General features: G+C 41.4%; 1 protein-coding gene and 2 long non-coding RNA genes across 3 annotated transcripts; 2 read left to right on the top strand and 1 right to left on the bottom strand.

Annotated features, from left to right (window-relative positions):
- Positions 1-5,280: 5,280 nt before the first annotated feature.
- On the top strand, positions 5,281-11,561 carry LOC121521970. The gene is made up of 3 exons (XR_005992904.1): positions 5,281-5,747; positions 8,719-8,745; positions 11,429-11,561. It is a non-coding gene; the product is annotated as an uncharacterized LOC121521970 (long non-coding RNA).
- A 2,149-nt stretch (positions 11,562-13,710) lies between these two features.
- On the bottom strand, positions 13,711-50,590 carry LOC121521969 (prospero homeobox protein 1-like). The gene is made up of 5 exons (XM_041806201.1): positions 49,906-50,590; positions 45,076-47,136; positions 41,310-41,417; positions 35,179-35,373; positions 13,711-13,919 (listed from the first exon to the last, which is right to left on the bottom strand). Exons 2-5 carry the CDS (start codon positions 47,068-47,070, stop codon positions 13,734-13,736), a joined length of 2,484 nt encoding a protein of 827 aa, XP_041662135.1. The 5' UTR covers positions 47,071-47,136; positions 49,906-50,590; the 3' UTR covers positions 13,711-13,733.
- On the top strand, positions 35,044-68,301 carry LOC121521971. Its single transcript, XR_005992905.1, has 3 exons — positions 35,044-35,125; positions 43,830-43,896; positions 66,836-68,301. It is a non-coding gene; the product is annotated as an uncharacterized LOC121521971 (long non-coding RNA).
- The last annotated feature ends 53,595 nt before the right edge of the window (positions 68,302-121,896 follow it).

Here is a 121,896-nt window from a genome sequence, read left to right as displayed (position 1 = left end):
GTAAATATCTAGTCCTCAGCTAATAATCTTTGGGGCAGATCTGCTAAAGCATGGGTTTCAAACTTGCGGCCCATGGGAAGATATTTTGTGCCCCCCCCGACATCAAAGTGCAGCCTGCATGCACACTACAGCCAACCAGTTTCAGCTGCCAATTAACAACACTGCAGCTTTAAAGCCAACCAAAGGCTCAATTGTTATTACATCCATAATATGAATAAGTGTTAAGAGAAAAAAAAACAAGAATTCAAAATAGTAGCCTTAGTTCCCAAATGCATTTAATGAACACACTGCAGCCGAAAAAACACGCTCTTTTGATGGCTTCATAATAAAACAATCTTTCGGTTGTAATGGTTGAGGGTGAAGGCATCAATGATTTTTGCAAGCAGTACCAGGTTGCTGGTCTAAGAGTCTCTGCTGCTGTTCCTCAACTCATTCTTTAAACGACGTAGACATGAGAAATTGCGATCACAGCTCACTGATGTGACAGGAAGGGTCAGAGATATGGACAGGAGTTTAAATAAGTCTATAAAGGCATCCAGAGATTTTTGCCTTGTAAAACCAAACTTCTTCCCCTGAGTGGGGTTAAAACAGCTGCGCCCAGGATGACAAATACTTTCCCTGCATAATTGTCCATCAGCCACAAACGCAGACATCGTTTCTTGTTTTGGTGAGCGACTCAGTTCAATTTCCTGACTGATTTAATCCCTCATTTTAACATGCCAAACTAATATCAACTAAATTTATTTACATACGATTTTATTTATTTATTTTTAATTTAACCTTCATTTAACCAGAACAACCTCATTGAGATTAAAAATCTCTTTTTCAAGAGTGTCCTGGCCAAGACAGCAGCAGCACAGTCAATGTTACAAACAACGAGTAAACATACAAGTAAAATGTCAACAACAGTACACTGAAAGAGAAAGCAACAAGTAATTGTTAAAACCAGCTGCGATCAAACACATCATTCAAAACATTTGCAGACAGATCTGACTGCCTCCAAGTCAACCACCCTCCTCTTAAAAGCTTCAAAGGAGACCAGTTCACTAAGTTTAAGGTCTTTCTGTAAGTCATTCCAGGCAAAGGGAGCAGCAAATTCAAAGGCCTTTTTTCCCAGCTCCAGTTCTGACCCTGGGGACAGACAGTAAGAAAAGATCCTGAGATTGGAGATTATAAGTTCTAGAGGTCTTCGGACTAATGTAGGTCAGAAGGTAGGAAGGTAGAAGACCAAGAATAGCTTTATAGTTAAAGGGATACTTCAACATTTTGGCAAATTCGTCCATTGCCATAATTCCTATAGTCTTAGTAATAGGTTTGTTACCTTCAGTTGTCGGTGCAAGCTGTTTTTAGATCGGCGGCTGCCGAGTTCAGACCTGCTGTGCCAACTCAATGTAAGCAGATGGTATTCCGACTTTCCCTCATCAAACTCATCAAATACACAATCCAACAACTCCAAAACGCTCTCGTGGACAAGTTGCGACCTGCACATTCACCATGCTATGAAATAATAACGTATCATTATGTAACATTACGACGCATGAAGCAAATACTCAGAACTATTTCTTGAGTAAACCACTGGGCGGAGTGACACAGAGCAGCAGCCATGTCTGGAGTGTAATTCCAACTTTGCATTTAGCTTTAAAACATCTCCGTCTCGTAATATTCCATGATTATTTCATTTTCGTTTATAAATCCTGTGGCATATTTAACTACAGGTCTTCCTCTCATAATGATAAAAACAAGTCTTTATAATTACACATTTAATCCTAATCTGGACACAAGATGTCCTATGACATGAGAGGTCGGCATGTTTAGTCTTGATGCAGCGCTAAAATGCTTTAAAAACGCACGGAGATGCCCCAGTTCGTTCCACGTGCAGAGGGGGGATTCAGATAAAGTGGACATGCAGAAGAACAACTGTAGGGCTCATTCATGTGTTCAAAGTCAAGTTTTCACTCAGCAGGTGAGGGTTTGCAGCTCTGTTAACAGTAATAGCGCAGCAGTGTGAGGAATCTCTGCAGAATCCCCCCCCTTCTCTCATTCTCCTCTCTGGACTCTGTGCACTGATACCAGGTCAGGTGAAATAGGGCTCAGATCAGGTTTTGTGAACAGGTTGCTGTTTTAAAGCCGAATGTATATTTAATGAATAATCCAGTCTTGTAAATTCATCATCAGTGGATTCTAAAAAATGTTAAAAGATGTAAAAATTGTGATATGTTACAAAGGCAGCATATTTTTGCCTGACCTGTTTAGATTACTTGCAAATGAATTCTCTCTCTAAAGTAGCTAATTAACCCTTTAGTGTTCAAACATGCAGCACTCATGAAATGGTACCCGCATCTAATATTGGGTCATTTCTCTTTATAAACATTACAGCAGCCTATATATCAGTCATTGGTAATATTGATATTGCTAAAAACATGTCCGGCCCACAGGATGTCTCATTGGAGCAAATCGGGCCCCTAAATGGGTTTGAGACCCCTGCGCTATAGAATAGAGTGCCTTTTTGTGGGTTTTTAGCTGTGAAAATGGCAACAAATATTTTATCAGATCCACAGAGCACACACAAATGGGAAATCCATGCTTAACTGAAAAAAATGCACACAAACTGCTCAGCTAAGCAAGCAATGCCCTGTCCAATTTACAGGTAAGTAAATGAGGTGTAGAGTTTGGGTGACTGTGAGTTGGTTGTCCCACAATTGGCAGGTTGTGGGTTTGATCTCCAACTCCTGCAGTCACATGCCGATGTGTCCTTGGGTAAGACGCTTAACCCATATTTGCTCCTACTGCTTAGTCGGTGGCGTGTAAATGGGTATGAATGTGTTTGAATGCGATTAGCTAATACTGGCAGCCAAACCTCTGCAACCTCTGCCATCAGTGTGTGAACGTGGAGTGAGTGGATTGGATAACTGTATCTCACTCTTCTCTGGCATCACTTGGTTGTCTACACTGCTTTCCACATTATTGAGCAAATGACATTTTTCTCTTATTTTCCTAAATACTAATGCAAATGACAGTCAGAGTATTTTTCAAGTCATCAGCCATTAGAGCATAATTCAGATGTTTTTGAACGAACTTCATAATGATAACCATTATTTTTTTTTAAATAAAAACCTGAAAATGCACATATTTAGGCTGCATATTTAGGAAAATAAGAGAAAAATGCATTTGCTTAATAATGTGGAAAACGGTGTATTTCTACAGTCTGCAAAATGCAGCAGCCAGATTGTTAGCACATACCGGTCATCAATTTCATATCACTGCTGTTTTTCCATCCCTTTCAAATTTCAAAATTGTCTTCATGTCATGGCCTGGCTCCTAAACTTATAACTGAGTTACTGAGCCCTTATTCTAGCAGTTGCCTTCTCTGAGTATCTGATCAAAGACTTCTAACAGTCCCTTGTTCAAATTTCAAATCCAGAGGTGTTCGTGTACTAGTATTTGCAGTGGCAGCTCCTAAACTTTGGAACAGTCTTCCTGTAACATCAGGTCTGACGAACCCATTACAGTGCATCAAACTGAGCCTTTTTTGGTTGCACAAAAGGCACTTCTTTGATCTGTTTTTTTTTAGAAATTTACCACACAAAGGCTTTTGTATCCATTGTGTATGAGCTGTTTTAATGACCCTATAACAGGTGTTTGCCCTTTGGGCCCACAGTGTAACCTTTAGACCTTTTGCAAGGGTCCCGATGTAATTTTTATATAATTTATCCTTCTTTTGTCTACCTTTAACATGTTCTCACATGTGTCCACATCTTTACTTTCATTCAGTTTTAAAGGAACTTCCTCCCTCCTCACTTTGTCCCCCCGGCTTACCTTTCTTGGCAGTCAAAAAGTGAGGGTTGTCTGTGGGGAATCACACCTGCTGTCTTCTCACCTATACTGTCTATACTCATTTCAGAGTATCAGTATGTGCTTGGCATGATTTTTATGTGCTTTCAAATGTGAGTTTTCACACTGTTCGTTCGCTCATCAAACAGCCTGTTTTTTTTATACCAGTGTGTGAACTGTGTTCTCTGCAGCATGTTTCTGCCATGTGCGTGTATGTTTTGCGTGTGTGTTCATTATGGTTTGTGTTTGTGTTTCTTGCAACAAGGGCTCCAAGTTGACACTGTGACAGTTCCTCGCGGAGCGACAGAGGGGCCCTGCCATCCAACAACAGAGGCTTTGTCGCTCTGCTCCTCTTGGCTTGTTATGGACTTCCTTCTCTCTCTCTCCCTCTTTCTCTCCCTTTTTTACTGAGCCCATTTTCTTGTCTGAAGTCTTAATTTGGGGCGCTGGCCAGTGGGGAGAGGGAAGAGAGGCGAGGGGACCAAGGGAGGGAAGAACTGGTAGAGGAGGGGGGAGAGAAGAGGAGAGGAGAGGAGCTGCGGAGTGGTGATGGCTGCAGACGGACGGCCCTTTGTTCCTCCTTTCCCAGGCTCCTCTCTTGAGCCTCCGAGGCTCCAGTTGCGTTGGAGGCTTCCAGAGAGAGAGAGAGAGGCTGGGAGGAAAAGGGGGCACAATGATCTGTCCAACTGGAATCTTCCAATTGCACAAAACAAATGCACATACACACGCAAGCGATGTGGAGATGGAGATGGAGAGAAAGGATGGTATAGGGAAAGATAGAGCAAAGCAACCAAAAGAACATGAATAAAAAATACAGTAAGTGATCAAAAATAAGAAGGGGTAAAGAAGGAATGAGGGTAATAGGAAGAAGACATCAAAAGCAGCACAAATGAGAGTGCAAGCTGCACACTGACCACTAGGTGTCCCCATCCCTGGTGCCAAATGTGGGCAACCCTGAGTTAATCCCACACTATGCCAGTGGCTCAGGAGCACAAGTGTTGCTCCATCCACAATAGATGAATCCCAGTGTTTAATTACCAACACATGCAGAATGAATCCATCAATTTGTGCCGTATGAAAATCTGTTTTCATGCTTTTTGATTAAAACTGGAGTCATTTCAGTGTGAAAAGGTTAATTCTGGGTGCAGTCGTGAAATAAATGCACTGTTAAGCAAATAAAAGGAGATGCACAGATACCCATTGCCATTCCCTGTAAACAGAAGTCTTTGTTTTTTGATGGTAAGAACTTCAATAGTATTCTGCAGTTTTTATTTTCAAGCCCACAGTCATTTTGCAGGAGTAGGTGTCAAAGTGGTTCAAACGGTGGTAGGAGGATCGCACAGAGAAGAAATCGAAACGAGGTCCTTGTTTTTCTTCGTCACAAAGGTTCCTCGGCATGGGGAGTTACATCAGTGCAAGTGTGTGGTGATGTTTACCGAAAAATAAATAAATTCTGTTTGATACTGGGTTGCCATGCTGTAAATAACTTCACCGCCACCGTGTTTTCACTAATGTTAAAGCTTTAAAAAAAGACTTATGGAAAGTGTTCTTGAACCTGAGTGTTTGATAACAGGCGACATCAGAGGGAGGAGGGACTCTGAGAGGGACCTTGGGGACCATGTCAACGTTTTCTGTGCCGGAGCAGGGACAAACATTGGGCAAACATTGGGAAAGGCTGGCAGCCTTTGAGATAGTGGGCCGTTGATCTAAGACTGGAAGCTAAAGTCCACTATCTCCTGTCTGATACAGCAGCCAAGGTCTCAGTGACACACAGAGCCGCAGAACAAACATGGATATACCTGAAGACAATGACCTTTGAATCCCCCGGTGGGAGAGGTGGAAAAAAACAGGAAGTGGTGAAAGTGACTCCTGTGACTTCCTCCCTGCAGGCCAAGAATGAATCAGGTGGAATGATTGTAAGTACACGGGTCATTGTACATAAAACGCACACACATTGTTGGAGAGTGGGAGGCACAGATGTGGTGTGTGTGCCTACATGCATGTGTGTGAGCGAGAGTGAGTCTTCAGATGTAGCGACAGATGGTATTTGATTACAGAGCAGACGGTCGGTGTTGTACAAAGATGCTGTCTCAGCCCAACCTAAGGAGCTGTAGCCTCCGGTTAAGGCGAGCGGAGGGAGGCAGGCAGGCGGAGGACGAGAGGGAAAAGAAACACTTTAGAGAGAGTGAGGGGAGAAAAAAAAAGAATAAAGGCGAGCAAGCAAGAAAGAAAGACACACAAAAGAAGCAACTCCAAAAATGAGCATCAAAGAAAAAGGAATGAAAAGCAGTGAGGCAAGAACAAAAGGAAGAAAAGGAACAGAGGAACGGGCAGGCGTGGTGGAAAGTACAACACAGGTCATGATGAGAAAACAGCAAAATGACGCAGAGAGACCACACTGAGCCTTTTAAAATACTCTTCTATTTTCCTTGAGAGACCTCCAAAGTCATCAGAAAATAAGAATATAAAATTCTTTAAATATATATTTAGTCTTTTTCAGTGTCTTTGCAAAAGTATAAAATCTCAGGAAAATGTGCATTCTAACATTTTTATCATTTAAAGAACAACATACACAGGCACAAACACATGCACACTTGATCTGTTTAAACTGGAGCTGGGGCGATTAGGTAATTGATCAATGGATTATTGGTAACAGTAATGGTTATCAGTACATTAATTTGTTTTCTAGTTCAAGTGCTAAACTGATCTCAAGCTAGGGCTGCACAATATATCACAATTTTATCATAACCACAATATGAGAAAATAAACTCATTGCAAAGGTTTAAACTTGGTGCAGAAAGTAAGATAAAGTAATTTATGCAAACCAGCAATGATTTCTCACTCAGCATGAATACATTTTATACCCTCTCACACCATTAGCAGCTGAGATGAAGATTTAGCACGCTATTCCAAACCCTCAGAGTTACTACTGTGAATTTAGTGACAAAAAAAATGCTCAACTTATTTTGGATTCTTTATCTTTAAAGTTCCAAATAGTTTAAATATGATTGTAAGAGTCAAAGATAACTGTCTTATATTAAGCTTGCAGAAACTCATTGTATTTGTTGGGACTTTCATTCTCTTATATTTGCATGTTGCAACATCTACTGCAGGAAGAAAAAACATCCTCACCTTTACCCAGTATTGTTCTGTCTTAGTTCCAGCTTCTTATATTGTAAAAATTTATAAGGAAACAGAGTGTACAAATAATTGGACTCTAAAAATCCAGGGTAAAAAGCAGATAAGACATAATTACTGCCACATTTTAAATAAATCCAAGATTTTAAGTTTCAGTGATTGTGTTAATTTTCACTATAGTTTGTGTTTAAAAGCTTAATTGGATTTTCTCATCTGCCTTTCTACACATTTATAAGGAGACCATAGAGGTGCAGTAGATCCTCCAGAGCAGCTTGCAAAATATTCCCTCAGACGATTTTTTCTTCTTCAGATCCTGCAACTGTCTACTTGATCAGCTGACACTTCTTACCACCTGAAGAGAGCTAATAAATCCTGGTTAATTCAGCAACAGAGCCGGGATCATGTCTGATTTTCCGTTATACTGTCACTGCTTAATATGTTTTTACCATCTCACGTCGTACCCAGTTCACCTTTTCCCTTTTTTAAATTAACTGTTATCTTTTTATTTTCTTAAAGGTCCTTCTAGGGACTTGTGCTGTGAATTAGCATTCACTTTAATTACTGTGTATGTGTATGTGTACTTTATATGTCCCTAACAACTATAAATTAATATGAGCAGTTAAAAGTGAGGCTAAACAGACTTACCTCAGCTGAAATTTTTATCATCTTCATTTCTCAAGCCTTAAAGTGTGCTCTAAAGACTGACCTAGGTCTGAATTACAACTAGTTTATTTGATGTTTTGCATTTGTGAAGAGTGTTTTTGTTATTTCAAGAACTTTGTCACGATTAGCTTAGAGCAGAGCTTCTCAAACTCCAAAATAAAGGGGCTAGAGGGCAGGGACCCCCCACAGTACCCGAAGGTGGTTGAAGCATAGTTGAACACGGCTGTGCAAATTCAAGAAGAGTCATGAGCAGGCTTACATTCTAAGGATTTTTTTAAAGATAGTTTTGATTTCAGCATAAATCTCACCAAATGACCATTATTTTATTTTTTATTTAACAAATTGTATGCACATATTTTTATAAAAAGCGGTGACATACAATTTGAAATCATTTAAAAATATTCTTTGTTTTGAAGACATATGGTGACCCCCACGTTGAGAACCACCATCTTAGATAACCACCCTGCAAACTTTATCTTGAATGTGCAGACTCCATTTAACGGGCCATGTTTTATTTTGGTGCTTTCCTTAGCTCACTGTCTTTTAGGGATGAGTATCAAATTCCAGCACCGCCACGGTACTGGTACCTACCAGCCCAAATTACATCACAGATAGTGATACCCTGCCACCTAAATGAAAGGCAAGAACATCATTATGGAGTTTGTGTGATTTATGCATGAACTTACAACAGTTTTCTTTTCTTATCTCATATCCGGCTGGTATCTTATTAAAATACTTCCATGACTCATTCATAAGTCAGCTTTTAGTCTCACGCTGACTTTCAACACACTTTTTCTTCACCATCTAGGCACCAGCACCATATAAATAATATGGATTTAGCACTGGTATAAAAAAACAAAACCCAAATGATACCCATCCCTACTGTCTTTCAGCAGGTCTTTACTGTGCTGGTAGTAGTTCTCAAAAAGGCAGATTATACTTGATTTGACTGTTAGTTAAAGCACATTTTTATACATAAGTTACATGTAATCTAGGGAAATTATTTTCTATTACTGAATTTCTATTTGAAAAAATATATATATATGTTGAAATCTAATGTTGTTTGTGGTGCTTTATGTCTTTCAGAAATAGACGGTCACAAGAAGAGAACAGGTAAATTGTAACACTGGAGAGGCTTATTGTTCTCTGCAATAAAGAAAGTGTGGACATTATGATATCACTATTGGCATATTCCAATGTTGTGCATCCATACCTTATTTTGTACTCAGATTTATTGTCATAAAAGTAATTGTCAAATTAACAATGACAATAGCAGCAAGTTGCAGCTCCAATTCAAAGAAATTCTTGGATGTATATGTACAACATGCTCTTTACTTCCACCAAAGATGAGGTGTGATAAGATTATGAATTCCTCAAGTGCGTATGTGCATGCAGCCTGGGTGTAGTGATTGTTTCTCTCAATCCTTTGAGGCATTTTCAGTGAAGAAAACTAGGCAGAGAGGTTGCTGCTCTGCTGTGCAGCTCCTCATTAGTGGATTTAGTCATTCAGAGAACAGCAATGACTCACACATACACTATACAGTAGCCATACAATAAACACATACATTGTAGTAAGTGACGAATCTCTGTTTACTGCTGAATCTCTCCACAGCTTAAAAAGGCTCTGTCTTTCACACCCACGCACAAAGAAATGACAAGTATAATATGAAAGAGAAAAAAAGCATAAGCAGACACTTTTTTTTACTCTCTTTTTCATTTTTATTTCCAATTTTTATTCATTTTGCACAAGCTTGCATATATACTGCACATACATTCAGTTCATAGAGGGTGAAGGCACGAAAGGCAATTTGACTACTGGTTGTTTTTTGGGCTGGGCCAAAGCAATACAAGGGGAAAAAATCTCAAGAGAAATACAAAACTGCTTCAAACTAGATTCAGCTTTCTAGCCCACCCTCGGCCCTGTCCTGGAATAAAACACAACCCTTCATTAAAAGAAGAAGAAAAAAAAAAGTCCAGTTCCATTTAGCTGCCAAGGTCTAAATTTTTCCTAATTCACTTTTAAATCCAAATTTCACCAGATAAGGATTAAAATCTTTAAGTTGGTTCTATTTAATGAAATGCAGTACAGCCTTCCCTGTTTGAAAAAAAAAAAAACATCAAATAAATTAGGATAAATTAAACCAATAAATTACACAAATTCAAGACAAAAAGACACCAATAACAGAAAAAAATCAGCCATGTCATGAGTTTTTATTTTACAACCTGTGTGTAACTACTCAAAAGTTTCAAACATGGCTGTTCCAGTTGGAATTACTGCACTAGAATTGAATAATAATGTAATACAAAAAGCATCAACAAAACACTATTTACATAACATATTGCTAAGTTACACAAAGGCAGTATTTATCACTGTAAGTCCACATCATTGATATTTACAGACAAAATAAGAGGAGCAATGTCTTAATAATAAAAAAAAGAATTACTACTGAAAGCTTCGAGAAACAAAACCTCCTTTCATACAGGTCAGAAAACAGATCAGAGGAAATGATCGCACACATACACACCAAACACACGTTGCCAACGCTTAATGAGAATCATTTACATGTCAGGATGGTACTCCCAGGGGTGGGGGAGGGACCACAGTGTTGAGAATTGTGTCACTCACTGGTTCACAGGTTCTCATAATCGGTCTTTTCTCTCACACAGACTCACACTCATAACTGCACACACAATGCAAAGCTGACGTAAATTCCATACAAGTCCAAACTTTTTCCAACTGTTTCAACTCGGTAAAAAACGGTATAAATCACTTTTTTTTCCCCCCATCTGTAGATTCTTTTGAAAAAAAAAAAAACATTACTGTACATGTGCCCCCTCCATGACACTACACTTCTGATGACAATGAAATCCTGTCTCTCTCCTGGGTCAAATCTAGAGCTTAGTCTGCCCTTGTTTTGTTGGACGAGACCTGATCCACAGAGTGCCAGCGGGACGCTTTGTGACATCACGACCGCTAGCCTAACCTATCGTTCTGTCAGCAAAAATTTAAGAAACGGATGCTGGTGCGACTTCAAGGGCACTGCTGACGGGAAACAGAGCCCAGTTAAAGGCATGAAAGAGGGAGAAATGTAAAAATAACCAAAACCTTAATAACTCCACTTTACAGATTTTTTTTCTCCCTTCTTTTTTGAAGAATACACCCCCTCTCTAGCACTCTGAGTGATAATAGAAAACTGTACAGCTATTCTTTGTTTCATCCTGATGGTATTTACAGTAGCAACATTATGTCATACTCTAAAAACACTCTGAGTTTATTTTTTTGATCCCAAGAAGACAACCATTCAGCACAATACAAAAGAAACAAAAAAAGGTGGTCACAAAACCTGCAAAAAACCTACAACTATTGCTCCTAACTAACAATACAGATTTAAACAAAGCTGTGACTAAAAATATCTTCAAGATTTCTGTTATGAAACATTTTCTTCCAGTGCCTTCCAAAGAACTTCCACCACTGTATATATTTTTCCATAGATTTATCTTTTACAATTCTTTAAAAAAAGCCTATATATGTATCTCAATAATGTTATCCTTAAAATCAGACGACCCCAGCAAAGAAAATCTTGACAAAAATATTTCAATGCAGTATTGAGGTCTTGCTAATCCCCCTTTTTTTGCACACAGTTCTTCATTATCCTGAAATAATCTTTTTAGGCGCAGGAACTCTTTAACTTTAGGGCGGGGTTGCAGAAAGGGGGGGGGGGGGGGGGGGGGTGATAATAATCTGTGCATCAGATAAAAGTGTCCTTTCCTTTCTCCTTTGTTTGTGGTACTTTAGAGCCCTTGGCTGGTGCTTTGAGACATGCGGGGCCTAGCCCATCCTTCAGTGAGAAATATGTCCAGCTCGCTCTCTCAGGGTGCCGGATCTTAAGAAGAAAACTGTCCGGGGCGGAGGAGCTGGGGGACATAATGAAGGGAGTAGCTCTCCGTCTTTCTCTGCCTCCTTTTGTCAGGTGCTTTGTCTCGCTCAGGCAAGTCAGCAGGTTAAGCAACCTGCCCCTTTTGATCTTTTGTGACACACGCATACACTCACACAGACACACTTTAAGCTAATGTTGCCAAGGCAAGATCAACAGCTGGCTCGCACGCACTCGACAAAGTATTCAAGTCCTCCCGTTGCTTCAAACTTACCTCATTACAAGGGAAGCTGAAGCTAACTGCTTCTTTTTATTTCTTACAGAGCTTCAGAGGGCGGATAAATTTCATAAAATGCTAGATTTACATCCTAAAGTCTGGGATTAGATCTCACATAAAAGTAAAAAGAACTGCGTTTTAACAAAGCGGGCACAGTGGCTTGAACAGAATCTCACTTTGGGTTTTAAAAGCTGCCAGTTTGGGACGGAGGGACAGAGCGGCGGAGGGTTTCAGGTGCGCGTTGCCCCTCACTCTGAGCCTTTGTCCCTGCTCTTTGTAGTGCTGAGAGCTTCTCCAGCTACCCCAGGGGTGAGTGCTCACCTTTGACCTTGTATTGTTGCAGTAAGAGAGGAGCCAGATCACTCACAGGCAGGTGAGCACGGAGGGAAGGAGCTGTGTGATTGAGGATTCCCACTTGAAGCAGAATTAATGAACACCCATATTTCATTTTTTATTCCCTTCTTTCTTTGTCCTGTATGTATTATCTCACTTTCTGGGATGCATCTATTAAAAATCTATTATTTCAGCCACACTGTACTTTAGATAGCCACAGTATTCTGATATATTCAAGTATTAACTCTGTTGAAATAACTTCATAATGTAATTCATACCTTGTATAGACTTATCACAATAAAAGCCTGTTGTATTAACAGGTTGGCTTCATGTCACACATGCGATTTAGTAAGTAGTGCCTTAAAAGACGGAAACATTTGAATATTTTATAGCCTAACACTGGCTACTTCACAGAGAGCTGTTTAGTTATCAAAGCTGGAGTGGCTATAGAAGTTTAGCCATTTAAAACTGCAAGTTAAGCACCTGAAGGTCTCACTTCAGCATTATTTCTAATATCTTCACTTCTTCATGTGTTTTTGTTTGGGACAAGCTAGTCACTACAGGTGTAAATACTCCTCACTGATGGTCTTCTATTTAAAGCCCAAATGGGAGCCCTTTCCAGGCAAGTTCACCACCAAAAATAAGTCATATTAAACAAAATCACAGCCTACTTCAGACTTTGAAAACAAGAAACAAAAGCAAGGAGAAGGATGGGGAAATGGGGGTAAAATATTTCAGAATCTAAACTCTTGTGGAATAATATTAATAGCAATAATTTATTTTTTATGCAACGGCATCAAGGGACAAACAAATCTCGAAGTGCCAATCTTCAGCAAGCAGTGGTGACAAATAATAATAATCATAAACAACAACAATAAGAATAATCATCAAAATAATAATGTACAGCCCATTAACACAATGCCCTACTTGCAGGGAAAACACACTTCAAAACATGGTAGAGCTCAGTAGCTATTTGAAACCAGTCCAAGTCCCAAGAGCAGGACCGTGAGTCCAGTCGAAGTCCAGTCAATAACCTCACTAGGCCTTGTTTATTTGTGTGTGTGCACGTGCGTGCATGACCGTCCTTTTTTAGGGACATCTTCAGTAGCACAGTTTATCGGGCACCCACGTTGCACTTTGTGGGAACAGTTCATTTGGATGCCCAAGTAGTTGGAGAGACACCAAAGGGTGTCATGAGTAAAATCTTTAGGGAACCCAGCCTATGCCTTAGTTAGTGTTGATCAAAAAACAGGCCAAACGGATGAGGGTTCACGCGGTCCAAAAAAATAAAAAGGAAAAAAATAAAACACCCAGTAAGATTAGAGTCTCTTCAGTTCAGAATCATAGAAAAAGAACAAATAATAACCATCATGATAATTATAATATAAGAACAACAACACAATAGCTAGGTCATTTAGGAACTGCCAAAGAGGCTTCAGATTGGGAATGCTACTTCATAACTTTCATACATTCAAAAATAAAAAAAAAATAAAAACAGGAAATCAAAAGTAAAGTTTGGGAAAAGAGAAAAACAAAAGAGAATATTTTGAAATTCTATGAAATCAGGGAAATGAAAAAGCGCAAAGCATCGAGCGAAGAGGATGAGGAGGAAAAATTTACTCGTGTAGAAGCTCTTGGAGACAGTTTGGAGACTTGAAGATCTCAGGGACCTCACTATCCAGTTTGCAGATGACCTTGTAAATAGCCTTCTTCCAGGACGGGTCCACGTCTTTGCCGGCCACGATGGCGTTAAAGAACTCCCTCAGTGTGATCTCAGCCACCTCTAGAAAGCGATCAGGCACCTTTAGAGAAACACAGAGATAAGATGTGGTTACTCATCATTGATAGTACAATGGTACTACCATATATATCACATAGTCAAAACATAGGGGTGCCACTTACAAATTGTTAATACTTTTGGTTTTTGTTATGCCCATTTTTATGTGGTTTTACCCATATTTTTAATGTAGCAGATCACTTTATACCCCAGTACCTGCAAAGGCTTTGCTGCAGTTGGAAAGATGTATAACAAATCAGAGGTAAAACAAGTTTAGAGTCTTATTGATACAAAATAATGTGACATAAACACTATTCGCATGGGATTAGTATTACTTCGGGACATCTGATATTTTTTCTGAGTTACCCCCTGTCATCAGTGTTTGCTGTGGTGCATTTACAGGGGCTAGGCGAGGTCTGTAATATTCCTTGAATGTTTTGCCATTTCTACTGGAAAAAATGACAGTGCTGCCTGATATCAGCATCATTTTTTCATTTCTAAAATCCATTAAAAATGCAATATTTTGTACCCATTTTGCAGGTGATGTTTCATTCATTTAGCCTGAGTTTACAATAGATAACATGGACTAAAGTGTTTTGCATTTTTAGAATCTGTAGCAAGCTGGCCATGATCAATAAACGAGTGATCAGTTACCCCTGGCTATTCCAGTATGCATTGGGGTTATGTCTGTCATTATGTATCATTTTGCCTAAACAACAACATTCCTTGCACAGATCAGCTGTTGAAGTCTAATCACTGAATGTTGAGCGACACTTCTCTAAACTTAAATTGTGTTATACATGAAATGTGCGGTTAATAATACTGATATAAGATCAGGCACAGTAAAAGAGAAGCTGTAGAAGGCAGAGCAGAAGTGCTATGTATAAAGAGAGCAAACGTGTGCACATGTGCGCAAGGAAAACAGTTTAAATTAATAAATCAAGCAAAAGAAAGTCATGTGTCAACATATGAAGAAATAACCTGAAAGAAAAGCTCTCTAATAGTCTATGTGTCAAAACATTGAAGGTAATTTCATATGCAGCCTCTATTAGTTTTTTCTTTAAGAAAAAGTTGCACAGACTGTAAAGACCACATAAATACCCTAAAACACAAAGATGCTGATTCGCACTTGATTACTATTATCTGTGGACCTCTGTGCGCAGAAACATGGTATGTAATTTGCCCTGGAATTTTTACTACACAAATTACAGACATGGTCAATTATCAGACAGGACAAAAAAAAAAAAACAGAACAGACGTCCAGCTGATTATTATGAACAACCAGGGGTCCCTAGGTAATACTAATCCTGTGCAAATAGAGCTTTAGATTATCATAAAACCACTGACACAAAAATAGGAATAATTACTTTCAAACACAAAACCGATTCCTCAATTCCCTCCTTAAGTTTTGGGAAATTTGATGAAACCCTGAAAGCAGTAAATACTGTTCATCCTCCCCTTCATGGCTTATCATTTTACAGCTGATCTTTCTTGTGCTACTCCCCTCCCATGTAGAATATGTTCATATTTTCACAGTGGATATAAAAACCATAAATCTACTGTCTTGAGTATCTACTTCCTTAAAAGTTGGCTGCCTGAGAAAAGTCACTTCTTCTGAATTCTCAGGTTTCTCACATCTCCCACTTCCCCTCCTCATACCGTAAGCAGGCATGACATCTTTATGAGTCTCACTGTAAATCTGTGACCAAACAAGAGAGTGGAGCTGAGTGAAGAGCGATGGAGAGGTTGCTGGCGAAAGAGGAAGTACTAAATGCTTTGGGAACAGGGAGACACGCCGCCTCTTTAGTGTCCCTGACAGCAGTGCTCACCGACACCATGGAGATGATTAGTCTGGCAAAGATCTGTGACACCTTCCCCCAAGCCAACACTCTGTCACACACACATGCAAGCGTGAGCACACACCCTAGTGCGCACACCCGCTTGTGCCAAGGAGATGACACATCCTGTACTGTTACAGAGCTCCACATACGCATACATTAGATACCCGGGTGTATTTGGCTGAGTCTCTTTCCTCGACTCAAAGCTCCGGGGCGACGCAGCCTTCAGGGGTCACCTGCTTGGATAATGCTGACTGTCTCCCTGCCCGCCTCCCTTGATGCTCGCACACATACAGCAGCAGTAGCTCGCCCAAACGCCTGACAGTGCGCACTCGGCTCCTCTCCTCTCCTCCAGTGTCCTGCAGATACTCATCAGGAGTGTCAGGACACAGCAAGGTTAGTGGCCACTGAAACACACACGGGCGGGCATGTACACTCACAGGCATGCCTCTTCACATACACACTCGCTTGTGCACACATGGGACAGCCAGCCGCCCCCCTCAGGGTGATGAATGGAGGCTAAGACGCCTGTGTGTGTGTGTGTGTGGTGTGTGCGCATATCTGTGGCCAGTGAAAAGGTGAGACATGAATAAGGAGCTTGTATGGCCAGAGAGAAGGCACAGGCTAGCCCAATTCCCCAAATATTGAATTCCCCCCTGAAATGTGTATAATTCATTGTTTGGGCTGCTGTCATCTCTGAAATACTGGCACAATGACCCCAGCATGAGGGCAACTCTGTGTGTCCACGTGGTGCATGTGCACCCTTTTCCCATAAGACTTTGCTAACTGGCCGGTTGCAGCGCGGCGCCCTGGCTGTTAGACGCAGGGAGTGCCGCATTACTAAGAATATTCCTGCATGGAATTTCTCCTGACGTTTTGACTATAAAAGGACAGCAAAACGCTGACTGCAAGGAGAAAGCAATGTCAAGGAGAAAAGGGTATTGGTATTTCAGATCCTCTTGACTGAGGGAGAGCGAGAATGGGAGGGAGGGAGAGACGGCAGGAGAAGGAGGGGCTGAAAAGAGTCTAAGGAGAGAGCGGAGCGACAGCACACACACAGAGTTATTCCTGTCCCACAAGCCTTTGTTTTGTGAGTCTTGTATGTGAGCAAGCAGTGAGCCTTAACTGTTTGCAACCCCTCCCTACTCCCACTCCATCCCCCTCCTCCTCTTCATCTCTCTCTCTCTCTCTCTCTCTCTCTCTCTCTCTCTAGGGTCAGCTGTTGGGCCTTTGTTCCAGAGGCATTGTGGGGGATTATCCAGTGTGGCCGTTCATTCGCTCGGCAGTCCGGTAAATGGGGCCAATCGCGTGGCTCACAATCCTTCATACATATTTCATAGGGCTTTTTAACAACTTCTTAGCAGAGCCCAAAATTAAAGGACAGATGTACAAAGAGGAGAGGAGAGAAGGAGGGAGGGAGAGAGGAAGGAAAAGGGGTACAGAGTGAAGGATGTGAAGTTGAGTGTTGGTGAGGATAGACAGCAGGAAAAGCCAAACGAGGTGCCACTCAGCACTGCTCATATTTGAAAATGTACCTCCTGTGAGAACAGGTCTTTCAAGAACATTGCGGGGCAGACAATTCAAAGCTTTGAGTCTGAAGTTTTACATGCACACCTTAAAATTTCTAAGAAAGTTGCACAGTCAGAGACTATCCCTGTCAAATTGGAAGGGAATCTCATAAAGCAAGAAATGAAAAGAATGATGCTGAAGTGGTGGACGAAGCACCAGACTTCGTTATAAAGAGAGAAAAATAACGAGAAAATGATCTTTTGCAATAAATAAATTCAATTCAAGATTTTAGAAGTTTTGTACATATATGAATTGAACTTTAGCATAAGAAAGGTGCTTTTGGAAAATGGTCATGGTCGGTGGTTGTCTGGCACTAATTTTAAGAAGACATATGATCACTAATTTTGAAGTTCACTTAAGTCAATTAGATGATAAAGTAATTAAAAGAACAGTATGCAAAACTGGGAATATTTGTAAAATCTTACAGTCAGAGGATATATGCACCAAACATGCACAGAGACCAGGAATCATTCCCACGACTACTGCGTTGAGGGCTGTCACCTCTGCTTATGGATACCTGCTCTACCCACTAAGCTACACCAGCACCTCAGTGCTCACTTCTGGAGCTGGGGATGACAGCTGAGTTGAATATTTTTGAATATTGAATATTATTTAACTGGAATGCACCTTTATTTGGCCTCTTCTGTGGTAGAATCATGGCAGAGCAGAGTATGTGGGAGAGGACCCTCCTTAGGTATGCATAACATACTTATTCTTAGCTGATAAAAGTAAAATAGTTTAATGTATTAAGGCTATTGAAAACTAATTTAAACATACTTTATTATGCTTATGAAACTGACTGAAATTAACACTGTTGACTCTTTATGGGTTACAATACCAAACCAGACCATTGGTGTACAACAGAAAGTCAGCAAAAGGTACATCTTTGACCATGGAGATGGCAAAATCAACACAAATCAAAGTTTGTCACAGGAGCTTTAAAAGGGCTTTAAAGATTAGCCTCTGTAAGTAAATTGTAAAAAAAGTGTTGGATGTTGACTTCTTTAATGTCAGATTACAAAGACATGTACATGCTGATAAAATTGTAAGGCTTGATTTTCTTTTTAATGAGTGGTTTTGATACAAGAAGGTGTAAAAAAGAGAAAATAATGTGTGTGTGGCGGAAAGGGGATCAAAAAGCAAAAGCATTCATGAAAAGGGATATTATTGCTCTGTGTAACACAATATGAGAGGAGAAGGCAACAAGGGAAATAAAAGAAAAGAAACAGTAAAGGCAGAAAAGCTGCACACTTTCCTAACTTTTGCATTGTGCTGTTTTTTTTTGTTGTTGTCAGAGACGATAATGGAAAAAAGAAGGGAAAAGGGTCTTCTCCGAGAAGGGGCAGTGATGAGGCAGTTAATCACTTTCATTCACCGACTACCCCTTCTCCCCCATTCTCTCCACCTCTCTCCATCTCCCTCTCTCGTGACAGGTTGCTTTGAGACAGAAGGATAAGCTCTTTTTCAGAGAGAGGGAATCGGATTTCCTGCTTTTTGATGAGATAATAAAATATGACGGAGGACAATAGGAGTCTGTGGATGGCTTGCTGGGAGCTATTCACTCCAGCCGCGGCCCCCTGTCTTAAGACTGCTTAGACAAACGTTTAAAAAGGTAGCCAGAGGCCCAAGCCCTCAAATAAAGGCTACTGTTACACACACTGGCCACAAGTGTGTCTTCTTTGAATGTGTTTCGGTTAAAGCCTGAGAAATCTCTTTTCTCTCGGTGACTCAGGGTTGGCTGTTTGTTTGGCCAACATGTTTCTCCCCCCTTTGCTTTTGGGAACTGTCAGGAGATGTATTGCACCTTCTATTTGCACAGCGCTGGCCAAACAAGACGAGACCCTGGAAGATAAGGCTGTGTGTGTAAGTCAGTGTGTATACGAGTGAGCTGCAGCCTTGAAGGATGAAATGTTGGGACACAACACAAGCCCCCGCTGCAGGCCAGGTTAATTCCTAACCCTAACTCGGCCTGGGAATGCCAACACTTCCCATGCATTTTCGGTCATTGTACTTGTTTGTCAGTCCATTCAGGATTTCGCCATCGTTTTTTGCTGTTGCACCCTGAAGAGCTTGGCATCACTGTCTTTCTAGAAAAGACTGCAATGCAAGTTGTGATATTTTGAAGCCTATACTGCAATAAAAGTTGCAACTGGGGTAAGTGTTCTTAACACAAATTAAAAGAAGAATCCTTTTTTTTTTTTTTTTTTGATGGATTTCTGCTCTTCGGATCATTTTTTTAGCTTCTGAATAATACTGCTGATAAGAGAACATAGGGATAACTGTGTCAATGCACTTGTGGGATCAGCACCCAAAGTATCTGTGCAAGACCTTTTGGTTGATGGAAAATGAATAGAGCACCTTCCTCTTTCCCTTCTTATTGGTCAGCACACTGGACCCCGGAACTTAAGATATGGTTGAATGGCTCTCAAACATATCTCTACATGGTAAAAGAATCAATTAATATTCACTAAAAGGTATCTATACAGTTTAAGTTTTATGAGAATTACATAAAAGTTAATATTCTGGGTATGGCTTCCCTAATATGTATAAACTGTTGCACCTATGATATGCCAAAATCTTACAGGAACTGTCTCTAGCTGTCTTAGAAGGGGATTAATAGATTTTTGAAGGGATGCACGATATTGGATTCTTGCTGTTAACTGATATGCTTGTATTTACCAATTCATTTTTGTCAATATCAATATCAATACATAATGACTAGCGCCTGGAAATGGGACGGGTTCAAATGGAGTGAAGGGAAGTGAGAACTATGGTTAACATCAGCCCTTAAATAAATACCCATCATCTTTTGTGCTCCACTCACTGGCTTGATCAAATGGTGGATGCTCAAGTGAAAGAGAGAATCAGTTTATGGGGAGAGCTGAGCGACCAAAGACAGGAAACAAATGAATAGAGAGTTGGGGAAAAGGTGCTCAATCCTGCAACCAGTGCAATGAGGACCACAGCCTCTTGGATGCCAGCTCCACCCACCCAGCCAAATCAGCGCCCCTCAAGCAACTCTTAACTCTGGCATGTGGAAGCATTTTGGCTTCCTGGTGTCAAGGAATGAGAAAAACAAAAAGATGATGGACAAATAATATATAGACACCACAGGAGCCACTGGGCAAATCATCACCCTGAAATCACTTGTAAAAATGCGGGGAGCAGAATCTGGCTAGGCCGAAAGACTCTTCAGAAAGCGTTCACAATCTCACTTCACTACAAAGCGCGAGGGCTCAACCTATCACAAGGTGTATTGGCATGTGACCACACTTTTTTCCAAGTCTTCATTTGCTGGTTTGGGTTGATTTTTTTAATACAGCAAACAAATATAATACTGCAGATTTGTTACCAAAGTATTACCATGCTGTGAGATTTAGATATCATTACATCCCTAGGAATTCGGATGATTGGTCAAGCCATAAACTTATGGCTGATATTTACACCTGATATATTGGTTGTAAATATTTGCAGAGATGTTCATATTTTCCTGTACTGATAGTTAACTTTTAAAGCTTATAGCTGTCAATACCCAACATGCCAATAATATCATGCATCCCTAGATTTGTTCAAAGCACTGATTGCTACAGCTGGGACCATCTAGAGTCAATGCGTTGTTTCTTTGCTGTTACTGTATCTCAAGAAAATCCTCACTTCTGCTGACAGTGGAAAAACACGTTACAAACAAGATTTGTGCCTGCTTGTGACATTTCAGTGAGTCAAGCCAGAGCTTCCCTGAACCTCGAACACACACTCTCACGCGGGCCTCACATATCTGCTCTGATCAATAATCTACAAAGGCCTTGATAAGCCCTTGGACTACACTGTCACTTTAGGCAAACACAACCCATGTCCCCTTTTCTTCCTACCCCTTTGCTGCACTTGTCCCCAGCCCCCCTCTTCTCCCACTGATAAGACCATGCCACAAATGAAGAGTCCAGCCAATGAGCAGAGAAAATGAGTCACGGTGGATCCTCTGCTGGATTCTTTCCTTCCAGAGTTCTGCATTTTCTTAACTTCTTTGTCTTGCACTTGTTCTAGATTTCCATAAAATCCCTCATCTGTGGTGTTTTTTTTTTTTCTCGTCTTGCCTCAGCAACTTCTGGGACAGGAAACAGGACTCAAAGCTGAGCAAACACCAGCCTCCCTCACTCCACTGATAGCCTTGAGAACATGGAGCCTTGAGGGGCTGTTGTGTATCCACGTACATGTTTGTGTGCTTGTCTTGCTGTCTGGCATGTGTATGTATGTGAGCAAGAGCGTTAGCGTCACATGTGCTCTTCTCAAGGTGCACCTCGACCAGGGAGTCAAGGACAGGACAGGGTCAAAGACGCTGATGAAGTCGCTCTTCTATCCCATCTTTCTCGCTCCTCCTTTCACCTTTTCTGTCTGAAGCCCCCACTCCTCCATGTATACACATAAACGCAAACAATCTAATTCATATCATATCAAGACTAGTTTGACATGTCCTCCTGCTATCCCCTCGCCCAACAGAAATTGGGGATGTATCTTTATATCAAGCTCACAACAGACAAAAACCTAAGCGCTCCAGTGCACTAGGCCAGATAACACAGTTCAAGCCCTTATTTAGAGGCTAAGAAATTCATTGTCTGAGCTTGTATGGCGGACACAGGCTGAGAAAATGATCCAAATGAAGGAGGGGGGTCATGAAGCGCTGTAACAGGGCCTCTGGAGGTCAAGAAGTCACCCCAGCTCCGAGAGACCGAGGGAGCAGGAGGCAGAAGGAAAAGAAAGGAGCAAGGGAGTCTGGAAGATAGGAACAGGACATCTGGAGAGGAGGAGAACAGAGGGAGGGAGGGAGAGGAAGAATAGAAGAGTAGGAGGGGAAGGAGGGTGCGGGAAGGCGGGGGGAACAATAAAGGATGGGGAGCAAGGAGCTGCAGCGAAGAATGAAAGATGGATGGATGGAAGGAGAGGAAAAGATGGCAGCAGAATAAAGAAAAATAATAAAGTGCAGATTGGATTGAAGGAGGCCAAGTTTGGCATCAGAAGGGGAAATAGGAAGTGTGTTTGTGTGAAGGGGGGACTGCTATGACACATCTGCAGCATCGATGCACGCCCTGGTCATTTTGGCATGAGTCCCTTTGCCACGCTTCATTAGTCTCTCTCACACACACAAACAGAGGGAGACCAAAATGGTCCAGAAATAATGACATAATCAGCAGCTGTGCCACAGAGCAGGCTGCCCCTCACAAGGTGACCAGGGACAGAAGGAGGGAGGAGAGGGGAGAAGAAGGGAGGAGGAGGAGGGGGGAAGTCAAGTGTAGTGAGAGGAGATGTTTATGTGTGTGTGAGCAGGTGAGAAAAGGAGAGAGGGGATCATGTAGTTCTTTATGTTTTAGTGATTCCTTACCACCCTAGCTGCCCCCAGGCTCTACACGCACACACTGCTCCGGTCATTTAATCAGTGCGCAGAATAAAGTGGTGGCTTATTCTCACACACACAAACGCACACACTTGGTGTTGAAGAAAAGACCTGTCAGGCTATGTCAAACAGGGGCCCTCAATAGCCCTTGGCTATTCAGCAAGAGGCAGATGATCCCGCTTGCTCTTCTTTTCTCGCCCTGACTACGAGAATGAAAAAGCAAAGACAAATCAGAAATAAGGCACTAAGTACAGCACACGTCTGGAGCTGCATCTGAAGATTAGTTGGAATTGCCCTTTAATAAGAATCTCTTGTTTATTGTAGTTATCGCGTGGGCAAAAAGGCTTAAGTGTTGTCTGAGCATCTTTTATGTTGTTTTGCATTTGTTCACTTTGCTTTTACACAGAATTACGCTGCTGTATGGGCATCATTGGTTGGAGAAAAATTCTAATAAGATCTTTTCTCTTAAGTATATCCAGGACAGATTCTTGAAAGATGTGCAGATTAAATACAAGTATGGGTTGTCATATTACAATGAAAGAAATAAATCAAACACCATTGGCACCTGTTTCAGTATCAGAGCAACATAAACAGAAGTCCTGCAAATGTCAACCATCAACCAAATGATGTTGAATGAGCTTATAACAGTTACTAATGTTTATGTCTTGTGTCTGCTATGTAATAGTATTATTAATTTCATGTTATTGTGGTGACAGAAGCATCTCACTGTTGTCTTTGACGTGTGATGGTTTCAAAGGATAGGTCTTCAGGGCAAACACTGTATTTTTTTAGTTGACCAGTACGAAGGGAAGCAAGAACTATAGTTACCACCTGGCCTTGCACACCCTTCATCCTTTGCACTCCACTTGCAAGCTTGATCTAACAGCACAAGAATGGTGGATGTTAGAACTGGCAAGGAAGGCCTGATTGATTTCGTTTATAGAGCTTGTGGGGGCTCCAGTACCTTAAACATCTGGCGTATGGAAGCATTTTGGCTTTTCGTGTCAAGAAAGGAGAAAAGGGGTACAGCCAAGCCAAAAGACTCTTAAGGCCGGCTCAGACTACACGATTTTTTGGTCGTTCACGATGGCACCATGCCAGACTAAAATCAAAACCAAAATCTTGTCCTGTCTTGGCCGACAGCCTGGCCACACTCCAAGAGTAATCCAGACTGCTCACCGTATGCTGATGTCTCCACTGTCTCCGTGACTGAGCGCGAGTTCACAGGCTGACTAATTTACACATTAGTTCTCTGAAGGGAGAAAAGGGGATTCTTGTACATGATGATGCAAAGATAAGGAGCAAATGCTCTCCTGTAGGTCGTCAGGATTCACGTCGTTGACGTCAGGTCAGGGTGTCAAACTAGACGACGATGTAAGAAAAATTCTGACACACTAGTCTTATTGAATCATGGCCTTGGGGCTTCTTGGACGTCGTTAATTATGTTGTACTTTAAGATCATTTGTTGTTCCTGACGTTCCAATTCGAGGCCTGGGTTTTGTAGATGAGCTTTGATGTTGCATTCGGGTCTAAATCTGGCTGGATTTATGTAGCCTGAGCCGGTCTTTAAGGAAGCGTTCACAATCCCACTTTCCCACAACACCAAAAGGACTCTCAGACCACAAGGGGTATGGGGAGAATATATCGCTAAAGAGCTACAGCTATTTTCAGTGGTGGACTAAGAAGGTTAGTTAACACCCTTGAGCAATAGTCTAAGTATTTATCTTTAAGCCTAGAGCACATCTATAGCACTTCTTCCATCTGATATATCTGGCAAGTATCAAGACAGAGATTTTTAATAGGGAAGAAGAAATGACCAGTGAGACAATGGCCAGTGAATATGTTGGCATACTAGTAGTCTTACACCAAAAAAGAAACTTGATTTTTTTGGCAAACTAGTAAGTATCAATCTGTTTTGTGACCATCTTTTAAATCTATTGTTTAAATTCGTCAAAGGTGATAAATATCCGCACACAAGGTTAAGTCAGCATCTCTCCTGCAGGTTATCATTACTGTGCAAACACAGACATATAAGAGATCAAATAAATAGGACGTCACCCAAAATTTGTACTCTTGTTACATGCATGCATGATAGTTTGGTGTATGAAAGTCCTTTCCTAATAGAAGAGCTGGAGAACAAGGAATGAGGGGGAGAGAACAGTTTAGGGGCGGTGTGTGTTGCTGAAATAAACCCACTGGCAAATTGCTGTATCGGTTGTATTTTTGGCAGCTCTGAACCTAAATCTATACCCCCCCTTTCATCCCTCGTCTTCTATCTTCTGCGTCTTTTTGTCTTCAATCGCTCTTCAAAGGAAACCCTAGAGCCTTTTTTCTGAGAACATCACACCTGTGTGCAAGTGTGTTTTTTTTTTTCAAATACTTAAGTATGTTTACAAATGTTTTCAAATCTGCTCCTTTGATTGTGCATCAAGTCAAACAGCTTTGCCCTTTTCACCTCAAATTCCCCCAGGGTCGAACCCCGGTCAAAGACTCGCCCCACACACACGGTGCCCTCCTGAACTAAAACAAAAAAAAAAAAAAAAAAAAAGAAAATGAAGATGTGCAAGATAGAGAAGGGGGGAAAATCAGGGGATGGAGGAGGAGGAGGAGAAAACAGACATTAGTCTCTCTGGGTGGAGAACAAATGGAGCCCCTGAGAGGGACGTGAAGAGGAGGAACGAGGGAGCAAAGGGGGGGAAGGAGAGGTGAAGCACACAATGCTATGGGGCATGGCGGTTGGACAGACAGCATCTGCTCGCGGCTCTCTGTGGCTCTGGTAATAGATGGAGAGTTGGAAAGACAGCAGGAAGGAGGGAGATGGAGACAGTGTGAGGAAAAGTGGAGAGAAAGCGAGGAAAAAAGAGGAGAGGGACTAGGAGGGTGAAAGTCAAACTGAAGCCCGGCACACACTAAAAGATTTTTAATCATAACCTGTTTCTTCAGACTCATGATGTGGTGCGCATTGAGATGAACAAAACAGCAGACCACACACTAACAGATTCATTCTCAAAACTTCAAATCTTGCAAGTTAGACCTGACTTTAAACAAGCTAATGTGGCTAGCTGTTCGTCACCTGCTTTATCCACTGTGGTTGCAATTTTGGTTCAGTTTCCCCACTTGTAAATCTTACTGTGGTATATTTTCCAGGACATATGTAAACACTCATGTTGTTGCCTCAAATCAGCAAGTTGGTCCATCTTACTTCATTCTTTATTATCATTGCCATGGCTGGGTTTGTTGTGCTTTCTCCTTTGGTCAGCTTGCTACTTCATTGGCTATTGCCCTGATTAATTTAGTTGTCATTAGGCTAGCTCTTACATTTCTGAAGACATTTATTATGTTCCATGTCCTGGTCATGCAGGATTTCTGATTATAAATATTGAACATGAGTCAGAGCAGCTGCAATCAACTTCCAAAAGGGAACAGTCATTCTTAAGACAGGGTGACCTGCCAAGATATCCTTTAGTACCATCAATAATAAAGCGTTTGCTGACTTTGGTCGAAGTGGGGAATCAGGCAAAAAATTAGCATGATTATCTAGGAGTGTGTGTCAGGCTTTAAGCAAGTTTTGTTTCATTATTTGGTCACTCTGGATAAAAAAAACACACACAGGGCTTCTTTGGAAAAGGGCGTTATCGATTCAAAAAGAGGGATGACAGACGGATAGACGGACAAAAGAGGAAGAGGGACAAAAGGAGTGAGATGTCTTTCTAATAGGAGAAAGAGCAGCTGATAAGGGAGGACACACGATACTTGAATGTGTATGTGCGAATGAACGCTTCTCACCTGGCACCGCCCTCTCACATGGAGATCATAGGGACTTCCTCTTTTAAATGCCCAGGTGTGTGTGTGTGTGTGTGTGTGTGTGAGTGTGTCCTCTGTGGGAGGAGTGGTCACTGACAGAGGAAACTTGGCCTCGTCTGTCTTATGGAAATCTGAGAGTTTCCCAGAGCCATCATAAAATGCCTCTCTCTCCCCCTTTTTTTCTAACCCATTAGCAGTGGAGGGAGTTCAAGAGTATTTTACTCAACTAAAAGCGGTGTTGCTTTGGTTACATTTTGCTAAAGTAAAATTACTGGTCTATAAAACTACTCTAAGTAATACATTTAGAGTTTACTTAAAGTAGTGATTAGGTACCGTTTATACTTGAGGGGTTATACAATCAAACTTCAACTTCAAAGATGTGCTTTATTATATTCATGGAGACACAATGGGTGGTCGATAAACTTTTGCGGATATCCCTAAACTTATCTCCGCGTGGATGGCGCCTAAACCATGGGAAAACAGAACCCAGCCAAACTGGACCGCTTCGTGGAAATAGAGCTTAGTGTGACATCACTCGTCCAGGCTTTAAACTGCATATTTAATTCATGCCTTCTGCCATTTTTCTGTGAGTTTTGCTAACTTAAATAAATTTGCTTGAATATTTCACTGCTTTCCAGGGACACAAAGTAGCTTTAAAATTTATTTTATATTTTGCAATATGAAAGATTGGCACGGTCATAAACAGCTCTAAACATGGCTTATATAGTGGTGTTTCTCTATGCAGAACTCACTACCTGCCCCCCAAGGGGTGCTTTCTGCATGGCATCATCTGCATAGAAGCTATTACTGTTACTAGTAGATGTCATTAGTTACTTTCCACTTCTGGTAATACAGGATCATTCTTTAGTTTTTATTGCTATACTCACTAATTAATGTTTTTAGAATATAGTGAAGTTCAATACTTCCCCCAAAGTATACTTAGGTGAAAGTAAAATTACTGCTCAAAGTACAAGTACTGCAAAAAGCAGCTCAGTTACAGTAACTTGCACAAATGTAATTAGTTACTTTCCACCCCTGCCCATTAGGAGGTCAAACACATTCCTGTCTTATGAAAGATGATGTGTGTTGTCATTGGAGGTTCAAAGACACGCTCCGGCGTAAAAAGAAAAGGACACCGAGCGAGAGTTTTCACTTGAGTCCTCACATGAAAGCGCTGCTCGCTCAAAGTCAAGGCTTTGGGAGGCCGGCGTGTGTGTGTTTTCGGAGTACTTTGATGGGCGATGGACGGAGTGAATGAGAAGCGGAGAAGAAAGAGAAGAAGAAAGAGGGGGATCAGGAGGGGGGCTGAGAAAAGAGGAAAGTAGAGAGCCGGGGTCTAGGTAATTAACGGCAAGCTCTTTAATTACCGCTGGTGTTCATTGTGCCAGAAGGAATGTGACAATTATGCCATTAAAACTTCCTAATGGGGGGAAAAAGCGAGGGAGAGGAGGAGGAGGAGGAGGAAAGGGGGGGATAACGGAAGACATGCAAAAGAGGAGGATGAAAGAATGAAAGGAAAGAGGCAACAGAAGGAAGAGAGAACGACGCGAGGGAGGAGGGATATGAAAGGGAAAAAAGGGAAACAATCGCGACAAAAGAGGAGCTGGGAGGGAGATGGGGAGCGTATTAGGCCAGCACAGTGACAGAGCAGATTAGCATCAAACAAGAAAGGCCACAGACGTGTGTGGAAATGAGTGTGTGTGATGGCTGAAACAGAGGACATATTCATTCCAAAGACGCCACCAAGGTGGATGAAACTTTGATGATGCAGAATCTGGCAAAGGGAAAACTTGGTGTGTGTGTGAGTGTGAGTGTGTGCTGAATCTGCGTAGGCTCCTGTTTCAAGTGGTGGTGCAGGCAGGTAGGGGAGGAAGAGAAGGAGGAGGAGGAGGTGGAGGAGAAAGGGGAGAGATCCACAGAAAAGGGCCTTGGGGGCATCCTGATACACATCCAGTACATTTCCATCTTTCTACCTCTATGACTCACACGCACACAAGACAGAAAGACACAACAAATGTGTCCGTGCACATACGTAACACACACAAACACACCAGTCCCACACAAACATCAAAAAACACACAACCCACGCTGTCATACACACACAAATAACACCCACTCACACACACAAACACTTACACGCAGAGTCTTCGTGCTCACCAAGGCGGTTGGTTTGTCAGGGGGGTTAGAATTTGCATGGCTGGGCAAATTTTCCTTGTGCTAAACTCTAATCAGCTCCTGTATCTTTCAGACACCTGCCCAGCAAAAAAAAAAACCTTAATATGCAAAACACCTCCCCTCCCTTCTCGCCCTACATCGCTCCTCCACCTCCACCATCGCTGCACCTCCTCCTCGGCCAACAGAAGACTTATTCACCTGGCCTCCCGCACTCTTTTCCTCTCTGTCTGTCTTCTTGCAAATTTTCACATTTATGTATGCAAATAGGCTGTTCCCCTTAAGCCTGTTTGAACAGCAGCTTCCTGCTGCAGCCAGGAGAAGAATGATGGGTTTGTCTGAGATGTGACTCAAAGAAAAGACACAAGGGGGCTAAAGATGGCATGATGCGTGTGTTTGGGCGCAAACAGCCTTTTCAGTGGGTGCTGCGTGCAGTGTTTTATTTCAGATTTCTTTTCCTAAAGGTGGTTCTGTTTACTGTGGTTTTCTTTGACCGGCTGAATGAGTCACACAAACTTGTCGAAGAATCATTGGATTTATTTCCTCTCCTAAAGTGAAATACAATGTAACACAAACTTTAAGTCTTTAAAAATAGTTGGTCTAACTGCTGCAATAAAACCCTTTCACAGTTTCCTTTTCAGTTCCCACAACACCAGATTTTTAAAGTTTGATATCGATCTTATAAAAAAAATCAAATATTCATACTAAATGTGATACCACACCAACAAAAAGGAGCTGTCTGTGCCAAATATTGAGTATTATCTTGTTTTTTATGGCCAAAAGCTAAAATAAGCAGGCAAACTCCTGCAGTCTCTCAATAGCACAAATCTGCTGGCATTTTGATACCAAAATTAAAAATTAAGAAACTAAAAAAACTTCTTTGCAGTTTCTAAAAACTTTAAAACATTCCCCCCAAAATTTAATGAAACATCCAAACTACTTCTCTGTAATTTCTCTGAAAATTTTAAAGAACCCAAATTTCCCTGAAAAGGCCTGACAATTTCCAGACAAATCTCCAAACAACTTTCCTGAATTCCTATAAGAATTTTAAAAAGTCATATCAAATTTTCCCCAAAATTTCAATGAAACTCTTCAGATTTAAAACCATATCTCCTAGATTTCCTTGACAATACTTGAAAACTTCCAAGTAAAATAAAACTAAACTTCAATGGATATTCCAGACAACTATCTCAAAAATGCTAATAGCAGAAATCATTCCTGTGTTTTAGGGAAGCCAAAATGCAATGTCCTCATATGTACTTGTAAGGTCTTAAGAGCTAAAGTTACATATTTAGGATTTACTAACTGTTAGGACTCAGATCTTTGCTAAATATACAATCTCACAGAGTGATCGGATGTTTACTGACATTCGACATGCTGAGATTTACAAATTAATTTTACCTGACACTGATATTAATACTGATATATTAATGCAGCTCAGGCTAGGGATGCACAATATCAGCATGATATCAGTATCCACAGATACTTGCTGAAAAGGCTGAATATTGGTATCAGCAGATACAAACATTTCTGCAGACATTTACAACCGATATATCAGCCGTACATATTGGCCGTGTATACAAATAAGTTTTTGGTGTTTTGGCTGGACCAATAGACCTTCATCAGCTCATCTTTTTCTTTGTTTGTCCTCTTGAACTTCTGAATTTTTCTATGGACTAAAGTTTGTTTCTTTTCTTATCCTCAAACTTTAACATGTGTTTGAAAGACTAGGAGTTTTAAGTTGCTATATAACAGTGCCGATATCAGTATTGTCCAAAAGTGAACTGTAAATAGCATGTCAGCAAAAATCCACTATCGCGTGTCCCTGGTTTAGACCAGAAACGTCAGTCCTTAAAACACACTTAAAAGTTTAAAGAACCAGCTTGAACAAAGTAAAAGACTGACGTACGCCAGTTGGACCTGCCTATAACCCTGCAGACTTATCTTACACATGCCGATAATATCATGCATCCCTGACCTTACCTAATATTGAGCTTTCTTTAACATTGCTTTGCTCAGATGTTCAAGTCTCACAGTGCATTATCTATAAAAAGTAGTCTGCTCTTCCAGTATAACAGTGAAATCATTTTTCTGTACTTACAATTTTTAATTTTACCTAATTTCAAGTTTCTTCTATGCAACTAAAATACATGACTACAAAACTGAGGCAGAACCTTGACTTGCAAATACACAAAGGACCATCTCTTAAGGCTTTTGAATGTGTGAGTATTTTTGTAATTATCCAGAGTGATGTGGTAAGGCAGAGCAAGTAGATGTGGCTTAACTTGTGTTTATATCTGAAATTTTGGTGGAAATTTTAGGCTTTAAATGTGTTCTTGAATCCATCTTTAAACTCAGTACTGACAAAAACAAGGTTATAAGCCGTGATTTTTAAACTTGCTCAAAAAGGTCCAACTTTTACCATTGAGTGCCAGATTATTTTCTTTAGGCAGAGGATAATTTCATGAACCAAGCTTTTATAGAAAGTAAAATTTGCCAGGAAAAATGATAAATGATAAGAACGAGCACTGAAACATTTCTTAACCTTTATTAATTTTCTTCACTATGTTTTGTTAAAATTTTAACTTTTCTTTGCCTATATCAAGCCCCCTTATGTTCTTGATTGAAATAAATCCACGTGCACTAAAACCCTCCGTCCTGCTCCAGTCATGAGCGGCTTAATGGAAGATGTGTCATTTTTCTTTGTGCTCTCCTCTGATGGACTTTGGGCTTATTGAGACCTCATATACGCGAGTGCTTCTGCCTGCCAGAGTCTTTCAAAGCCTCCCTTAAGAGGGCTGAAGATGGATGTGGCGAAGTGCGTGTATGTGCGTGTGAGTGTGTGTTTGGGTGCACCCAGAGGAGCCCCGGTGGACAAATAACGGACAGAGAGAGATAAACAGAGAGAAAGAGAGAAGCACTTTAAATGTGAGCGCTGCAAAACTCCCACTGCTCGCAAGGGCACTTCTCTCCTGCACGTCATCTCTCTTTCCTCCTCTCTCCCTCTACCCTTCTTTCTCCCTTTTCCATTCCCCCTGATTCCCTTTCTCCTTCCCTCCCCTCCCTCCCTTCATCGCTCTCTCTTTTGTCTCCGAGCTCTCACCCTCTATCCCCTATCTATCCATCTCCCTCTTCCCCCTCTCCCCCTCTTTCTCTCCCCTTCCTCTCACTAAAACAGTAGGACGCTTAACCTTGATAACAGTGAGATTTTTCCCCCCTCAAAGTGACACACACACATACACACACTCACACTGGAGAAGTGCTTTGCCAGCATGCCAGGCCGGTCCAAGGGACGGCTGTACCCTTCGAGGTGAACAGGACACTGGGAAATGCAGCAACAACAAAACACTCTCACACGTAGGCTCCATCTTTCTAACAAACACACATTAGCCCAGCTCAGTCCAGGTCCTTCTTAACACAAGCCTTTTAAAGGTCTATTGTCAGCTGACACTGAGAGAGTGCCGGCCATCCTGAAGGCTTTCACACACAGGCGGAGGCAAAAAGAGAAGTGTATAAAAAGAAACATATTAAAGGTGAAGTTGGCCTGCCGAGAATTTATGATAACAATACTCTGGAAGACACACACATAAACATCTCACCACAGACGATAAGGTAAATGAGGACGGGGAAGTAGAGGTTGTTTTTCAAAAATGACCCCACACGCACATGTGACACTGAAATCCACTGAGGGGAAATGTACAGTGAGGAAGAAGATGAACAAAGTGTCAATGACTTTTCTTCCTCTTTGTTTGAGAGTTCCTCACATCTTTTCACGGCAGGACCCTGTGAGAGCAATTAATTAAAACTACAGCCGTCAGCATTAATCCTGATAATTTAAGGTCATTAATTAGTGAGATTTATCACATACTTCATTGTCTCTTTCTGCACACTTTGTTTAAGCCACTACAGCATCTCCCTGCAGCCTCAGTAATGTCAAAAGAAGTCCACCACTGCTCCTTAATGTCTCATTTCTCTTTTAAAAAGTCATAGACAGCTCAGTGGACAAGAATCTGCACTGGTGCTGAACAATGTGCTGATAATGTGTGATTATACAAGAAGTTGGGATTTGTGATTATGATATAGCAAATGTTATTTTGAGTCTACTTGCCTAGTTAAAATACAGAAAAATGACTGTTTTAAATACTATATATCTCATCTCAAATCATACAGGTAGCATAAAAATGCAAAGGCTTACATTTTTACAGTGAGCATTCAAAAATAACTTTCCAAAAAATAAAAGTTGCAGCCTTTAATACAATCTTATAACTGCACAGCCTGAAATTACAGTTGTGAATGAGGTTACATTAATTGTGCAGCATTGATCTGCAGCATTTACCTTTTTATAGTTCCTTTTTTAAATTCTAAGTCCATAACAAGCTCTTTTTTCCATGGTTAAGTTCATGTAATAATCTCAGATTTACCCAAAACTTCGAATTGTTTTACAGCCCTAATTAAAACAAGGTGTAAGTGCATCTAAAATACCAATAACGAATAATCGATAATTTCCTTCTCCCGAAATTAACGATTGGATCAGTTACTCAACCCTGCTCAACCAAAGAGCCAAACTGTTAAAAAAAATACCTTTGCAGGAGCCACAATCTAAGTGATGGAAAGTGGCAAAAAGGGGTTTAAGTGGCAATAAAAATAAGTTAAAGGTGCCAAAAATGGGGGGAAAGGGGCAAAATACGCCTAAAATGGCAAAAACAGGAAGAAAACATGGAAAAAATGGCTGAGAAGTGACAAAAAAATAAGTTACAGATGGCAAAAATGGTCAAAAAACAGCAAAAACATAGCAAAAAAATAGTGAAAGGTTACTTACATGGACAAAAAGTGGCAAAAATTGGAAAAAAGTGGCATTTAATGTCAAAAGGCAACTTAAATGGGCGAAAAGTGGCAACAAATGCCGAAAAGAAAGATTTGCAAAAAGCAGGCTAATATTGCCCCCAAAAAAACAGGATAAAAGTGGCAAAATAAGGACAATGGAAATAAACAGACAATAATAAAGCTAACTGTTGGATCAATGTGATTTGCAATTGGTAATTTCAGAGGTCAAAGTTTCCTCTTTTTGAGGTTTTCTGGGGGAATCACATTTCAAATTACTACATAAAAGAGCCACAAATCATCACAAAAGAGCCACATGAGGCTCAAAAGCCATGTGCTGAGTATCACTGGATTCTTCAATGTTGATTTTCAAAAGATGTTATTTATGCAAATCAGAGGGTGAGATGGGTTAATATGTGGTAAGTGAAGACACTTAAAACCAATTTTAACTGACACCACTGGAGTTTACATCAGAAAACAATCAATAGATCAGACTTTCCAGCTTTCTGTTTTCTTTTTTTACTCTTGCCATGAATTTAATTTAAAGTCTTGACAAACAGTCAAATCTGACATTTCAAACAACTAAACAAGAATCAGCTGTCATGTTGAACCAGACTTGTTTCCCTATTAAAAGTTGACTGTACTCCTCAAAAGAAAATGAAAGAACTACAGATAAAACATATGCAAGAGTCCATGACAACACACCGTCATGCTCAGTGAGTGGAAATATTTGGTGGACAGCTGTGTCATTTTTAAGTGCAAAAGTTTGGCCAGAAAGAGCTGGTGTTTTTTTCATAAGAGTTCAATAGAAATAGGTAAAAAATGTAAAGTGCACCCTGACGACAAAATAATGGTATTGTGTATGCTGACAGTGATGTTGTTGATCAGACTGAATGTGTGAAACCACATCAAACAAAGCAGGAAGGGATATGAAGAAGCAGGGGTGGATCGGGAAAGTGTGAGACTGATAAATAGATTTGCTTTTTGTCAGTCAGGCAAACTTTCTGCCTTCGGCCTGGTGCAATTGCTAGCAGATACTTTTCCTTGATATTTGTGGCATTTTGGTAATGACTTTCATATGACTTGTGTTAAAATTGAAAGACTTCTTGCCTCCCTTTGATATTTTTGTGGAGCATGTTTGAAACCCAGTCATGTTATCCTCCTTTGAAACACCAAAAACGGCTACACCAGTGACTCCATGTTTAGTTTTTTGTTGCTGCAGCTGTGCAATTGTTGCTTCTTCTTCTCTGTGTTTCATGGTGCGCCACATAAGCCATATGCCACCTACTGTTTTGGAATTTGTAGTCTTGTGAGGAAGTGAACCAACAAAGTTATTGGTGGATTTGTGGGTTAATATTTTATTAGTGGAATAATGAAACTATAAAAAATATTTGCAGTAATTTAGGTGCCGATATATATCTGTTGAATACCTAAAAATTATTCTGTTATGGTTGCAAATTCCAAGATTTTTCTCGACAGTATTTTGTCACAAAACTATGAATTAGACTAACTTAGAGATGATTTTCACGTGACAATGAAGATGCACTTTCTCATTCTGTGTGCAGAGATCAGCAGGATTTCTGAGACACCTGAACCCAGCATTGGGGTCATCACAGACCATCTTCATCACGATGCTATCAGGTAAAGTTCAACGTTTTACTATGCGACTGTGTTCTCCACGTGTCTGTGTTTACCTCAAAGTCGTTGGCCTTGTTGTAGTGCATGTTGAGGGCTCGGAAAAGCTCGCAATCACGGCTGACGCTCAACTCCTCACAGCCGGTGACTCCGTCGTTGATTGACTGGCGGGCGAACTTCTCCATCTGGATGTAGTAGAACTCCCGGAAGTTGCTGAACCACTTGATCAGCTGGGAAGTTATGCAGCGGTTAAACTGGAACAAAAGAGGACATGTGGGTGTCTGGTTAGATATCAACTAAGACCCAAAGACATCTCGAATCAAATGAGTGTAAAGGAAAAACATTGCCTAAACCTGATTAAGCCATTGGATTTAAGTGTGAGTGTAAGGATGAGGGCGCTTAGTTTCACATCAGGGAGCCGGGACGTGAGGAGAACTTAAAAGGCTTTAGAGGGAGGGAAAAAAAGGCGAGAGCAAGAAAGATCACAAGTCGTAGAGAGAGGGAAGATAATAGAGACATTAAGTAAGACAGGGAGCAAGGAGTGAAGGGGGGGTGCATGTGTGTGGCTGTGTGGTTCATCTTCCCCACTGGGAGCAGACCTCCCCCCTGTCATAACCCCGAGAGTAGAAAAAGAGAGAGAGGTGGAAAGGAGGGAGGGGGGATAGTGCGAGACCGCAAACACATAATTGACCAGAAAAACGATTAAGTCATCATCTGAAGCGCCCCGGCCCGCAGGGGGCTCAAACATGTACTTAACCCCGTTCACCAATTACACCCTGATTCTCCTCCCCTCTCCCCTTACACCTCCCAAGCTGAAAGAAAGGAGAAGAAAAACAGAGAAAAAAGGGAAGACAGAGAAAGAGAGATAACAGAAGACTGTGGCTATCTGATCTGTGCTGCTCGGCTGGATTCAATAGGAGGAGGTAAACCTATTAAGAGGCTCGGCTGGGTCCCCGGCTCTTTTTCCGCCTGGTTTCAGCAGAGAAAACACACTGTCTAAACATCCAGAAGACTAGATAAGGACTAGCCTAGCCGGGGAACCCTTAAACCCAGGCTGAAAGTCTTAATCGAACCTTTAAAAACACTAAAACAACACTGTTTTCAGTGACTCCAGATATAACATCTAATAAATTCTAGCCTGTGAAATGCTTGATACCCCAACCATCACCCACACCCTCCGTTCACACATACAGGGAGGCCGTCACTCCCTCCCCTCTGCTCTTTTTGTGGCGCTGGAAGAATGGGGGGACAAAACGCTACTAAACGCTGAGCAGACTGCTCGCTGGGGAGGCAGAGCGGTTTTGACATGGAGATTAGGCTCTGGCTATTGTTCGATAACACACACAGACACGCACAAACATGCACACGCACTCTTCGCGATCTGGGATGGTAGTCAAAAAAAAACACGCAGGAAGCATATGAAGAAAGGGGAGCGAGGGAAAGAGGAGATACGGGTACAAAAGTTGGTGAATCAAGAGGACAGAGAGGCGGGTGATACACTAAGGAGATGGCCGTGTCTTTCTGGAATGATCTGTGGATGACATAATGGTGAAGTGGGAAAAGAATAAGTCCGCTTGACATTGTTTGGCAGGTTTTTTTTTTTTTTTGGAAGGAGGAGGGGTGGTGTGGTGGCTGTCGTAAAGTGCAGGGTGAGCATAAATGGGGAAATGAGGGAGGGAGGGAGAGAGGGAGGAGAGGAGGACGGGTGCAGGTCAGTGCTGTCGGACAATGGTGTTTCGCTGGTGGTGGTGGTGGGGGGCGAAAAGGGTTTGGAACGTGAGCAGTCAGCAAGCTGGGGTCGTGACATAGGAGTGTCAAACAAACAAACTACTGACACTTACAAATACAGCGGCAGCACGGGGCTATTCTTAAACACAAACAATGAAGCAGACAGTAGGAGAGTGACAGAGCACAAAAACACCTTTTCAGTCAAGTTGTCATTGTCGTTTAGACTGTTTTCCTGTGTAAGATCAGAAAAAGCCTCATAGGCTGTGAATCTAAGACACTGAGACGTTGGTGTTGATGTATGCAGGCCTTCTGAGAGTGTGCAAGATTGAGCTCCGCACTCTTAGATTAAAGGCAGTGAAAGAGTTACCATCGCTCATGCAGGAGACCTTTGGTGTCACTGCAGCTGAGTGACGGATAGATTTGTCACTTTGGATAAGGATTACTTTATTATACCGGCAGCTCAGGAGAAGATGTATTAGTTCCTGTGCAAGTAAACGGAAGTGCAGCTCAATCACAGCAGACAAAAGACTTCATATTGACTGTATAAGCAGGTAAAAATTATATTGCATCTGCACAGTGAAGGATTCAATTTTGGCACATCCCCCTGCTGTTTCCGGCAGTCTTGGTTCATTAGGTTGCTGGTGGGGTGGGTTGGGGGGGGGGCAGGGGGACCCTGATAGTGGCTAAGGACGAGTGTGTTCAGCGTAAAGGAGGGAACGGGTTCAAAGGAGCACATCACTGCAGCTCCTTAATCAGAACTGGCAGGGGTCAGCCAGCACAGACATGAGATGCAGGGAGGAAAATGTGTGTCCATGTGTGTGTGTTGGACATATTAGTGTGTATTAGGCCGTGTGTGTGTGTATGAGCGCCAGCCTGAGAGGGAGATGAGAGAGCGACAGCAAGAGCGTGTTTCTCACACTCACACTCAAGAGCCTGTGAAAGGTCAGCGCTTAGTGCTAACAGCATAAGATAGAAAGTGGTACACCACACATATGTTCTGCTCCTGCTCAGGCACATACTTAAGTCCAGAATAGGAAAACACTCAAGTATCCTTGGCCAAAACTATATTAGTCGCCTGCCCAAAGTATTCAAGCACTATGACCGCCATTTGAAAACTTCTGTACTCACATATCTGCCATTTTTTAGTATCATATGCGCACATTTTACTTCATTTGGATGAAAAGTGTGTCCCTGGCCAGCTCTCTCTCTGACACAGTGGTCAACAATGAAGCAGAAAGCACACAGGTGACCTCACAGTGCTAAGCTACATCCAGAACAACCCGAGAGGAGAGCAGAAAGACAGAGAAGCCTGTTCGGGCCTCACTCTCTTTCTCTCTATCTCCCTCCCTCTCTCTCTCTCTCGCTCTCACTCGTAAGCCCCTTCACAGTCATCAGGGCTTTCCAACGTTTCCTGTTTTCGCAGGGGTGAATTGTGGGAGATAATCTCCGGCTGCCTATTGGCTGACTGCACACAAAAAGCGGGCCCTGGAAAGCGGGCTTTTGTTACTGCGGCGACTCAAATCCAGCGGCTGGCTTTTCTTTCTCCCCCGGCCCCGCCGAGGGCACACATACCATGCCACCACCACCACCACCATCAGCGAAAAAAAAGAAAGGAGAAGGAATGACATATAGAAAAGGGGAAACCCTCCTGACCTCTGATACACCATAGCACATGACTGGTCCAAATACTAAAAGAGCCACAAGGGATGAAAGGTGTGCTCACCTTGTGTTTAACTGAAAAAACCTCCACTGAAACAGATACTTCCAAATGACTTGGAACTGACTTGTAAAGAGCTTTAGCTGACTTTTTTAATTGACTGAATATTTTAAAAATCTTTTCTTTAATCTATCATAAATATTCGCCCCTCATTAGAGCAATATCTGCCCCACTAATGAGGCGTCTTAAAGAAAGTGGGATGATAGGCGATCATTAGCAGCATCAACAATGGTATTATGAAAACATCAGTCAAAACATTTCAGAAACACCAAAAGTAACAAAAAAAGTCACAATAGTCTTAAAAGGAGCTTAATCGATGGGAACAACAGCGGCAGCGTCCCCTGGTTGTAAGGACAACCCACTTCCCACGTTCATTAGGTCCTTGACAGTCAAGACCTGATTAGCAGAGACCTGATTAGCCTTCAAGACTTAAGACCCAGGACAGCCGCTTGCTAAGAAGCCTCGCTCGCTGAATCTCATTAGATAGTCCGTCTCATTCCCATACATGTCTAGTAACTTAAAGCCGGAGCCCATTGTCTTCCTCTGAAAACAAAAACAAACCAATGTGACTCATAATCCCCTTAACTATCTTGACCTTGTTTAAGTATCTGATGAGGCTATTCATGAGGAGGCCACCTACTTAGTAATGATTAGTCAGTGAAACAAAGTGGTTGTAATCTTAAATGGAAATTATTGTTATGGTTTGTTTCAAGGCTTGAAAAGTGAAAGTAGGAGGCTTTTTATTGAAGATATATTTATTTTTTAACTCTACATTTACAGGTGCCAAACTATACCCTCTTCAACCTGTCCAAGCCTGTGTCAGATAAAAAAACGTGACCCACAGACATGGTTTCTGGCAAAAGCATCCAAGAGAGGGCAGCTGTAGAAAAAAAGGAACCTTTATCTCCTGATTTGAATAAGATGGCCTGGATATGTCACAGTGTTTACCCCTCCGTATGGTCCGAGCGGGGCACACACAAAAAAACATCACCACAAACAAACTCGGTTGGGCACACTACAACGGCTATTGTGTTTTTGTGTGGCATACACGCCAGGCTTTGTTCACCAAACTTCCTTCATTAAATTCCTCATGGGTCTAACGCTCATCCTCGCCATTTTCCACAGTCATTCTCTTCCTCTTCCCTCCCTTTTCGAACTGTCCTCCCTACACCTGCTCAGATAACCACTCCTCCGTCTCTAGGCCCCATCCTCCTCGCTGCCCTCTCCACCCCTCTATTACTCATCCTGCTCTTTATCTTTAGAATACTCATAGGCTCTCCAGCTCCCTCATGTAAACCCATTCAACTTCCTCTTCTTTCATCTTTTGCATAAAAACCATAACTTAGTAAGGGAAAGGGCCCTGTTTCGAGACGGACAGGGCTACACTGTTTGCGGCAACTGAAGCTTCCACATCACAAAAAATAAACTTCCCCTTCTGAAGCAGGTATGTGTAAAGGTGGACAAGTCAGAAATGCAGCAAAAGACATGACAGAGAATGCTGGCAATAGATTCCTACCCATCCTATTGTTACACCTTTTCTAGAAGTTACAGCTAGAGGTACTCTTTCTGTCTTTCCACTTTGGGTTGATTATAGGACATTATCAATCAAACCTTTGATATTTTTGGGATGAACAATTGACTTAATATTGGTGGAAAACACAGTGTACTGACACTTTGCCAGCCTAGCCTCCAGAATACCCTCTGCTGGCACCACACTGTTGCTGGTTGTTACTGTCCTATCATAATCTACTTGAAACCAGTTGAATTCTAAGGGTCTTATTTAGAGATACAGCAACTGTAAAAATCAGGGCCGACATCAGTGTTTGAAATATTGGATTTTTTTGTTACTTCTTCTGGTCCTACACTTCCACTATGTCAACATTTTCTCTCATCTTTGACCCCATAAACAGATCAGAATTTTTCCAAGTCACATCTTCTGCCCAATAACAAATATCTCATACAAGCCAGCCTTTAGGTGCACCAGAATGAAACTAATATGACACAACGGACACATTTGTGACTATCTGTTGATGCCTTCGCTGTTTGCCGCTGGCTCATGTTCCTCAAAAGAGCCAATATTAGCTGATACCAATGACAAGCTGATACATCTGTACATCTCTAGTCTTGTTGGATATAATTTTGAATCAGTACAAATGAAGCCTAGCGTTAGCTCATGCAGGACATGAGATTCATACGCCCAGCTGTGATCAGCTGATGGCCAGCTGATCCTAATTATCACCTCCCAGCTTCCACAGTCAAGCACACCTCTTTCTCTCAACACAGAAGTATATTTTATATGATTAATCCCTGCTTGCATTAATGCTGATGCACCACTCTGCTGCTGGCAAAGCTTAACCTCCTCCACCCCAGCCTCCTCCTTTATAGTAGAAAGCTTGTTGCACCCTCATTCAGATTCATGCTACTGTGGATTAATTGCTTTTGAACTAAGTTTATTGTACTCAGTATGCATTGTCATAAATGTATCTATCCATATGGGGGTTTCTAGCCATGCACTCCCTGGAAAGTCAAAGCATGCTGCTTGACTAACCTAAGAAGCATCTTTGAGCAGAGCCTTCTCCGCTATGTAAAACTGTACATCTGTTTTGCTGTAAAATGGTTAAATGTATGATGAGAGTATTCCTGATTGAACTGTTGTTCAAGTATTTTTTGGTTAAATCTGAAAGGGGAAATGGTGAAAAAGGTTATAAAGTAAAAACTTTAAAGGAATATTGTGCTTGGACTTACCTTGACATCAGAAAAGTACATCTTGAGCATATTCGAGCTTGGGTAGCGGGTGTAGAAAAACATGAGCTTGGCCTTCTTCAAGTGATTAGGGGAGAGACCCTCTTGAATCTGAAAATTGCTGCCATTAAGGAATTTAACCACTGTGTTTGGAAGAAAATCAACATAAGGTAGATCAAGAAATACAATACAAGATGTGATCTACTAATAGTTGGAAGTGATGTTTGGCAAGACATTTGGACAATGTGTAACCAAATTTCCTTTCAGGCATGAATGCTGCAATGCTCAGTGAAGGGGGGTGAAGACAGTGCACCAAGGCAAAACCATTTGTTTGCAATTACCATCATCCATATCAGGTGTGAGAGCGTCACGCTAAATAAAACGCTGGCCAGAACGACAGCCGATGCTTTTACATAAGGAGGCTCATTTCACAGTCAAAGTAAGCAAACGCCTTTGCCTACACCCTGTACTAACCTCCACCCGAAAAAAAGGAGGAAGAAAAAAGGAGACATTTGCATATCACAGACAAAGACAGCAGTTAACGCCAGTGACGGGCAAGAAGGCCTAATGGCTTGGCGACAACACATGCCAAGCCTGAATATGACTGTCTGAAGTTGGCTTCATATCAGTGACAAAACAAGGTCCAGGAGATGGTACCAAACACTGGCCCGAGCAACATGAAAATCCTCCTCACACCAACACAGGCCATATTCAAAAATACATGTCAGAGGCCTTGTCTTCCTAATGGATCCCTTAGATTGAACAGCAGAGAGGAAGGAGATAGGCTGGTGGGGGCACCTTGAGGGATAGTGTGGTTCCAACCTTCAATTACATCCCCCTCCTCCTCCCTCTGCTCCACCCCTGCCCCCCAGCCTCTTTGCTGCTGCCAAACCCTTGGAGGAGCAAAAAGAAGGAGGAGAAGAGGGGCTCTGAGGCTTTGGACACAGCCAGCAATGGGGGGGGGACTGAAACACATCTGCGCCACCGAACGGCCCAAGCCATTTCCATGGTGAATTAACGGCCGTATAATGCATCTGATAATATCAATCTGGAGGATAAGACATTGAAAAGGGGAACAGGGATGAGGGGCGGGCTGCATGCTAAAACCTCAGGCTGTTTCAACAAGGGTTTCCATCATGCACACGCAAGACAGGGCTTTAAATTACACAGAAGATACAAGCCCAAGTTTTCATGAAGACTGTTTACACTTGAGCGGACAAAATACATTGCTTGACATTATTTATGATCCACAGAGATGGCTGTGATCATTAAAATCAGTCAAGTGTCCAGATGTAGCTGTAACTATAGAGCGCAAAGAAGGCATCAGCTGCTAGATTGGATTGCCCTTGGCCTCAGGGTTACACAGCAAAGCCAGCAAATGCTGAACCACACTGAGCTGGCTCCTTAAAGACCCTGTCTACTTTGTCTGATTCAGGGAGAGAGAGAGAGTTGGTTGTATACGCAGCGAGGGTCTTGTGGGGGAAACCCTGGCAGACTGGTGTTACTCTGTCAGGCCTGGCCAAAAGAGCAGCACTTCACTCTCCACACCACACCATCTGCTCCAAGTGGAGGGGATACAATGGATCCTCAGACAGAAAGGGACAGAAAAGAGACCTCTTTTTCAGTGAGGCAAGGTGGAATTTATTTGAAAGATGTGCACTAACACTTAAATTTGTTTTTGCTATCTCAATTAGGATTCATTGAAACTAAAAATTATTTTAGAAACAAAGACGTCCCGGTTTTTACCTCTCCTGCCATAAGCACAATATCACCTCCCTTCAGACGACAGTTAAGAGGCTTCATATCTCCTGATGAGGCATTTTCATCTCCAATTCACTCACAGCTTGCAAATGTAATTGTGATTGGGCTTAGGGGTGACGTGCAGGGCTATTATTTTGTCATGATGGTGCACTCATACCAGCTGGCCCACTGTTCGCCTGCCACATCTGACAAGACATCATCATTCTCACAACACTTCCCCAAAGCCCAAAGTCATGAGAGGAAAATAGCTGCACCACTTCCTAATTCCAGGTGTAAGGACAAGAATATTTGGAGTCGGCCTGAGAACAAATGGGGGAAATTGATAGCAGCCATCTGCTCTGTAGCTCTGCATAGAGGTTGTGAACTTGAACACACCTTGCAAAATGTTTGCCACTTGCTTCTGAGACTTGGAGGCAACAGAAATATAAAAAAATTCTTTAACAGTGGAGCGGGAGGAAATACAAATATAAATTAGTTGATGATAAAAGTCATGCTAATTATAATTAGAAAAATTATGTCGACTTTGTCCCTTACTTTATGGAATAAAATATGGGAATCAAAAATAAAAGATGAAAAATAAAACTTGTTTGTCTTTCCATTGAAAGGAGTGCATCTGTTAATGCCCTGAATTTATAAATGCTACTATGAAAGCCACAGCATCTGGCATATGTGGTTATTATTGTTTGATTGTTTTCTACTTTCTCTCTGTCTCTGTATGTCTCTCTTTCCCTTTTCTCTTTTCATCCCTCCATCGGGAGCCAGTAGAAGCAAAGGATTATGGATCTCTGGAAAGCGTTCACCCTTGGGTCAGAAGACAAGACAAGGCGAGGTAATGAAAGATAAACAGCTCGCTGCAAACACCTGTTAACGTCCGCTTCAAAGAAAAGACAGGGGGGGGGGGGGTTGCAGGGAGGGAAAACAAAAAAAGAAGTATTTGGCTGCCAAGCAACAGCCGAAGGGCCCCCCGGGCTGTTGACAGATCTTTATGAAATGAAAAAAAGAGAAAAGAAACGACAATGATTGTGGGCTTTTTACAACAGCGATGGATGATAAGAGGAACACAAGAGAAAACACAAGCAATCATAAATATACATCTTTACTGAGTCCTCAGGCGAACCTTTTGTGACACGCACACACCAAAGATAAACACACACACACACATCTGAGGCAGGCTAGGCACTCAGGTAAAAACACGAGACAAGAAAAGTGCAGCCAAAGTGTCCAATAGACACATTATTTTACTGTTAAGAGCCAAAACAGCGGTTGGCTTAATTTCTTAAGACAGAGATGAATGTTAGATATGTTTCAAAGGACATCCTTTGTTTAAGGAATCAAACTTTCATAAGGGTGAAGGGGTGTTGAATACTCACTGACTAAGGAGGTAAAAGGGAAACAGAGAAGGGACTGAATGTATCTGTTTAAGCTATTAGTCGCAAGTCTCCAGGGGATTCAATTCGAGCCTCCCATAGGGGATAGCCTCTTTATCCGTAGGGCATGATTGGGGCACAGTGGGGTTAACCTATAAGGGAGGCTATATAACACCATTGTGTGCCAAGTTTCAGGATGCTATCTCCCTCCTTTTTCTTTCAGGCCATTTTTTATAAAAAGAATTGGGGCAGTAAATGTCATGGGGACCTAATCTTTGAGAGTAAGTGATATGTGACAAGAAAGCTTTTAAGGCACTTAGGATTGAGGATGGAAGAAAAGGCTGTTGGGCGCTGCGAGAAGGAAGAGGTATGAGTGTAAAAATAAATACAACAATGCAGTACAATGGAGAGGAGAACAGCAGTGGGAGGAAAAGTGATTCATCAACAATTTCTCAGATTCTTAGGCTTGTTTAAACGGGCTGAAAGAGATTTGAATTTTAACTCATTGTGGCTCAGAAGTGAAGGTTGCACACCTGTATCTACAGCTATATTTTCCTAGCTATCCTGCTTTTTACTGGTCAATGTGGAGTTGCACTTTCATTTAAGTATCTCTCACACCACATCATATTTTTAAAGGATACATTGCTGCCTGAGTAGGGTGAGATGTCAGCCATATCCTGGAGGTCACCACACTCAGACTTTATGAGGGACAGGGAGAGTCCCTCGGCTGTGCTGCCAGGATGTGCTGGTGAAAGAGAACGATGGTGGTGCCCCAGGTGGTGCCCTGATGCCATCTTGGTCCTGAGGCTCGTGGTCTCCCTGGACAGGTCCATGGAGTCTGGGGAGGAACGGTCCTTTCCTGGGTAGCCACCTGTAGGGGCACCAAGGGGACTCTGGAAAGGGTAGCCCATTAGGGGCAAAGGAAATGGGTGTCTAAAAGATGGGGGGCTGAAGCCCATGGAGGCAGAGAGTGAGGAGGGGTGAAGGGCAGGGTGATGGTGTCCACCATGGGCACCGACAGCTGACGACTGGTGGTGGTGCTCACTGGGTGTCTTCCTCACAACCAGGGGAAGTGCCTCAGTTTGGTCATTGGTGGCACCTGGCATGCTGGCAAATGAGTCTAGTGGATTGGGAATGATGACGTCGCCAAAGCACTGCAGCCTCTGGTTGGCGGTGTGGAAGTTGGGGTTGTCTCCATTGACAACAGTGGGAAATCTTTCAGGAGGTATGGATAATGGAGGAAAGGCCTGCTGGGGTGAAGGGCGGGGAGGCTTGGCAAACACCTTAACAACTGTGTCCACCACCTGGGTCATGGCTGAATTGAGTTCCTGCTTCAGTGTTTCTGCTAGCTGTTTACCTTCAGCGTGCATGGAAGAGCCTGGTCCTCCTGTTCCTTTGCTCCGGCTGATTCCCTCACCCCTTGGCTTCTCCCCGTCTGCCAGCAGGGCTTGCTCCTGAAGTAAAGCCCTTGCCCTATCCAGGAAGTGGCCTGGGTCCAGGTCAGACATTTCATTATCAGAGCGCAGGTCATCTCCTGTCCGGTCGTCACCGCCAGTGTCAGATCTGCCTGGGCTATCCTCGGACATGTTTCCTATGTCGTTGTGGAGGTCATTGTGGAGGTCATTGTGTTCTGAGTCGTCAGTTGAGTCGTAGATCTGAAAGAACTTCTCTTGCAGCTGTCGTAGCTGCTTCTGCATGTCCTCCAGCTGAAGCTTCAGTTGCCGCCGCTCCTCCTGCTTCTGTTCCTTTCTCTGGCACACAAGCTGGGTGAAGCTCTGCTGTTGCTGCTGAGGCAGGCGCTGCTTACGCTTGTTCTCTCGGTTGCCACTGCCACACACCTCGCCTCCCCGGGGGCTGCTTGGGGCCTGCTGCTGAGACTGAGGGGGAGGACAGTCTAGCTCCATCTCCCTTTCTCCATCCATCTCATGGTCACGCTCGTGACGTGAAGCTGCAGGTACAACAACACTGGGTGAGTGGCTCATACCTCGTATAATGTTCTCTACCCTGGCTCGCTTGGCACGGAGGTGTTCATCATTGAGACGTTCAATATCGAAGGCGGCCAGGCCAGGTGGACGGCCAAACGGTGACAAGCATTCTTGCGGGGTGCTGTCCTGAGAGGAGTTACTGCAGGCATCCTCCTGAGGAGCATCTGAACTTGCATTGGATAGCCCTGATCCGGGGAAGCCAGCATCCCCTCTATCACCCCTGTCCCCTCTTTCTCCCCTTTCTGGTCCTCCTCCATTTTTAGCCATGTTATTCTTGAGAAGCTGGGAAATAATGGTGGTGCCAGGGAAGGGCATCATGGTGTCCTCATACGAGTTGGCCCTCTTCAGTAGCTTTCGGAGTACATTGGACTTGGACTCGCTGTCGCTGGCTGATACAACGCCAGGCCCACCATGTGGCTGCACTACAGAGCACTCCATGGAGTCAGTGTCTGATCCGTGGTGAGAGTGGGAGCTCAGAGAGTTCATGGCACTGAAAATGGCTGCTTTGGCGCGGGCAATGTTATCAGTGGTTGTTGTTGTGGCTGCTGCTACGGAAGAGGCTGTGCTGCCCACGGTCCTCTTAACACCAATGTCCACACGTCTTCGCTTGGTCTGTCTGTTCAGGAGGGAGTCGCTGTCATGGTCCGGCATCACGGGCTGCTGCTATTGGGCCATATCCCACAAACCCAGTCCACTAGGATCAAAGCCTCTGAGTACCTGTTGGCAAAAAATTCACAGATACATAACTTACAAAGGTGGAAATATTTTTAGTATCAGTGTAAGTCACATAGTCACTCAGGCAGGGCATTTCTCAAACACTTCCATATTAGATTTAAATCTGTACTGAAAAGAAAAGCATGAATATAGATAGTGTGCTTAAATAATGTGCATTTGCTGCTATTATAGATTTTTTTTCTTATAGCAGCAATCACCCCTTGAATATTTCCACAAAAATGTATTTTAATGTATGAAGCTGGGAGGAAAAAGGGGTAAAGTGAACAAGCAGGAAGGGGTCAGAACTAGGCCTTGGCTCGACATTCCAGGGCAAAGTCCTACATTTTATCCTGTCCCCTGTTAGACGCTGTGCGACACTGAACCAGTTCCCACGGAACACAAAGCTGCATAAAATTATGATAATTACTTAAGTACTTGTCCTCATTTCCATATTTGTGTGGTGTGAGCCAACATAGGAGCTATTAACTAACAAAATAAAATTAAGAGAAATAAGGTTAAGACTATCTTAAAATTGTGGAGCACAAAGGGAGTAATTGCAAATAGAGTAGTTGTTCATTTAAACTTACAAAATGGTATTAAAAAAGTGAGTTCAACAAAATATTTACACCACATAGAAAAAGGTGTTATTTCAAAATGAACATTTATGTTCACATTAATCAACATGACTGTCATATCTCAAGCAACGGGGAGGGCGACACATAAAAGAAACACAAAATAGGCCTATTGATTTTAGTGCCAGCGTGAGCTCACTTCTGTGTTTTTTGTTTGTCTTTTCATCTGGCAAGGGCAGTTAATTCTGCTCAAATGAATAGGTCGCAAGGGTCAACTCTGGCAAGGAGCAACTTAAAGCGCTCATACAAAAACCCTAATGCTTTTCTGAAAGCAAAACGTTTTGTCAGAACAGGCCTGCATCATTAATGCTATGTAAGCAGCAGAGGCTGCATCTTACTCAGAGCCCTATCAGAGGCATCCAATCTCCAATAAAGTGAACATTTAATCACTATGTGCCACTAAAAAAAAAAGCAGACATTTCTCATGGCTGAAATTTTCAATTTGGGAAAGTTTTCAGAGCTGAGCAAGAGAAGTAGATTTAAAGATAGCATTTTACCTTTTACACTCCATGCAAACGGCTGCGGTTTTGGACTCACAGTGATTCAGTTAAAATTATCAAATGAAACCAAATTATTCCCCTGACAGAATTTCTTTTAATGTTAAATTATTCTGCGCATTCAAATAGCTTTTCTTTTTTTTCATATTTTCAAATTTTGTAATATTGCTAAAAGATTTGTGGACACAAAGTGTATTAAATACATGTATATGGTATGAAAATAAGCTTTGAGCAAATTTATAGACAATTTCTCGTAAGATTAAAAGCCTTAAATGACCTGCATTATCTTAATATTATTACTGAATGAGTGAAGTACTTTTTTAAAGAAAGGCTTCACAAAAACACACTCACACACCACTCACTCAGACAGGCAAGGCACGCAACTTTACTGGCTTTGTTAGATGCTGTGTAGTGTAACACGACACACAAGTGTCAAAATTTGGTAGGTTTTCCCTCATAAAAGAAAAAAATAAAGATCAAGCTCTGAGAGTACAGATTTAAAGAGGAGAAAAGATTGGGTTGAATGATCAAAACATTCCGATTATCAACACTTTTTCTCTGTGGCTTTGATCCAAGTGTTGTCAGCAGTTCAAGCAAGAGGTGATACATCTCCAAGAAAAAATACTTGACTCCATTGCCTCGGGATCTTAACAATAAGCTTGAAATAGTCACCAGCACCTGTCTTTTTTGAAGGTGCACCTGTCTCCTATTGCCCATGCGCACTCTCTCTCTCCCTCTCAGAGCTTTTCAAGCTGTGGAGCACACATATGAACAACTTGCCATGCAAGTCAAGCTTTGTGGTGCTCAATTTCATCTTTTACACCTCCTTCTTCATTGGAAACCCTTTTTGTAAAACCTGGAAATCACTACTCCCTTTTTACTTACAACTGCAAAAACAATGAAAGAAGTTTAGCCTGGGAACTTGGTCCATTTAAATAACATGCTCTCATCTTTTTTTTAAACTTCAGCTTAGAGTCTAACAACTTTAAAACTGCACAACTGATGTTTAGTGGACACACCAAGATGCCACAACCTGGCTGTACACTCTGAAAGCTCCACCGGCAGCGTTTCATCACAGTAGTCCAAAAGTGTTGCCAAAAGAAAGACCACATTTACCAAACAGTGCAACTGACAATCTCAGTAACCTCCTGCTAATGATTTAGTGTAAATATACCGGCATATTTGAGGTGTTGAAGTAGCCCAAAGGACAAAGACTCCGAGGTTATAGCAAATTTACAGAGCAGATAAACCCAGGTAGATCTCAGTTTAAGTCTAAAATCCACTCGTGTTAAGTCTAGTCACCTTTAAAAAACGAAACTCGCTTCCCAAACTTACTTCGCAAAGTTTCAAATCAACTTGATCTCCGCTTTGATGAGGAAGGTTGGGCTACGGTCCGCAAATCATCCTCGAAAAACACACTGGCTGCTCACGCAACTCTTTGACCACACATCCAGATGAGACGAGGGGAACGAAACAGAGCAAATAATTGTCGTAGCTTTAGATATGATTAGCTGCTGATCAGCGGAATAAATTTACGCGTTAATGATGTTTGATTTGTTTATTTTTTTTCCGCCCACCACGAGCAGGCGAGGCAGAAAGAGAACAAGAGAGAGGGAGGTATATCCGAGGACAAGGTTACTTACCCTTTAGATGAAGAGGGGGACAACCTGAACTCCTACGGCGAGAAAAATGGAGAGAATTTACGCAGCTGGGGGTTTGCTGGACGCTGGAAAACAAATTTCTCAAAGAAGGAAGAGCTGGAATAAAGTGTGCGGCGCGAGCGAAAGGAACAAAACAGGAAAAATATAGAAGATGAAAAGAGCTCTCGCGCGTCGGTCTCTCTCGCTTTCCTCTGCTGTGACTAAAAGAGTGAGAGACATAGAGAGAGTGCGAGGAGAGAAAGAGAGAGAGAGAGAGAGAGAGAGAGAGAGACTGCGTGTGTGCGTCTCCGAGGCGCACTGACTGGATGCAGAGGACTGGATGCTGGAGAGCGCTCCTCCGCCACTAAGATTCACTTTAAGATGCGGCTGAAGGAAACAGGAAGACGTGCGCGTCACGAGCGGCGTGATGTAACTGTCGCAGCCTACCAATAAGAAGCGTCCGTCCGAGTCCGGAGAACAACGCACTGAACTTGACCAGAGAATGGGACTTGAGCATGCAACTAAAGAGAGAGAGAGAGGGGGAGAAAAAAGGAAATAACACTCTTAATAATCTCTTTCTTCTTAAATCAACGTCCAGCGCGAGTAAGAATCATTACGCACTTTGACTTTATCTCACTTTATACACTTATGACACATTATTACATATATTCCACGTGATGTATTATATTGGAAACATAAATTAGAAGGCTTGTGATGATTTATAGTCTTGCTTTATTCCGAGAAAGTTCAATAAAGTGAAAGATGAGAGTGACAACAATTTTACGCACATTTTTACTCTGAAAATCCACAAAATGAGTTGAGACTGGCTCATCATTATAATCATATAGATTAATAAATTATATTTCGTAATAAAAACATGATTTTTTTCATACACAGAGCATATATGGATTTTATTTTTGCGGCTGTAAAATCCCAAATTACGCGCAACTTTTTTTTGCCACCCTTTCACGTCTCGTGTTAATGTTTTAAGCGTGTTTATGAGGATATAATAAATCACACTGACTCTCCTTAAAGCCCAGTCATTTTTTTATGATTGCCAACTATGTAATTTGATGCTTCATATTTCCGGCTCCTTATATTTTAAACACATTTTACATTTTCTCCACATTAAGAAGACAGCTATCCAAATACATTCGAGCTCCCCTGGGTATTGGAGGTTCAGAGTGGCATGTAGAGATATTTAACGTGCGCACTTTTCTCATTGGTCGCAGCAAAAGTCTGATTTATGAACAAGCAAAGCAGCCACAGAGGCTCCGAAGCTTTGCTTTGGAATTCAGATTATCCGGGGGGATGCCAATATCTGCGGAGAGCTAAACGTCTCTTTGTGAAACGCTCAGTTCAGAGCCGAATATCATCATGAAACGTCTGTCACTCAGATCCACAGGCTGCCACTGAAATCTGCACCGCGCGTGGAGTCTGCACCGTCATCACAAAAACAAACAAAAAAAAAAACATTATTAAGCAAAATTTAAAAATGCACATTTATGCTTTAAAATAACATCTTTTAAATGTGTGATTCTTGTTCCTCCTTACTTTGAATTCTTCCTCCTTTGGGGCTGCACCCTGTGGACTCTGACATCTGATCCTGTGCGCAGAAAAACCTGTTAAGCTCTTTAGATTTATGGCACTCTATTTAGACAATTTTTATCATTTAGTTGCAAATTTTGCGCGCTTAAAAACTTTAAATCGGACCTCTATAAAATGTACAAAGCCCTGAATCAATGATTCGTAATAACAGTTAGAAAATTGTTCATTTTTTGTGCCATTTTAATCATTCTGTGCGTAAAATAATTATTTTAACTGTCACTTTTATCCAACTCCGTGTGCGTTTTAGCCATTTTGGAAAGCTTCCTGTTAGAATATAAGAAAGAAATGATCTTTAATATGATTCATTAACGAATATATAAAATGTTGCATTATTCTGTTTGTTATTATGGGGTTGTATGAAGTTGCATTTTGATGCCAGGAAAGAAGTTGTTGCGCATACACTGTTGATATCAGATCAGCCTCCTTTTGGTCGTTTTTCCCTCCTCTTTTTCTCTCTGTTTTCCCTTGTTTCTCTCTGAAACTTCTTTTTTTATCCTCTGCACAAACAGGATTCTGAAGTACTTAACGATAATTCTTATTTTCCATATGCTCGTCCGTCAGCTGCCAAAGGGGAAAAGGCGAGTCTCTTTTCCATGTCGCAAGCAAGTTGGGCTTTTTTTTTTTTTTTAGGACCAACGAATTGCAACCAAGTCAGCAAACTTTAGTGTCTGGAGTGTCTTTTCCAAAGCAGGTGTCCCGGCCCTCCCTGCACTGGCCCTATGGCTGCTTTTTTGGCCTCGGCTCCCCTGGGTGCCGTCGGTGCGCACACAGGCTGGAAAACAGGCCGGGACATTAAAGAAAAGCGTGTTTGGAAAAGGAAGACTCGGATGAGGTGTAGAGGAAACGTGCTGCTTAACACTGGCTGCTCTTATCAGCGGCCCGTGTCCAGGTGGATCAGCCCGGGGATTTATTTCAACCCCCCTCCCCCCACTCCCCCCACCCCTCTCTCTCTTCTTTTTGGGTCGAGAGCGACACACCTCGATGCCCAAGACTGATAATGCGCGCTGGCATGGCGCACTGATGGCTGAATTTATTGACATATTTATTACAGCCGGGCCCAAACGTAGAAGAAGGGAGGAAATGAAAACAGTATTTCTCCCAGAGGTGTTATAAAGGTACTTTTTAACACGTTGTGACCTCAATTATGTGATAATAAAAGCGCGCACGCGGTGATGGTATGCGGGAGTAGAGGAGAGCCAACGGCCTATTTTTCCTCCGCTGTTTTTTTAATAATCAACGACAGGTCAAATGTCTTATTATTATTATTCTAATTATTATAATAATTATGATTATTATAACTATTTTTAGACTATTATTTGAAAGCGATTTCAATGCAACAAATGTCATCCAAACAGGTCACCTGAACTGAAGTTATGCGCCCTATTATTATTGAAAGATTGAATTTTATTGCGAAAAACCAGCAATCTCTTGAGCAGCAGCGGTCACAGTATAGCAGTAATAAGATAATGACTTGATGAGCTCCTACAACAGCTCCATTTCTTTTCACAGACAGTTTTTAAGAGGAATAAGAGAGGGAGAGGGAGAGCTATTTGCGAAAACAGAAGCAGGGAGAGATGGTTGCGCTAAAAGCTGTTTTGTTCCGGAGAGGTCTCCGGGTCCCTGAATAAAAAGGTTTAGGAGACAGGACAGAGGAGAGGAGAGGAGGAGACAGGATTAGTCCGAGTGTAATAAGTGAGTAGGCGTCTGACTCTCACAGCCTCTACAGTCCTTGTTGGGCCTCATGTCCAGCAGCACTTAATGTATTCGGCTTTGCACCAGAGAAGATGAGGGAGATATGTGGAGCATCACACTTGTTCCTGCTGTCAAGGCAGAGCCCATTTTGGAGGAAAAAAAAAAGTCTGTGTGACCTGAGCATAATATAAGAAATGCATGTTGGGAAAAATGGCAGACGTATATATTGATGTTATTATTAGAGAGATTACTTCTTGGCTGCCAGGGCCGTGATAGCTGGAACAGTGTGGCCCCCGGTGACCCACATCCCTCTTTCTGGGCTACAAGTAGTGCTGATTATAGAGGCGAGTGTGTGTGTGTGTGAGAGAGAGAGAGAGAGGGAGAAGTTGGTCATCCTCTGTGGCCTGTTTATGCAAGCTATTCAACGTTACGCACGCGCGCGCACACAGAAATATGATGTATTCGCATAAATGGGTGTTAACTACTGCTTTACGAGCTACTGTATGACATAATGTAGAAAGAAAATGAGATTATGCACAAGCTAAACGCTGCCAAAAAATGATCATTTTTCTAATAATGGAAAAAACTGGATTGAGGAGTCAGGGCTGCACGTGAGGGCTGTCCAGAATTTTAAAACTTCCATGTGATTCTAGTAAAAATTAAACCATGTCCATACCTTTTTAAATACCCTTGTAACATAAATAGAAGGCCTGTGCATCCAATAATGCTTAACTTGTTGCATTAAATTATCAACATTTGCAGGAACACCTACACTTTGTCTAAATTGCGCAATTGCATGTATTGCATTTTCTGTGCAATTATTTGCAGGTGATTGCTTGCAATTTCTGATCTTCCCTCCCATTCATGTCTTTTTAAAGCTTAAAGCGTGGGCATGTTTCGATTCTGTCAATCATAGAAATAACCAAGATTGTGTCAGGTGGTATCTAAAAGTAGCTATAAATTTGGCAGTGTTTCCTCACATGCTCTGATAGATAAACAGTGTTGCAACACTTTTAGCTGGATCTGCTCTCAAACCTGTTTGCTTTAACATTAAATAAGGCTCCATGTCTGGCCTGCGTGGCTGGAAATAATAGGCAATTAAAATGATGCAGCTCAGTGAGGCAGATGGGAATATGGCTGCAGTCAAACTCATTAAAACTACATATATCTGCTCTTAACATCCTGCCCATGTGTAAGATCCTCGACAATGAGCCACATGTTTAAGTTCTGCAGCAGAGTGATTTAAAAACAGTGGGTTTATTCGAAAAGTCTTACGAACAACCTTGAAAGTATAAAATAATCGCCGACTATAAAAGGAGTTAGGCAAAAGTCAACAGGAATTAAAGGGCGCGCGCGCACACGCGTCAGCACGCGCACATAGAGAGCGCCTTGGAGGTGCTTGCGCGGACAGACATGCTGGGAAATCGCCTGGAACTGTATTAAGCCTGTCGTCCTTAAAACAAACAATGGCACCATGAAATAAGGGCTTATGCGCTCAAAGTCAAAGAGCCCCCTCAGCAACTCTCCCTGTTTATCTCTGCCTCTGTCTGACACTCGCGCGCGCGCACACGCTCACTCACCATTTCTTGGGGGTTACACAGTCACGGGCTGGCAGCTCCAGCGCGAGGGGACCAACTTTGCTCCTATGAACTCTCACCTGTCAACATGGAGCAGAGGACTTTACTTGGTAAACACGAAAGGACTTTAGCTGTTTACTTCTGGCGGCAACTTAGCCCATTTTACTCACTGCAAGGCCGCGGTCACAGCTGGTTCTCCCGGTGCTTTGAGTGCGTGTCAAGGCGAGGTTAAGTCCTCGCCAAACTCGGTTCAATAAAACGACAACTTTGACACAGCCAGTCTTTTGCTGCTCATTTCGCCAGATATGACTGAAATAGTTCTTTGACAGCGTGTGTCTTATTGATAGGCTGAAGTCGGCATACATCAGAGCTAGCATGATTCCGTTAATTTGACGTGAGTCAGCTTTTTGATCCTACTCACAATGCTTATCACCACCCCTCTGTGTAGGCTATTTTTATATAAGGAGGGAGGATGTAACGTGTTAGCAGCTAGGAAAGTTGTCATTCAATTATGCTAATTTTCCCTGCCGAATTTGAGGGCGTTTACAGTTGAATTTGTGAGCTAAATCCTTTCTTTGATTTGAGTTTGACACCCTAACAATGCAACATGAACTTTCACTTTTTTTAATGGCGTTTGGCACAAGTGCTTCTCCTCATACAGGTTGCAGGTCTCTGCGCTTTTCCTTTTTAGATTTCCATACCCATCATCCTCCAGTGGGACTACACGGGAAATGAAAATAAAAGAGAAAAAAGAAACGGGCTGTGGCAGATAAGCGGCGGTCTGTTTTCGCTTCTCTGATCAGCCGTAATTATATTTGTTGGCGTGGAGGTAAGTGGTCCTCCCCGGGGGGCGCATTGTACTCGACTCACTCCATGCCATAAAATAAAATTACAAGGAAAAAGGAGAAGATAGCCTACAATAACAGAGGCGAGTTGTAAAATCAAAGAGGAGCTAAATTAAATCTGAAGGAGGAAAAAAAACCTCACGGAAAATACATTATGGGTTTGATGGACAGGGGCAGGGGGCCTCAAATAAAACGCAGGTTAATGAGGTTTTAATAGCTTCTACGACTGTATGGTTGTTAAACAGACACAAACACACACTCACTCTCTCTTGCTTACTGAGGCAATTAAGAGTAATTAGTGATACCTGTGCTTCAGCCTTTCTGCACTTCCCCAAATACCATAAAGAGAGGCGTCTATAGGGTATGAAGTGACATTTACAAGGCTTAAGTAGCTTTAGAGTGCCTCTCTCACCGCACACATTATAAGTTTAGCTCTCTGCAACACTCTGCTCTCCTGTTACAGCAGTGGACATTCACACGTCTTGTACCTGTTGGCACCCTTTTGTCTGGTTTATGTATCTGCATAACCTTTGCCCCCCTTCCAGTCAGTGAGGATGTTTAGGCTTGGCATCCAGCAAGGCCCATGCTAGAGCTGCTTTCTTTGGTCACCTCTCCTGACCTCTCAGTGACCTCTTACACCAGAGGAGGTTCACAGCCTCAGGGGAGGTCAGGAGGAGGGTAACACTGGGATAATAGGCCTGTAAAGGCACAGACAGAGAGACACAGACAGACACAGGCATATGGTGTTTTCACACGCATAAAACTCTTGAAGAACTCCAGAAAGTTTCAGGGCATGCTGCATGTGTGAACGCAAACAAATTAATTTTTCAGATTTTCTCCTGATGGTCCTCTAAAGAGATTCAAGTCAGGCTGAGACAATATGAGAAACAACAGGAAAAAGTCAGAGATATTCACAGAAGATGAGCTGGAGGGGTGCTGATGTTCACGTGGAGCAACAGGCGGGCAGCTTTCATGCATGTGATGAAGCTGCTTGTATGGCATGAAGCACTGGCATCATTGCATTTAAGAAAAACTGCCATTAAAGAGGGTTTGGCTTTGCCTGCCATCTTTTATATCCTGTTAACATTACAGCTGAAGCATCCTTTTCCCACCTGCCTCGTAAGATTCATGTGTGAATAACAACTTTTTTAGTGATTTTACGCCATACACGTATTACCCATGAATCATAAATGTACCTGTATATGACAAAAATACCAAATAGAATAATAATTTTATTGAGGTTTTTTTAATGGTGTATTTATATTTCTACAGTACATGCATTTACTGTACTTATGTAAATGTTCATCATTTATGTAGACCTTTACAACACTCCGCAAGTGACCAAAGTGTTTAACAAAAACAAAATCAAATAGCATTAACAGCAAGCAGCACAAAACAAGTTCAAAAGAAAGCACTGATAAATACAGACTGAAAGGATATTAGTGTCACCATACTACAGGGTATTAAAAGCCACCCCAAATAAGTAAGTTTGGAGTTTTGACTTGAATAACCTAACTTAAAAAATTAAAAAAGCTGATCCAGCTCTAGTTTTCAGAGTTGATAGAATTCCTTTTAGTTTTAAGTGAACAGTACTCAATCACATTAAGCATTTTTGTCATTGTACTCAAATTATTTGGCAATAATCCCTTAATCATTTTTTTCCTAGAATGCATTTGGGCAATAGATGCTTTTGCACCATGAGTGAAGTTACTCTCTGAGTTAGATAACTCCCACCTGTGGGGACAGACGCCAGCATGGCGAGGATGATGTGCTGAATTATGTGGAAGAGCACATTTTTGGTCAAATAGCTCCTCTCAGCCTCTGTGACCAAATGCTCACTTTGGGTGGCATGATTGATCAAACTTTCAATGAATATGAGAAACATCATATATATTCTAACTTGAGCCCCACTCAAAAAGTTCATTTCTACTACTTAAAAACTTTTACGTAATCAGTTACAACAGATATTTTAGTAATGCAATAATGGAAATTAAGATAATTATACATTTTTACATTTTTTAAATATCATACCATGACAACATCTGATATTTTTACCTTTGCCAAGGAGGTTATGTGATTGGGTGGGTTTGTTTGTTTGTTGTTTGTTTGTTTGTTTGTTAGCAACATAACTCAAAAAGTCATGGACAGATTTTCATGAAATTTTCAGGAAATGTCAGAAATTGCACAAGGAAGAACTGATTAGATTTTGGGACTGATCCGGATCACTGTCTGGATCCAGGAATTTTTTGAAGGATTCTGTACTATCGGGACATAGGGCTAGTGGCGGAGGTCTGCACTGTTACCACTTTACACCAGGAGTTGGCGGACATGAGTAACTTATTCAAAGTGTTGGAGTTTATAGAGTTTGAAAGACACGCCCAGCCGAGGAGACGAGTCGGAGCATAACAGAGAGAAAGACAGTAAATTGTAGCGAGAATACTCACAATGCTGGGAGGAATAGTGGAATATTCACCCTCTGCCGTGACTTTCAGTTGTCCACTGAGACCATGGGTGCTTCTGCCATGACAGGTAGCGAAGCCAAAGCTTTGCCTCACAGTGTTTTCACCCCACCGGGGAGGGAGTAATCGGCAGATTAGATTTCGGGAGTGATCCAGATCACCATCTGGATCCAGGAATGTTTTTTAAGGATTCTTCACTATTGGGAGATAGGGCTGATGGCGGAGGTCTGCGCTCCCTGAGTGCTTTTCTGGATATATTCTGCAGCAGTGGTTCTTGAATGTTGGGTTGCAGTGCTTTTTCCAGTAGGTTGCAAATGCACCCCTGGAAAAAATGGTTGTACATCTGGTTGGTAGCAAGTTTATTTTGGTGAAATTCTTAAGGATTTCAACTTATTTAGAGATAGGATGTACTTTGTTGTCAAATGGGGATGCCAACATCTTCGCAAACTAAAAAATCTTAGTATACAAAACGGTTTTGTTTCTCAGTAAACTAGTTTAAAAGTTTTTTTATAATAATAGTTTTAAACTGGAGCATGTCTGACTCTACTATGGTGACTGGCAATATGCCCCCCTCCAGTTATTATGGCCCTTCCTCTGGTCAGCCTTGCTAACAAGATAGCGAGAAGCTAACTGTTTGTATATCAAAAGGTGTAACCATAAACAACTCAACAGCACTGTTCATTTCATACACACCCTACACTTTACTGTTGGTACATGTGAGATGAAGAATTTATGTTAGGTTTATGGCAATATCTGTGGGTGAACAAGAACATGACTTTTCCTTTAAGCATTTATGCTAAAAGGAAACCCAGCTCCCCTTTTAGAGTGGAGTAACTATTAATGCACATATGCAAATCATAGACCAAAACATTACTAAATTTGGCTGATGTACTGATGTTAAAACAAAACCAAATGAAAAGCTGCTTGGGAGCTGAAAGCTCTTCTCACTTAGCTGAGACAAACGATCTGGATCAATAAAAAGAACTGAAATTCCCACCGCCATGGCCTAGGGACTATGTAGCACGCCTTGTCCAGTCTGGTCTGATTAAGCTGTATACATGCAAAAAAAAAAAAAATCAATCTCCAACTCCATTATCAAGGCATGTTAGGCCGACAATTGGATTTAGTTTGATTTCAGGCAGATTAGCACATTAACATGCACTTTAACAGTCAGGTTTTCATCACACTAATACTGACTATGTGCCTCTTTGATTTCTGACTTCCCTCTTCACAGTGAGTGAGTTAACATTAGGTTTAGAAGTATAATCATGCTATAGCCGTAACATAAGGCTTGCTACATTTGGCCCATTTTCTTTCTAAACATATCTATACATATACAAATATGTCTAGTTTCTGACTTACACTCACTGCAGAATATAAAAATTGGAGGAGGAAGGGTGTAGAAGCAGCTTTTGGCTAGTTTATGCTCTGTATCTGATATGGGAAAAGCCCTCTGGCCTTACTTTGTGTTCATTTTGTCTTTATTTCTATGTTTTCTTGAAGCCTGTCTGCATGTCCTTCTATCTACAGTGCCTATAAAAAGTGTTCATCCTCTTGAATATTTTTCTTGATTTTATAAATCAACTGTGGTCAGTATACTATTGCTTTTTTGACAGAAAAACTGCTCAGTAATGTCAAAGTGGAAACATTTCCACAAAGTAATTTCAATTGAATAATAGTCGAGGTAAAATAAGGGACTGCATTATTTCACTCCCTTTAAAGTGACTGACCTGGTTCAACAAATGTCCAGCCTATTGGTGCTAGTAGTCTCACACTTAGTGAAATGCAGTGAGTGTGTCTCAAGTGATTGTAGTGGAAAGACACCTGTGTCTATGAAGTCTAATCACTGGTTAATAGGTATTCCTGTCTACCATTACACCATGAAGACAAACGAACACTCCGAGCAACTTAGAGAAGTTCAGTTGAAACCATAACCAAAAATGGAAGGAATATGGCACATGTGTAAATCTGCCTAGATCAGGCTGTCCTTACTAACTGAGTGACCGTGCAAGAAGGAGACTAGTGAGAGAGGCCAGCAAGACACCTATGACTACTCTGAAGGAGTTACAAGCTTCAGCAGCTATTACTTGGTTTCTTCAGCTTTATGAGAGAGTGGCAACAAGAAAGCCACTGTTAGAAAGAAAACTCAGATTAAATCTCAACCAGAGTTTGCCAAAAGGCATGTTAGAGACTCCATGGTCAAGTGGAAGAAAGTTCTTTGGTCTGATGAGACCAGAATGGTGCTTTTTGGCCATCAGACAAGATGCTATGTTTGGCAGACATCAAACACCACACATCACCACAAAAGCACCATCCCCAATGTGAAGCATGATGGTGGCAGCATCATGCTGTGGGAATACTTCTTTGCAGATCAAATTTTATTGACCATGATTGATTTATAAAATCAATAAAAGAGTAGAACAGATACAGCTCTCCAACTCTGCCATTCTTTCAAATAGTTGTCGAGGGAAACAGTTGGTATTTCAAATGCCCGTTGTGCACCCATACATGTTTGGCACAGTTCCTTGGCTGTGCCAAGGAACTGTGCCATGTTTAAAAGCAGTACATAGCACTCAGACTAGTCAAAGAAACTGAACTTAGGGGCTCAATGGTGCTAGGACATGGTAACGATTGCACTGAGTGAGTCAGCTATCTTCCTGTCTTTAAGTCTCAGTAATCATGTCAAACAGTACTGAAATAGGCCGCTGGCTTCTTGTTAGCTTAAGGCTAGAGTGTGAACAAGTGCTGCTAATGCTGTAAAGCCATATGCACTTCTCATGAGAGAACCAAGGCCTGCTGTGAAAGAAACATAGTGCCAAAAGCAGGCTGTGGTAGTGGGGAAGACAATATTATCCTTGCTGAAAGTGACAGTACTGTTAGATGTACACTGAAAGTAGTGTTTTAAGGTGGAACAATTGCACATTGTTGCCTTCAGTAAAGGGTGTGACTTCTTCAACCCCTGTATTGCATTTCTCATGGCATTGGTGCACTTTGCCATGCTATTGTTCTTACATTTGTGTGCATTGCCCATAGGATCCAGTGTTTTTATAAAGTGCTCTGTATGTATGTAGCCTGTAATTAATCAGAGAGGCCCAACCATCTATCCTCTGTTGGGGGCATGCATGAACATTCTTCACCTACAGGTTAAAAAACAGCAGCAGATAAAGTACTCACAACCACATACAAACTGCACAACACTGGGCTCGTGCACACTGAAGTGCATACAGTGTGTACTCACAGGCCTACATTCATGCAAATCACTCCCGGCTCTTTCAAAGACTTCCCCGTGGACAGCGGCGTCTGCCAGCGCTGCTATAAATCACGCTGAGGCTGGTGCTGAGGGCAAGGCACACCTTGTCCACGTCGCCCCCACTCCTGGGCTGAATAAACCATAACATCCTGCCTCTCGTGCTGCCCGACGCCCTCCGAGCATGACCCTAGAGAAGACCCCCCACCCCCTGTGCCCTCATCTCCGCCTCCTCCTCCTCCCTTCCTCCATCACATCTCTCATCCCATCTCTGCCATTATTGTTCCTCCTCCTCCTCCTCTGCTTCCAACTCTATACATCTTCTTTCTCCAGCAATTTAAGATGCTGCAATGAACATTTTAGACACAAAACCCCTGTATCATCTTCATTTCACACATTTTCCCCCTCCTTTCCAATGACTTCCTGCCCTAAGAGTGGGATGAGTGGAAGAAAAAGGTGAAAAACAACAGCAGGAAGCATGCATTTAACAGGAGGGTGCTGACACCTTCATCCTGTCGTGTGCCAGCGTGGTTCAGGTGTTTAGGGCCAGTTAAGGCTCTCTGCTACTTTTACCTCAGGGTGTGTCCAAGTTTCTTGAGCAGGGCCGTAATGACCCTCTCTGGAGGAAATATAATGTTTCTGGAAAGAAAAGGAGAGGGTTTTACTACCACTGTGCAGGCTTCACCGCCCAGCAGAGGAATAAAAGTGAACAAAGGATAAAGAACGAGCAGAGTGCTGGGTTATCTGATGATTATTTCCTTTGTTATTCTTTATTGCTGTGTGATAAGCAAAGCAAACACACCGGCCTGCATATCTTTCTTGGCATTTTACTTAATTTTCTTTTATCGAACAAACAAAACATACTTTGGAAAAGCTAAAACCCTTCTGTGTGATACTTGGCATGCAGCTGCACAAATGAATCTCCTCCCCTGAAATTAAATTTCCAAGTAAAAGCAACCGAATTGCCAATAATTCACTGATATGCAACAGTGTGTTTTAATTTGAAAATCCACGTTGTAAGAGAAACTAATTTTGGAACAAAACTGCTCCTTTAGTTACAAAACAAACACATGCAGCAGCACAGTGACACACAAATGTGCGTTTTCATGTGGGTGTATGCTGCACATACACACACTCAAGTCCAAATCTCTCTCTAACCCCTTGTATGCCTGGGTACATCCACCAAAACACCAGAGGAGCCTTGAGAGGACAAGAATAGCGAGGCATGTGCCTATTTGTGGCGTCATTGTTCTAGAGATAAAAGATCTCACTGTTATGCGCACACGCACAGCCACACATACACCAACACATGTAAGCAACACCAGGTACTCAATATGAAAAGTAGAGATAAAGGGAAATAGAAGCTCTTAATTACTGGTCACTGAGTTGAAGTACAACTAAAAAGGCTGAAACATCCACGCATGCATGTGCAGGAAAATATCCGTCTCTCTCTCTTACACACAGACACACATGGAGCAGACTTTGGCTGACAGACACAAAGGCTCACTGGGCAGTTCTTAGAAGAGACGGTGGAGTAATCTCCTCTCTGTACACCCATAAGCAGCGTCTTTCACTCGTTGAGTGTGTATGTGAATGCCACACAGCAGCTCCATGCCTTCACTGTGGGCTAACCTGGCTATAAATGAGCCACAGTGGCACCTGTGCCGGTACAGATCCAGTGATAGGACAGAGGAAAGTACCATAATAGGACGCTGTCTCTTTTGTTCCAGTGGTATGAATCTCTGCTCTAAGAATAATAACCCCTCCTCGGTCATGTAAATGTTCTGGGTGCAGCTTGTGTTTAGCAAAGTTTTTCTACTTGACTTTCTTCATAATAACAGTCTACTTGAACTGACTTCCAATCAGGATTTAGAGCCTATAGCATTGAAACTGCATTAGTTAAAGCGACCAGTGATCTACTCTTAGCCTCTATCCTTGTGTGATTAGATCTCTGCTGCATTTGATACCATTGATCATCATATCCTGTTACAGAGACTTGTGTAGTTATTTGGAATTATAGTAGTAGCCTTAAACTGGTTTAAATCATATCTAGATAGATCTCAGTTTGTACGTGTTAATGATTCGTCTTCTACTCACACCAAAGTTAGCTATGCTGTTTCTCAGGATTCTGTGCTTTGACTGATTCTTTCCACTCTTTATGTGCTTCCTTTAGATGATATTATGAGGAACCATGCCATTGATTTAGGGTTTAGGGTTGAATTTGTGCTTTCCCTCATCAAACTCATCAAATACACAATCCAAATACTCCAAAATACTTGCGTGGACAAGTTGTGACCTGCACATTCACCACGCTATGAAATAATAACGTATAATTATGTAACACTAACACTACGACACATGAAGCAAATACTTGTAACTATTTCTTGAGTGAACCACTGGGCGGAGTGACACAGTGCAGCAGCCATGTCTGGAGTGTAGTTCGGGCTTTGCATTTAGCTCTAAAACATCTCCGTCTCGTAATGTTCCATGATTATTTCATAGCATGGTGAATGTACAGGTCACAACTTGTCCACGCAAGCGTTTTGGAGTATTTGGATTGTGTATTTGATGAGTTTGATGAGGGAAAGCATAAATTCTGTCTGCTAACATAGGTTAGCAGTGCAGCTGGTTTAGCGATCCCTCCAGATCTAGAAACAGCTTGCACCGGCAAGTAAAGGAAATGGACGTATTACTAAGACTATAGGATTTATGGCAATGGGCGAATTTGCCAAAATGTTGAAGTATACCTTTAAACTAGAAGCATGCCTTAAAGACATTAAGACCTGGATTACTAGAAATTTCCTGCTTCTTAACTCAGACAAGACTGAGGTCATTTTGCTTGGCCTCAGACACATCAGAGATGCTTTTTCTAAGAATGTAACTGCCTTAGGCCAGCCACACAAAACAGGATTTTAAGCCTGATTTGGGGCAAGATTTGCCTCCCCCGACAATCATGGGGGCATATCCCGAGCAGAGCCTTGTCAAACCATAACTTTTTGAATAATCCTCAACTGTGTGTGGTGTCAACTCGATTGTTTTACTGCTCCAAATTGCGTCATGGCCTCCTAGTTCCCGAATCATAAATATCAAACATGTTTGATATTTACGATTCTAGGTTGTAGTGCCTCTGATGAAGTACCCGCAACAACCAATAAGAGCGAGCAGACGAGGTACCAGCCGGATCAGATGTACTTTCACCATTCATAACCATAAACAAAACCACAGCTTCATTCCTGCCAGAATTTTACCCTGAGTCTTTCCCTTGTTTTATGATTTTCACTGCACCTGTAACACATGCCAAGAAAGCCTGTTGCGGAGGGACAGACATCCGTGTTTGTTCGTTTTTTTCTGTCACGTGATCACACAAGATCGTTGGCAGGTGTGTGGTCACCAGTGATCTGAGAGTCTGGCTGAGTCGTCTTTTGTGTGTGTTGTGATTAAAGATAAAGAATTTTGAAATTGTCTGTGGTCTCCCACGGTTTTAAAATGGTTTCACATTTAAAAATCATCAAGTGTGTAGCCGGCCTTAGCCTGACATCCAGAACCACTGTGAGAAATCTAGGAGTTTTATTTGATCAGGATATATCCTTCAACATCCACATAAAGAAAGTTTCAAAGACAAAGATTGATTGATTGACTGATACTTGGAAAAATATTTAGTACCTGAAGCTCTCATCCTGAAAAAATCAGTTTAATATTTTTGCTTCTTTTCGCCCCTTTAACCCATTTGCTACTATTTGCAATTATGTGATTATATTTCCCCTTAAATTGTGTTATTAGTTGGAATCCTGGTTATTGTTCACATTATGGCTTAGCTATGAAGTCTGACTTTAATTTCCAAATGGTTTTGATCATTGTGCCCAACAGCATTACCAAAAAAGGTGATAATGTTGTAAGAAAAGAGGTTTACAATTTGAAAAAGGATATAATGTACTACAGTATAAATAATTTGAACCTTATTGTTTGTCCTTTTTTGATGATAATGCTTATTGTTCAGGTTAAATTATATAATTTTGGTGTTTTCATGTCAACTAAGATGATCTTGCAGCATTTTTGGGTGTGTTTCTATTCAAAGCTTTGGAGTTTATAGAGTTTGAAAGACGCACGCCCGGTTGAGGAGACGAGTTGGAGCATAACAGAGAGAAAGACAGGGAATTGTAGCGAGAATACTCACAATGCTGGGAGGAATAGAGGAATATTCACCCCCTGCCAAGACTTCCAATCATCCAGTGAGACCATGGGTGAGACTGTCAGTGCATCTGTTGGCACTGGCAGGCAATGCTTCCGCCATCACAGTCCACCCGTAGCGAAGCCAATGCTTTGCCTAATTGTGTTTCCACCCCACCGGGGAGGGAGTTATCGGCGAATGCTGTGGAGGGGGGCACATGGGGACGGATCCAGGAATTTTTTAAAGAATTCTTCGCTATTGGGAGATAGGGCTGATGGTGGAGGTCTGTGCTATCCAATTGCTTTTCTAGTTTTAAATGTAAAAAGAAAACCTCCACTGGAAAAAATCCCAGCCTTTGTGTGCACAAGGCCTTCTTTTTGGTCAACTTTTGATCTCTGCAGTTGTTTTACACCGACATATCTACATTATCATCAAACACTCTCAATCTTTGGTGGCTGATCTACAAAGCCATTTTCATATTGGCTCAAAATATAGGTCTGCTTTTGTGTATAGGTGGCTCCTGTTATTGTAAGCAAGAAAAATGACTGACTTTTTCTTACTGTCTGTGCACAATTGTCTTTTTCTTTTCTTTTCTTTTTTTTTTTTTTTTTAAGATTTGTTTTTTTGGCCTTTTCGTGCCTTTATTAGATAGAGGAGGACAGTGGATAGACTTGGAAACAGGGACAAGAGGGGGGGAGAGACATGCGGCAAAGGGCCTCAGGCTGGATTCGAACCCGGGCTGCCCACGTACATGATGCACCTTAACCACTCGACTACCGGCGCGCCCCGAGTGTGCACAATTTTCTAATCAAAACGTTCAGTTCAGCAGTTTCAAGGCTTGAACGATCCGTGAGAGTAGCTGTCAGATATGTACAGTCTGCTGCTGGACCACTCTCAGAGCAGTGGAAAGACTAAGAAAGTAACTTTTTTTTGACTTCTCAAACAGACTCATAGTCTATGGGATGTGACGCAACACAGTATTTAACCTTCTTCTGCATTTTTTTTAAATTTAGGGAGTAGCACCGCTTACTGCTCAAACTCACTGACCCCCAAATACTCATCGAAAGGAGATAAAAACATGCAAATTCACTTTTTTTGTCGATTTCTAAACATTTCTTTAAATTTTGTGCTACATTTAGATGGAAAACAAAATAGTGTTTATGTGGCATGCTGTTGGTTGTATTGCCCATCCTCTATCATCCTTTTCTGTACACAATACACACATAAACACACACACACACGCTGCTGTTGTGGTGCTGTTGTCAGTGTCTTTAGCTTAGCTAGAGAACAAGTGATGCCCGGGGCCGTTCCTGATCCTCCTGGCCTTTTCCTTGCAGGAATCTCCTCTTCCTGTGCGGAAGTTTATTGTGGTCAGCCAGCCTGTCACTGACGCCTCCCAAAGGAAAGTGACAGCAGCTTTATTCACCCGCTGACCCGTGAAGAGGACAGCGGAAGAAAGAAAAAACAAGAACGTGTGTGGATGTTTGTGTGTAACCTGACTAAGGGCTTCTTTTCTCTCATGTAAGGAGGTACAACCAATCTTGTGTGATCAGCAAAACCTGCAGATGAGTGTGCCAACAGGAGCGTGTGCATCCAGTGTCACGTCCTTTAAGTGACCCCAACGAGGTGAATGCATCATCTTTGCCCTTTTTTCACCTTCTTTTGTGTGTCCAGATAAAATCACAAAACGACAACAATTCCCCCCTTTTTAACCATATAATGTTCTTTTATTTGCACTTAAAAAAAAAGAGTTTTCACAGTTTTATTTTTGCTCTTTTTATCTGAAAGTGGAGGTCCTGCAGCCTTGAAGTGAGAGATATAGAAGGAAAGAGAGATGATGTCCATCTGCTCTTATGATCTCTCTCCAACTTTGTTTGGCTACAGCCATTTCTCCATCCCACTCCGCTCCCATCAGCCCCCAGCGGACCCAGTCGCTGGCCTTTTCTTGACCCAGTTTAGGCCTTCCATTCTGGGCTTTCTGATCCATTCGCCCTCCCTCTGTGTGTGGGTTCAACAGAGAATCCTGAGATTATCAGATGCTCACTTAAGAGGGAGCGAGAGTGAGCGAAGTGCTGTCCACTTAGCTGAAGATTATCCTTTAAAAGGAAGGGAGATGGAGGAGAAAAAGGAGAAAAAAGGATGTGCTTAAGAGGTGGATATGGAGGGGGTGGATGGAGGGAGAGATTGTGAGGACAGTTGGAGTGATAGAGAGAGGGTAAATGAATCATATGGAGATAAAGTGTGTGTGGGTGAGGGTTAACAAAAAAGCGAGGAGAGGAATAGAGCATGGAGTGAAATGTCTAAAGCTGAGATGGAGGTGAGGTGACAGAGCGAGAGAGGGAGAGAGTGGAGGAAGGTTGACAGAGAGGTAGAGATGGAGAGATAAAAAGAGGAGGAAGCAGGAAGGATGAGGACAAGGGCGGGATTAAGCAGTAAAAGCAGGGATTGTGAAGTGTTCGCTAACCAAACTGAGGACCTTCTGCTCAGCTTTTTATGGGTAATGGGGTGTAAATGCCAACTTGTATTTGTCAAACACCAATAGTAAAGTGGCAATACAGGCGAAAGACTGATTTACAAATTTAATACTCAATAATAGTTAGTGAAATATTTATTTGATCAACTCTCGAACTAAATGTCTAACAGTTTCACAATATGTGTGCCATAGTATGTGGCTTTGAGAATAATGGACATTCTCTAACTTTGGTCTTAATGTCATGTTTTTGCCATCAAGTATACATTTTCTTACTTAAGCACTGCACCAGAAACACACACAAACCTAGCAAAAAAAGTAAATAAATGACTGTTTGGCAGATTATTTCTTTGTTGTGACAATGCTTCTTTATAATAAATCTCATATCAATGGAAAGTCTGTTTATTTCCCTTCTAAATGGTGCCACATTTGTAAGGAACATGCATTTTGTCAAAAACTTGTCAAATCTACAGCTTATTCTGCCACTGACATGTTTGGTGGATTGGATGATTAATGTCTGTGGAAATAAGACATACTGGCAATTCAACAATTGATTCATTAACAAACAGGAGCCTCAGTAGCGTGTGGAAGAACCATACACATCCACAACAGCCTGGCACCTCCTCCTCATGCTGGTCACCAGCCTGGTTGCACACTGCTTTGGGATGGCATCCCATTCTTCAACCAGCATTTGTCCAAAGTTGGCGAATGTGGTTGTGTTGGTCACAGCACGCCCAAGTGTTCAGTCAGTGAGGTTGAGGTCAGGCCTGCTGGCAGGCCACTTCATCTCTCTGATAACCCCGCTCTTTGGGAGTGAGCGTTGTCATCTTAGAGGAAACAGTTCGCTCCCAGGCGGTGGAGATATGGGATTGCAACTGGTTGCAGAATTTCATCTCAATATCTCTCTGCATTGAGATCGCCTCCAATAATGACAAACCTCATTTTTCCAGTGAGGGCAATGCCGCCCTACACCATCACACTGCCTCCACCAAAAGATGTTACTCTATCAGTGCAGTAATTGGCATAGCATTCTCCACGTCTTCTCAACACATTGACCCTAAGTTTCAGCTGCTATAGACAGAATCTTGACTCATCTCTGAACGTAACATTCCATTGTATGTTCAGGTTCCAGTGCAAGTGTTGCCAACACCAGTGCACTGGGCCTTTCATACCTTTTTTTTCCATATTTGTCACACTTAAATGTTTCAGATCATCAACAAAGCCAAAATTAAACTTTTTTGAAGGTGTGTGTCCTGTTACATCTGGCATTAAATCACAGCACAGCATTTGATAAAAAGACCATCGTACCAACAGTCTAACATGATGGTGGTAGGCCATGAATTCTGCTCTGTAGCATAAAATCCTAAAGTACGTAGAATATATGACCATCAGTTCATGACCTCAAGCTCAAGCACACTTGGATTATGCAGCAGGACAATGATCCCAAACACAACAGCAAGTCCACCTCTGAATAGCTTAAAAAAAGGTTTTGGATTGGCCTAGTTAAATCCAGACTTAAGTCCACCTGAGATGCTGTGGCATGACCTTGAACAGGCCATTCATGCTGGAAAACCCTCCAATGTGCGTTAGTGTTCAAATGTTGTATCCTCATAGTTTAACACAAACTTAGACACACTCACGAATAGAAATGTCAGAAGGCGGTGTTTAAACATTCCCCACAGAGAAACCTGAAGGCTTAAAGCTCCTAACCAGCCATACACTCTCTCACTGCAGGCATCAGGAGTGACAGGGAAAATCTCAATGGAGGAAGCAACAGGAGTTCAAGGTAGAGAGAGGGAAAGAAGAGGTGAGAGTGAGGGACAGGGCGAGGGAGAAGGGCAGCCCCCCCTCTCCTAACCCCCTCCATGTTAATCTCCTCATTTTCATTTCTCTTACCATGTGGGATTAGAATGATTTTATTTAAAGTGTCAGCTTGAGCTACCGGATTGAGAAATCTGGATTTCGTAGGGATTATTATTACAGAGAAAATGCACACATACACACACACAAACACACACAGATTTTTTTCTTCTCTGTCACTCTCTAATGACCTGCTCGACCAACTAATGATATTTATCCTCAAATTCACTTTGGTGGAGACGAGCGGACATTGTGATACACTTCAGAGAGTGTGTGTTTTGTGTATTTTTAACATTTTTTGACACATATATCAACCTGCACTTTCCTTTGCAATCAGAAAACGAGTCACTTTGGGTGCACTTTATGAAGTGACATTGTACCCTGAGGTTTCTTTCTTTTTTGGTCTCATGAAAACCTACCCTGTAACTTTCTCTCATACACTGCAACTGGCATAACCCTTGTCTAAGTGAAACGAGGTGAACATACTCTAACCAAAGCTTCACCCTTCTGTCAGATTTAACATCTAATCTACATTAGGATAAGGCTTTCACCGCTCAGGAAAAAAAGGGAAGAATAAAAAACGCCATCACCTTTTCATCCTAGGGCCAAGCCTTTTATTCCGCCTCTTCTCATTACATTAAAGGATGAGGGCGGCCGTACCGTGGCTGAGCGGTATTTAAAGACACTATCCCCTTCATCTGTTTAATTTCTCTTTATTTAAGAGACTCCCTCATCCCTTTGCTGCTGCCTCCCTCTGTTAATTTCTCTTTATCTAGAGACTCCCTGCCTTCATCTGACTGATTGATCTTTGTCTCACTGTAAATGACATGGAAGAGTTTGTTACTGAGAGCTCCCTAATCCAACCTTTGTGCTGGGGACAGAGTGTTGTGCAAGCTTATTCTGGCCGTGAAATTTTATTTTATGTCTTTTTTTATCATTATGGAGCACGCATTACATCACTAATATACAGAATAGTCTCAGAAGTGTTGATGATACAAAAATCTGCTTGTTCATGATGCATTTATTCTGTTTCTGAGTTTTTAGAACTTTTTGAATTAATAGAAGACTCAATCAAATCATGTAGTATCAAACCAAAAAGTGTACCTCCATGACTTTTAAAACCCTTTAAGATTCATATAAAGTGAGCGAAAGAGAAAAAATAAAATCCATATTATTGATCTAAATTTTCCCTCCATTCATCCGTTTTCTTATCTGGGTCTGGTCAGGTGGCAGCAGGCTAAGCAAGTCATCCCATACATCTCTCACCCCACTGACATATTCCACCTCATCCTGGGGGATTCTGAGGTATTCTCAGGCCAGATGAGATATAAAATCCCTCCAGCAAGTCCTGGGCCTACCCCCGGGGCCTCCTCCCAGATGGACGCACCCGTAAGACCTCTACAGTGAGGTGTCCAGGAGCCACCTGAACTGGCTCCTTTCGAGCCAGGAGAAGCAGCGGCTCTACTTCGGATGTCTGAGCTTCCCACCATATCTCTAAAGCTGAGCCTAGACACCTTCTTGGGAATTTCATTTCAACAGCTTGAACCCACAGTCTCATTCGGTCATTACCCAGAGCTCATGACCATAGGTGAGGGCTGGACTGAAGATCGACCAGTAAATCAAAGCTTTGCCTTCCCTTTTCGCCACAATAGTCTGGTACATTGTTTACAATACTGCCAAAGCGGCACCAATCCACCTTTCAATCTCACAGCCCATTCTACCCTCAACTGTGAACAAGTCCCTGAAATACTTGAACTCCTTCACTTGGAACAAAGACTCACTCCCTGCCATATGGGTCTCCACTCTCCACCACAAAACTGTTTTGTGCTATGGTAGAACTGAAGAAGATATCATTTAACCAATGTCATTAGGCATACAGGGATTTCAATAATGATAAATTGTTTAGGACATTTATGCATGCTAAAGGTTGTGTTTTTAAAATGCTTATTTGTTCAAATTACATCTTTACTAAATGAGAATTAAACTAAAAGGAAAAACCAGCAAACCTTCACATATGTGAAGCCGGAACCAAGAAATGTCTTGAATTTCTACAAACTCAGTATCCAATAAAGGTCAAAACCGATAACATGCTTTACATGAAATAACAAATTTTGTTGAAGCCCACACCCCAGACTTGTTAAAAGACATCAAAACCCAACTTCTCTTTGACAAATCACAATGTTTGACATTATTACTAAAAGTCATGCAGAAGTCAAATGCAAACTTTTGTCTGTCAGAAACCAACATCCATTTGACATCAAAAACCAACACCTGTGTGATGTCAGAACCCACTTTAGGTAGACGCCCTAAAACGTACTTTAACCCAACAGATGTTTCAGTGTTGGGTAGGCATCAAAACTATATGTCCTAGTGGTCAAACCAAACGTCTGTTTGATGTCAGAAACCAACTTTGGGTAAATGTCAAAGTTCAATTTTGGGCAGCATTTATTTCATACCAAAATCCAACATTGGATCGATGTCCAAAAACTACGACATCAGTAACAACTTTTGGTCAACGATGAAACCCAGTGTCTAATAAAGTGAAACGCCTATATCTGGTTGATAACAGAAACCATTGTCTGATTCACATCAAAACCCAACATCTGACTGATATCCAAACCCAACATACTTATGTTAGATGTTAGTACCAAACAATGGGAAGATGTCAGAACCTAACGTCAAGACTCAGTCACTGTTTGACATCAGAATTTAGGGTTAGGTAGATCTCAAATGACAACTTCTTTTTGACAATAAAACCAGAAAACTGTACGATGTTATGATGCCATGGCTCAATTTTGTTTTATGTAAAAACCCAAGTTCAGTTTAAAATAATTAAAAAAAAACCCCTCCAAAATCAAAATCCATCGTCTTGTTGATGTCTGAACCAACCATAAAATTGATCTTAAATCCCACATGGGTTTGACTCCAAATCCCAAAGTTGGGTCAATATAAACACCCAATATTAAGTTTAGATCAAATCCAGTTGTTGAGTAAACAGTTTGTTTAACGGTAAAACCCGTTACTGGGTATCCAGCATAAAACCCAGTACTAGATTGACACATTGGCCAGTACCAGGTTGATGTCAAATCCCAACGTTTATCCAACATAAACAAAAAGAACCTTAAAATTGAAACCAAACATCAGAACTCAACATCTTTGTGTTGTCTAACTCAAACAATTGTTTGATTGAAAATCTATTATTAGTCAGGTCTGTTTGATGTCAAACTACAACATCTTTTCTATATATAGACCCAACATGCTTAACATCATCCCAACATAATCAGACAGGGGTCAAAACCCATCGTAAGGTTGAGACCACATCCTGATGTTGGGTAGACACAAACTCATCAACAGGTTGGCATCAAACTCAACATTCAACTGTAAAAAAGCCATCACTGAGTCATGTTAACATTTGATAAGTTAACATTAAAACCCAACATTCATGCCAAATGTGATAGGCTGAATTCAAGCCCATTCTCAAAATGTTGAGTGTTTATCAACCATGGAAATTTTGCCTTAGAATAATATGGGCTGGTGTTTAACTGGGTTTGGAATAATTAACAGATTAAGATCAGAACACAACACCTAGTGTGTGCCAACCCTTTACATTCTACAGAACTTAAAATTTGGTTTAAAATAACAATCAGTCTTAAGTCAAAATTCAGTGTTTGGTCAGTTCAACTACTTATATTGTAGTGTTATTGAATTTTGGTGTTCTATGTTGTGTTTTTAACGTCAGGAACCAAGTTTGATTGATGTCAGGTCACAGCATTGCATGGACATTGAGTTGGAAATTGGAAACTAAACCTTGCCTTACTTCAAACAGCATCATTTGGATGTTGTCATCACCTGCGTTGACAATCCTGCATTTACTACAAAAAAAAGTAAATTTCTATTCTGTTATTTCATACTGAGATATCTGTAAGCACGGCATATCTCAGCACATCAGAGTGCAGTACTGCTATTTGCAGACCTAAATGCAGACATTCAGACAATATTGCGAGTTTATCCTGGTGAATAAAAGCATGCACACACCCACACACACAAACACATCCACTCATGCACACAAACATTTTAAGAGCAAGGTCTTGGGAAGTAGGTTAAGCAGGCCAGGATCACCTCTCGCTGCTCTCTCCCAGCTTAGAAGCGCTGAGGACGGGATGATGGAGGTGGAGAGGGCTGGGAGGAGGGGGATGAGATGGAGAAATCTTCCAGGGGACATCTGTCGCAGTGAGCAACTTGTGAGCTGCTTTTTTCCAGCCCACTCTGTGACCCATGGATTCTCTTGCATGACTGACCAAGAACTATGACAGTTTTAGATGGGGCCTAAGCCCCTGCACACAGCCTGGGAGACCCCATATGGACCTGGTTAAGTAGAATCTCTAGAGCATGGGTAAGATAATGCTGAATCCGCTCAAATTTTGGATGTCTGTCAGAATTTTGGCAGGCTTGACTCTTAGGAATATCCAAAAAAATCACCAGATATGAAACTGATGGCAAAACCTTTAACTCCTTCCTGTCAAGGACTTCCAACATGAAACTTCTGTTTTGGTTTTGTTACTATGGATCCACTCTGAGGTGTTGAATAGAGAGCTGAACATTGCAAAAGTGCCTGCATGAGGATATTTCTCCCCCTCCCACAGGTGTTAAAGCTGTACAGTAAACAATAACGCTTTACACACATATACATACACATAGACACTCACACAAACACAAAAGGCTCATTGTGTGTCTGCTAACCCATCCCATTTTAATCTGGGATTATAGTATTCCCATCGTGATGGCAACGCAGGAAACAATGCTTTATTTCATGGGAGGAAATGTGCAATAATGTTGTTAACACCTCAATCTGCCTTATTTAACCCTTACATACGCCGCCACTTTTTCACACGCAGATACACACAGAGAAAAAACACACACACACAAATGCAGACCGTCATTCTAAGTGTTTGTTCCTCTATCCTGCAAACCAAGCCTCAACAGGCACAAATATGAATCTTTTTAAAGCTATGTTATTATGTTTAATATATTGTGTGTTTGTGTGTGACTGAGCTAGAGTTCATTCAGAGTGAGAATTCACTTTACAGTATAGCTGCTCCCACGGGGGGGAATCGGACTCTGAAACTGTCCATTAACAGACTATCAAATCTGTTCTTCTCTGATGTGTCACACTTCCATAAGCCATTTGTGGCTTTAGTGCTTCCAGCATCTTTAATGTAGTTCACAGTGAGCTGTAACCAGATACTGTCTTTATGGATGACGTTGTTTTTATCCTAAGCCCTAAGGCCAAACACTGACTGTGTACATTTTTTAAGTAAAGCCTGGCGTTAAAGGGAATTTCAAAATTTTTGAAGTTGGGTTGAATGAGGTACTTGGTGATAGTAGTGCCATTAACCACCAGGGATTTCAGTGTGCATTTCCCCTTTAATAATAAAACGCTTTGAGAAGTTAGGCTATTTAGTGCTACAAATGGGTGTAGTTTCTCAGTGTAATTGAGAGAGTTTAAGGTAAAAATAGGGCAAACACAATGCTAGCTCAAATGTATGTTATACTGAGCATTTTTTCAGCCCAGAAAGCCTCTATGTTTGTATTTTTTCAGTGCAAGTTTAGGCTACCGTGCTCTTCTGCCTCAGCATTTCTGGTACAGTGGGCTTTGGCAGAGAAAACAACACTAAACTAGGTTCATACTAAACTTAGCACAAAAAGTAAGGACATATGTTTATGGTAGATTTGGACTGTAAAGCATTTGTAAGGAACATGCATTTGTTGGATGAGCAGCAGAGCTGAGTATGCGGGTTATGCCCATGAAAAATTTGCCAAATCTTCTCTTCCAACGCCAAACAGCTTATTCTGCCATTGACTCTTGTTTAGTGTTGTTTGGTGGTTTGGAGGATTGAAGTCTGAAAACAAGACATACTGTAAATTTAACAATTTATTCATTTAACAAACTGGTGCCTCAGTAGCATGTGGAAGAACCACACTCAGCCACAGCAGCCTGAAACCTCCACCTCATGCTGGTCACCAGCCTGGTCACCCAGTGCTGTTCTCTAACCAGCACTTGTCTTAAGTCAGCCAGTGGGGTTGTGTTGGTCACTCTGGCATGAACAGCACAGGCCAAGCAGATCCCCCAAGTGTACAGTGGGGTTGAGGTCAGGATTGCTTAAAGGCCATTCCATCCTCACCACTCCAAAATTCTGGAGGAAGTCTCTGATAAACCCCGCTCTGTGGGGGTGTGTGTTGTCATCTTAGAGGATAGAGTTTGGTCCGAGACAGTGGAGATATGGGATTGTCACTGATTGCAGAATCTCATCTCTATATCTTTCTGCACTGTGATGGCCTCCAAGTGAGGGACCTCATTTTTTCCGTGTGGGGCAGCCCCACACTGCAACACGTTGATCCTACGTTCCATTGCCAAAGGCAGAATCTGGACTCATTGCTGAACATGAGCACCTGATACCAGAAGTTCAAAACAAGAGTCAATAGCAACAGCAGAATAAGCTGTTTGGCACTGGAAGAGAAGATTTGGCAAATTTTTCATGGGCGCAACCCACATAGTCAGCTCTGCTGCTCATCCCTCAAATACATGTTCCTCACAAATTTTGCACAATTTGAAAGGAAAATAAACAGGCTTTCCAGCAGGATAAGATCTATTGCCAAAAAGCATTGTTACCTTAAAGAAAAATCTACTAAACACTAATTTCCTTACTTTATGTGCTAAATTTAGTTAATTTAAGCTGAGTTTTTCACTTCAACAGCAAACACATTGTCTTCATAAGGTACACATATTGCACTGATAGTAGCTTGTCTAGTAATCAGCCATTAGAAGAGCAAAACCATAGCCATAAACCTTCTTGGATGGCTGTGAGCGAGCTCCTTTACTGACTGAAAGCACACACACACACACACACCCCCACACACACACACACCCACACACACACTCAGCGCCAAGGCAGAGCGACACATACACCGAACTTATCCCTCTCTGCCAGCATTTCCATTAGCCCAGTTAAACTCACCATCATCTTTTCCCCTCCCTCTCTCTTCTCTCCACATTTGAGTTAGACGCATTTGAGTTTTGCCATGTCCCATGTACCTCTCCTGTTCAGTTCCTCGCCTCTGGTCAGGGTCAGTCTCTTCAGTTTTTCAGATAATTGAAGAAGGTGGGTAAAACATCAGTGTTCAGTTAGGCAGGAACTCTGGATGGGGAGTGATGCAGTTTGCAGGCATCTATTTACATCTATTTTGCTCACCAGATTTCCATGAAGTTTCTCTCCTCTCTCTTTCTTCCGCTGTCTCTGGCCGTAGATGTTTATCTGGGCACTCTAGCTCATAAAAGTTTCCCCTTGTAGCCACTGTAAACAACACATTTTCATCAAATGAGTCAAAACCACTGACTTCAGTTTTGTTTTTTCTTACGTTTCCTCTGCTGAAGCTCCCAGCAGCTTCCTGGGGGAAAAATTAAACATCACAAAAATGCTCAATATAATGCACATTTGAGCCAGCATTGTTTTTTGGCCCATTTTTACCTTAAACTTGCTAAATTACACTGAGAAACTATACCCATCTGTGGCGCTTTATACCCCAGCTTCTCAAAGCACTTTCTTATTAAAGGGAACGCACTGAAATTTCAGCAGGCTAATGGCACTACTATCAACAAGTACCTCATACAGCCCAACTTCAAACACTCTGAAAGCTCCCTTTAAACCCTACATTTCTTGATATGAATAATAATTGACTTTGTGTTATACCACTATGATTGTAGCACAGATCAGGTGCTGTTTGAATCCACTGATAGCTGATGCTCCTGTGTTTGAAAAGGTAACGGTGTGCTGGTCTGTGAATAAGACCTCTCATGATGGCTGTATTTTTATTGTGAGGGCCCAGGTGCTGCAAGCGTCACACATGGTCACACTCATGGCACTGTTGTCCTGGCACACGCCGACCAACCGGAGAAGGGCCAAGACGTGGTCTGTATGGTGGAGAGGGAGTGTGTGTTACAACCTCTGGTACTGTTTGTGTGTGTGTGCTGTCTGAGAAAAAGCCAGTTTTGGTCTGGAATGCGGGATAAGTGTAACAATGATACCCCCATGCTAATGCTAATCCATCTCTTTATATTTCAAATCTAATCTTTGCTTTGCTATATCCTCTTGCAGGGCTTTCGTATCAGGCTTATTTAGGTCATGCAGTGCATTTAATACCAGTTAGAAGAAGTGAATTAATATTAAAAACATTTTTAAAATCCATTTTACAAGAATTAATTTCTAAATAAAAAACCCTACAGCTTTAAAAATCCTTATATGACTGATTTTGATTGTTTTCGTCCGACCGTTTACATTCGTACGTAATTTCTTCAGCATTTAATTACGTTAATAGCTCAGTTGTGAGCGCTTGTGCACATGCATATATGTATGTGTGTTTGCACATATGCATGCATGCAGGCATGACTCTTCGTGTGTGTGTATGCACCAGCTGTCTGATCAGTAATCAGTTAGCAGTGGGCTAATGCAGCCTCCTTAACCCAGGGGCCTCATAAGACTGCCTCTGGCCCAGCCCCTCTTTCTGTGCCAGGGACAAATCCATTACCCAAAACAAGGACATCAAATGTCAACAAACACGCACACACAGAGACACACAAACGCACACACTCAGACAGATTGTATACAGTATACTTGTCTAAATTGATTGATGTCAAGAGATGAGAGTATCTCTATGAAATGCTACAATAACTGTAGGGGAAAGAAGAAGCAGCTGTAATTATTGACACGCCTCTGTCATTAGTTTCATGTCTTTAATGCCAGTTATTTGGATAAAGGTGGTATAATTTTTTAAACACTTTCAATGATTGAAGTATCTGATTTGAGGGATGTCTTGAACCTTGTCATAGTTCCATCAAAATTCAAAAATTCAGTCTCAGATTAGGTCTCAGATTATGTTTTAAAGCTCAACCTTATTCCTTTCTAATGTGACTTAAACTTTTTTTCTGCAGAAACACTGCATGGTGTTTGTTAATCACATCATCTGACACCAAACTGTAGCAGAATCAGAATCAAGCATTAACACTAAAAGGGCCCCAAACCTTTTAGAAAGATCATGAGAGGTCAATTTGACTACCAGACAACAAACTCTGTTATGTCTATTGATAGATACCCAATACAAACAGAAATGCATTTACCGTGTCAAATCTGTCTAAAAATTGAAGTTACATCTCAATGCACATTTCAACAAGTTCATTTAAAAATTTTTCAATATTATTTGTCATCACATAACCATGAAAAGTGGATGGGTTTGCCAGAATTCATGTTTGTCGTCAGGCAAACCCATCTTGAAAAGCTCATATCTGCACTATGTGCCATACCTGAAGACGTGTCTAGCAATCAACATCGTCTGAGGGGTTAGTGTTGCCCGATGTATTATTATCATATTTGTACGTTTTTACTGCTGATTTTTTTAAGTTTAGTTTAGTTTTTATTTTGCAAATTGCTTCATTTAGTTTTATCAGATTTATAGTTAGTTTTATTTTTTTTCAGATACATGTCAGGGCTGAGTGAGCATCATAGATTTTAATAAACATATTTAAATGGGCTACTCTTCACTTATCATTTTATTTATTCAAAGATGATGTTTTAATACAACTCCAAACATGAAACTACCACTGTATGAAGTCTTAACCAATCAAATCAGGCTATTTTGAACTCCCTAGATTTGGGCGTAGATGCCGGTCAGTATGGTTGTGTCTACTAAGGATATTTTGTCTCTTTTTTAAATTTTATTTCAGTTTGTTTTATAAGTGCACTATACAGTTTTAGTTAGTTTTTGTATTTTTGCAAAAGCTTAGTTTTTATTTAGCTTCAGTAAACTAAAATGATTTTCAAATTTTAGTTTTATTTAGTTAGTTTTAGTTAACTATAATAACCTTGCTCTGAATCTAGATAATTTAGCCATTTAAGATTTACTAACAACCGAACACAGTTTGTAATTTAAGAGCAGGCAATCCCATCAGCTTGACTGAGATAAGCATCGCATCAGCACCGTACAGAACCTGAATGACACGCCCACTGCTCTGGTGCCATGCTCTACCTGCCAATCAAATCATCACCCCCTGCCCTGCTCATGCCAGTTGCATGCAGCTCCAGCATGCCACATTAACTAAACAAAGTACACAAATATTTTTGCGGAAAATGTGTGGGGAAGCAGTTAACGAGCACTGGAATGTTAAATAGTTTTTTGTTTGCAATGGTTCCTTTTTTAGTATTTTTTTCTTCTTGAGTTGGCACAGTTAATGATAATATCAGCTAAAAATGAGATTGAAGGATGGCAGAGAGCGCCTGCAACAAGCACAAAGAGCCTCGGAAATGGACTGGTGCAAGGCAAAATAACAGAGTTCAGCTATACCACCCTAACCTTGCAAAGCAAAAGGATATGCCCATTGCCGTGTTTCTCACTGGCGAATCCATCTTGCAAAGTTCCCATCTTAACCATTTGGGCCTGGTTAGAAAGTGACAGGACCAATCAGTGACGAGGGGCAGTACTTTTGGGCACAGCGGGGTTGAGACGTAAGCAAGCAGCAACAAGAGGCTGATACAATTATGGAGGAAGACATCAGCGTGGATGCTGCTAAAGCGTAAGTTTTTACCTGAACTTGACGACATTTCTTCATTTAAAGAAGAAAAAAGAACAGCATTGAGTTGTTTTCTTTTCAAAAACGGCAAAATTTGTGTACTGACATATCTACGGTTGCCATGGTTCGCGTTATGCCGTTCTCTATGGAGTTTACTCCATAGGTAGAGGTGCAGGTCGGTAGCGGCTACATTGTGTTTTGTTGCTCTGATTGGCCCATTCATCCAATCACCCTCAAAGCTTTTTTCAAAAGGCTCTGCCCTTTCCCAAACGCTGTATATGAGTGGTTTACCAGATGGATGTGTGAAATAAATGCATCTCGCGTGACAGGTTAATACCACCCAGCATAGGACCTTGACACACTTGCTATCTCTGATTTTGAATTTGCCGTCTTTTCCATCTGGCAACACTGGTCGGGGTTACGTTTTACTGGAAGCTGTTAGTAATGGCTGCCACCAGTGTAGCAATAAGCTTGGATTCAGCTATGATAGCACAATATTTGTACCACATATCTGCATGAAATAAAGAGCAAAGAACAGCACTGAAAGCTTTTTATGACATAAAGGTGTTTTCACTCTGTTCAGCATGAGTGCGAGAATTATGGAGTGGTGATGGGGGGTGTTACAGTGTGAGTTGCTGTGTACAATGGTTGCATCTGCAGTCTCTTCCGTCGTCATGTCATAGTTTGCTAAACAGCGCATGTGTTAACACAAACTGAAGGAGACAGCCTGAGTGGCACAAAATGGATAGAAAAAGAAACAGCCTGAGATGTGGCCCTCTGTGTCACTGCAGACAGGAACTGTTTTGGATAATGGCTCATAATCAGCCAGTATTAAAGGTGCGAGGCCTATTTTTGTGCATATGAGAATATCTTGGAGACTTTTTCTCACAAAATGATTATTTTTTCACTTTTTGTGCTAAAAAGAAAGAATAAAAGTCATTATTGTTTACTGTGTGTAATACATAAAAACCTTTGAGTTTAAATTTCTGTTTAGTTTTTCTTTTGTCTTTATAGTCCCATAACTGTTTAAACACTGCAGCGCACATATTCTTAAAGCCCAGGTTGTCCTAGAAAAAATGTTTAGAGCTTGACCATGTAGCACAGGGTTGATGTTTTACACGCTTTGTAAGAAAAAAAGTCGAGGTGAGACAAAATGGTTAAGAGAAACAGCTGAATGCTCAGAGAGTTGAAACAAGACCTGCTTTGGTGTAGGTTTGCCATTGTTTGAGGTGAGGTTGACTTGTACCACAAGAGTGTGTATACAAGAGCTGCTACTGCTGAAGCGATAAGCTTGAATGTCGCCAAAGAAAAGCAGCATTTTTATCAGAATTGTGCCACTTTTCTTCATTTAAAGACGAGCAAAGAGCCACACTGATTGCTTATCTTGGCAGATTTGATTATGGCACTTATGATTTTATTTTAAAATAATAATGGCAAAGTACCATAAATGGACTATTTATAGTTAATCTATTGTTTTCCTGATAACCCAAAAGTTCGGGCGTGACTTTACTGATAAATATGATGTCATTGCCCACTAAACAGTTTTACTAATATTTTCACTCTAACAGCACTGTGCTGTTTGCTGTTTTGTGTGTGTGTGTGTGATTAAGATGTTTTTGCTATTAATCTATGGAAAAAAATTAGCTTCACTATACCAAATTCACCAACTAAGCTACAGCAACACAGGAAAAGACTCACTACATCAAACCACATTCACAGTATAATTATTGTTATTATGGCTGTTATTTTTATTTCTTTAATACTTTTTGTTATCAATGTTTTTTATTGAACCATTTTGCTGGGGTTTTTTGTAAATTAATCAATAAATTCAGCATGTTTAGTAGGGCTTCTCTTTACTAAGACACAGAGCCTTTATTATTATATCAGGAGGTAAATTTGGCTAACCAAACCATCATACCGTACTGAAATAATTTGATGACAATCAAAAGACAGTTTTCTTATGAGTCTCTCTCCATGAGTTGGATTGTGGTGATGTCTTTGTATGATCACCCCTGACATGTCATCCCTTGATCATCACCACAGAGTAGCACAATTACTGTATGTGGGCTAACAGCAGCCTATAAGTGGTCCAATGGGGAGCTTACTCTGTGAGAAACAATAAATGTTACCAAGCAACTAAGATGCAGCTGCCATTGCAGGAAAATTCATCAATTGACTGTTTGCACAGTAAAACCAGTGTGGTCGAAGTGAGCCTTTGATCCTTATTGGGGGTCACATTATCTCAGTCTCTATGCAATTTGTAAAAATAACATGTAAAAATATTATTACAGATCATTTTAGGAAAAGTCAATGATCAGTGGCATTGTAACTTTAACTCAGAAAGATTACATGTAATATAAATGTGTAAAACAATCAAAATGACTGCCATGATCTTTCTAGTGTTAAAAATACTCAAATTACTATCAATCAATCCTATCTCTGATAATCTTGTTATTTTATTTAGGTCATACAAAGGCATCATTATTAATTTCACACCATAAAGAAACTCCTTACATGAGCTTTAAGTATCTAAATGTATTAAAAGGATCTTCTTGGCGGTTTTATAACTAGTGAAGCAGCCTTTAAAGGAAAAGAAAACCTCTCCAAAGGGATCATGGGCATTTTGCCGAGTGATCTGTGACCAAACTGCCGTTCTACAAAGTTAAACATAAATAGCATAAACTGCACAGCCCCTCAGAAGTGGCACAAAGACTCCAGTGGCTCCCTGAGGGCCTGATGGTAAGCAGCAGCGTTTACATATCAGTGGCCCTTGTAGCATGTACAGTGATCTGGCAGGTTGGGGAGCTTTGATGCTCTGTCACCCAGCAGGTTGGGTGTATCGATCCCCAGGGCGGCACTGCTTTCTGGGCTGGCCTGCCTGGGTGACAGGGCCCCCTCCCGGAAAAAAGAAAAAACCCTCCCTGGTGCCCGTACCCAACAGATGGCCTCAAAGAGGGACCAGAGACACAGGGCCAACATCCAGCTCTCAAACAGAGGAGCAGAGGAGCAAATGGCCTGTTAATATTTCATACAAACACTCACTCATCTCCGAGCAAGGAAACGGACAGGGCTGAGAGCACAGCGTGAGTGTGTGAGTGTGTACCTAAAATCAAAGACATTTTGATGAAATATGAATAGTTTCCCTATTCAGGGGTGCTTCACAGCTAGACTTCTTGTGCATATTAATAAGTAATCACACATTTTTTGTGTAAGGTGAGATTTTGGCCACAGAGCCAGAAACAATATCAAAAAACAATGGACAAAATGAATGGAACCTTTGGAAGCCCTAAGTGGACTGCAGACACGCATTTTAATGTAGGCCACTTACCTGTAAGAACTCTTTATGTCCTCATCTTAGTACTAATACTGATTTTATTGTGAAAAATATGCTTATTGTTGAGATCTCAAGAAAATTGAAGTTGCTATCAGAGAGGAAAACCAGCTTACTTATCCCAAGTTATAAAGTGGAGGTCTTAAGACATTAAGAACAAAATTTAAGAGTAAACTTTGTTTTTAAATGTTGTGTGTCTAGCACATTTACGTTCACATGAACATGTAGAAGGAGTCTTATGCTTCAGCGCCTCCACTGGTGGAGAGAGAGAGGACCAGTAGCTTACAAAGGATGTTTCAATGGATACTTTTTCACAAGCACATCCAAAGAAACTGGAGCAGTCACTTTTATCCAAATTTATTATTATTATTTTTTTTTTAACCTTTAATTCTCGAAAATCATTGAGGTTTCCCTCCCTTACAATGACGTCGAGATACAACAGAGACACTTTTAGAACAAGTTAAAACAAGGCAAGAAAGTATGATCAATGGAGTGTATGATCAATTAATCAGGTGCAGAGGGCAAATGTTTCAGAGTGCACTGCATCTTTATCAGAGCCAGTTTATGAGAATAGAGTGATTTGAAAAATTTGAAGACCCTCCTTGTTACAGAGCACCAACTTTGATTGGTCACCCGTAGTGGGATGTCAGCACACAGTGAACCTATACCGTGACAGCACTCATATCCAGCCCTCAAGTCCTCTGCACCTGATTACATTTCGTAAAAGTGACTTGTATGCTCTAGTTTCTTCTTTGGAACTGCTTGTGAGAAGCCTTTGAAAAATCAACAATGGTTTGAAAATATATTAGATGCAATTTTGAACAGCAAAATTATGTTGCTGGTGTGAAAGCTTTTATTGAATTAATGCTTGCTGAAATAAAAATAATTTGGTGCAAATTATTTGCATGAAAAACACGTCTCTGGTGTGCAAGGGCCTTTATGTAGAATGTTGAGAATCGGGCGTGTGGCGCTTTGTATTGACGAGCATTTGTTGACACGAGTCAGAACACGATATGGATTTTACTAATGTAAAACTATCCAAGAGGATAGATTGGATAATTTTAAATTCAACATGCTACACACTAAGGAAAACCCAATGAGGGTCAGGCACCTGAACCCTAAAGGTTGGGGCAAAGAGGATAAAATGAAAAATAACACACCCCACCTAAGGAAGAAGCCAACCAGGGTTAATACGTTACTTCCTGTCCCATGGTTGAGGTCGTCCCATCGTAAAGGTCTGCAGCCAGATGCCTCTCAAACTATCTCCACTAAAGAGTTTATTTTTAGATGGTTACATTTATCTATTTCCATCTTGAATTTACTTGTATATTTTTGATGTACCTGAAGTTCCCTGTAGTCTTTCAGAATAAAAGTAGATCTGTATCCAAACAGGAAGTCAGTGACCCTTGGTTTAAATGCAGAAAGCTAAATCATGACTAGCTGCAGAAATCCTGTAGCAGCAGTAACTTACTCTCCATTGATGTATATCCTCATAGGGTTTCTGCTGAAAACTGCTTTTTAGTAAAACTATAAAAACCTTCTCCACTTTTCTTTTGTGCACACACATCACTGCAGACTCACACACACCCCAATTACCCCTAGCACCAGATCCTTCCTTAAGCCTCTGCTGTATCTTTTGAGCGTAACCTGCGCGCTAATAGCCCATAACCCTTGTACAGATCAGTGGAGGTTATGCTATTTGCTGCTTGGTAATTGCCCTCTTCATCAGTACTCTGTCTGCACAGGCAGCGACGCGGCCAGCCCCGGGGTCTTACTGATGTCATTAATGTGTGATTAGGGCCAGTGGGGAGCAGCAGTTAGGAGGTTAAAAAGCCCCTGACAGCCCTCATCATCAGTGAGGAAAACCCTGAGACTGATGCAGGGGCCGCGCAGATGGGCGAGAGCGCTCGGCTGCCAAAGCTCTAACTTGTTATTCCTCCTCACCTCCAAAAATCACGCCATGCTAATAAATGGCACTGACATGGGCGTCCACGTGCACAGCTGCACTAACACAGGTACACATACATCACATACAGATTCACAGTGTTCGTCTTTGTTTCCATTGAGAAGTCATACTCTTTCATATCAAACTTAAATAAGGAGAGTGTTTGGGAAAGTAGCCAGAATGTTCTCGAGAGTTTTACTCTACCAACGCACTAAAGTTTTGCCATCTTTTAAACTTGATGACACTGATTGGACTTGAAATGACGAGCCAGTCTCGGGAATAGGAAGCTGACAAGTTAAACTTGACACAAGCAATCCAAACTACAAGCAAAAGTGTCTGCCTAAGTGCTCAATCATGTCAGGGCTTTAGGATTCCTTTAAGTTGTCATCTTTAATACATGAGACGATTTCCAGCCCCGGCTGCGCAACAAAGTCATTAGACTGCGAGGAAAGATGAAATATAAATCAAGCGTCTCTCTCTGCCCCCTCCCCTGTGAACAGGTGGCTGAGTTGAATGAGAGGGTGCGCTAACTTGGCTGTCACCATGTTTTCCAACAGAACCGCTGCCTTCTAAAGCCAAACCACCGTGAATTATACATCTATGGCTGTAATTCTCTCAGAGGAGAGAGAGAGAGAAAGTGAGTGAGAGAGAAAGTGAGAAGGGGGGCTAAGAGAGTTAGAGAGATTAATGGCTGGAGCTGTTGTTTTTGACGCAGCGATCCTTGGCTCCGCTTCCTGCCTGCCGCTTATTGGCTTTTCAGAGCACATTTATTTATTTCGTTAACAAGAGCGAGCGGCCGCGTCGCTGTCACTCTTTTGGCTCGCTTGGTGCCACAGCAGACTTGTCATCTCCTGCACCGTGGCGTGCGCCTTTGAACCCTGCCACGGAGCACAGAGTGAGAATATTAATAGTGCAACAAACAAGACTTTAAAAATAGCAGGCTTCTGTCAGAGGCCGTGTGTCACCTACACTTTTTGTCTCGCAGACTGACCTGTACCAGGGAAAAAAGTGTCACATGGTCATAACAAACAACCAAAGTATTCACACCAAACACATCAAATTCAGTCTAAGGCACTTTTAACAACAGCTCTTCTTCATACTGAGCATTTTATTACCTCACAAGTTTTGGAAACTGATTATTTAGGATCATTTGACCAGTGCTTGCCCATTTTTTGCTGCTGTATGCTGCTTATTAGTCTGCTGTTTGTGGGAAATTTTGTGCTGCTAACTTGGCTGGGACTCCTTTGTAAAAGAGATTTTTGTACCTCACTGGGAAACTCATTGTTAGTTAAAGGTGATATGACAATAGAAAAGGTGATAAATAAATAAATAAATGGTTACAGTGCAAGAATAGAAGTGTTTTTTTGTGTCTAGTTGTAACAGGTGCCAGTAAGCAATTGTTAAAATGTCTTTTAGACACCATTTCATTAAGGGCCAATCAGAGCGAAAAGTAGGAAGTAGGAATCCATAGCTCCAGTAGTAACCTGAACTCGACAGTCCGGTGCTGCCGTGTAACAGTGGAGCTTGTTGGTGGATAAAACTCATGCTGAGGCTGGTAAGGAGAAGTGCAAATTATAGCTCTCTGCTTTCGTTTTAATGAATAAATGTGGTCAAATTATCATAAAACTGCACTATACTATCACTACATCCAAGCTACATTGGTGGCATCCATTGCTATTGGCTTACAGTACAACTGAACCCTGCTTGTAGCTACTGCATTGTTCTCCTCAAATGACGCTGATTGGAGCTTTGTAAAATGGATTTTCTTGAAGACAGACATGGAATCTGGCCAATGCGTCTGCTTTGCAAGATTACTTTAAAACATGATCATTGAAGCTCTTGTGAGGAACACTTTGTTGGCACCAATCTTAGCTTTAGTCAAAGCTTTATGGGAGAGTACCAAAAAGAAAGCAACTGTTAAAAAGAAATTAATATCAAATCTCGAGAGTTCACCAAAAGTCATGTAGGAGATGGTGCTTTTTGGTCTTCAGACAAGACTCTTTGTTTGCTCAGCAAACACTGCACATCACCACACACACACTATCCCCACTGCGAAGCACAGTGGTGGCGGCATCAAGCTGTGGGGATGCTTCTCAGCAGCCAGCCTCGGAAGGCTTGTTAAAGTAGAGGATAAAATGATTGCAGCTAAATATAGGAAAATCCTGGGGGGCAGTCTTATTCAGTCTTCAAGAGATCGACAACTTGGGAGAAGATTTATCTTCCAGCAAGACAATGATCGAAGCACACGGGAAAAGCTTTACAGAAATGGTTTAAAGACAACAAGGTGAATCTTCTACAGTTGCCAAGTCAAAGCCCAGAGCTCAATCCAGTAGAGATTTTGTGGCTGGACTTGAAAAGGGCCTTTCATGCTCAATCCCTGTGCAACCTGACAGACCTCAATAGTTTTGCAAAGAAGAATGGAGAAAAATTACAGTGTCCAGATTTGCAAGCATAATTGAGATCTACACAGACTTAGTGCTGTGATTGCAGCCAAAGGTGCATCTACTAAAAACTGCCTGGTTCACTGACAATACTTTGACATTAAAGATGGTTTTTTTCTGGTTAAAAACTCCTAATTATATTGACCATGATTGATTTCCAAAAACAGCAAAGGAGCAAAACATCCAAGGGGGTGATTACTTAACAGGCACTGTAATGTTGATACATAAACCACTTGGATTGCAGATCTTAAAAGACTAAGAAATATGACCAGTGGACCTGGGCAGAGCATCTGATAATTGTGGGTCTGCAACCAAGCAAAGTTGTTCTGAAGTAGAAAAATAGGAAGAAACCGAAGAAAAATGGACACAAATTCTCAAAACTCTGGGGTAATACATACAGTAGCTATCACATACAGGTTGTTAAAAGCATTAAAAACTACTCTATCAAAATGATTGATCTAGTTACTAATTGATTGTATTGCTTTTATAGGTGTTAAAAAGGCATCACTATTTATTTGAGTTGGTTTCATAACCAATGCAAAAAACTCCTCAAAGGGGCTTTAAAGGTTTGACACAGACTGCTACTAATAAAACTTGTATGTATTATGAATCTAGTCTCATTCACATCACAATTCTTCATCATCGACCCCCAAATGAAAAAGGAGGACAAAAAACATTAGTGCTTTGAAAGATCAGAATAAAAATAATTGATTCCCCTGTTTGTGTTGCAGCAGATTTCCTCGAGCAAAAGTAAAGACAGAGAGACGAGCGATATGAGAGAAAACTCGGGCTGAGCACAATCTGATATGAATAGTCAATCCATGGACTAATCTGTACTCAGCCTCCTGAGGGAGTCGGCACAAAGGACCGTCAGCGGATTAGCCAATAAACTTATTCAAGTCAGTTTCAACACAGCGCAGCGTGTTCCAACATAATCTGTCCGGGAGGCCATGACCTCCACTTCCCCCTGCCCGCGGAATAAAGAGGACCTGAGGCCGGGATGACAGGAGAAGTCTTCCAAGGAGTTCATGTTACCGCGTGTCATAATAACAAGAAGCTACTGTTCCCCCGCCGGGCTCCTTCCCCCTTTGTCTTGGAGGGGCTCAGGACAGGGGCAGACAGGACGCGCTGGCAGAACTGAAACTGAATATTATCATTGGGGGGAATCTTGTTTCATGTTACCGAGCGGCTAAGCTAGCTAGAGGGGTGCGCCTCATCTGAGAGGAAACGTTTACGTTTTCAAACACTTAGGAGCAAGTTTACACACTCACATGGACATACGCTTTCCAAGAAGTCAACGCTCTTTGCCTGCTTCCTTGACTGACAATCTTTCTTAAAGGCCTGACACACCTTTCACACTTTCACACACACCGCTTCACTCCCCCTGTCCATCCTCCGCGGTGATTGAGAGGTCAATATCTCACTTTACCGCCTGCTACACTTTCCTCTGTCACTCACAGCTCCTGCTTCATTCAGGTGGCAGGTTAGCCCAACAAAGGAGACCGCGGGGGAGCTGCCCGAGCCTTCCGCTTACACCACACACACATAAACACACACAAAACACGGACAGTGCGAGCTACAGCACTGCTCAGTGCTTGACGGGGGCTTTGTGCTCGTCCGTCAGCCGGCCCCTGGGTCCTGAAGATACCTTCAGTCAGCGAGGCGGGCTACCTGAAAGGAGGGATTCACACAGCTCTGAAATATTGATACCTGCAGCACGCCGACCTTTTGACCTCACCTTTACATCCTTAGAGGAGGAGAGGGAGGGAGAGGAGGAGGAGGCTGCAGGTGTAGGGTGTGGCTAACTGGGAGAGATGGTCAAACTTTTGCTGGATTTTGACAGCATTTAACAATAAATGATTCAATTTTTAATTGTGATTTATCTCAGAATATCAATAGTTAATCATGATTAATCGCCTTATTTTATTGCTTCATAAAATTCCACTGTTTTGCATGCAAAATTGTTTTTGTGTAATTTTTTATTTTTCTTCTGTCTTTAATCAAGGTTAATTGACTTCCTGTTTGGCTACAGACCTGCTTTCATAGTTAGATCAAAGATTGTTTACACAAACTTAACTGCAGAAAAGGGAACTTGATATGGATTGAAAAGGAAATAAGGGAACATTGAAAAGGTAAAAGTTTGATAACACAAGGTGTAGATGACCTCTGACCTGTCTTTAACCCTTTATGGGGCAAGGAACTATATGGTCAGTTCAGTTGACTTCCGTCATGACTTTCTGTGATACAGTAAGACCAGAATGATTATTATCAGCCAATCAGTCATTTTCACAGAAAGTGACATCACAGCATCTGACCAATCAGCATTGGCCAAGAGCAACTTCCTGTTTCCTCCAGAATTTACAAAATACAGTTTTCTGTCTCTTTGGTTCCAAAAAATGGCCCTAACATCGTAACTGACCATGATAATCTGATGAAACTCACCCATTATAAAGGTGAGCTGTAGTGTTAAATGTCAGCATAGGTTTTGGTTGAATAGGATTTTTGGCAGTTACTGAAATTTTAGTGTGAAAAATGGAGGAACAATATTTGGACATACGCCTGTTTTGGGGTGTAAAATGTCTATATGGCCATTTCATTCAGCAACCATACCAAGGGTTCTTTCTAGACAAATAACTCATTATGATATTGGATGATAGTACTTTATAGTAAAGTAAGATGTTGCCATAGGTTTGTAACAGAATTTAAAAGTGATCAAGTGGTAAATTTGACTAGTTTATACTAATTTTTAAGGTTTAATCTAATAAAATAAATGTGATTTTTGGTCAATTTTATAACCTTATTAAAGTTTTATTATAGTGATGTGATTTATATCAGATTTTACTTTTACTGAGTCTTATTTATGCTTAAATTAATTAAGACATTTAATATGAGTGATATTTTCTTACTTTTTCTGGTGGAATTATGAAAAAAAATAAGTGGCATAAATAGTCAGTTTTACAACAGTATAACAGTTTTGATAAGATTAAATGACATAAATCTGGTTTTACTTTCATTGTGAGCCTCATCACTGCTAAAGTTGACTTAGATGTTCAATATTTGTGATTATTATAGGTGTCCTGTTGAAATGATAGGATAAAACTGGTGGTACCACCATCATTTATACAGTATTCTAAAGCTAGTTATGTATTGTCTCTAAAAGTGGTCGAAATCTAAAGAAACCCTCAACATGTCTTGTAAAATTAATATTTTGTATCAAAATAACTATTCAAAGTGTAAGCCAATACTCATTAGACTCTGTGTGTGTTCATTTTCCATTATCAGCATCTTAATTTTCTTCAACTTAATGGATTTTAATTTCATTTTTTTAAACCATAAACAGGTAAGGAACCATATATGGTCACTTCATTGAGTTTCACCAAAATAATGAAAAAATATTATATATTAAAAATTAATAATTCCATAGGGCTGAAATAATGGATTTCCAAATATTTCAATAGGCGCCCTATAAACAGTTAAAAGTGAAATGAGACATTAAGGAGCAGTTACTTTTAGGGCTTCAAGATTAATTGCATTAATCGCAGTTAATCACTGTCCACAATTAGTCTACCAATTATTTTTAATCTCATGCTTTTCTGGGCCTTTTAGCACACTTTGGTGAGGCCATGTCAGTGTTCCCCTGCAGCAACAAAAAAGAACCACTGCCCCTCAATGTCCCATTTCATTTTAAAACTCACAGACAGCTCAGTTGACAGTCAGAGGTCATCTGAACCTTGTATTTCTTTACAATCCTTAACAAGCTCCTTTTCTGTGGTTACGTTACATGTTAAAACCTTTGATCTCCCCATAAAAGCACGTCTATATCCAAACAGGAAGTCAATAAACCTTAGGATCAGACTTCAGAAAAATCCAAAATGACAAAAATTCACTTTTGGGTGCAAACAAGTGTCATTTTAAAATGGGATAAAATGGATGTGATTAATCATCATTGACTACAGAAATCCTGAGATTATTTGCGATTAAAAACTTGAGTCTTTTGACACGGGTCTTGTTATTTTAAATCATACTGGCTTCAGGGAGACACTGCAGACAAGAAATCATGTGATCTATCATGATTTTTTAAAAAAGTGCACTAATTGTGACCCTTAGTTGTGATTAATGTGATTAATCTCGACAGCCCTTGTTAAAATGCATATGGCAGCTACTTTGAGGGAATTGTATCTCACGAAAAAGTTGCATGAATTTCAAAACAATTACCTCCATTAAAGAGAAAAAATGTGGAAAAACACTCACTAGAGGAGAGATAACACAGATTTAGCCTTTGACTCCAGGACAGTGAAAATGCAGTGATGAGAGAGAAAGATGGAGAGGGAGGGGAGCGGGGAACGGGTCGGAAGTTTGACATTCCTGTGGGCGATGTGTGTCTCGTCAGTGAACGCGTTTGGATTCTTTTAACGGGAGTCGATACCCCCTTCCGCTTCCCAAGCACTCACTGCGAGCTGAGCCGGGGTAATGCCATTGAACAGGGACAATGGGGCCTCTTAAAAGGCAGCTTTTAACTGGGCGTGTGCACGTGTATATCAATACGACTGATAGTTTTCCATGTAAGAAGATCAAACGCAGAGACACTGGGCGAACTCTCAGTGAAGGAGCAGACAGATAAATAAATGAAATGACTGGAGGGAGTGAATTTAAAAGAGAGGAAAGTGTTTCTGTTTGGCTGTTGTACAACATACAGGCGTTTACTTGCAGCCCCCCCTTCACTCTTTATTTCCCTTTTTCTTTCTGTCCCCCCTCTTTAGTTTTGCTCAGACACACATGCTCCAGCGTACGCTCTTCAAGTTTAAAGCATGCTTTTCAAAGGCGCTTGGGTGCCTGTATCACTGTTTTAGACAAAAGGGCCAGCTCTGAGGAGATAGAGGGGACATCTGAGGCAGAGAGAGAGGGAATGAAAGAGAACGAACGAGCAGAGGGGTTAGAGGAGGGAGACAGAAGAGGAGAGAGTGAGGGAGACAAGGGAAGAAGAGAAGGAGGGGGCGCGATTGCACGCTTTCAACTGCCTTTTGTGGGCCTCTCTGCAGATGTCACCAGCTGTTCCCCTGCACGGAGGGTTCCAGAGCGTGGAACATCGCCTCCGGCCCCGTCCTCGGCCACCTTTCAAGTGTCAATCAGACAGGAGGGGTTGTGGGGGAGTGGGGTGTTGGCGGTGGCTGAGGGGTGGAGGATCGGTCGAGGGAGGCAGGAGAAAGACGGGAAGGGGGGCGATCTGGTGGAAGGGAGGCAAAGGGGGCCAACAGACTGGGCTTCGGTCACTGTCCTGAGAACAGTGCCAGCAATTCGCCATTGATTAAGCCCCCCCCCACCCACTCCCCTTAAACCCGCTCAATAACAGAGAGAGGATGGAGCCAGCCGTGTGCGGCGTGCAGACAAAAGAGGCCCGTGGGCAAGGTTAGCTGGAGATCACACGGCTGCAAGGCTACTGCTTCCACAGCACCACCGTTAGCATCAGTGTTAGTGATTAGCGATAGCCGATGCCCCCGCTCCTTGGTTCAACACACGCAGAACCGTGAGGGTGACCTACGATTATTAGATGTGTGCATTGTCGAGGGGAGGAGGGCACGCGGAAAAAGTTGTCATTGCGAGGGAACAAGCAAACATAAAAGCGGCTGACATATGGTGTGATTGACACTGAGACAAACGGTGTCTAACGAGGAGGAGAAGGAGTGCTTAACACCGCTTAACCTTGGAGCGTCTAGTCGGCTGACATAACTCCAAGACACTTTTATTGACGACATCAATATCTACTGTACTCGCCTGTGTGTGTATAACCTTCTGATCCAGCGGGGGATGATGGTGCTGAAACCTGCAGCACGGAGTCATTTAATCAGCCAGACAGGGTCAGTGGTAGGAACCCACAGACAGGAACACAAACAATCCTTGCAAAGGTTTACATTGGCAGACAGGTCGGCATCGAAAAATGGCGCTGCTGTCACGTTGATGTGACATAATTCAAAGGCTGTGAAAACACGCTGATTCCCTTGTTTTATTGACAGCCTAAAGTGAGAGTCGCTGCCTCTCAATGCATCTTATCAGGCGCTGTAAGTGGGTCTATTATACACAGTATTGCCGCTGCCCTGTTGATAACCTCTACGTCGAGGCTGTAAAACAAAGGCCTTTGAAGAGGAGAGGAACCGGTGCATTTCACATGATTTATGCCTTCCAAAAACAAGATGGCTGACCCTTGGTGCTTCCTGTCACCTCATCCTGTGTCAGCAGGAGAGAAATGCAAAAAACAAGTGCATTTAAGGATAGTTCTACCAACATAAAACACTGGAATAAGTCTTTAGATGTTTCAAGATCTTTGGACCTTTGGTATTGTCTGTGTCTCCAGACTGTAGAGACTCTGTAGCTCTAAAGCTGGACTGTGAATGACAGGAAACTGTTTATATATAGAAAACAGCTTATATTTAGCTGTGTGTTGGGGATTTCATGTACTTTCAACGACTTCTGCTAATCTTAAGAAACAGCTTCTCTGTCTATCTGATACCATTGTAGGGAGATTTTTTTGACACAGGTTATAGTGTTAAATGAGTTACTGCTGATAAACAATCACAACAAAATGTCCCATTGACCCACTGATGCTTATAACCAAGGGTGGGAATCAAACAGTAGCTTAATGATGCAATGAGATGCTTTACAATACAGGGAAACACAATATATGGTCCACAGTTGCAATTATATCATGATTCTAAGATAACTGATACAGCTTTCAGACACATGACTGTCACGGAGGCCTGAGTTTTAGTCAGTATTTAGTAAATGCACCTTTGGCTGCAATCACGTTTCTGAATCTGTGTGGATAAGTCTCAATCAGATTTGCACATCTGGACACTGCAGTTTTACTCCATTCTTCTTTGAAAAACTGCTAGAGCTCTGTCAGGGTGCATCCTTTTCAAGTCCAGCCACAAATTCTCTATTGGATTAAGGTCCGGGCTTTGACTTCACCTTGTTGTTGTTAAACCATTTCGGTATAGCTTCGACTGTGTGCTTCGAGTCTGATGGAAAATACATTTTCACCTTAGTCGTAGTTCTCCTGAAGACAGAGTAAAATTGTCCTCCAGGATTTTCCTATATTTTGCCAGCCTTCCAGGGCTGGCTGCTGAGTAGCATCCCCACCACATGATGCTGCCACCACCATGCTTCACAGAGGGGATGGTGTCTTTGTGGTGGTGTGCAGTGTCTGCAGAGTCTTGTCTGATGGCAAAAAGTACTGTTTTGGTCTTAACAGACAAAAGAATTTTCCTCCACTTGACCATGGAGTCTCTCACATGCCTTTAGGTGAACTCTAGTCGAGATTTAATGAGTTTTCTATAACACTGGCTTCTTCTTTGCCACTCTGTGGCTGCCATAAAGCTTTGACTGGAGAAGAACCAAGGCGACAGTTGTTGTATACAGAGTCTCTCCCATCTCAGCTGCTGAAGCTTGGATCTCCTTTAGAGTAGTCATAGGTGTCTTGGTGGCCTCTCTCGCCAGTCTCCTTCATGCACACATTTTCACATGTGCCATATTCCTTCCATTTCTTGATTTAATTGAACTCCAGGGGTTGTTCAGTGCCTTGGGATGTTCTGTCACACTTCTTCTTGTCATATAAGTTGATTTATTTGTTATATAAAGCTTCATGTTTGTCTTTTCTGGCTGGTTTAAATCATTATGTTTAAATTTAAATGAATTTCCTGCCTTGCGAACAACAGATGACCCTTCCTCACTTTGTCGTCACTAAACAAAAGGAGGCCAAATCGCTCCTGCCTGTCAGACATGTAGCAAAACACAACTTCAGTCAAAGGTGCCAGCACTTTTTCCGAGGGGTAATATCCTTGGGCATTAATCACCCCCATCATAAATCAAAAGAGCATGGCCACCCCTCCACTTCAATGCCCCGCTGCATCCCTCCTTCACTTCCCATCCCGTCCCCCCCTCCTGAGCCGTGCATACACTCTACAGAGTTAGACAAAGTTAAAAAATCATAAATCAAAAGAACGACCTCAGCTATCCTGCCACACGCCATCACCCGCTCACCCCCCCTCTCTCCCTGTCCGCCTCCCACCGCACCGTCACCCTCTCATCCTCCTCGACCTTTCTGCTCATCAAAGTTCATCAAACGCGTCAGAAATCAAGAGTGGCTTCCTCAATGTTTCCTCATCATCCACCCTCAAACCTCCCACGTTTGTGGCCCACACTGACTCAACCGGAGGTCACAGAGAGGTCTTGTATGCGTCTTTGTCTCTGCTAACTTTTGAAGCTATGCTAACTTGTTAGCAGAGGTGGCCCTGTGGTCACAGAGTCCTGTGTTTTTCTGACCCCCCTTCGTCCTCCTCCTGCAGAAGTGAAAAATAGCAGGAAACGTATATCTGTCATTGTCCATTCAGGAGATCACCTGTAAGGAAACGAAGCGGCCAGCAAGTGCTGACACAATCATCCCTGTGCCTAGCAACACATCCTGGTTCCGGCCCAGACGCGAGGGACCGTACAGTACGTCTGAGCTGCTCCGCTTCCTGCAGAGGGAGGAGGGGTGAAGAGGGATGGACGGCAGGTTATCACAGTCTGAGGGGGAATTTTGAAGAGAGAAAAAAACACTTTTGTGCTTCCAAGTTAGATGATGGATTGAAAACAAGGTCAGACACATGGAATCAGATTGTATCTCACAGAATTTGAATGGCAGCAAAAGAAACAAAAAATATTGCAACATGGTGCATCCTGGGAATAAAGAGTCAAAGGAAAAAATGCACATGGCAAATTTAAACTACGAAGACTAGGAGCTGAAAGTCTGTTTAATGTGTTGAATATTTTTGTATATTGTATATTTGTGTGTTATGTTTTACTGTTTGATTACTGATTATCAGAAGCACCAAAACTTTGCAAAAACAGATCTCGTGTGGTAATTTAAACCCAGGGTTACCCCAAGACAAAGAGTGAGCAGAGGTGGCCTATTCAGATTCACAGGCTGGCGGTAATCACATCATGTCCGGCCCTGTAAACAAAAATATGAAATAGATGAAATTGAACATTAAATGTGTAATAGCTGAGCTGCAAGACTCATGACAGCAGGCCTTTATGATTTGTCTTTTGATTTGTTCCCAGCTCATTTGATCTGCCTCCATCAGTCGCGAATGTTATTGACTCAGTGGATGGTTTTTCTTGACCCTGACTCAGCAAAACGCTGCTCTTTGATCTCCTCTGCTGTTGTGATGTCGTGTTCCTCCCATTACAAAGAGTACCAGGAAACGGTGGCCCTTGGGGAGCTGAGAAAGAGACCCTGTTTATCCTGAGCAGAACTTGCACTCGTGATTACAACCCAGCCCTGCACCTGGCCTGAGTGACATGCCAAGCACATGCACTGTGGTACCTTCCCCTAACACACGTATGACACACACATAACACACAAAGAAGATGAGAAATAAATTCACAAAATTACCTCTCACACATAACTAAAACTTTGAGATAGTTCTGACCTACATATGGAATAAAAAGGTACGTTATAATGCTGATTGTGGCATTTGAAGTTACAGTTTAATTTCTGTTGTTTCCTGATATTTTCCAGCAGTTTGCAGTCATGTCAATGTTGTCTACATACGTATACCAGTGATATGATATACCAATGATAAGCAAACTGTATCAGAAAAAAAAAATCTTAAATCAACAAACCTGGAATAATGAAGGGCATATATACTGAGTACTTTTCTTAGTACCTTTCAAGACAGAGGTTTCTGTCCCTATATCTGAGAAAATCAAGCTGAAGTCATGTTTTCAAGATAAATTGTCTTGAGTGTTAATAAGAGTTCAGTCTATCCACGATACAAGTCTTAGCTCACGGATTGCAGTCAGTGTCATTTTACAACCTTGCCAGTTAGGGTTTTACGTAATTAACACTGATTTGTATATTTTTTGTTACACTGTGGTATATGTTTATTATTATATCTTCAGGGTTGTTGCTGGAAACTGTTTACATAGCTGAATCTTATTGGTCAGATTCGACTATAGTCCACCAATCATCAAATGTCTTTTTTGTGTATTGATAATCCCACTATTTGTTTTCTAGACTAGAAAAAAACAACTTATTCTATAAAGGACTCTATCCATCTTTTTTCACTCATGAAGTCTGCATTATGATGATCCTATAACCATATTACACATGCGCATTTACAAAACAGAAGGCTCATATCCTCATCAACTTTTTCTTGAGCCTCCAGGCTATCACCTAGCTTTCAGTAGGCCATGTTATTTGTTGTTGAGTAAAATGATATAAGGTGTTGGCACAACTTCCATTTGACCAGTCTGGGATTATCTTTAAATTGTTGAAAATGCTCCCACATAGTCTCCCCCTTACATTATGAACTGTTTGGAAATTAAAATGGTCTACTGGCATACTGAGATGACGCTGTTCCAGTGGCCTTTAAATGGGATTGTCCACCCTAAATATATTCATGCACTAAAGGACTGGTTCAAATGAAAAGTATTACGTTTATATTTGTACTTAATGAGCAGGACTGGTGCACCCATATAAGCGAACTGCCTAGAACAGCGCTGTGGCATGGGTGGCATAAATAAACATCAGAAAATATACAGAGTAACTATAAGAAGTTTAGAGCTTCTCGATGTGATGTGTGATGCTGATCTACTCTATCCACAACAGTAACTCCGGTAAGAGTACGGTGGCCCTGAAGGATTAGTATTTCAAAAGTGCAAAATAAATTTCACAAAACACAAAAATATTTCACAAAACACAAAATATTTCACAGAGCATGAAATATATTTCACAGAGCACAAAGTATATTTCACAGAGCACGAAGTATATTTCAAGAAACCGGAAAGGGTAGGACCCTGGTACTTGTCTCTGACTGGACGAAACCCAAGTCATTTCTTGTTTCCAGTGGATACCACAACAGCCAATCTAGTGCGAAATTTAAAGAGTTTACCAGGATGGAAGAGGACATTGAGCTGACAAGGCAGTACTTTAACAAGGCACATTCTGAAAGGTAGGCTTCATTTCCCTTATTTGAGTGCATGTGCATGTGTGTGTATGGGTGCGCATGTGTGTGTGCTTTCGATAGAGAGATTTGCTTTGGATATGCTCATTGCTCTTAAACTGAAATGGGTTTGTTTGGCTCAGAGTTTGGATTGCAGTTGTATTTTTGCCCTTGCTCCTGTTGCACATTAATTTGAATCAGGTTATGAGTTATTATTCACACCCATGTGTTATATACTGCGTGCAGCCATGAAAGGTCTATTTGTTGACTCAGACTGACTGTAATGTGGACAAAGCAGACTTGCTTTGTAAAAGCCTGTTTGCATCCTGTCTTGTGCATGGTGTTGTATAGCTGCAATGGGACTAACATATTATGGGCATTTGTTTTGTTAAAAGTGATATTGTTGAAGTTTTGGCTCGAGAATGAGCTTGTGCAAATTGACTGCTGTCTCTAGTGCTGAATTGACAGCTGTCACTCAGAGAGGGGGGAAAAAAGACGCTGTCGACAGGTGATTTCACGTGTTTCTCTTCAGCTGATTTCCAACGGTACATATAAAAACATGCTCAAAATGTGCTCAAGGCAGAGGATGCATTTTAAAGGAATGACAGAGCCACAGGTTCATCCTCACTACTTATTTTCACTGCAGTATGGAACAATTTGCCACATTATAATTTAGCAGTGAATACAAACAAAACACAACAGACTCAGTGTGCAAAGTTTGAGTGCCGGACATTTTTTAAAAATTAGAAATCTGAAAAAAAAAGGATCCAAAAAATGACAGTGTCATTGTACAAAGACCTTTAGTCTTATTGTGAGCCTTACCCTAAATGGAAATGCAATCCAATTTTATTTCAAAATCTTTTGCGTGTATTTCTGTCCTGACAGTGGTGATGTCTAATAGCAGGGGTCTGCAGAGGCAGGCATCTGAGAGCCGCAGTCTGCAGCCAAACTGTCATATTGCTGCAGTGCAATGATGCTTGTTTAAAAGCAGGTGTTCAACTGTGAAACCGGCGGCCAAATGAGGCCAATTTAAGCAAATCATTGAATAGAGGAATATGTTTGGTCAGCTCCAATAGTGTAAATGAGGTTGCATGTTACTTAAATGCACAGTATTTAAATTCCACCACCAGGGGCTCTCAACCAAAATTATAACACAATATGATTAGTACAGACCAGCACTGCTCAGCTCCAACCATTTTGGATGTTTAATTCTTTTTTTAATTGAGGAGAGTTTTATAAAAATGCCACCTAATAAGGTGAATGAGCAGAATGGAAAACCGACGTTTTGTGTTTGTTCACAAATTTTTCATAATGAGGGAAACAAGCACTGAAAAAGGCACTTCCTAGGTTAGCAAACTGAAGCTTTACCACTGCTTCCATGTTCCTAGCACCTTTACTGCCTATACAGTCTACAAAACGGGTGTTGTACTTTGCAAACTCACTTTGCAAGAGAAATGAACAATACATGGTGACTATTTTCTTCTGGACTTTATTCATTAAATCATTTTGACCACAAGCTCACAAGCACATGAGCACTGCTTTCTAAGAACTACATTGAGGGGGCGGGGCTGTGGGCCAAGGTGAACTTTATTCCAAAACAAGCCACAGGCCAATGGGAAATTTTTATTTGTGTCTGATCTCACCCAGGAAACATACGCTGTAACTAAAAATACACTGCCAGAAACCACCAAACATGTTGAATCAGGGCCATAGAATCCAATGTGGCAGTGAGGACTTGTATTGTTTGCCCGGTGCAAAAAAAGAATGGCCCTTACGTGCCGTCTTTGTGCTTGTGAGGAGTCACATTGCTACTGGTGGAATCAAAGACTCACCAGAAAACTTTCACCAGGCCTTTGAACACTTTTCTTGAGCTGAAAGAGTCGTGAGTGGGGTGCAGAACTACACCGTTTGTACCTCTTCTTCACTCAAATTCACTCACTGTCTCAAAATCCTTTCCTGCTTTCTTTCACACCTTTTATTCTCACCTTTGAGTTTAGCCAAAAACTTGAAGCACAGAATAGATTTTAAAGTCTCTTTTTGAGTCCTTCTCATGCACTCACAGTCTCAAATGCCTCTTCTTCTTCTCTCTCTTTATGCTGTGCTGCTGCCAGCTCTGGAGGAGCTCTATTGTCTCCTGGAGCAGCACCTGTCCCACAGAGGAGAGGGGCTGGACGGTGTAGGACGCCCTCAGCAGGCTGTAAGAGATGTGTATTAATGCTTCAAATTTCACACATAAACACATAAACACAGGCACATACTCACAAGTTATTCCTTGTTACAGTGGGGAGGGCTGTGCTGGAGGTGTTGTGGAGGTCATTGAAGCTGTGAGAGTGTGTGAGTGTGTGATTAATCCTCAGAGCAAAGACGGTTTGAGCCGTTAAACAGCTGAGTGTCAAAGGGCTTTTATCAGGGCCAGTGGCGCCTGCACTGACAGACATACACATACTTTCACACTACTTAAACATTCATGTTCTATATAAATGAATCACATCAGTCCGTATATGCAACAGCACACAAGCACTGTGTAGGCTTGAAAGTAAACCACAAAGGTATCACTATCAGACAAAAAGCTATTAAAAATACACTTAAGGACATACACTCCCATCTTACTGCTGAGATGCAGTGCTGAACTCAGCTGTTGTTCCTTCTCACTTTCACTGGACATGACGAGACCATGTGATGACGACATGCAACAGCAGTGCATGAATGTATGTTAAATATTGAAGCCTTATTATCATTCCTTTTTGATAACGTATGTTTATCCTGCCTTTTATCTTAATTAAATTTTTTTTACCTAAACTCCAATTGGACTGAAGGGAAAAACAGACTGTATAAAATGTGGACATAGTCTCTGTGATGTTAACCACTGGTTTCTGAAGAAGCATTATGGAGCTGAACAGTGGCAGTCATGGGCCGTGCTACATTTGGCAGTAGGATTCCGCTCCAAGAATCGTCATGCCATGTTTGACTGATCTGGATAGGGCCTATGCGATAGAGCAATTTAAGCTGGTGTTCCGCAAAACCAAGTTGCAGCAATATTTGAAGAGGTACAAGCCTAGTACCGTCTCTGAGAAAATTCTGCCTACAAATCCCCAGATTTGTTTCCCACCTATCTGATCTATCATCACTGCCATGTCTTCAGTTAGCTTGATTGTTAGAAAAGCCATTTATCACTCATTTGAAATCCCCACAATGCATCACAGGGGGCGTTTATTCATGGATAATGTAGATTTTTGTAGTTTTGAAACAGAATGAAACTGAGTAAAGGTAACAATGTCAGGCTTAGTTATGTGGATGAACTTTGGAAGATTGGCTAACATCACCTAAATTATTCTTGTTTAAAAAAAAATCCAAAATGTCTTGTTTTCACAAAAGAAACTGACTACAAAATTAGATTTAATTATGTCAAGCTAGAAACTTGGATTTTTGTTGTTGATATCGAAGATTAAATGAAGTTAAATCTACTTTTGCCCAGATTCATTTTTCTCAGTGCACTGTTGCTGATAGATTTAGCAAATTTACCTCACAGTGAACCAAAAAAGCATTGAACTGTTTACTTTCAACAAAGGCAGTGACATCAGGTAACATAAGACTTTACTGAAATTAACTGCCCTGTGATTTTATATTTTAGTGTTAGAGGGGCGGGGTCATTCCCTGCTGTGGCCTGTGACATCACCAGCCCGCATATTTGCCCCACCCCAATCAAACTCAGCCTGGAAAGAGGTGAAAAACTTTCTAATGGTCTACATCCAAAATTCAGTCACATGTAGATCTCAGTGTTTTCACATGTTTACAGAAACCACATTCCAACATATACAGTGTGTTAAGACAAATTTTGGATTTCACTTTACAGGGTCTTTAAATGACATCTGCAAAGAGCCTTTTTATTCAACCTTGACATTTCTCCGGGCAATCTTGGTTAGGAGCTACAGTGTTCTGAGAACTTTGCACACAATGATTTACAAAAACATTTTTCTCTTGTTCCATGCACATGAGCGAGATATTATTTTGTAGGTTTGTTAGTAGGGTGAGCAGGAGTCATAGTATGTAAGGATGCAATGAAGCACACACTTTTCAGCAGCAGCCACAGCAGCCTATAAAGCTGTGGTGATGCTAAATACAGTATAGGATCAAATCATTTTTAAATTAATATCGTTAGAAATTCTGGCTACATCTTTAGACATTGCCAGCCAACATCACTCACCATGATACCTACCCTGTTCTCCACTGGTTTTTGTCATGTTACAACTCAATTTTACCCCTTTGGCTGTTGTTTCTCCACACACTAACCTTTTCAGATCACTTTGACACCTTGTACATTCATAATTAACACTTGTTGACTGCTTTCGGTAAATGAAAACATGCTTTATTCCTTGTTGACATGACCGTCATTATGATTCATGTTTATTTGTGGTATACAAAACCTAAATCAGCAAGACTTCCAAAACATTATGTCACATCTGGTTGTCTACTTTGAGTAAAGAGGTTAAAAAAATATATGGAAATGACTTCATGTTTTATTTTCTACAAATAGATTCACTTTATTTTCCAACGCATAAGTTGTTCATTAGTGGACACCTAATGAACTGAACTTTTTTGCTCTTCTGAATTGGCTTTAAATTCACACATCATTCTCTGTCTGGCTGGCAGTAAGTTTAATGTATGCATTGCATGCAGCAAACAGCAGGATTTTACAGAATAATTAAATTCAGTTTTGTATTACAAACAGTAACAGCAAATATGAATGATCAAAGAAAAGAATTACATCCAACCACTGGCAATATTTCTGAAATCGTTGCCTGTTAATCATTTAATTATTGATTTTGCAATCCTATTTGTATGCCACCACATACAGAGTGAAAAATACTTTAATCATAGTAGTATGTTAACTTTTAATAAGCCGCTGTAGCCACAACAAGTTCATAATATAATAATAACAAATAATACCTTTAAAGACCTTACATAGAGGCAAACCTGAGTGGGATCATTTTAAATGGAAGAACAAACTGTGACTAAAAACGTGTCTGTTGATTGACAATCAGTCATTATTGTGACAAATCACAGCTTTTCTCAGGTTATCATACGATAATTTACAGATAGGATAGGCTTAGACTAGAGATGTTCCCAATGATGATCCCCCTTGATTTAACTAATAAATTCGATCGGTTTAAAGATAAGAAAACACTAGATAGCCCCTGCAGTCAGTGTGGGAATGAATTGTAATAACTTTTCTGACTGTGCAGCTCCCCAGCATCTGCAGGACAAAAATTGTTTGCCAAGTAATTCTTAGGTCATGCAGTAAGCTGCACTCCTGGCCACTTGATCTGAAGTCCAGTGCAGTCTAGCTCTGGATTACAGGTGATACCAAGCATTTAACTAAGAATGGCACCCTATACTAATACAATTTTAAGCATTAGTTCGGCTGACTTGGAGAATAGTTCTGGTGCTGACTTGAGAGAATGTTAATTTTGTTAACTAATCACATATCTCACTAAACTAAAACATAGCCTACTTTAATTATTTACAGAAAGACGGTAAAATCTACAACATACCTGTTAATTGTAAGTTCAACACCAATATATATTGCACCCTATGCTAACTTTACTGTTACATAAACATCAGCGTTGCCATGGCAAAAATAAGGCTTACATTAGAGATTAAACCTAACAATAAATACTAACTACAACAACGACAGTTGTTTGATAGAAATTCACCGCAAATTTGTAAATATTGACATATTTTTTAAATCAGATATTCACATTGTTTGTTTTGTAAGCTGTAAGTAAGTAAATAAGGTGGATACTACATTATACCTGGGGGGTCTACTGTCATAAACGTGAACTTCCCGTACAGTAGCAATAATAGCAAAACACGATTCTTCCAAGAGATTACTAAAGTGATTTAGTGTCAACAGTGGTTGTTCTGAAATGAATATTTGCTGCAATAAATACTGCTTCATTTTTGTTAACTCAATAAAGTTAAATGAGCTGAGTGTTTAAAAATAATATGTTCTATAATGCTCAGTACCTGTTGCTTGGGTTGTGGTACTAATTACATGACAAAGTTAAATATATGTCTTTAACAACAGTGTTTTAAACATGCTGTTCACTGTTTAAATGGATTTGGGATGTAATTCTTTCAATATTAATTCATCATTAATTCAAAACTTGTCATTTACCAAACTGAAGAGCTGACAACTTCAGTCATGGATAATTTTCTTTAATATAATCCCCACATTTTAAGAAGGATTAGTTGGTGGAATAAGGATTTCAGCAACCCCACAAAGTAAGAAATGTTATCTGAAGGTGGTGTCTAAACGCATTTAACAAAACATGATCGTTTATTACTATACTGATATGAAGCTAATAAAGTTAGCTAACTCTGCTTGTCTAGGTTATCTGAGGTAATGTCGTCACTTTGTACTCTTTAGTAGAGGGCAGAGAAATAATAATATTGTCCTGATTGAGGTGAAGCAGTCGAAAGTTACATATTTCAATGTCCAGATTGCTCTAAAAATCGCGTTTCACATCTTATATTCAATGCAAAGTCCCATTTAGATAGAAGGGACCAGAAGTTGCGCCCATATTTCACGCAAAGAATCATGGGGACTAGAAATAAGGTGGATAGTGTGTAGTACCTGAGAGAGTGTTTGGCATTTTTTTTTCTTTATAAGAGTAGTATTGTGCTGTTTACTTATATGCATTAGTCAAATATTTATTAGTCACATTATTATTATTATTATTAGTAGTAGTAGTAGTAGTAGTAGTAGTAGTGTTTTTTCTTGATACACTAATGCAAGCTTACAATTTCAAGAGTTAGATTTTCAGACTTTGTTGACACTGCTACTGTGGCTAAACATCAGAAGCAACATACTCTGCCAACACTAGCTTAAAATGACAAAAGGTAAAATTCTTGCTATTCTAATGTTAACTTAAAATTTCAAAAGTTGCATACTCCGGCATTGCTAACACTCGCTAAAAAATGCAATGCCAATCACAGTGAGTTGATATTTTCTCAAATTGCACGATACCGGTTTAACAGGAAGTGACAGTGGTTTACACATCTGTTTTCTTCTTCTACTTCTTTTTAAAAAGCGTGTTCTATATAGACATTAAGTGATTACTTTGGGGGGATTTGGACTACTGTTTTCACTCATTCATGTTACTTCTGTTTTATGTTAACATTACTCACTTGCATACCTGCTTGCATACTTTACGCACCAGAAAGTACTGCCTCCTCGTCGCTGATTGGTCCTGTCACTTTCTAACCAGGCCCAATGGTTCAGATGGGAGCTTTGCAAGATGGATTCGCCAGTGAGAAATACGGAAACAGGCGTATCCATCTGATCTGCAAGGTTAATACGAATACTAATGTTGGCTAAAAGCTCCAGAACTTGCATATCATTTATTTGCTGACACTAGTTTGAAATTACAATGGTTAGAGTGATATATATTTTCAAGGTTAATGTTAATTCAAAATAAGCATGACATAAAAAAACACTGACATTATAGCAAAAAACAAATCTGGAATGTCTAAAACTGAGTAAAAGTGGATATGTGGATACTTTTTCTTTATGGGTATTATTAATTTTCATCCCCTTTCAAATTTTAATATTCTTGCACAAATATATATATTTTTCTAAACTACAAGGGGTTCTAATCAAGTTACTCATGTAGGCCTGTTCAGAAGTACTGAAAGTAAAACGGCGTGAGAATATAGTTTACTTTAATAGTCTGGCATAAGCTGCTTAGCATACAGACTTGCTATGTTGTGGCTGCATGTCATTGTATGCTAACAAGAGCTTCTTTGTACATTGTGTACATATGTGAAACATACATTCAGTAACATGCAGTCACAAAAACACACACATACAGTAGAAGCTCCTGCACACATGAAACCCACAAACACTTGAACAGCACACACTCCTCCCCCAGTATAACCTACATCTTTATCTAAATAAAGACATGTTTCAGATTATCATGCTAATGCGGCTGCATTGTTTACCAAAACCACTTTCCTGTGGCCTCCTAGACCCTCCTCCTCCCTCCTTCTCCTCCCAGCCCCTCCCTTCATCCCCCCATCTCCACATGGACCTCCTGATTGTGCATTTGCCGCCCCAAAGTCCTCCATCCTGCCATTATCTCCTCTTATCTCTTTCTAAGTCCCTGTCGCCCCCGTGCCCAGAAAATGTCCTCATATTGTTGCTCCCAAGGACTTAAGATGCTCTTGGCTGCACTGAAATGTTCCCAGCAGATGTTTCATCATTTGAGCGCTTTTTATTGCCTGGGCTTTCTTCCTTTGAGGGGAGGAGGGAGGGAGGAAGAATAGGATAGATGGAGGGGAGGAGGTTTTAAACATTAGAAGGCCAACAGCTGGTTGCGTCTCCCTCCCTGGGTGCATTAACCTCTTTGGCCCTCTTGCAGCAGTGCCAGCACAAGGAGCCTCTCAGCATCTGGAGCTTAAGTAGGGCGAAAATATCTCTGTCACCACAGTGAGGGAAAGCAAATCCTAGAAACAAGCTGGAAGATGGAAGGACAGACCGAGCAAACACAAGCATAGAAAAGGCGAGGTTTAGAAGTATCTCTTTCAAAAGCTGTAGTGAAGCCTCTGTACACCATCCACTCAGCAACAATGGCACCAACTTTTGCATCAAAAGATTTTGGTTAATTATACTTTAAAATACATGTTAAATCAAAAGATGACTGGCACGTAAAAAAAATCTAAAAGATGTACTATGAATCATGAGGGTGCTTATCCCATCTGGGGTCTGGAGCCAGTCCCAGCTGACATTGGGTGAGAGATGGAGGACTGGTTGCATGCTCACACTCATACCTACGGGCAATTTAGTGTCACCAATCACCCTGATAAGCATGTTTTTGGTCCATGGGAGGAATCTGGAGAGAACCCACGCATGCACCAGGATTCAAACCAGGACCACTGTCAAATCCAGTTTTGAAGTTGGGTTGTATGAGGTATAGTAGTGCCATTAGCATCCAGAGATTTCCATGTGCATTTCCCCTTCAAGAATGAAGTGCTTGGAAAAGCTGGGCTATATAGTACCACAGACGGGTATAGTTTCTCCATGTTATTTATCGTGTTTTAGGTAAAAATGGGCCAATTAACAATGCTGGCTCAATTGTACGTTATACAGAGAATTTTTGAAGCATTTTTTACCCAGAAAGCAACTGTGTTTGGCACCAATTTTCAATGCAAACTTTGGCTACTGGCTCCGTGCTCTTCTACCTCAGCATACAGTATCTGAACAGCTGTTTGGATCTGGGGGCTTCCACAGAGAAAACACCACCAAACTGAGCTGAACCTTGTTTTTCAAAGTCAGTTTTCCACTTCAACATGTTTTCATAAGGTAAAGGTATCTTGATGGCTGTAGCTTGTCTAATTATCAGCCATTAGGAGAAGAGGCCTATGAGCATTCTGGGCCATAAAAGCATTAAAAAAGCAAAGCATTAGCAAAGTTAGCTGCCTTATATGAGAGCAGCAGCTGCACTTTTACAGATACCTGATGCGCTTTCCTGGGCCTGACCCAGCTCACTGCATACTGGGTGCCCAGGACCCGATGGGACAAGATGCTTGCGCAAGAGCGTGCGTCGTGGAGTGGGCAGCTGGGAGGATACCTGAAGAGATGGGGCCATGGGTCTGGTGCAGGCCCATGCCTCCGTCTCTACATATGCTCCCATACCTGATCTGTCCAGAGGTAAGGGAGAAACAGAAACAATGCACTGTTCAGTCTGAGAATAAAAAGAGTTCTGAAGAGAATTGATATGGGATTTGATTTAATCTAGCACCCATAAAGTGTACAAAAGTTTGCTTTCATGCACAAAAAATTTCTTCCTTTTAGAAGATTTATAAACTTAAGCTTAGCTTATCTCTCTCCTCACTGATGTGCAAACAAAGACATGAAAAAGATGCCTATTTTACACGTGTAACATTGCAATTCTCCTGAAACTAAATTAAACCTTTGAGTTTAAGATAAGGATTGAGCCATTTAATCCCCTTAGTGTTGTTTACTCACTGAATGTCATCTCACAGAGTATTCTTACGATAATATATGTATGCAGAGCTCCGAATGAAAAGACAAACACAAAGGTCAAGTGAAATCAAGCAGGAACTTGAAGCATTAATTGCAGACAGTGTGAGATGGGCCCGGGGGCGCTCCTCCTGTGACACACACACTTTACACACACAAACATCCGAGCGAGTTACCATTCAGCAGCCGTCACTTTGAACATCCACAGTGTACCTTTTCTTGAGTAAACACACCGATTGTGTGCGTCTCGTCTGAGCCCTTGGCAGCTGCTTCTCCTTAAGCCACTGTCATCGTTACCGTCATCATCGTCATCATTATAATCACAGGCCTGCTTACACACAAGACAACAAAGGCACTGGCACACAATGGGCCTCAGTAGCTTTGAGGAACATATCAAGGCTTAGCAAGAGAAAAGAGTGTCTTTATTTGAACGGTCAGCCTTTGCCTCATGCGAGGCTGGGCCCTTTCTTCATCTTTACTCAGTATTGGGTGTTGTGTGCTCAGGGGAAAGGTGTGTGAGTGTGGGTGGGTGAGAGCATGACAATAGGGGCAGGTGCTCCTGAGTTTACCTTCATACAGTTTGTTAGCTCACAGTACACACACGCAAACACACAATGCTCGGGGAGAAGTGTTCTCTCAGCGACTCGTTCATCAGCGGTGTCATCATGATCTCTCTCTCTTTGAAATGAATGTTTTATTCATATCGCTCATGTCTGAAAGTGACGCTGCTTTTACAGCTTAGATACTGGCGCTATAGATGACAAATATCCTCTTCCTGTGTTGAAAACGCACATTACACGCTGTTTTCATGCCAGACTCTCTTTACTGGTTAGGAGGATTATAACCCAGTCTGGAAACAGCTTCTGGAAGTCTTCTGTGGCTCTGGAGAAAGTTTTTTAAAGTCTAAGAATGTTTCTTTAATCTTATGTGCTTGGAGACTACAAACTGAAATTCCCTAGAGATCAATAGACTGATTTTAGTTATTTTTCCAGCTCTGGCAACTTGGCATGTATTCTTTTTAAACAGGGACGAGTTCAAAAGTGTAAATGCAAATAAGGTTATATGAAACAGTAGACAAACGCAAGGCAAGGTGTTGAAAATTGGTCCTTTGTGGTCACATTAAAGGTTCCTTTGAGAAGTTCTTTGCTGGTTGTGAAACACACGGGAATAAACATCAGTGCCTTATTATTTTTAAGCTTAAAATTTGAATGCCTGTTGCAGAATTAAAGCCTTCCAGCACCCCAGTATAGGTACTGTTCTCGGTTCTGACAGCCATTTCAAACTTCCCATAATTATGACCTTACAGAAAAGCCAAAGATGTTGAAACAAGCAGGAGCCAACCATTTCTACACTGGTCATAACAAGTCTCTCACTTTGTCAGAATAGAAGGGGTCTACCATGTGATCTAAATGTTGTGTACCCACAAACCAGGGCCTGAAGTTGCTGTGCACCACTTGCCACTTCTCATCCAAAGTATGTGATCTACAAAAAAACAAAACAAAACAAAAAGACAGAACTGTCTGTAAAATATGCACACCTGTAAGCAAACTCTGTCCCATGTGAGCAAACGTTTTGGAAGCAGAAAGAAATTGGCGACACCCACAGTGAGATAGTTAACTGAAACCAGATTTAATATGGATGCATATCAAACAATTACTATACTAATACAAAACTTTATTCTACAATCCATGTCATCATAGACAGGCAGTTTCATTTTTGCATGCTTTGTGAGTCATAATATGCCATAATGGTTAGAAGATTTCCACTAATATGGAAATGTCAATATGCTACAGCTGAGAGGCAGCCTTTTTGGCAGATTTACCACCAGTACAGAAATATAGAGAGACAGCAGGAGAAAGAGAGAAAGAGACTGTCCAGGTTGATCAACAGCAGGGGCATGGATAAGAAAAGAAAAATCTAAAATTGCAGGTAACTATACATGTGGCAGGCCAACCAAGAGTCCGAGGAGACACAGCTGCATAATTACTGTATATCTTACCTTAGATTTTTGAGTTTATGTCCCTTTTTTCTGTAGTAACTTCAGAAAAACTTTCCTTGTTGGCGCTAGCTCTGCTGGTCATGTTTTTAAAATGAGAAGTCTTGATGATAAAAGCTACACCTGGTTGCAGATGGCCTAGCAGTTGAGTTGTGTTCGGGTGGCCCCGGTTCAAGTCTGGCCTGCGGCTCCTTTCTTGCACGTCTTCCCCCCCCACTCTCTCATATGTAAATAAAGGCATGAATAAAAACAAAAAGCAAAATGAAACTATCCTCAAGGGTGGTTTATTTACTAAGCATTTTATCGCTGTCTTATTTCAGTGCACTCTCGTCCCTGTTTCTTGCTCTATCCAACAGATTTCTGTCATTAAAACAACTTGAATTGTAGCTAAACTTTAATATAAATGTCACCTTATCAAAGATTTCAGGTTTAAATCATGCTTGGGCCCATAAATACAGTAAATGGGCCAGGCTGGAGGTATGCACACAGGCTCTGCTAGGGTTGGGTTGGGTTTTTAGGCTCTACCTTCTGCTGCCATAAATGTTCGCCTCTAGTCAGCTATAGCTGGCATAGTTCATTTTTAATCCCACTGATTTAAAATGTCCCCTGTGTACTGATTTTCAACTGTCTGGAAGCAGGTGTTTCAAATACATAAATACAGAGAAAAAAAATACACATAGCTGATATTCTGCACATATTGTGTGTAGATACTCCTTCTGCTCTTCCTCTTCTTCTATCTTTCTTTTTCTGGCCTGCTGTACCTCTCCTCCTTGAACCGGAAGGAGCATTGAGTCATTTTCTGGCAGCCACAGGAGAAGAGGGCCGAAATTGCAGGAGCAGACACTTCGTTGGCCAAGACTCATACGGCAGCACAGCTAGAAATTAATTAAAACAGGGGCTGAGAGTGAGAGGGAGCATGAGAGAAAGAAAGGGGGGCAAAAAAGAGAGAGAGAAAGAGAGAGAGGAATCACAAGGAGAGAGCTAAAGGATGGTGTGCTACATGTGTGGATGTGTGCTTTTCGACTGGCATGTGAGCACCAGTTGTCCTCCCTCGACTCTGCCACCGACAGACGACGAGAACAGTGCGATCCTGACACAAATCCTTGGTAAGGGTCCTTTTTTCCTGCCCTCCCTCCCTCTCTCACCCTTTTCTCTTTGCCATCAGTAAATCCGGGTTTCACTACAACTTAAGCACTTAGCTGTAATCCCCATGAAGAGGCGATAGCCCCGCACAAGTCACTTTTCGACCATTAAAGGCATACAATAGGGGCGTGTTAGGGACTCACTTAAATGGATTGAGCACAAAGCCGTGGCTTGATAAGTTTTTAGCTGGGAAGAATCCGCCGTTTACACCCCTCCTTTTGTGCATTCTCTTAGATGTACTTGTCTCAACAGTCTAAGCCGATTTTATCCTTTTTTGCGTTTAATTCCTGTAACACAGAAAGGCTTTAGAATATGTCCCATTTCTTTCTTTCCCGCTCCCTTTTTTTCCAAACAAATGTCACAGTGAAAGATTTACAATGGGGGGATATCTCCATCCACTTCCTACAAACTAAACACAGGGGATGATGGCCTCTTCTTGATATTTCCAAAGCTCCCCCTTCAAATTAAGCCTCTGTTTCTAATCTTTTAAACATGGCGCACAAGCTGGACGGAGGGGAAGTATTTTGATACGGCTGTCTCCCTTGGACGAAGGAAGTGGACTCCAGACTCTTCAGAAAACACTAATACCCATCATCCTCAGGGGGCGAGGAAGAATGCACTCTGATACCGCTTATCAAAGCAAGAACAGTGAAACACAAGCAGCCAATAAAGAAGCCGGGGGACAAAATGGGCATTGTCACTGCTTGTCATTTGCACACTGGCTATAGAAGAATGTTTCAAAAAGACAATCCACAGTTGTTGCACGTGAAATCAATTAAGGAAAGAGCCCGTTGAAAACATGGGTACAGAGGATCACACAGTTTGGGACCTTCTTAACAAATGCCAAATGTATGTGGAGCAGGAATTTTGAATATTCAAGGACATGGAGTGTTTTTTGGGATGCATAGAGGTCACGGCTTAGCATAAGTTTGCAAGTTTAAAAACTCAAGGTTTATGGTGAAAAACTTGATTTACAGATGATTTACCAAAATACTCTTCTCTATTCAAGACAGGTGACAATCAGTCTGATTCTGCCCAAAACTTCTTCCTTTGAAAGGTAGTTTTCTTGTCTCTCAAATCAAAACCCTTCCTTTGGCTTTCTACCGAGTGCAAACATTTTTTTCACACATTTTGATTTTGTTTTTTGTTGCTTTCATCAATCTCTGGGAGATACTGGGATAGAGAGCAGGAGTATGCATGCACAGAAAAGAACCAGGACCAGGAACTGATCCTGTGACCCATGCAGTGGGGACTATGGTCTCTGCATCTGGGCTCCCAGCCCCCTTTTGCAGACCACTACGTTGCCTATAAAACATGTATCCATATTTGCTGGTTTACTTTTTTCTAAAAACTCAACTTTATTTGTACAGTTAATGCTAATGTCACAATATTAGATGTTTGGGTAACGTTCAGTATATATATATAGCTGTTTTCATGGAGTACAAGGTTATTTCCTGTAAGCCGACTGTTTAGTTAGCGTTATACGTTTCAAATGCAGATCAGGTCTTTGACTTTAAACTTTTTGTCTTTTTAGATTTATATTTTGGGGGTTTTCATGCCTTTATTTGAGAATGGAGGATAGCGGATAGAGTCAGAAACAAGGATGAGAGAGTGGGGATAAGACATACTGGAAAGTGGCCACAGACCAGACTCAAACCTGGGCCACTTGCGCATGTGGGGAGCGGCCTAACCACTAGGCCGTCTGCTCCCTGACCTTTAACTTTTAAAGGAACCCTGCATGATCAGACAAGTTCATCTTGTTGGAAAGGTTTTTTTTTAACTCTTGTTTGTATATTGAACTAAAAAACTCACCAGATATCTGCATTTTGAGTAAATTTGAGTCTATAAACTTACCAGGACGCCGCCATGTTTTGGTCCGCACTGGCGATGTGATGTCACAGTTCCACAGCGCTCCTTGCTGTTTCTATGCTGTTACCGCTGTTTCAGACTGGCAGGCAGAGTTAGGGCTGCATCTCAGAGCGTCTCAGAGAATTTTAAAATTTGAGGTGTCCTCTATTTTTTATTTGCACCATGAGCAGTTATCTGTCCAACTAGACAGGAATATGATAAATACAAAGCCATATTTACCTTCTTGGAGCAAATATTTACATCGATATTAGTAGAATATGTTTGAAATCAGTTTCTTGATGAACCAGATGAAGGCCATGAGCTAAAATGTGTCTGTTTAATGAAGTTGTACCCAAACATCTACTCTTTGTGAAGCTTTCTGTTTTCACAACACAGTACGAAAGCACTTCCAAATTTTATGTTTTTCAAAGTAAAAGTCCACTTTAGCATTTCTTTGGAGAAACTCCCTTCTTATGCACATAATGCTTTCATTTTGAAAAGCTCCCGGCATGCTTCCACTATACACTGAATCCAGACACTTGTAGTGAGGTTTACTGAGGTAAAACTTCGGAGGAATGACAGAGCTTTGACAAAACCAACACGCAGCAAACTCGTGTCTGGTATGAAAGCTGTTATGGCAGCAACAGCTGAGAGCAGCAAAACCATCTGAAAAACAGTTACTACATTGGAAAGCAGAGGAGCGCTCACAGGGAGCGCTGCGAAACGGTCCAACAAGATGAACTTGTCTGAGCAATGCAAAATTTAAGCATACATTTCCGTTCTGATACACTAGTGCTCTTTTAGAGGGGGTGTCTGAGAGCTGCAGTCTGCCTCCAGACTGTCTTGGAAAAATACCTCCATCTGGCTTTCTTTTAAAACTTTTTGGTGAATTTTGAAAGCTAACTTGTTGTTGCTTTCTTCAATTTTGTCAGGCTCTGCACGAGGGCTTTACCTTCAACATGTGTGCGTTTTTTTGCCACTAAAGTCCAATTTTCTGGTGAAAAATCTGTATTCACTTTTTGACTGAGGACCAAAATGTTTTTATGCATTTTTAAAGATTGCTTGTTGTGGCTGTCTTTAATTTTACCTGTCTAATTTTGTGATTAAAAAACAACCTGTTTTTACTGCGTGTTAAATACTTTTTGTGTGTATATTTTCAATTTTTATGTTTTTTTTTTTTTTTTTTTTTGCTTTTTTTTCATTTTGCTTTTTATCAGTCTGTCACTGTATCTTGCATTTTCACTGTTGCTTGTTTGCATTTACCTAAAAATCCTTTTGTTCATGGCAGATGGCTGATCACCAGTGAGTCTGGATCTGCTTAAAGTTACTGCCTTTCCTTGCCGCTGTTGCAGAGTGAGTATTCATGATGGATTAATGCTTGTCTTAGTAAATAATGTAGCGAAAGCATGGTCATTGTATGCCTTAGGATGTATTAACAGGTCATTGTTTTTTTTTATCTTAAGACTCTTTTATCTGTCTATAGGAGATGGCTGTTCTCTAATAAGTCTGGTTCTGCTTCAGGTTTCTGCCTGTAAAAATGAAGGGTTTTCTCATGACAGTTCAATGTTGGGTTTCTGTGATTTAAAGAAAAAAAAGAGTGTGGTCTTGACCTGCATGTTCTGTAAAGCCTCCTGAAATACTTTTAATTTGTTGCTATGTAAACAAAAATCAGTTGATTGATTAAGTGCTTTTCACCCCACAGACGGATAAAGCCTGTCAGTGAGCATAGAGAGGAAGCGAGAGAGACCCCGCTAAGTCGCTGAGAGCTGATCTAATCCAGAGGTTTGTGTGTTTGCTGTTGCCACCGTGTCTTAAAGCAGATCTCAGTAGGAGGTGGTGAGATGCTCCTCAGGGCTCAGGACTCTAATGGTTTGATTAAGCTCATCCAGCTCGGCCTGCGCCGCAGAGACTAAACCTCCATTTAAGGACCAGACAAAGACGGGACCGCCGGGACGGATAAGAGTATTAAATCGGACTGCCAGGCTCACAAACACACAGATGTAGATTGTACACAATGTATATGCACACACAAACACAGCAAGCCAGTGATGGTGTGTGTGTATTACACACAACGACAGAGGCAGCAGATCAGCTTGTATATGCCTGAATATAACCTTGGTTAGTTTTACTTATTACAGTGCATCAGTTTACCTGTAATTAAGGGGGTAGTAAGTTTCAGGTTAATGTTCCAGGACTGCAATTTGTTGTTTTGTTGTGTTACGATGTATTTTTGGTTTTGAAATATATTTTAATAAAAAAAAAAAAAAACAGGTCTAAGAGCATCAGTGTTAATGATGGATACTACTAAAAAGTCAAAGTACGATGATCCACAGAAGTATGTTTGTAAAAATCTAAATGGATATTGAAAATGTGACAGACATACAGTGCTTAACAGAAGCCCAGTGAGCCGGCTCAAATTTGGGTGAATTCAGTTTGAAATCCCTCATCCCTGTTCAAAACGGTAAAATGTGGAGATCTCACTGAAACTTATTACCAAACACGTCTGGTAATTACCAACAAAAAGACATCATGAAGATGGCGTTAACATGGGCTGTGCACATTGCAAAACTCAAGATGAGTTAAAGTTGATCTTCCGTGGTTTTTGTGCTTCCTTTGTAATTCAGCTTAATTCTCAGCAGACCCATTGCTAAGCCCCGCCCTCTGAACTAAATCCAGCAAACAACCAGCACGCTGCCCAAGCTAACTTGACTGGTTTTCAATTGGGTGGGCTTTAACCTTTTGCTACAGCTAATGCTGATGTGATTGTCAAAGAGAAAAATACTGAGTAGAGAAGAAAAGTTGTCAGGCTGAAGGTGGCAATTTAATCAGAGGTTTGTAGCCTACTGAAATAATCTTTAATCAGTCAACAGTCAGACAATGTTAAAACTTGCATTTTCACTAATAAAGTGCAGGGAATATGACTTGGTTTTACTTAGCAGCATATTCCATCAGTCCACTGACTGCACGGCTGAGATCAACTGCAGACTTGGACTTGCGCATGGGGCAATGGGTTCACAGTGTGGCATCACCAGTTTCTGAGAATTCAAATGAGAGTCAGAGTCTTTCTGTCATTGGTCCTTATGGTCTTACTATACTGTTGTGAGGCCTGGACATTGCCTGATGGCCAGAGGTGCTGACTAGACTCCTTTGCAACAGCTTCTCTTTGGCGCTGTCTTGGGTATCGTTGGCAAGACTGTGTGTCAGATGCTGACGTGTGCAGGAAGGCGAGGATGGGAAGGGTCAGCTGCACTTTTACGGGCACCTTGCAAGCTTTCCCAGGCCTGATCCAGTATACTGGATGCCCAGGACCCTGTGGGCTGGTCCAGAGGCTGGGGGCGACTGCTTGCATCGTGGAGGGGGTGGCTTGGAGGTTACCTAGATAGATGGGGCATGGGCCTGGCGCAGATCTGGACAATGGCCATCAGGAGGCCAGAGCAATACAGGAACCATATGCAGGAGCATATGCACCCATACCTGACCTGACCTGACATTTTGATTAAACAAGTTTTTAAAAATTGGTTGGGCATCCAAATTCTCTTTAGCAGATCTAAACAGATTTTACATACCTAAAAAAAAAAATCTGTCAAGATAATCTTTGGAGCCATCAAAATATCTGCACTTTGCTCAGGTTTGTTAGAAGCTGAGTATTGGACCAATAACTGCCCTGATTATCTTGTAGTATGTTCTTTACTTCGGTCAAAAAACTCAAAGAAACACCAGAACAGATCCTAAAAACAACAAATCAAAGTTAATGACATACAGTAGGCACTTTCAGTCCACTGTAATCACTAACCTTAACTACTGATAAGATATAAAGAGTAACTGTCACTGATACTTTTCTCTTTTATGCAAAGGCACCAGTTTGTTTTTTGTGTTCAACATTGTTTTGGACTACAAAGGGTTAAGTCCGCCAGCTCACCATCCCTGACTTTGCTGGCTGGGCTGTAAGGCTACTAAGTAGCAGCTGTCCACCTGGCGAAGGAAGACCCTTCTACTGACACACAGACAGACGCACACCCAAATACAAACACACAAACATACACATATATGCCCTCTTGAGGAGAAACTGCTCTCAAACTCGCTCACACTTTCTCACACATACACCAGTACACACCGACACTTACAGCAACACACACACTTTTTTGTGGAGGAGAGGCCCAGATGGTCAGGGAGGGGAGCAGTGCCCAGTGTCAGAGAGAGAGCGAGAGAAATGGAAAAAAGAGAGAGAGAGAGTAAGATAGGGATAGAGAGTGAGATAGTTGGAAAGAGAGAGATGAGAAGGGACGGCAGCCAGACCCAAGTGGAGGAGCAGAAACAGGAAGACAACATCACACCGGTTCAGCCAGCCAGAGCCGCAGACAGACAGAAAACAGGGCCATCTCTGTTAGCAAACACGCACAATCTGTAACCACATGCCTCCACTCAACTGTAGCCCTCACCAGTACTTCAGGGTATTTATGGTAATAGATGTAATGGTCTAAACCAAAATATGACCATGTTCGAGTTTTACTGGATTTCTTTTGGAGAGAGTTTTAGGTATAGACCTGAAACCATGAGGTTAGCTTAGCATTAAAACCTAGGAAAGCTTTGTCCCAAGTACAAAACTATATGTACCAGAATAGTTTGTCATTTTAGACAAAGTTAAATAGTTATCTCTTTCTGTAACCAGTTAAGGTGTTTGACTAGCACTTCTACAACATGTTGGAAGTTGGCCTTGGTTCACCAAGAAGAGCGTGGTAAAAGCATGGAACTCAAGCTACATGGCAACTTTTTTACATATAGGTTTTTATGAGAAGAAAAGTGAAACACTCATCAGTAACCTTTGCGTGACTAATGGCATATTTGACCTATGAAGCTAAGCTAATAGTCTTCAGGCTTATGCTCTATCCTCAGTCTGACACATAACACAGTCTGGCTGCAGACCACTGCTGGTAGATACCACTGTCAGGGTTAAAAGGCATGCAAAAACGTTCGAAATAAAATCGGATTAAACTTCCAGTTTGGGTAAGGGTTAGGGTATCAGTTAGGACAGTTGTTCTCAACTGGCCAGGCATGAGGACCCCCCCACACCCCCACCTCCTTACGAGTAATCACGACTTAAATTCTTCAAAATGTTCAACACTTTCTTTTTACTGGCAGTTATTAATTTCCTGTCATTGCTGTTATTTATTTTTGGTGGTGTGGTTGTTCTGGGATCCCCCTGCCCTTCCACAAGCCTATGTGGGAAGCATCAAGCAGGAACAGCACACTTTCCTGCTCTTCCTGTGCCTACAAGGAAAGCATGAGACAGAGAGAGAAGAAGCAATAACCCCAGAGCAGAGCCGGCATCAATGGCAACAGAATGACTCTGATAAAGTCAGTTGTACAATGGAAGATGAGAGGAGGAGGGTTGCAACAAGCAGCTTGCAGAAGGAGCAGCAAAGCATAACCAGGCTGGAGCAGTTTAAATATGGCAGCAAGAGTGCAATTAGCCAATAGCGTGATTAGAGCGAATCAGCTGTCTGTCAGCTGATGAGGGTTTGCATGAAATCAGCTGATCTCAAATAAATGGCAGTGCTCGACTCTATGGCCTGCCTGAAGAAACGCTTTACACTTGATTCAATGAATGATGTTACAACTTGGACCAGAAATAGAACATGGGAGATGAAACAAAAGAAATGTGTTTCTCAAAACACATCATGGGGTGCAGATGGCCAAGTGGTTTAAGGCGCACCCCATGTATATAGGGGTTCAAGTCCAGCCTGTGGCTACTTCCCCACATGACTCTCCCTTACTCTGTTGTCCCTGTTTTTGATTCTATCCACTGTCCTTGTCTATGAATAGAAGCATAGGAACTCTCCAAAAATGTTTTAAAAAGCTTATCATTACAGAAGGACAAGTAAGTGTACATTTTATTTCACTTATTTGGCAATTTCTTGAGAAATATTCTGATTATGATGGGGAAACCAGCTGTTTTATCCAGAAATTGAAATCTTGAGAAAAAGAATGAAATGTACTTGTCATCTCTAGAAAACCTAAACTTTTATACACAAAATATTTTTGCTACATATTTTTTTTTTCCTGACACTATTTTGCAACCCACTGGAAACAGCTTCATAGGTCCAGACCCACCAGTTGGGATCCACTGGGTTAGAAAAACAAAAAACAGATAAACATTTAATATAGCTGACTAAGCAGTCTGCTTAAAGAAAAAAAAAACGTATTCCATCAAAACACTGTAACGCAGCTCATCTAGCTAAAGCTAATGAAGCGAACATTAGCTAAGTTAACTACAAAGTTAACATAAGTGTTAGCTATGTCGCTAAAGCTAAATCAGCTGTTGCTAACGTAGCTAACTGGAGCTTCTGTAAGTGAAACTACTTCTTAGATTGGAAACACACTGTATCGTCAAATTATGTCACTTCCGTCCTGACGGTGGTGGTGTCTCACAGTATTGGTCAGCAGCCAGACCCTCTCCTGTCCTGCTTCACCACTTAACTACAGACTAATATCAATCTTCTTATGTAGGTCTACTGCTTAAAGAGAGTACACAAGTTTATTTCCCAAAATTTGGAACATTTATTTGGAATAGAAAAGCTGAAATCAAGACTAAACTTGTTTTGTTTAGCACAAAGACAGAAAGCAGGGTAAAACAGCTAGCATACTTTTGTTTAGAAAGAAACCAATGGTTGATTTACCCAGTGGTTAGTGAAGGACAGGTGAGGGGGAAAGGCTAGTGACGTTACTGGCTAGCAAAAGTTGTTAAGTAGCTGCTTAGCTCAGTCATTTGACAGACAACACATGCTAAGCTAGACTAACAATGCTTTGTGAGCATCACCCAGCTTAACGTGGGAGATTAATGTTAAATACTTTATAACTTCTGACTTGGTGGTGATTTACCTACAGGTTTGTCCGCTTAATTGATTACTGTTTTGAATTACATGACTTTCGACCAGCAAGCAGCAGAGTGTTTAAAACAGTGGGAAAATAAGACATTTGTTGCATCTTGTTCAGCCTACATATTGCACAATAACTGAGAAACAAACAGAGAGAAAAGGGGGATAAAAACAAAGGCAGCCATCTAAGCAGTGAGATGTTTCTGGGATGTGAAACCCTTCGTCCAGATGGCGATATTTTTTTCCAGCTTTAATTCATTTATTTCATGTCACAGTTGTGCTTTGATCGCTCCTCTCTAATAATTTATGTGGTTTTGCTGCGCGCCGCTCTTGAAGTCATTGTTCCAGTCTCAACGCGAGTTGGCTTTGACTTCTACACCTGATGGGAAAAGCACAGAGCTCTTCCCCTCAGATCAGCCTCTTTCCCCTATTTATCCATCTTTCTTTTTTTTTTTTTCTCTCTCAGCTTTGAAACGTCTCAAATAGGTCCCGCTCTTCCACACATTTGTGCCTACACTCACACAGACGCACACACACATAGTGGACTGTCTGGTGTCTCTCCAGAGTGGTTGGGATACAGTTGTTGGCATGTGTCACACATTCATTATTGATCAGATCCAGCTGCCATCAGCTACTGATCACTTAGATCCACAATTGTCTCTGTCTTACAAACACTATCACACACTCAGAGCCAAGAAAACTTGCTTGTTTGCTCCATATTGTACTAGAAATTTCATCTTTGCTTATTGTTTCATTTTATTTCATTTCTTTTATTTTTGGTTTGGACAAGGAAGGGTTGGATTTCTTCCAGAACACAAAGCAAATTGTCTCTACAGTATAAACT

Source organism: Cheilinus undulatus, linkage group 14, assembly GCF_018320785.1.
Source record: "Cheilinus undulatus linkage group 14, ASM1832078v1, whole genome shotgun sequence".
Lineage (NCBI taxonomy): Eukaryota > Metazoa > Chordata > Actinopteri > Labriformes > Labridae > Cheilinus > Cheilinus undulatus.
The sequence above is the reverse complement of the archived record's forward strand: the minus strand, read 5'-3'. Positions and strand labels throughout refer to the sequence as shown.

Excerpts from the sequence above, each read along its gene's own strand:
- LOC121521969 (XM_041806201.1), bottom strand. The coding sequence starts at position 47,070 with ATGCCGGACCATGACAGCGACTCCCTCCTGAACAGACAGACCAAGCGA. Across the intron at positions 35,374-41,309 it reads TGTACTTTTCTGATGTCAAG|TTTAACCGCTGCATAACTTC; the intron begins GTAAGTCCAAGC and ends CTTTTGTTCCAG. Across the intron at positions 13,920-35,178 it reads ACAAGGCCAACGACTTTGAG|GTGCCTGATCGCTTTCTAGA; the intron begins GTAAACACAGAC and ends GTTTCTCTAAAG.